Source organism: Harpia harpyja, chromosome 22, assembly GCF_026419915.1.
Source record: "Harpia harpyja isolate bHarHar1 chromosome 22, bHarHar1 primary haplotype, whole genome shotgun sequence".
NCBI lineage: Eukaryota > Metazoa > Chordata > Aves > Accipitriformes > Accipitridae > Harpia > Harpia harpyja.
In genome coordinates, this window is record NC_068961.1 from 2,697,733 (window position 1) to 2,819,628 (window position 121,896).

A 121,896-nucleotide genomic window follows, 5' to 3' on the forward strand; every position below is an offset into this window, starting at 1 on the left:
CTCCTTCACCTTTGAAGGTGTGACATGTAAAGTCTGGTTTCCTCCTCTAGTCCATGAGCACCTCCAAAATCGAGACGAACAGACTATTATCACTGAGAGCGATGGTGTGAGCTAAAGTATTCCTGGGAGCCAGGGACCCAGCGACACTGAAGGCCAAAGGAATCGCTTAGGAAGGAAATGGCAAAGAACAGATCATATAATTTGGGAATATTTACAGATTTTCATAATAACGGCATTAAAAGCATTCCCGAGGGATCTTCTGTGTTGGATACCAGCTAACTCTGCTAGCTTTTGAGGAAGTTCTGTAAAATGACTTTATGGCCTTTTACTGCTTTGACGCTTTTGAGCATTGAACCTTGTGACTAGGAACTGTGAAATTTCTCTGATGAGCGGTTCATCAGCATCCCCAATGATGTTACAGCCTCAGACTTTTCAGTTTTGCCAAAGGGGTTTTTTGCCTCTTAAGTGAGGGTAAATTTAATATAAATATTCTTTAGAATTGTTCTGCTCTGTGGCTGCTGCAGTCGCTCTCCCGTGTGTCTGAGCAAATCAGTATTCCCCTGTCCTCAGTGCGGGAAATGTGCTCCTGAAATTGCAGAACAGTGAGTGTTTGTGGGACTGGGGTGATTTTTCAGAAGCCGCTTGTCCAGTAGCAGTGCTGCCTTCTTTTGCTTCTGCTCATTTTGGGACAGAGCCGCAGATCCCTTAAATCAGCGTAACCCACAGCCTCAAGTGGAGCTTTGCCGCTATCTGCGAACCAGGCTCCTCTGCTGAGTTTAGATTCAATTACAGTTCTGAGAGACAGAGGCAAATAAAAGATTTACACTTTTGCTCCTTCTTTGCCTTCCTATATCTCCTTTCTGGTGGATTAATACTAAGATAGTCACAGTATCTTAGAAATGTCATATGTTACTTTACTACATATATGAAGACAGCATTGTTCCGCTGAAGCAAAATGAGGGTGTTGCATCTTGGTGGCAGGACATAGGCTAATTTCTGTAAAAGTAAATCCTCTTTATAGCATTTTGTGTTAGTAGTGTAGCTGCAGAATTGCATATCTCCGTGTCCTTTTATGTTTGCTTCTGTTTGTTGCTATTTGGAGAATGCGAGGAAGGTACGTGTTCATACAGGACTGCCCCATGTCAGATGATAACTTCTGGGAATAACAAACTCCAAAGCGCACTTGGATGGGGCAGAGCTGACACCCTCAGTAAACATCCTAGGCCACATGGTGTAAAGGATAGCTAGCTTAGGAATTCTTATTTTGTGTATTGATGAGCTGCTCCATTTTTTTTCCCATTGCTTTACAGGGTTTTGTGTCAGCAGTTTCTTTTTAAAAAAATTTCAGTCAACAAATATTTGGCGATGTAGTACCTGGCTAGACACGCGCTCTCTCAGTCATTTGCGTGTTAAAGGAGAGCACTTTTCAGCACATTGCTGATCCCGTTTGCAAGAAGGAAATTGGACCCTCACTAACATAGTTTTCAGCTAACACCTTTGAGGGTTTGAACAAGAGCAAGGCGGCAAGTTCTTTCTTGCCTTCTAGGAAGTTCACATAGTAGTAAAGGTAGTAAGTGGTAAACCATGGTTCTTGCGCCTCATTTGTACGTCCATGCTTGAAGTCTTGTAAAAAATGTGAACGCTCCTTTTGCAGGTAAGTGTGTACTGCTCCTGTTTGCGAAAATGTGATGATAAAAGACTTGCTCAAGGCCATGCACCAGGAGCTTAATCAGATATTAACAGATGTCAGCGAAAGTGTCTGTATCTCAAATTGACTTCAGTGGGCTTTTCCTTGAGCTCTCTTTGAAGAATGTTTTGAAACACGATCAGGAGCACAAATCTTCTAACCTTACGCTAATTCTGCCATAGAGTCTATGCATTTGTTAAAAAAAAAGAAAAAAGAAAAGTAATTAGGGCAACATGAAATGTCTGTGTGATAAAGCACCCAAGATTAATTCCCATTTCAGCTTATTATTCACAATGGGATCCTAGGCACATCTGATGACTAGTAAGATAAAAATAAACTCTGTATGTAAATTTCTCAATCATATGGAAAATAAATTAAAGGAAGAGAAGCCAAGTGATTGTTTTCCAGGTCTCAGTTTCACATGTGAAATCTTCTTTTCACATGCTTGACTCTCTGAGAGAGAATGCTTTCTCTCACTCCATATACCGCTAGAGGAAACAGGAGCTGGCAGTGATCCTGAGAGCGTAAGTGAAGAGACAATCCCTTTGGGTAGTTTCTTGCTGCACTACATCCCTGCCAGCAGCAGAAGGGTGTCGACGGTCACATCAGGGTTTGGGTGTTCAGTTGTGCAAATGTCAGAGCACAATATTTGTGCTGTGTCACATTCCACCAAATACTATCTGCAATTAAAAAAAAAAAAGGGTAATTGATTCATGGAGCAACGTGTTTACAAGGAGAGCCTTCCCATCCCCCCTGAGCTTAATTTCAGAAGAGGGTTTGCAAAATGCCCGTCCTAGCTGGACAAATACTGGCACTAATTGGCTTGCCAAGTAGCAGCATTTCCTTTTTTACTGTGCTTGACAAAGGGAACTTTGCAACAGGTCATGACTTTAGGAAAGTAGTGCTTGTGGGAGAGGAGAAGCCAGGTTGGGAAGCTCAGATTGCTGCATGGGAAGCTAAGTACCCTCCAGGAACAGATGCTCCTCTCCCACACCAATCTGCCTGACTCTGATTTCCTTGCCTTCCCTATACCCATAAGCAATAAAAGATGAGCAGGCCTTCAGCTGTGGTTTCCAGCTTTTGAGGGATGCAAAGAATTTATTGTCATCATGTACTGAAATTTTTAATAAATGGAAAAGAAGCAAGAGAAGTACCGTTCCAACTTTCAGAAAGATTTCTTTAAGTTTGCAGGGAACCACCGAGCTTTTACTTATTTGTCTTACATGTTTCACACAGGGGATCTTTTGGACAGGTCTGTGAACTGAAAGTGTCCAAACAGCCTGTTTTGGCTGGAGTTCCTTGCTGCCAGATGCATGTGCAAAGATACGTTTAAAAGCTATCTCTAGAAACAGTGGCTGATTTACAAAGTACCTGAGAACTGAAAAGAATACCCTAGCACATCTCCCACCTGAAGAAGGCATCTCTGTGCCAAATTTTCACAAGAGCTTGTCATCACTTTCAGAATTTTGCGGCAGCTTTTCTTCCCTCTTGTTTATATGAGTAAAAATAATAATTTTGAAAGTGTGTAAGTGACAACATGAGCATAATGCATCACAAAAGCATAATGAATCATTTCTCCTAGTGCAACTCAGCAACCCCTTGATCCTCCAACGTTAGGCTTCTCCTAAGTAAAACTGCTAATTCTACAGCATGCACATGGGTGTCAACAGAGATTGCAAACAGAAATCTCAGGCAAATGGAGAGACTGGATTTTTATGTCTCCATTAAATATGAGTTTCTTTCAATGCAAAGATAAAGCTAGATATACATTCAAAATACTGTGATCTCTACTTAACATACAAACAAGTCCATATTTACAAAAGACAAGGCGGCTATTCTTATCGGAATTCCATTGAAAAAGGGATGACCAAAGTAAACACGCAGAATGAAACAATGACTAATAGCGTCAAACTGCGTAGGCTATTGTATGGTCTTTGGCAGTTCCTTCGGGCATTGCCAATCCACTTGCTCATAAGAAAGAGCACAGAGATAGGGAAATACCCATCAGTGAACATCCCCGGGATGCCCATGCTTCGTACTGTACTCATGGATGAGTTGCAGAGCAACAAAATGTACCTGACATCATTAGTTAGGTGAATTATGTCACTCCAACAGTGGGGTTCCTCCCTCCAAAGCTGACATTCTCATGACATAATTGGACGGGATACAGAAGAGTGGCGTAAGTCACTATGCATGAGCATACAGAAGGATTAATTTATTTAGCTTAGAAAACAGCACTACCCTTGAGACCACACCTGTGCTATGTGCTCTGTATATAGCTATCTCTCAGCTGGCTGTAAACTAGTGGCAACTTGGAACTCACCCCAGGTTTATTGCTTTGTGTTGATTTTCTTGGGTGGATTTTACCACTTGTGCTGAATGCTGGTAGCCGTATCTGAGGCATTCGCTTTAAAACCATCTTAAGCATATTCAGCCAGCAAGCTCCTTTGTGTTTTCGGCTCCCCAAACTCATACAAGTGCAACAATCGTTTGTTTCTTGTAAGATTGTAGGCAGGCAAGATTTTTCAAAGTTTACGTGTGGGTTTATCTATCTAATCTAGCTATTTATTTTTCTCCACTACTCCCTTCTTAATTTAATTTATTTTTAGGGGAAAAAAAAAAAAGAAAGAAGAAACTAAGCTTGCCACCCAACCAGATGTAGAAATGGCTAGGAGGTCTGCTCAAAACCTGACTCACCTCCTTGGCGTTGGAGTTTTCACCAGGGTAAGGAATGAAGGATGGAGCTGTTGGGGTAAAGCACATCCAGTCATTTAAACTTTATTGATGTGATGCTTTCTTCACAGTGCCAGTTTGTAAAAAGCAAGGGAGAAGAAGTTCTCGTGACTGCCACAACCATGGATTTCAGTTGCCTCTGGTGTACTCCACCGGTGGCAGGGACTAGGAGCGTGTGTGTCTCGGAGGGGTCACCTTCTAGAGGATGAAAGGCACAGCTCTCGCAGCGTGAAGGCTTCATCACCCCATCAATGTGTGTGACAGAAAAGGCTGTCCTGGCACCCACACAGCTCCTGAAACATTCACGTCTTTCGCCCTCGTGTTTCTCTTTCAAGGCAGAGGGGAGTTACAACGTCTGAGCGCAAACAGAGGTGGGCACTGGGAGGGACATGTGTTGAAGCAAAGTCACACACGTGGGACATGTGGGTTGAAAAGGACCCTGTGCTTGGCAGGCATTTAGAATTTTCCCAGGCTTGTCTATGTCTCACTTTTTCAAACAATCTCAGCTTGACTAGTATTACTGTTGGGGCAATTAAGGCAGGCGGGCAGGGCCCTCGGGAAAGCATCACTCTGCCCATAGGACTGTTCAGGTTATGCCACACGGAAGGGTAGGGACCAGTGCTAGAGGTTAAAGATTGCCAACGCTTGTGATTCTTGTGTTTAAAGTATCAAGCCTAGAGAAGCGCACTCAAGGACACGGTCACCGGCAGTAAAAAGCAGTGGCGGGGACGGATGGAGCAGAGTCCATTTTCCCTTGCAGGAAGAGTTGCGCTCAGAGTTACTCACAGTTTCTGGTGGTAGCAGGGGCTGTGGCATCTGCTCGCTCAAGTGTCACCTCTGTTGCTCATTATCACTAGGTACAAGTTTGTTTATGTCTGGCAGAAACAAAAGCATTCCCTGGCATGTTTTAAGGTTGGTAGGAAGTTACTGCACACACGCACAGGAAAAACAACAACAGTAACACTAATACGTATTGACGTAGTGGGATTATTGCCAAAACACATCATTGCAGGCAGGCGGGCAGGCAGAGCTCATTTCTGCAGGGAGGTGTACAGCTACTTTGCACGTGAATGCAAACTATCACACAGGAGCAGAAAGAGCAAAAATACGCAGGATCCAATTTTTTCAGTCCATGGGTCTTTTGCTACTGATATTAATAAGGATGGGATTGAGTCCAACTTCCATTTATTGCAGTTATTCAATGTGCCTTAAACAGAATGGATGTGAAACTGGGGATGGTATCAAACTTCCCAAAGGGAACACGTCTCAACTTATAGGCATAGCTCTTTATCTTCTGCTGATTAGTCTCCTACACTTGTAATATAAGTTTTATTTCACAGCTGCGGTCTTGATAAAATCAGAATTATGGGATGAGAAAGAGGAGCAGCCCTGTAGATTGAACTAGAGGTGAAAGTTGGATGTCTCTACCCATAAATCAGGTATGTGTGCAGCCCCCATGCTGTTCACACAGTCTGGTCCACCGGTAACGAACTGCTGCCACCAGTGGGCTGTGGTTTGTATCGACACACGCTTCAAATGCTACACATCTGCGATACTTGTAATAATAGCCGAAATATTCCAAGACCCCAGGTCTAAAATGAAGCCACGCCTGCACAGGACAGTTGGAGGGAGCCACGTACTAGATCAAAAATTTCATGTCTGTGTCTGCAATACACGCTGAGCGTAGACGTTACTCTGTTTAGACACACTCGCAAATTCCGTAAGGGGTAATTTTCTCCCGATAAAGTTCACACCACATCTGCTAGTGTTAGTCCTCCCACACTGGCTTATTTGGCAGAAATACGATTGTATATGTATAAATTGTAGGGCAGCTTCAGCAGAAAAGACATAGACGCATCCTGAAACAGCCACAGAAGCCACAGCATCTCTGAGCACCCAGTGCCTCACTCTTGACTAAGTTTATCAAAGATCGAGAAATGAAACCACTTCAGAATCCCTTAATGCCTGCTCAGACCATGGCTAACACACACTAGGAACCCTGACTCCTCAAAAATGTGATTGTTTCCACTGTTTCTCTGAAAATGTGGCCAGAGGTTGTGGTGATGATAATCCTTACGTATATGTATATGTAACCACAACATATATATAAAAAATATATAAACATTTATAATATATATAACATATATAATATATAAAATATGTCATATATATGATATACAATGTAAACATGCAGCATAATACAATATTACATTGTATAACATAATGTAATATTATAATACTGTAGTGTATATATTTAATATTACATTACTTTATGTTATATTTGCTCCATGGTTTTAGTTATATTTCTTAGCCTGAGGGTGATTCAGATTAACATCTTTTACCTTGCTGGAAAATATCCTACCCAGGCAGTAACGGTTAATGTAGCATATCCAGTTTACAGGCCACTAAAAAGAAAACAAAGCAGCAGGACTATGGAGAATCAGTTCTATTTGGACGGATTACTGACACAAGCAAAATTATTTAAGAGGACAAATTCAGGGTCCTCAGCCAAAATAGATTTCCTGAAAAGATTCATCATCCTGTGCCATCCCATCCCTCCTGAGCGCAGAGGGCTGCGGTATGTGCTGCTGTTTGCGTGACAGAGGCACAGCCCACACTCTCCTAAACTCTCCCATCTGCATCCCAGGAGCATCCACCCTGCCACAAATTTTCACCCATTAAAAGATGATACTGAATTGAAACATAGACCACACAGTGGGTTCATACACAAACTTAATGTTCACATGCAGTTTACTACTATGCCCGTCTTTGCCACAGAGTTGAAAAATCTCAAATTTGCTTCAAATTCTTCAAGGCAGTAAGGCACTAGGACTCTGTAAATGTGGAGTGGTTTTCTTGTTGAGTGAGTAATGCCTTACATGGGTCTAAAGAGTCTCCCTCCTGCTGATGCTGGGGCAGCGTCCTAGCAAGAGCTTCATTTGTCACTCGCTGGTGAGCAGAATGGCCGCTCCAATTCCTGCAGTGAGTCTGAACCCATCATTTTGTTCTGTGTTTGCAGCTCCAACACACTGCCGTAAGGAAGGCTCTGAGCATTAAGGGAATACTGCTAATAATTCGGCTGTATGCTCCTTTTCTAAAATTCCCTAACATGAGGAATCTAAAATTATCTATCCTCTCCCAGAGTAATATGAGGTTATCAGAAAAATAAGAATGCAACTCTGTTAACAGCAGCAGAAGGATATTCTGTTGGCCATCTGAATGAATCCACAGAATACTTCAACAAGAAACAAAAGATTTTGTTGGTGTTCAGTCAAACTTCTTTCTTCAGCCCATACTACTGGGCATAATTACTTCAGCATCCTCTAACCATCTACAGTATACGGGCTTCCAACTCCATGGTTATGTGCTCCATAAATAACTTACTTTGGATTTGCTGACAGCTGCTGTTTACACAATACTTGGAAAATAAGATAATTTATTTTGAAGGTGAAACAAAGATTTTGAAGACTAGTTTTGTCCACTTTTTAAAATAAAAAACAACAAAGCCAAAGACAAAAGCCTACCATTTATGGATTTTTTTCCTTCCTAATGGGAGACAGACAGAGCAAGGAGTGTGAAGGGAATCAGTCAAGAGGAAACGCTGAGGCTTTTCAGTTTCCTGTTCTTGGTGAGAATGAGGGACTCAACGGTGGGGAACCTGCAGTCAGAGAGAGGGGCACTCACTTGTTATCAATTTAATTTGCAATATAGTAAGTCACCCCAAAAGCTTTGAGGAAGCAGATCTGCTAGGAATCCACATAATCTTATTACAGTCAACTGCCGGGCAAGTACTTCGCTGGGTAGACAGCACTGCATACGTTTCATTTAATTGAAGGTTTGTATGGGTTCATTAGCTGAATTATAATTGGAGTTTTAACATATGCTCAGAAAATTTTCTATGATGTGTTAGTATTGCTTCTGGAAAATATTAAGATGTTGCTTCCTAACACATTAGAATACGAAGGCTAGTAGAGCAGAGGATAAAAGAGAATCAGTAACTACTTTATTTTTTAAAAAAAGCCTATGGGAGAGATCTCTTATGGGGACTCTGAACTCAGACAGTGAGGCAAAAATAGTGCCATAGATTAGAAACAGCAGGAAAAAACAGGATGGAGGTAAATATTCAGGTCTGAGTACAGGAAGTGATCAACATGGGAAAATTGCAAGGATCCATACAAAGACCGCTGTATGGATGCTTCCACATCCATTATTGATTCCCTTTGGAGGGAAGCATGATGCTTTACATTCCTCCAGGAGAACAGAAGAACATAACTGTACATTTGCTTAATGACCTTTTTTGTGAATTTTACCAAGCTCTTCTCCTTGATATCTTGTGACAAGAACTTCCGAAGTTAATTTTTTGTTGTGTGAGAAAATTTTTTACCAACTGCAGATGCACGGCGTTCCGCTCTTACTGGCGATCCGCTTCTGTTGCATGAGGGCAAGTGATAAACAGACATCCCCAGTTATTCTTTTTCCTCTGTGTGTCATTCATTTCCTTTATTAAATCTTCACCAGGATCCTTTTTCTTATATTCTTTTGAGAGCAACCTTGTGCAGCCCAATCAGGTTCCCTTCATGACGCTTGTCATGCTTTTGAGACTGCCTCCCTTTCTGTGTGGTGCCTGTATTTTCTAGGCAGAGAATGGAGCAAAGCACGGTGACCACCGTTCAGTCCCACCTGCGCTGTCACCCAGGACTTACTTGTCTATTCAGAATGATATAATTGCTACTGAATGCTTAGGCAGTTGTCCCAGATGGGAGTAAACTAGTCAGTCATTTAATGGCATGTTGAGGATTTCGGATTTCTTGCTTGCTATTATATTGCTCATACACTCCCGTGTATTGCTTCCCTTTCCTGAGTGTAACAGAGCAGAGCTCCTGAATGAGCTGGGAAAAGGCAGCAAGTGGTCTTTCTTGCTGCAGACTATCAAAACCCCCATGTCTCCTCTCCTTGCCTCGCCTCTCTTCTCTCCTCCACTACTGAAGTGGAGGAGCAGTTCAAACCAGTCCTCTCTCCTTGCATCCATCTGCATTTGCTTTTTACATGCCCTAACATCATGCTTTTAATGGTAATGACTAGCAAACAAAACACCATTAGGGAGAAAAGAAATAATATCATGAAACAGAGAGTGGGCAAGTGGGTATTTGCAAGGGATACGATTTTGCTGAGGTAAGACCAAGTGGAGTTGCACATGAGTCGTATTAATGCACTTATGAATGGATTGCTCAAAATGCCCTATCCTATGCCATTATGAAATGCTCTGGGCAATTTTTTGGAGCTCAGCAGTTTGATTAGCCTTTTCCTTTTATATCTGGAACTAGCCACGGACAAAGAAGTCGCATATGGGAACCGCTCTTCTTATTTCACCCGTTGAAACTGTGAGTCTTCTTTCTGACATCCAAAGCCCCTTTTGAAATCAGGGAAAGATAACATGTAAAGCCAGCCAGCACAAGAAGTCATTTATGCTTATTAATCTGGGTAGTTGCCCATCTGCACCCAGCATCTGTAGTAACTCACCCTGAATTTAAAACATTAAAAGCATCCATTATTTCTTTTGCACAAGCGAAGGTCTGCTATGGATAATATCTAAATTAGTATTCCATTAGCATTCGCCTTTGTCCTGTAGTTTGGTGCCAAAATAGGTCAATTTTGTGGCCATCCCCCTGTTACCACCAGACCATCAGGAGGGCTGAGGGGGTTTGGTATCAGCTGAGTTGGAGTGGGGATCAGAGACTACTTTTGATACTTCTAGTGAGAACTGTCTTGGGGAGAGAAAGCTACTGTATGTTTTCAGTTAATGGGCAAAGGAAAGAAATGAAGGATAAAGGAGGTGCTGGTAATGGAGAAAGAATGAAGTATAAAGTGAGGCTGATCAGCCTTCCTCAGAGAATGGATTAATTATGTCCTGACACAAATTTTTGGCCCAAGCCTTTTTTTGGGCAAGAATTCAAGAGACACCGTAAAATGACTTGGTATAAATGGGAATTTGGGATAATTTTTCTCTCAGCTTCTTAAATAGTTTATGTAAATCTGCCACTTTTCAAATTATGTATTAAAGTACTCTTGTGGTTGCTTAATATCAATATTCCTCTGAGATTTTACAAATACGTCAGCAACATTAGATAGATGAAATCCAGTCCGCCGTAATTCAGATGCCCAACATAGGCAATGCTTCACTGAACATTTGAGTATGCAGCCTGGAGAGCAGGGGAAAAAAACCAAGTCTGCCTTAATGTCACTGCCACACTTGATCTGAAGCCTACGATGGGCAGTGTGGGAAGCCTGCAGGGGAAGACGCAGTCTGCTTGTAATCATGTTTCGTGGGTTTGACTATGGAGGGACCAGCAGCATTTCCCACAGTTGGTCCATTCCCCCACCCCTTCCACTGGTGCTCAGGGGGATGCTGAGCACCCCTGTCCCCCACTCACGATGTCCCCTGGCCCTTTGCAGAGCAGAGGTGCGGCATGCGCTTGTGTCTGCTCTTTGCACCGCGGTTTCCAAAGATGTGGCAACCTCCGGGTAGATGGAGCTACTCAGTCCCTGTGGGGTTAAAACCGTAACATCCCAGGAGAGCATCTTAAACCTGATGTGCACCCCTCACCCAGACCGTGGTGGGATGGAAACATTGCACAAGCGTGAGTGCAAGGGTTAGGACAAGGGGCAAGAAGGGGCCTGGCTTGAAAGCACAGGATCTCCCGTTTCCCAGATAATTGCTGTACCTCCTAGGATTTTTCTCACAAGGTTGTTGGTCTTATTCCCTACCACTCCCTCATTTAGTTGGTGAGGCCATCTGCCTTAATATGGGGTGTGACAGAGCAGTAAGTACCCACGTTCAGGAAACAAAAAATTCTGAGCAAATATGAGTGGCTAAAACTTAAGTCCCCCTAAAAGATTTTAAGCTAAATGAGAAAATAGTTTATGCTTTTGGGTGCCAAAAGGTAAACTGTGCCAAGGGCTTAATCCCATTAATTTAGACAGTTGAAGACAGGAGCGAAGTTCAAGCTAAAGGAAGATTGGGTTAGACAGTGTGGCTAAGATAAATGTATTCAAGCTGAATCATTCTGATGAAATTTGACTTAAAATATTTATGGAGCAAATCAAAGTACTAACTTAGGCATAGGGGGATCTTCAAAGAATGTGGAAAAGACAAGAGAGGTCTCTGAAAAGCAGTAAAGGTCAAAGACCATACCCATTTTTAAATGGTGGAATACAGAAAACCACCAGATTATAGACTTGACAGCCTAACTTCAAACCTCAGAAAAAAAATTAAATACCTGGAAGATAATGTCATGATAAAGAACTGCCAGCAGTGATTCAAGCCAATCCAATTTCTTTCTCTGGATAAGGGGAAAGCAGTATGTGTAAAATATCCTGACTCCACTAGGGCCTCTGGGAGTGCTCCTGTGTCATGTTCTCGTAAGCAAACTGAGGAAATACAGCCAGGATGGGAAACCCATACGAAACGTGTCCACTAAGAGGAAGAATCAGCAATCGGTTCTCTGCTGAGGTGAGAGGTGTTTTGAGAGGAGGATTTTTATTAGCAGCTTGGAGGACATAGTCTTTTTCAAAAAAACAGAACTGGCTTGGAAACCTTAATCTTGCTTGCAGAAATAATGGACGTTCCCTGATTGCCCTAACTGCCGTTGAAAGCATCACAGAGGGTACGAGTCATCCTACCTAAAGTCAATCTGCAGCTGTAGCCCAGGCTTTTCCCACAGTCAGTGCAATGGCATCTCTTGGGTGATTCATCCAAGGATAGAAGTTGAGGATAAGGGAAATTAATCACTCCCCAGTTTCCTCTCCCTGCCATCCCATTGACTGTAGGAGAGTATAAAAGCACTACCTTACAGTAGCTGCTTAACTTTTAAATAGCTAACATTAGGTGAGATGAATCCCATCTTTAGTAGCCACTTAATTACCCAGATTCTCAGAGGTATTTGGGTACTTAATTCCCTTTAAAGTAGAGGAACTAAGCAGAGCTGATAACTTGACCTGGGATCTGTTGACTGAGTGACGAGGATCCCACATGAAATAGGTATACGGGGATCTTAAGACTCTTGCCTGTTGCCATATTTTCCAGGTAAATCACTGGGCTCACTAAGGGCTCTGGATACAGTAGGGAGGCAGGATCATGTTATCATCTGATAGTTTTAGGTATCAGCCGCGCAGAAGGAAGTATGAGGCTTAGGCTGTAAGCCTGGGTCACAGTCTGTGCAGTATTGCTGAGTGGAAAGGAGTACAATTTGCACAAATAAATCAATGGAGCTAATGCTGATCCCCTGCCCCGAACATCCACTTCCCACGTAGGCCACAACGATGTTAATGGAAGCCTTTCTTGTGAAATGAAGAGCCACGAATTATATCTTAACAGAAACAATCCTTGAATGGAAATACTTCTTTATGCCTTATACCTCGTCCTTTGCAGACATCCAGGAGGGGTAGTGGCTCCACAAATATTGATAATTCTGCTGTCTAAGAATTATAAGGATAATTCTCCTTTTAGAATGAAAAAAAGAGGGAGGAACAGCCGATCTTTCTGCATTAAGACCCAGGAGAGACCTCTGCTACCCCACAGGATTTTCCATGCAGCCTTTCAACGCAAGCTCTGTACCACTTTTTAAGGTTTTTTAAAAAAAAACCCCTTCTGTCACATCTCATCTCTGAGCCCAATCTAGCCTAAACCCTCAGCACTCACGGAAGCAGAGTAGGATCTTGTATTCATTTTCTATGGCTCGGTTGCTAAGGTCTGGAATAAATAAAGCCTTTCCTGCCGGTGGGCAGCACAGCCGAGCCCGGTGCACAGCCATCCCCCCCATCCCCAACCTGCCCTCGCCTCCGCGAGCCCTTGCACCTCCGTGACCGCAGCCGCTGGCCACAGCGAGGGGCTTGCGTCCCACCGCACTGTCACCCTGACGCCAGCCGGTCTTTCGGCAAAGACGAAGGATGAGTCTTAAGGTTGATGCAACGATCGTGATTTTTCAGGCACAAGCAGCTCTCTGAGTCGGGTCAAAGGATTGGCTTCTCCTCTCTGTTTGGATGGAGATTGAAATCCCAGCGCGTGGCAAGGACCACCGAGACCAAGAGGGAGGTTGCGCTGCTGAGGTCCGAAGGTGGGACGAAATTTCAGCCCTCGTTTTGCGAGGGAAGGCTCTCCGTGGTGTCTGTCGTGGCTCTGCTCCTCAGCCGAGGCACTCGAGCCCCCAGCCAAGGCAGCGCGGAGGCTGCTGCCGCCATGCAGCAACCACAGGGCGTGGAATAACCACGGATGCACAAAGTGCTCCGGTGCGTAAACCTGTTTACTTCATATTATAATGATCATATGGGTAAGGGAATGATCAGAAATGTACACAGTCTGAATAAGGATCTCATTAACAGATGCCAATAATTAACGCAGATGAAGCAACAGATATTTGCTTACATGTTTTCATCCCTAACCCATATTTTAAAGCTTACTCACAGCCTCTCACAGGACAATAAGCTTTCTCTTGTGTATTTGGCAGCGCGGGGAATGAGGTGTTTGAGAGAAAGAGGAAATGAGTTTTTCCGTTACAAAATACTTAAATCCTCCATGGTGGTAGAATATGAAGGCAAACGCCTAAACATATTCCTGTATTTTCTCTACCCAGCTGTAGGGGGAAATTGCTCTCTCAGGTGGACAGCCTGCTGCTGGCGAGATCCTTGAAAGTCTCCACATCCTGATGGCAGTTGCAGTTAAAATTAGCACACCTGCCCCGTGCGTGGTGTCATCCAGGCAGTTCCTGCTGAAGGAAAAAAACAGATTAACATGTTGGAAAACGGTGTTTAGTTCTTACAGGGAGAATTTCATCGTGTGAAGGCGGTAAGTGATTCCCAGGGCAGGATATGGAGCGCATTGTCTTACCCCAGTCCACTCACACCTGTTTGAATATTAGGTGTTGCTTTGTAAAGCACTGTGAACTTTAGAAGTTCATTTTTTTTTTAAAAGCATGTTGTTGTGTTCATTCCCATTTTGTACGATTATTGCAGGATCAATGGATATCTACTTCTCCTGAAAGGATCTTCTTTACATCATGTAGTTCCATGAGAAAAAAAGTGAATCCTGAGTTTACTTTAGAGGTCACAATATACCTTCTTCAGGCCATCAAAAGCCAAAAGTTTCAATATAACAAACTATCACCGTGCCATGCAGTTTTATGAGGGGGGGGGGTGCACATTCACGTGCATATATGTGTGTGTGTTAGTGCAAAATAAAATAAACCACAGTTTATCTTTTCTCATGGATGCCACTCTTTGTCTGATTCCCCTTCTTCTCCAAGCCTTCTCACATATTCCCAACTGTCCCATTTTCTTTTTCTTTGCATACCTGCCAGATTCTTCCTCTGCCCACAGAAAAATTTCTGGCATGTCTGTCACACTGTTTATATAGTTGCCAGCACAACTGTTCTTGCTTGCTTCTTAGTTTTCTAACAATAATGCCAGACTGGATTTGAAAGTACAGTGATGCTTAAAAATAGTGACAAACTTAAAAATACCAAGGTATGAAATACCAAACACAAATACTTTTCTTTCTTTCCATTTCTAAACAAAAAAGTCTTGCTTCTCTTCATTTTCTCTGCTTGTGTGACCCATTCAGAACCACAGCAGCCAGCAGTGCTCTGCTGAATTCATTGTACATTCATTCACCACCTCTGCGTGACCTTGTCACACTGAGCCTCTGAGCGAGGCTGGCTGAGCTGCCATTTACCAATCCCCCTATCCGTTGTGAGAAAGAAACTGAAAGGGAAATACAGAGTGCAGAAGAGCTTGCTGTGCTTTTTTTAGCCCCCCCTCTTTTTTTTTTTTTCATTTAGGAATGTCATGCTTACTAAGCCAAATAGTTCCTGAAATAAAAGGTCTTAAAGATAAGGTTGGGACTTATTTTCTTTAAGCCAGTTGTTTAAATAGTTAGTCATCTAAAGTTAGTCACTCCAGGCTCCCTCTGTGCAGCCATAAAGGGAAATCTGCATCTCCAAAGGCCAAAGACCCTAAGACGAAGGCAAGTGTCTACAGCTGCTCAGATAAATCCTCTGTGGAAGTGTCTGTTTCTCACTGTTGACTATAACCAGAGCCCAGTGTACTCATTAAAATTAAGGGAGCTGTATCCCCCACTTGATACACCGAGGAAAAATGTACTCCTGCTCTGATGTGGATGAAGGGCTACCAGAAATAAAATGGTTGATCTTTTGGTGAGCATGGCCGATGTTCTCTGTGTCTTAATTTCTTAAGCAGGGCGGTTGTATGGACATTTGCAAGGTGCAAAAGTACAGATTTGGTCCAAGCAGAATTCTTACTAAATTACATCATGACAGGTTATGTGGAATTCATTGCTGTAGTGGAGGCCAGTTGTTTTTTTTCTTCCATTTGCTTGACTGTATTTACTCATTCCATTTGCCTGAAGGATTGCTCCCAAGGTTTTTAGGCTGCATATTTGAACTATATACTATGTTTTTTGAACAGATGCCATAATTTGTGGGTAATACTTCTTTTCAAAAGAAAATTTTTAGTGCTTTTCCTCCCCTCCAACTTAAAAAAAAAAAAAAAAAGAAGAAAAGAAAAGGATTAATCTCAACATAACACTTCTGAGAAACCTACAGCAGGAATCTGCTGGTACTCCAGGTAAACCAGTGAAAAGAAACTCCTCCAGGGAAACAGATGCATGTTTCAAAATTGTTAGAAATCTTTTTTTAAACAAAGAATAGGTTTTTTTTTTTAATTATTTTAAAGAAATAATCCTGGCAATAATTTGGATATTAAGTATGACAGTGATCTACAAAGGAACTTAATAATTTGCTTGACTTTAAGCACACGATTAGTCTCACTGTCTATTCACATGCTAAATATAATACTTAAGCACTTTGTTAAACATAGATATGCTGCCAGAAAGTGTCACTGTAATTAGATTGTTACAGCAATGCATATATGAACCTTACAGCATAATTTCCCTGATTAGCATGATCATTATTAAGGGCACCTTCTTTCAGAGAATATAATTGTTTTTTCCAGTCTGTCTTTAGTAAAAAACAGCTTTTGCACAGAACGGGAGAGTGCCTTTTCCGATGTTGTTGATGATCATTTATGCTACTATATTTTTAGGGAAACACTGCACTCTGCAGGTGAAAACTCTTCCCCATCTTGTAACACGCTGGAAAGGTCTTGGGAAAGAAACAGAGATTCTCTGTGGTGAGCAGTTAATACTTTTTAACCAAGAAGTGCATTGTCTGCAGCATCCTTATAAAAGGGGAACAAGTCGTCTGTCTTTCCTTCTCCACGTCTTACTTTCTGAAGAATAGCCACAAGTATATAGATATTCTGCAACATTTCCTGCAGTAAATATGTAACTGTACAATAAGTGCAGGCTGGCTGTTCGCATAGTTTGCTTGGCTCAGTAGAAAGTTCCATGTCAAATCTAAATGCCCTTTGCCATTTCCTGATGCTAACCCCACAGACTGAATTTCCAGTAAGAAATAGGAGCAGTCAGTAAGGCTCAGCCCCAAGCCTGCACTCCTAAAGCGAGTCCCTTGCCTCTTCGCCCTCTCTCATCACTGCCTTGCAGCCAGGTCATCTCTCCCTATCTCCATTTTTTGATTTCTGGCCATTAGATGGCAATCGTCACCATCATCTGCTTCCCGCTTTCATGTCTTCTCACGGCCAACATACTTGTGTGCCCACACTCATAAGAGAAGTTTTCTCGTCCCTCTCTGCCCTTCTCGTTTATAGCAGCAGTAGTTATGCAGAGACTGGTTGTTAAACCTGGTGGTGGTTAACAGGGAAGAAAGGAATTGCTTGTGCTCAGAGGGACAGTGTTGTCCTGGCACAAGAAACGTGCACTCCAGCTGGAAAGAGCAGCATTGCACATTAAGACTGCCAGCAGCTCTCCTCGGGATGGTTTTCTTTCCAGTTCCCCAGAATTGCGCCACGTGGCAGGTCTCTGGCTGGCCTTTTCTAGGCATACAGTAGCTTTGTGCCTGTGAACTTAAGTTTCAGGTAAATCTATTAATGCCCAAGAACAGGGTTAAAGCAGATATACGACGCAAAGTCTTTTAGTTGAGGATCTCTGTTGCCACTCTCCCTTTTGGCAAGGATTTGAAGCTTGCCAGATGAATCACCCTGAGGCCTATTGCTGACTTTGTCCATATTATACCCCTAAAGAAGTCTAGAGTGCCAGTAGAGACTGGTTCGTGTTTGGCCGCAGCATTTTCTGCCTCTTCCCTGGCTGCAGAGCTGCCGCCGGGCCACAGCAGCTCCCTGTGCGGTGTGCCCACACGCCTGGTCGGCCGTGCAAGCCCACGCTCACACGCATCCTGCTCGGGATCGGTAACTGTGGTGCAAAGCTGCATGCAGGCTTTGGGCATCTTCTGGCTCCACGCTGGAGGTGCCTATTGTTACCTGCCTCTGGCTGTGAGCAGATTTTCAGTTTGGCTGCAGAAAAGCCAACCTCTGCAGCCATCTGAAATTCCCTGTGCTGGTAGATCTTCCCTCTCGCCATGGGGAAGCTGGACAGTACTTTGTAGGTCCCCATTCAGCGTTTAATCCTCAATTTTCCCTTCAAGTGGCCCCAAACTTCCAGCACATCCCTGTTCTGCCAATGTACGGGTGGCACTGGGAAGGCGGGATAACCCCTGTTGCTGTTTAGCTGGAGGGGGAATGCATAACCCAGCAGTCATGGGAATACCCTTCAGTATGAAGCAGAGCCTCTGCCTTTGAATTCTGGGGCCTCCCCTGCAGATGGCATTTGCCAGCGTTAAAATCTACCAGAGATCAGCTCATAGCCCTTTCCAGGAACACGTCTCATCATCAGGGAAACGAACACGCTTGCATTTTTAGGGCATCATCCATGCCCTGGCAGAAACACCGGTGGCTCCAGAGGGTTAAGTCTTGGGTGCATGTTCTCCTTAAAGTGCCCCAAAGCCAGCTGCATACCCTGTGCTCTGACTAGAACAGCTTTTGGTTCAGGTATGTATGTTCCTTATGGCAACAGGCTGAAAAGCACTTTTATAACCCCACCATAAATACCTATTACCTCTGCTCTCAAGCTTCTTCTTGACAACGGCTGCTGGTTAGCTCAGGATTTGTAATGTATCAAATAGGAAATTTCCAGCTAGCATTAGTAACTCACAGCTACACAGGCAGGAGATCCGTCAGTTTTAGGTGTTGCGGTACTGGGTACTGTGCTGAGACTCTTCCATAAACATCTCCTCCTTCTGGCAGTTCTACAGTCCCTGCTAGCCACCCGCTGGCAAAATGTGGGTTCCTGCCAGGCTGGGTCAGCTCCCCAGCTCCTGCAGACTACATACGCAGGAAGGGCAGCAATCGATTTGTCTTCCCAGTCTGAAATGGCTCTAATACCCTCCAAATCCAAAATTCAGGCACATTTCCCTGAAAATCCTCCCTTTTTATTTTTCCCTTCTGAATGATCACCTCACCTTAAACTATTCCATCGTCCAGAAGAGGTCTTCCAACAGGTGGTCTGATCATGGTACCTCCATGGTCTGGCAGGTACATGCAAAGCTCACACGTGTGCTTAGCCAAAATACCTGCATGTGCTACAAAGAGTGTGTCTTCCTCTTTTGGCCCCAACACAGCATGACAAGCTGTCCATAACGCTGGGTCAGTCATCTCCAAAAAGCATTTTGCTCTGTTATTTTGCCTGAATTGAGACATACTGACAGCTTTCCACTGTCTCCTAGCTTTGCTGCTTGGATTGCAATACTGATGTGGTTCCAGTACATGCCTTTTCTCCTTCTTACGTGTCGTGGTTTAAGCCCAGCCAGTAACAAAGCACCGTGAAGCCGCTCGCTCACTCCTCCCCCCTGGCCACAGTAGGATGAGGAGGAAATATAAAGAAACGCTCGTTGGGCAAGACAAGGACAGGGAGGGATCACTCCCCACTTATGGGCACGGGCAAAAGACAGGCTCAGCTTGGGGAAGAAACAAAATCCATTTCATTTACTACCAATCAAATCAAAACGAGGACACTGAGAAGTCAAACCCGACCTGAGAACGCCTTCCCCCCATCCCTCCCTCCTTCCCCCCCAGCCCCACTCCCGGTTCTCTCTCCCTCCTCCCCCCGGCGGCGCAGGGGAACAGGGGATGGGGTCAGTCCGCCATACCTGGTCTCTGCCGCTCCTTCCTCCTCAGGGGGAGGAGGACTCCTCCGCACTCGCTCCTGCTCCGCCGTGGGGTGTCTCCCGCGGGAGACGGTCCTCCACCAACTTCTCCAGCGTGGGTCCTTCCCACAGGCTGCAGTCCTTCAGGCTCAGCCTGCTCCAGCGCGGGCTTCCCCATGGAGTGGCGGCCATCTTGGGGGGCATCCCCTCCTCTGCCGTGGGCTCCTCCGCAGGCTGTGGGGGCATCCCCTCCTGCCTTCCTCCCTGACCTCGGTACCCACAGAGGGGTTCCTCTCCCACCCCAGTCCCCCACTCCCTGCAGGTTTCCCCTCTTAAATCTGCTCTCCCACAGGTGTTTCCACTGTCACTGACGGGCTCGGCCTGGGCCAGCGGCGGGTCCGGCTCCGAGCCGGGGGAGCTTCCAGCAGCTTCCAGCAGGAGCCGGCCCTGCGGACCCTACCCTGCTGCCAAAAGCCCGCCACACAAACCCATAACATCGTGAAAGAAGGCCAGAGCTGCACGGTGTAACCTGCCTACCAAAAAGCTGAGCTGTGCAATTGGGGTGAGGCTGGGTTTGGGAAAGGAACCCGTGCCCGGGAGGTGTGATGGCGTTTGGTGAAACGGGACGGTTGAACCCGGGAGGTGTGGAAGAGAAATGGCGCCTTGTGGCTTAGCAGTGACGTCACCTGGTGCAACGAGCGAAGCTGAAACTTTAAGCCAATTCTAATTTTGGCGTTTTCAAAATCTTGAAGGCTTAACCTCCACTTTCTAATTTCGTTTCTTTGTAGTATTTCTAGCTGCGTTTTTCTAGGCCCATACTGTGAGAAATTAGTGAGCATTTACACCATTTCTAGAGGGAATTTCCCCTGACTGACTTTATGATTTGTTCTGACAGGAGTTTGTCACACTAAAACATAAGTAAAACCAATGTTTTTTGATCAGTTGCTAGTATATTTGAGGGAAATTATTTTTATAACGTATTGATGTATTTTACACACTTTTGCCACTGATGATAAAGGATTTATGTTGAAATCTGAAAACCTGGCAGTCTATGTTGTTGTGGAGTATTTCTAGGTTTTGATGGCCTTTAATATGACATCCTTTTCTTCTGAGCAGCTGAGGGAGCAGTGTGGATCACAAAGCAGATAGATAGTCAACACCGTCTTTCAAAGAGGGCGAAGCTCTGCTTCTGGGGCAAATAAAACACAAGGAAGGCAAGTCAGAAGTAGTGATACTGGCTAAATTGGTATTTTACTTTCTTTTCTTAAATGTGAAGCCGATTTTTTAAGTTGCCTGGACCAAGAATGAGGTCCTTGTAAGTCTCACTGTCTTTAAAAGCATGACAAGACAGTAAATACAACATAGAAACAGGACATTTACCTGGCAACAGAAATATGTTAAGAACCAGAAATCATGAACACGCCATTTTGTACATGAGAACTCCTCCTGCATGTTTCAAAATTGTAACTTTTCCCAAGTTGCTGTTCATAAAAGGGCTGTTAAAAAGCAAAACCAAAGGTCTGTTTGGCTTTTTAAGAGAAATGTTTATAAGAAAACTGCAAGTTATGACACTACCAGCAGATGGTACTGAAGAATATGCAGCAGAGTTCTGGGTTTTTAGGGCTAACATGACAGTACTGGTGTGTCCAGAAAATGGCTTTCTCTGCATAGATCTTTCCATTACCTGTTTCATTACTTGGTTGCTATAAGCGATGCTTATAGAAATAGATTTTACATTTTTTAGCATCACAGGGTGACATTAAGTAGCACGCATTATTGAACTGCCCTATAACCATAATTAAAAATAAGAAATGAAAAGAATCAATCACAAAAAGAACTTTCTGCTAGTCACAGCAGCATGGATTTTGTGACAGAAGCCTGTGGAAAGGTCTTGCTCCAGAAAGTCTACCAGAGGGAAAACATCTCCACTGAAAAGAGAACTACTTCGAGGTAAACATATTACTGATGAGTAGGCTACTGTAACTAGAGGCATCACGGAGCAAATCCTGTTCAAGGATCCCCAATCCAATGGTCCATTCTGGCCAATAGTTAAACAAAGGTATGCAATCATGTTAGTTTTAACTCATTTGGCTGTAAAGTTCAACACTGAAGGAAAATGAAAATGGGATCTCTTTGCAGATTGCAAATGCACCGATAACTGCTGGGGAATTTTCTCTTTCTACCAGCTAGCAGTAGTGACACCTCACAGCAAACATTAGTCAGAAAGTTTCTGATTTCTCAAGCTTTCATTAAGCATCACCAGAATTAAAGATAGAAAGAGTATGTAAATAATGATACTTGGTCTATTTTTACCACCTCTTTAACAGCAAGGAAATGAAAGTAAAATACGAAACTACTTGTGGACACTCCCTGAATCTGGAAGAGTTATTTTCTTCATTGAAACAGGGTTTTGTTAAATTTAAATGGATGGTGAAAATAGATAGTGAAAATGCTGTAAGTTTTGATAAATCCTTTTACTGACAATGTTTAGAAAAAAGTCTTTGTTGTAGATGTGACACATCTGAAATTTTCAAAACTAAGTTCTTTCAGATTCTGGTGTCAAACTGAAATTTTACTTTAAAATCATTCATCTATTGTTGCTAAAAGTTTTGTAAAGACTGGATTTAAAACTAAGCAGTTAAATCATAAATTATTTCATTAAAATTTCTAATAGTTTTTTCCAGATTTTTCAGTTTATAGAAAGTTTCAACATTTGACAAATTTTCCATATTTGTTTGGGAATAATTTAATGTTTCAGAGTTTTTTGCAAGGTAGAAGCCTGTTTCTGCACTGCTTAAACTATAAGGAGCAAAATAGCAGGAAAACCACTTTAACTCTTCTAACTTTTTTTTTTTTTTTCAATTATTTTGTCAATTTAAGTCCCAATTGCATGCCTTTAATTCCACATAGCTGAGGGAAGTATGGATTTAGTGCCTTATTTCCTCACTCTTAAATCACTTTCAAAATTATCATTTTTTCTTTTCTAATCTTAATTTCCTCTGTGCAGTCTGGTTCAGATTTTCCAGGGAGCCTTCGCGAAGTAGGAAACTTCAAAAATCTCTTTCCTTGTGAATAGTTCGGGAATGAACCTTAGATGATGGAGGTGGAAAGACAACACCTTATATAATGTAAAGATCTGAAGCAGGCAGCAAGGTGGCAGCAGGAATATTTACACTCACTGGTTTTAAGATAAGGGTAGCTGCCCAAATTCTTAGGCTCCCCTTATAGTCAGTGGAGATGGTCGTGCTCCCAAACATTAGGGTCTGGCCCTTTTGGAAAAGCTTGTCTCTCTAACTGTAGAGGAGCCAACATAGCCAACAAACATTTACAATGCCACATAGGAACATCTTCTGCTTTTGAAAGAGGTTAATGAGCTAATTATTCTAATAAGCACAAAATTAAAGGCCCCCTGGAACTGTAATAGTTCAGCAGCAGCCTATGTTATATGTATTATTTAATTCAAATGGTCTCCAAAAGCACATACCCATAACAGTTCCAGCCAATCTACTTGTGCCATTGCAATTCCAGGCAGATTTTCCACTAAGTTCGAGGAAGACAAGCACAAAGAAATTGATTTTACATGGAAATGATTTTTTCTTTTCTTAAATTAAGCTTTGAAATCCATAAGTTTATCATTAAGAAAGGAGAAAAAGGAGGATTATTTTTAGGAATATTAATATCTTCTTTGGGGAAGACAGAAGCATCTCCCTCGTGAGAGAAATGTTGTATTCCTCTAACACAATTAATATTCTAAGGAGCAAACCCATGTCAGTTGATGAAGCCCCTAAGTGCCTCCTTGCTTCCTCTGTGTTTCTTGTCTATTATTAAATAGCTCTATTTCAATCACTTTAAATAAATGATACTTAGCTGGTGATATGAGCCATGAAAATTCTGGACTTCAACCACTGCTTTTGTGCCTTCAGGGAATTAAATGAGAGAAAGTATAAATCCAGTTTCCACGAGACAGGAAAGTGTACTGAAAGGCAAGCAGGTGGTTGAGTACTTTTGTGGAGAGAGGACTATTTGGACTGTAAAAAATTATTTCAAAATTAATAATGAAAAAGGAAGAATAACTTAATTGAATGATAGACAAAGACAAAAAGCATTTAGGAATTCCACTGGAAAGTGAGATCATAACTATTTAAACTGTGTAAGTCTAATATTTCTTTTTCCCCCCCCCCAAATCACCAGTATATTGTAACATTTATGGATACGATCTTTTATTTATATAGTATTATCACACTTCTCATAAAATCAGGCCAGAGCTTTATAGTTTCTGACTCTCCCAAACTTCTGCAGTCTTTTCAATACAAAAACTACTTTCCAGTGAAATTACAACTACTTTCACAATTCAGGTAATTTCTCCATGCTGATAAAGCAGTTTCTAAGGTAAAGGTTGATTTTTCTGTCCCATCACTCAGTGAAGTCTCTGTAAAATCTGCTGCACTAGCTTCTATTTTCTGTGAGCCCTGCTGTTCCTAGAGTGCCAGAAAAGGCCCTCAGCCTTGCCCACCTCCTACACCCTTTCCTCCAGGCCAAATTGAATCTCGGTGCTTTCCGTTTGTTACTGCTGGCTCTTGGGTGTCCTGTGCAATGTGTGTGCTGTAGGGAGTGTTTTGTGTGGCCATGGATGCAGAGCCAGCGACTTTGTCAGGCAGGGTTATTGTGACAGTCAGAATAATAAAAGAAGAGAAAAAGCAACATATTGGTGAAACCTCATCCAGGCACGTAGGTCTGTGTTCACTATGCTCTAACCTGCCTAACGTTCTGGTATTGCATTGATGAGATCAGTTGCCAGTCATGGGATACTGTCGTGGTTTCAGCCCAGCCGGTAACAAAGCACCGTGAAGCCGCTCGCTCACTCCTCCCCCCCAGCCACAGTAGGATGAGAAGAAAATATAAAGAAACACTCATGGGTCAAGACAAGGATGGGGAGGGATCACTCATCACTTATGGTCACGGGCAAGAGACAGGCTCAACTTGGGGAAGAAGCAAAATCAATTTAATTTACTACCAAGCAAATCAAAACAAGGATACTAGGAAGTCAAACCCGACCTGAGAACGCCTTCCCCCCATCCCTCCCTCCTTCCCCCTCAGCCCCACTCCCGGTTCTCTCTCCCTCCTCCCCCCGGCGGCGCAGGGGAACAGGGGATGGGGTCAGTCCGCCATACCTGGTCTCTGCCGCTCCTTCCTCCTCAGGGGGAGGAGGACTCCTCCGCACTCGCTCCTGCTCCGCCGTGGAGTGTCTCCCGCGGGAGACGGTCCTCCACCAACTGCTCCAGCGTGGGTCCTTCCCGCAGGCTGCAGTCCTTCATGAACTGCCCCAGTGCGGGTCCCTCCCCCGGGCTGCAGTCCTTCAGGCACAGACTGCTCCAACGTTGGTCCTCCACGGGTTCACAAGTCCTGCCAGCAAACCTGCTCCATCATGGGCTTCCCACGGAGTCACAGCCTCCTTCAAGCATCCCTCTGCTCCGGCGTGGGCTCCTCTCTCCCCGGGCTGCAGGTGGGCATCTGCTCCCCCACTCCCCTCCGTGGGCTGCAGGGGCATCCCCTCCTCCTCCCTGACCTCAGTACCCACAGAGGGGTTCCTCTCCCATCCCAATCCCCCACTCCCTGCAGGTTTCCCCTCTTAAATCTGCTCTCCCACAGGTGTTTCCACTGTCACTGACGGGCTTGGCCTGGGCCAGCGGCGGGTCCGGCTTGGAGCCGGGGGAGCTTCCAGCAGCTTCTCACAGGACCCACCCCTGCAGCCCCTCTCCTGCTACCAAAAACCCCACCACACAAACCCAGAACACATAGTTACATTAACATTTACATACAGCCATTTTGAGAAATCAGGAATTGCACAGGCACATTCAGAAGGATGCCCTTTGAAGCCCAGTTGCACTAAATAATTTAACTTACTAGACAGGAAGGTTGCTTGCTTTATGTGATGAAGGTAGCTGTATAAACAGAGATAAGTTACACTTCTGGCCACACAAAAAAGTCCGTCAGCAAGCTGGGATAACTTGTTATGTTGAAGCAAAAGTACCTGACAGGAGGGAATGCTGTTGGCAAGATTATTATGCATATATTTTAATAATATAATTTATTGCTATCATTATGTGACATTTATTATTTATTATACCCAAAATTTTGCTTTTCAGCTTAGATTCTTTATTTGAGGGTTTAAGACTGTGCTCTCCATTCAAAAAGCACTGTAGTTCATTGTTGTTTATAAAGAGTTTGGATAAATGCTGTGGACCATCAAGGAATTTCTGGTGGGGAATATTATGAAGTTTGTTGTGGGAGGTGTCAAGACACACCAGACTACAAAGCTTTTTTAATTGATCTACATAACTGTTATCTCCATCTTTCCATAAGTAGCTGAGGTGGTTTCCATCAAACACTAGTTTCTCTAGAGAGCTGTTGACTAAAATAGTGTCTGTGAGTGTAAAATGCCAAGTAACTTCATGAGTAGCTGAGGTTGGAAGGAGCAATGGGGATCACGTAGTCCAATCCCCTTTGCTGAGAACAGTATCAGCTAAGGCAGGTTGCTCAGGATTGTGTCCAGTTGGGTTTTGAATGTGTCCAAGGCTGGAGACTCCACAACCTCTCTGGGCAACCTGTTTCACCTTCAGTTTTTTTCTTCTGAAGACAAGGGTTGTGGTCCTGCTTTTTGCTTTGTTCCCTCCACTCAGGATCCCGATCTCCACCATCTCATGGTCACTGCAGTCAAGGTTGTCCCTGACCTTCACATCCCTGACCAGTTCTTCCTTTTTTGTAAGCACGAGGTACAGAAGAGTGCCTCCCCTTGTCTGCTCCTCAGTCACCTGTGTCAGGAAATTGTCATCAATGCGCTCCAGAAACACCCTGGATTGCTTGTGCCCCGCTGCGTTGTGCCTTCAGCAGATATCAGGGTGCTTGAAGTCCCCGGTGAGGACCGGGATTTGCAAACGTGGGACACCTCCCAGCTGCCTGAAGAAGTCCTCCTCTATTTCTGCTTCCTGATCAAGTGGTCTGTAGCAGACACCCACAACACTGTCACTCACATTGACCTGCCTGCTCTCAGCTGGCTCATCATGTCTTCTCACATACAGAATAAGTCCACCACCTCACCATCCTGACCTGTCCTTCCCAAAAAGCCTGTATCCAAGATCACAGCATTCCAGTTGTATGAGCTGTCCCCCCACATCTCCCTCATCCTCCTGAGGCTGTAGCTCTGCAACTGCACACAGAGGTCTAATTCCTCCTTTTGTTGCCCATGCTGTGGGCATTGGTGTGTAGTACTTCAGAGAGACATCCACATGTGATTTCCAAAAAAGTGTGAGAGCTTCCACCACCATTCTGTCCTCTTGGCACTTCCTTATTCATGTGCATACACTTGAGGTAGACCTCCTTAAATCCTGTTTTGTTGCTTTCAAGGTCTTAAAAAAAAGAGAGAGATAAAATTCAACTTATGTATTATCCCTGCCACAGTGAAGTACTGCTTATTTTCACCGAGATCCAACACCTCTAAAGTAGGTGGTTCATCAAATGCATAATGAGAAACTAAGTCTAGTTTATGACTGGAGAAATCTAAATATTTCCAATTAGTTTGGAAGATAAAATTGGTACTATTCAGAGCTTGGCTAATGCTATTAGAAGACAAATTCAAACACAATATCCTCTAAACACCTTCAAACTCCTGTTTGTCAGTGAAGAAAAGCACTGTTTGAACTTTGAAGGATTTATCAAAGATGTTGCACTGAGTTTTCAGCAAAGATATATCATTGCTGGGCTTATCTTCTGGCAAGGGCATATTATTTACTCTAGGTCTGTATCTGTTTTTGACTGATTTCCTACTAATAGCACTGTTGTTGCTACGCTGTGATAAAGGTGATGTTCCACTGCCAGACAAAGAAATTGTACTCAGCTTAGTGAAAGGCTGAGATGAACTTGCTTGATAAATAGGACTCCAAAACTGCAGGTAGGAAGATTTTTAAGATTCCTGAAGGGCTTGAGCTGTTCATTATAAAGTCCTTGAACATCAAACCTCTTGAATACAGTGACCGGAGGGAAGCAGGTTACAGGAGTAGACATGTTTATATACCTGGGATTGCACATCTCTTCCATGATAATAAGATGAGCCGAGAAGCTGTAAATGACACAGAGTAAAAACACACCCCAGGCCGTAGTTTTTGTTGAGCAGTCGAATTCAAGAGGAGCCGGGTTTAGACTTAAAGCCAGCTGGGATGTGTAGTTGGAGGGAGGCTTCAATGCCACCTGGGTCCCGGGTCCCGGCGAGCGGAAGGTGGGAAGGCTCTTCGCGGAGAGGTAGGGGTGCGAGGCATGGAATAAGCAAGGCTCCGTGAAGAAAGGGTTGGGGTTTTAGGGTGTTTTCTTTGGTTTGGGGGGCTTTGAGGGTTTGGGTTTTTTTTTTTCTTCAGGGATTATTGTAAAGCTGATTCTCCTCCAAATAGTTCTGCCACTGTGCAAGTGCTGAAAGAATGTTGCTGACAGAAAATGTGCAATTATTTCTCAAATTCAGAGTAGTTAAAGGAAATGGAAACCCAGCTGGTATTTTACATAAATGGTTTTCATCAGCCAGCAATTCCCTAGGATTTGCTAAGTTAGCAAAAGATTCATATTCAGTTTCCACCATTTTCTTGCATAAATCATGAGACATTTCAATTGCCTTTGGATAGTAGTTCTTGTCTAGATTTATTTTCATCAGCTTGTTCAAGCCCTGAATATAATCTTCTAAAACTTTCTTCTTGCAATTGTCTGAGAGTTTCAGTTCAGTTACATCTCCACACTCTCCTTTCAGGTGATGCATACTACAGCCAAGAATGACAGAGGAATTGTTCATTACAACATTAAGTGGCAGCGTTTTGGATACTTGGGCTCAGCCAGAAATTTGGAAATATCAAAGATTCATAACAGACTTGGGACTGAGGCATTCAAGTTTCCTTTAAAAAAAGATAATTTGATTTTGCTGTTAACAGGTACTTAGCACTAGCTTTAAAAAAGTCATATCATAAATATACATATTCATGGACTGAGATTTTTCCAAGACATTTGTGTGCCTCGGTTTTACTATTCCATACAAACAATTTAAACAGAGGCTAGCAATTGAATTTCAATTCATGGAGGGTCTTTGCGCAACAAGGATTGCAGAGTTCATCTGGGTTTTCATTGCTACTGTAGAGAAACTAGATGCCTCTCTAAATAAATACCAACAGCACAGACAATAGAGACTACTTAACAGAAATAGGATTTATTGCTAATGGAAGATGAAAATGCTAGAAATCTTTCATCTGTCTGAAAGGTTGATCAGACTTTTGTTACTTTTATATGTTAGCATATGGGAATGTGTCTGTATTGCTATTATAATGTTCCCAAACCAGTTGAAGACAGGAAAAAGGCTCTCACTGAATGTGTCAGATCAGGCTTGTAGCACCAGCATTCAGGCACCTTTACTTCCCTGGTCAGCTTTGTTCCTTTTCTTTTTCTGGATGGAATGTTAAGTATCATGGAAAGAGAGGTGTACCTGTCTCAAAACTATAGTAATATTTTGAAGCACAATAATGCTTATGAGGAGAGGCAAAGCTAAAAAATTAGGAAATGTTTAAGAACATTGTTATACAAAATAATACGTGCATATGGTTAGAAAGAAGCTATTAAAATGTTGCAGACAAGATTCAGATAGGGAAATATACAAAAAAGAAAAAAAAGGGGAAGAATGTGAGATGAAAGAGATGAAAGGACTATCATCAAAAGATAATCATTAAAATTGTGATTAAGCAGTAATATGAAGCTGTTCAACTGGTCTGACCACAGAGAAGATTGTGCTCTGCAACTACAATGCAATAAAATGCAATAAAACTGGATTTAAAAATATCAAGAACAAGCAAACACATAAAAAATGTTTAATAAAAGCATTGGAATTTTAGAATAGTCTAAAACTAAGATGAAAAATATCCATAAAGCAGGATTATTATGCTTCAATGGCAGCACTCAATATTTGATTAAAATACACTGCTGTCTAAACAAATATACTTTTAAGAAATATTGGAAAGTTCTTGTGTTTTTTGCCCTGACAGGATCACCTGGGAGACTTCATAAGGCAATATCAGCTTGTGCAATACTAAAAAGCATACATTTTTGTAACATATTTTTTCCAGAAGGGTAATGATTTTCCAGTCAGGAGCTGTGAGTTTGATTCCAACAACACATACACAAAGCTATGTGTGAATAGAAATCAGTGTTAAGGAAGAACAGACTCAGCCTCTGATTTTTCAAACTCCTGGCAGCATTGCATGTACTTTAAAAAATGAAAATACTTATCCTCTTTATCTCTCTGCCATAAAAGACGTCATTCCAATAAAAGTTAGCAAAAGATCTATGCATCATAATGGAAAAACTGGAAGCTGTCATCTACTCATCGACTGACCCAGAGGGGCCAGCGTATACACAGAAGTGATCTGTGGTTTTCTAGTGTTTGTCCTGGAGTAACTGGCAGTTACCCTGATTTTAATAGAGTCATTTCTATGCTTACCTGGTGTAGGAATTAAAGTTCTAATGACAAAATATGGCCAAGCGGGACATAGCAGCATGATGAGCTGTTATGCCAGGAAAGATCATTGTCCTGGTTTTGGCTGAGATAAAGTTAATTTTCTTTCTAGTAGCTGGTATAGTGTTACGTTTTGGGTTCAGTATGAGAAGAATGTTGATAACACACTCACGTTTTCAGTTGTTGCTAAGTAATGTTTAGTCTAAAGTCAAGGATTTTTTAGCTTCTCATGCCCAGCCAGCAAGAAGGCTGGAGGGGCACAAGAAGTTGGGAGGGGACACAGCCAGGACAGCTGACCCAAACTGGCCAAAGGGATATTCTATACCATGTGATGTCATGCCCAGTATATAAACTGGGGGGAGTGGGGCTGGGAGGGATTGCTACTCGGGGACTAACTGGGTGTTGGTCAGCAGGTGGTGAGCAATTGCATTGTGCATCACTTGTTTTGTATATTCCAATCCTTTTATTATTATTATTATTGTCATTTTATTATTGTTAGTACTATCATTGTTAGTTTCTTCCTTTCTGTTCTATTCAACCGTTCTTATCCCAGCCCACGAGTTTTACCTTTTTCCTTCTGATTCTCTCCCCATCCCACTGGGTGGGGGGGAGTGAGTGAGCGGCTGCGTGGTGCTGAGTTGCTGGCTGGGATTAAACCACAACGATGACAAAGCTGGTGACCCATTCAGGAGGTAAGGCACAAAGGAGAGGAAATTATCTGAGGATTGGACCTATACAACTCCACACTTCTCTGCTTAGTTCCGTAAGTATTTATGTACATATATAAGGCCCAATGAACTCCAGCCCCAAGCTTTCCTTATGTAAGTGTACATTTATGTATATTGCTCTCATAGGTCTTAAAAATAGAGTACACAATGGCCACCTCTAGAAACTTCACTGATTATTTGAAGTATTATTCTCCAGGGCAGTGCTGACAATTTTCCGGTGAAGAGCTAGCAAATAAGATAAGCATGACTTTGAAATGCCCATACTAAATATTATGAACAAAAGTACAAATAAATTTTATTTATTTTATGTACAAAGCCTGTAGCTTTGTACATAATTACAGCTGCATGATTTATTCCCACCAGCCTCAGAGAGCTTTAACAGCTCCTCTTCTTTTCTTTCCCTTGGACAAGCTATTTAGAGAAAGAAAGTGCCCAGGTGCTTAAATGGCTGAAACTTGTTCCAGTCTCAATTTTGGTGGTATTTGGGAAATTATATTGCTTATGATTATGTTTGGTGTTATGAAGTTATTTTCATAGCATTTACTCTAGAAATGGCTGTATCATTAGTGAGTCCATCAGTGAGGATGCAGCTCACTGAGATGTTTATAAAAGCCTTGTAAAAGAGATAGCCACAGGGACACATAGGAGAGCACGAGAAGCAGACAGGCTTTTAGAGCAGGAGAAGCTGACTGCTTAGCTCTGAGGTGTCAGACAGGGCAGTCCTTTTGGTCTACTTACCTGAGCAATAACGGACTAACAGACAGCTAAGGAAGGATGAATAAGAAAGAGGGACCTCATCGTCTGGGAGCTGGATGACTTCTGCTGACATAGATTTTTTTTTATTTTGCTTTTTTAGTGAAAAGAATGGGATGTTCCCATCATTGCTGGGATCGTAGTATGTTTCCTGCACAGCTGGGAAGGTCACAGCTTTAGTGGGATTCGAGGAATGGAGATGCTTAAGCAACACTGGACCCAGGAGAGCACTAAGAAAAAAGCAGACTCTAGCTTTCAGGAGGAAGCTTGAAACAGAGAATCTGCACCATGGAAATGTATCCAGATCACTCAAAAAAATGCAAGTCTTTGAATACTGGCCAACCTCCAGAGGTTTAAATACCTCACATCCAAAGGCTGGATGCAATACTCCAGGACCACCCTGACAGTAGGGTGTGTGCGAGGTTTTTCTATTACCAAAGGAAGGTGAATATTTGTTTTCTTCCCTCCCTGATAATCAGGGCAATAACTTGCTCCTGTGTGACACAATCTGTTCCCACTGCACCCAGATTTCAGCACAAATTTGAATGAAACCTCTGAGCATCTCTTCCACTCTGCTAGACACAACTGTAAACTTAAGGACAAATTCACAAGTCATAGGATTTGCAACAGATCCCAAGTAGGGAGAGAAGACCAAAAACTAAGGATGAAAAATTAAAAAAAAGCCACTCTAAAGCGATTAACTGCAATTCACTAACCATGCATAATCCCACCCTCTAATCAGAAAAGAAGCAAAAAAAAATGTTTCATCGTTTTTGCCACCGACGTGAGGACAAGGATCAGTCCTGGCCCTGTTGTATTCAGTTCGACAGACATAAACACACCAACATCTGCTCAGACTGGTGGTTAGATGCATAAATCGCAGGAGGTGGCCAGGATTGCAAGCATGCCTCTCTCCCAAGGCACATGTCCTACTGCTTGGCATAAGGATGCCTCCACTCCATGTGCTGCCTGTTTTGAACTCCACTTTAACGTGCCTTTCTCTGTCCCATGCCCTGTAGGAGAAACCTGGCTGGAGACTGTGAATTCAGCTCCTGTAGTTGGGTGTTGCCTTAATGATCGTTGTCTTTTGGGGCTTATATCCCTAGGCCCCCTTGAGGATTCCCCTCAGCTGGGCTGGAAGTAATTAACTTAATTGCACCAGGGTATCTGATCAGCCAACTTCTATGATAGTTTCACGTTGGGAAGAGCGCCAGATAAAGCCATAGCTGACACGGCTGAATACCAAGGCCCACAGGGAAACCTCGGAAGATGATCCTAATCATTGCATGCAGCCAATCTGAGACGAGCAGAATCACCTGAAATGATCAATAGCAGTATCTCGTCAGTAATTTTAATAGCTTGAATATTGACTGGGCACTGCTCTGGGAGATCCCAACAGATCTCCCTTGGGCAAGATGAGGCTCCCTGTGTCTTTGATCTTGTTATCTCAAAGCACTTTACAGATACAAAATGATTGGCACAGCAATTCTCATTATCTGTATTGCACAGATGATTAAGGCAAAGGGTAGAGAAGCTTAGAGGGTACTGCTGGGTCACTCAGAATGACCAAACAAATGTCCTACACATAAGCAGTAAACACTCTTAAAAGCAGAAATTTCTTTGAACCTTGAAGTGATTCCTCTCCCTGTATCTCTCTTAAGCAGCAGCTGGTTGCGTTTTCCCAAACTTAAGGGCAAGCGTTGCCTTTCTGCTGCCGGGGTGTGCTGTGCTCGGCTCCCAGGACCTTCCCTCTGGGCACAGCAGAACTGGATTCTCCCCCTTTCCTCCAGGCCAGATCAAAGATGGGTGAAGCTCGGTCGCCGCTGCCTCTTGGGTGTCGTATGCGATGTGTGTGCTGTAGGCAGTGCTTTGTGTGGTCATGGACGTACAGCCAGGCACTTCACTGGACAGGAGCGGTAGGTGTAGCGAGCATCCCAGTAAAATAAATGTTTTGTGATTGCTGTCACAATGATGCTAATAACAGTAAATAGGAAATTGTGTGAATCTCTGCAGACCAGCATAGATAGTGTCTGTCTGGCCCCAGGAGGTGCTGGTCCTTTCTGGATCCCAGGAAGAAAGGCACAAGCACTCTCAAGAAAGTTAACTGTGTTATTAATATCCCACAAAAAGTGATAACAAGATATAACATCTTATGTCCCTTCTGATGCTGGGAACCCCAAAATGATACAGCATCAGACAGGCCTCTGGCCATGGCATGGTGCGTTGCCCAGACTCCCCATCCATGGGGAGGTCCGCCACCTTGTTGTCTTTAGAGTTTTTATAGGATTTTCTTAGAAGCAAAGTAGCTCTATTCGTCATTTTTACTGTGGTGCAAAAGGATGTTTATACGAAAACACGCTGGCTTGCTTCAAGATAAAATCAAGGACATGCTGGTGGCATCATCACTGATGACAAGTGGGTGTTGCCTACAGGCTCTTTGGTTACAACTACCCAGCTGCGTTCATCCTGCAGCAGGGGACGTGGGTGGCACAGCACGGTCCTCAAGGCCGGGTCAGACACATAGTACAGCATAGCACAGCACGAGCCTGCACTGCTCAGGTCAACTGCTACGTGGATCGCTATCTCCTCCATGTGCAATGGTCTGCCAGGTAGGACTCCCACAGGGTTATTGTTTATATGGTTATGTGGAGCTGCACAGTGGTCTGTTGTTGCTGCCTGTGGTGTAAAGGTGTTAGCAGGCTGTGTCCATTTGATGAAGTAATTATTTTGTCAGTTTGCCTTTTCACTATGTCTTTTCAAGGCTTGCAGATATTGACTGACTCTCTTAGCATGACCAAGGTACCGAGTACAGCCTTTTTCAACAGCACATCCCACAAAAATCTCTGAAACCTTGTTAAGCCTTATCAGCAGAGTGAGCCAGGAGTCTCCAGGTAAAACATCAGCAGTCGTGATAAGGCCAAAACTCGGCTCCTACAGCATCACATGAGTAAATGCACTGAAGGGTGTTAAGTCAAAGGCTTTCACTTTGTTGCTTTTCGCAACTAGGGTAGTAAGTACGCTTCAGTGGGGATTGTTACCTGTTTAATGTGGGATATACCAAGACGTGTTAGGTTATTGAGATGCTTAAAAATATATGTCTTTCCCTTATCTATCTGTTGCCCCATAAAACTTTGAAGTGGTTTCCTTTGAACGCTGATCGCTCAGGAGGGTTGCTGCTTGGACGGTTGTCTCCACATGTAGAAAATGCGTTCCAACACAAGCTGAAAACCTTCAGGAGAGGGAGATTTTCTGTAAATGCCAGCTGAGATGTGAGTCCTGCCTGTTGTGGCTCAAGTTTAGTACTTCTAGATTTCTAATTTCTTGTAATGCAAAACTACAAGTAAAATCCAATATACTGTTTGACAGACAGATTTAAATATTTGAAATCACATAGGTTGAATTCAGTGCCATTCAAAGCCTGACTAACGCAATTTGTAGACAAATTCGATCAGGTAATTTCCCCAAAGCTTATTAACTGATCTGAGTTTAAACTGATCTGAGTTAATGAATGTGAGGCTCTTGAAGCTCAGATACAGTGCTTTGCAAGTTTGGGTGTACTGTGGTCTGAGAGCAGATAAAATACATAGCCTATGTTTTTGTCCTAGCAAGTGCATGAAAGATTCAACTTTTCACAAAGTTAAATGGATTTTTTCCCCAACAAATTCTAACAGACTAGTCTTATCTTGTCCTAAAGGTGACATCTCGCAAATTAATTTCTATGACATTATTAACACTGTGAAAGATGATGAAGTTCAGTTGTTTCATAAAGTTGATCCCAGAATAAAAAAGCCTGACTTTTTTAGGGAAACAGAGTTTTCGAGTGATGTTCAGAGAGGTCTTCAAAAACATAACATGGAAGATTTAATCGTTTTGAAGACACTAGAGAAGAAAAAGACTGTGTGAGCTTTAGAAACTGTCAGTATATTTTTTTTGCAAAATTTAAAGATAACTTCATCCAGAAAGGTCAAACTCTGCAAGAATTTTTCATAACACTTCAATGGAAGTGTTGCCCATACAGGACTCACATAAAAAATGAGCATTATAGCACCTCAGCTAATGCCTGCTTAGATCAAGAGCTTCCATATTAAACAGTATATTTAAATCCCACCGATGAATGCTCTTTATTTAGTTAAGCAAAGGTGAAGTTCTGTTCCTGAGGAGAGCAGATGGAGGGGTGCTCTGGTAAAGCTGCTGAAGAAGAAAGAATGGTTGAATCAGTGAGACCTGCAAAAGCCCCATCTCCTGAATCAAAATTCCATGGGGATTGCTGTAGTAGCAGTTCTTGCTCATACAGAGCTCCTGTAAATAGAATTCCCAGAGCAAACTCCTGGTAGTGCAAACAGCACAGCTGACGTTTAGTCCTAGTGCAGCAGTGGGAGATGAAAAACCCTTGGGTGCTTTGTGCGGATTGCTACTGAGATGTAATTTCCTTAATTCTGTTAAGTTCAAAAAAAAAAAGGAATATGATTGGAATGACCTGACACATTATGGTTAAGGTTATTCTTTAAGATTTGTGAACTTCTGAAAGGTGTCATCAGAAACTGCTTTGATATGAATATAAGCAAGTATCAAAGTGAGAGCATTATCATTTATTTCCACTTATTGTTAAAACCTTCAAGCTTCAGTGAAAGACTGTGAAGGAACTGATGATTTCTACTTCTACAGTACATGGTAGTTTTCTGGGGTAATAGAAGATTTCTCGTCCACGAGGGTCATGAAGAGCAAGCAAAACGGATAGTATTGGATGCAGCCATTTTATTTCAAGGGAAAAACAGTCTGAACAGGTTTTCTCAAGAGAGAACAGCTGGATGAATGGCCCATTAATAACAGCAGTAATATGATAATTCTGTCCTATAGTTCTAATAATAACGTTCTATGTAATTTTTAATTACACAAAGCATGCATTTATAAAAAGGTCACAAGAAAAACTGTTAGCTACTTTATAAATATCATGGATTCTAGTTGTTTATGGGTTTAATAAGTTTTTCTCTCCCAAGGTTAAAAAGATTGCATTAAAGGAATAAATATTATCGTGGGCAGTATTTAACGTTGCTTATACTGACTGATCGGTCACATCGGCACATAGTCTGGCACAACAGGAATAATTTGGAGAGCATAACAGTTGGTGGTGAGGACCCACTGTCCACATTATATGCATTTTAGGGAGTTTTATTTTAGAGAGATGCTGGAGTCTACTCCTTAAACTGACTGCCCGTTAGCTGTGCTTCTGCATAATGTCTTCCAGCTTTGTTTCAGCTGAGAGGAAACCAGAGGATGTGTTTCAATATTGTTCCACATGGTGAATCAAAGAACGGCAAGGACAAACAAGCGGGACAGTTGCTTCCAGCTGCATTCCCTCCATGTCTAAACAAATACGCTACTGTAGATACAGCCTGTGACAAGAAATGGGCATATTTGTGGCTTCCTGCCCTCAAAATGTTCAGCTGCATGTAGCATGTCTAATCTGAGGAATGACATCTATCTGCTGGACATGAATTGTTGAAGCAGAGAAGTAATGTAGGTAGCCTCTCCAGAGGAACATCTTCAGCTTGACCCTATTCCTTTGTTTTCAAGGACATGGTACAGCAGTTAGCTGCACTGGACACTAGCCAGAAAGAGCTTGTTAGGAATTTCTCCAAAGCCTGTTTAAGAAAGTGCAAAGCCCTCTGGAACTATGTGCACCAAGGGACTTCCACATTGTGTTACCTGCTTCAGTGGAAACAGAGGGCAATTACTCTGTGATAGTTGTTCACACCATGATTAGAAACCTCTGAAATACTGGGATACATTCTGAGTCCTTGGGTTTGTCCACACTGAAGTCAGAAGTTTAAAAAATCTTAGTGATGGACTTAACTGAAAATGGATAACACCCCATCTTCAGCAAAAACATGAAAAAATCAAGTATTTTAATCTTGTTAAAGAGGTAGAGAACTGAACTTTGTTTAGAGCTTTTTGGAACATAACCTGCAGCTCTTTCCATTAACAGAGAGATGAACTGAGTAGCATTTCAAACAATATTAGTCTTTGTAAGCACAGCTAAAATATTGTCATGTAAAAAGATTATATGCTTACATGTTTTTAGAATCATAAGATACTTTTCAGTTACCTGTGGGTTTTTTTGATTTACTCTGAAAAGAGAGGTGGTTTAGTATTAATGAATAAGAGATGTATTTATTAAAGCAGCTTCCAAGGATCAAATTTTAAAGTGAAAATTATCAGAAAAGACAAAGAAAGTAATTCCTCTAGGTGATTTCAAAAAGCATAGGAAAAAGGATGGGAGCACATACACTCCTAGATTCCTAAAACTCTTCAAGTGCTGATAGTAAAAGATGGGAAATAAATTAACATGGATGAATGGGAGAGAGAGAAAGGAAGCCAAAGGATCAAGAAGCTAAAGCTTTAATAAAAATGTTGGTCTAGATACTTACAGAGCAGGAACGAACTAGTGGAAGAATATAATCTCAATTCAAAATCCTATAAGATCTAGCAAAAAATGTGCATTTAATGCATCAAAAGAGATGAGTAGAAGTGTTCTGTTTATAGAATGGTCTGTAGGATAGGTGGCATATATGTATAAATCTCAGAAAAACAGAAGATCAACATTCAATCTAAGTACAAAACTGTCTAATTGAGCCATTACACACACACACACACACACACACACAAACAATTCTTATTCATTTCACTACCACCAAATTACCTGGGTGACTTCTTAACCTAGACTTGCTCAGGACTCAGCAGCAGCAGTTGTTCTCAACTGTTTGCTCGTTAAGGTGAAGGCTTTTCTAAATATATCCCTGGGGCTGATGCTGCTGCCACTTACCCGGCAGTAAAATTCACAGCAGGTGTGGTCACTGCCGGGCTCAGCAATGTCTCGAATTCCTGGCATCGTTGTGCACGCTGTCGGAAAATAGACATAGATCCCTTGAGCCGCTGCTGCCGGTGGTGTCCTTCCCCAGGCAGTGTTTTGAAAAAAGGGGCAGAGGCGCAGGCAGCCTGCCCACAGGCAGCTCAGGGGGAGAAGAGAGGCAGCTGGCACAGATCCCCACCCGGGCCAGGCAGTGCCAGCAGCATCTGGCCACGGTTTAGTGCCACCTGCCCAGGGTGACCCATTGGCCACGTTGGCTCCGGTATTGGCCTTTGTTGACTTGCCACAGGAAGAGACAGGTTGGCTCTAAACTGGGGGAGGTCATGTCAGAGGTGAATGTTCTGGTAAACTGCTCAGAAGATACAGCATAAACCACTGCAAAGGGAGACAATTTTGTCACTCACTGCATGCTCCTACTCCTTAGCGCGTCCTTTGCCGCATCGGGTGCCCATAGCATAAAAAGGCTGCATAAGCTTATAGAGTGCAAGTCACCGTGGTTATTATTCAATAGCCACAGACATAAGACTTTGGTGCATACATGCATGACTTGACTGGCTCGCTCCTAAAGCAGAGGCATCTCAGAGGCGATTTAAAGGCGCACTCTTTGGGCTCAAATCCTTAGAAGTACTGAGGTGCATAAATTTACATTGCAGAGGGAGCGGCATACTGAGTGAAATCCAAGAGCTAGTTCTTGGGCACTTCGACTGCAGCTGTGATGTAAACACCAAATTCAGCAGAGAGATCCAAAATAATCTCTTCCCACTCCCAAATTCGTCTCTGGCATCTCAGATTTTGAATGAAAGAAACCTTGTGCACCGAGGCACATCACCTCGGCTGGACAGACCGTCTCTGTGCTGGACTCCTCTCTGAGGCTATTGGGGAGCCAGAATTTCAGCAGTGCCACATTTTGGTCACTTCTATTCACTCAGTGCACTTTGATGGCGTTTTAGGAGAGTAGTGAAGTGGTAGCCTTTTCATTTTATTTCCAGCAGCAGCATCCTTCCCATCTGGCAGCTGCAGACCTAGCTTAAGGAAGAAGTGTTGTTCTGTGCAAATACCTCCTGGGGTGGTCTGTAAGCGGCACTTGGTGACTCCAACCTCCGTGTGGATGGCGAAGAGCGAGCAACGCTGTTCTTTGTGGGATAGGACACTTTTCTTTTTCCTAAAATAAGAAAATGAGATGCCTAAAAACTTCATTAACACAAATGAAGCTATTCAAATTTTCATGCTGAAAGCTGTGCTGGGATAGAGTTAATTTTCTTCATAGTAGCCAGTATGGGGCTATGCTTTGGATCTGTGCTGAAAACAGTGTTGATAACACAGGGATGTTTTCGTCACTGCTGAGCAGGGCTCACACAGAGCCAAGGGCTGTTCTGCTCCTCACCCCACCCCACCAGCGAGGGGACTGGGGGGGCACAAGGAGTTAGGGGGGGACACAGCCGGGACAGCTGACCCCGACTGATCAAAGAGGTATTCCATGTGATATGACATCATGCTCAGCATATATCTCAGCCCACGAGTTTTCTCACTTTTACTCTTCCGATTCTCTCCCCCATCCCACCGGATGGGGAGCGAGCGAGTGGCCGTGTGGGGCTGAGTTGCTGGCTGGGGTTAAACCACAACAAAGAGCAGGCTTAACTATTTGAGCTGTTGTTTTTTCACCAAAAAGGTATTCTGGCTGATCCAAGCTCACTACTTGGTTTAGCAAAGACAGAAAAAGATTTACTTCCCCTTATTTCTCTCCAGGTTCAGTGTTTGAAGTCAGTAGCAGAGCCGATAGGATAGCTGAGTTGTGATGACCAGTTCTCTCCTCTGCATATGGGTACGTCAACACACAGCTTTCAGAAGCGAAGGGTACAGCATAGCTGAATTGCTCCTGAACAGCTGCTTCTGCTCCCCTTTGCACTAAGTAATCTAATGACACATTTACTGGAACAGTAATACCAGTTTGGGGGTTGTTTACTTTCCCATTCTGTACAGTCTTTTTCAAGATGAAAAATTAGGATGTTTCGTTTCAAAATTGTCGCAACTGAATGTTTTCACTCATTTCAATTTTTATCTTCATCATCATATAGCTTATTGAACAAGGTTCATAAACCTGATGTGCAGACAGGTATTCTGAATACTTAACCAAATATTCAGCTGATATAGTAACCAGGCTCACTCCTGTACCTTTTCAGTTCAGACAACATTAGGGAAGCCTTCTGATTATAAACTGAAGCAGATACTCAAAGTAGCTCTACCGAATTTGCATTCTGATGGGAGGAGTGTTAGCACTTACCTGCTTTCTGTGGGCACAGGATAGTATTTTCATACTATCAAACAATATTCTGCATTGCTCATGTCATCACACAAGTTTGAACATGAGCTACGGTTTGATGAAAATGGGGTAAAGAATTGCTTTTCAGTGTTTGCTCAGGGTGCGAAGGGAAAGTTTATGGCAACACGAGTGTCTCAGCAGCAGTGTTCTAGCCAAGCACAAAATAAAAAGGAATGTAGGGGATTTTTATCTTGAGCTTATTTTTGTATTTTTTTCTGGGTTGGGCTTAGTATTGCAAATACTGCTACAACATAAGATGTGATTAAATAATATTTCTGAGCTTGTCTTCTATTTCCTATACTCCTAAGTACTCATCATTTGTGTTGGGAAAGGTATGTGCCAGGCTAAAGCAGGAAATACCTGTGGTTTCATGTGATCCACGCATCTGCAATTTATAGATGATCCTGGGTTTCATGGACATGAGCTATGGGATGAAACTTGAAAAGGTGGTCCCACCAGTGCAGTCATCATATGCCCTTAAATAGGGCAGGTTTTAAATCCAGAAAAAACTGACAGCAGGTTTTAAATCCAGAAAATTTGGAGACTAGTTCAATTAGAGGCAGATTTCGAAAAGTATTTAGAGACTTAAATTTATCTGGGCTTATGGAAGCATTTGACAGCTGCCAGTGCAATTCACTCTGGAACATCTTGAAGGTCTATTGCATGCCAACAAAAATCATGAACCTCATCAAAGTTTTATGCCAAGGTTCTGCTTGAACAGTTAAGGTAAATGGGAACTTGCAGAAATGGGTTAATCAAACTTGCCTGTCAAACACAGACTCTTTCATTCAAAATCCCTTTGTCAGACATTGACTTCATTACCAAAAAAAAAAAAAAGGTTAAAATTATATGAAGCAAGCATGGCAAACCAGAAAAGCACTGTGCCAGCATATTAAAATGATACCGTCAGCTCAAGCCTTCTAAATTACAAGTACAGACAAAAGCCTTAAGGACTGTCCCTCCCCACAAAAATAGACAAAGATACCGATTAGCCAGCATAACACGTTCTCCAAAAATGGACTTACTGAGCAATTGAGCTCTTCTCAGAGTATTACAGTAGGAGGCAATGCCATGCAAGAAGTGAGTCAATGCTAACTCACAAGAGGATGCCAACCAAGGGCAGCCACCTGAAGAAAAGAATGTCATCAAGTACCAAAGTGGTGCCTGGCCTTCAGCAGCTTAAACAAATTTTCATCACCAATAATTTAGACCATATGTGTCCCAGGTTGCCCCTACCTACAGCCAGGGGCAGGCGTGCTCCATAGTTTACCATGTACCTTCCCTCTTCAGGTCTGGGGACCTGCTGGAGGGCACTGGTCCTCCCTGTCTGGCTGCTGTTCTGGATTTCCTCACAGTGGGAACCAGGTGTCGTGCAGATGTTGTGTATACCCAACAATTTTCTCCCCCTATGCAGTCAGGATATGGCCATGGGGCTTTCACGAAGACCATGCTACAGACCAAAGAGCGGTTCTCAGAATAGGGACTGCCTACATGTCCCCTGTTTAAATGCACATGTTGAAAACAGACCAAAGGCAGAAGCAAGTGTCTAAATGACCTTGAAAGCAAATGCTTCAAAGAAGGTCTGGAAATTAGACAGACTAACTGTATAAAGAACATCAAGACTCAAAGGAGATAGCAACAATTGATCTCCAAAGTTATTCAGAAAAGGAAAAGGAAGGAAGTGTACTGTAACTATTGCAGATGAAGCCACAGCAGCTGTTAGAAAAGGAACTGACTGGACAAATAAACCCTTTACTAGACACTACACTGGTAAAATGTGTGCAATTCCTCTTAATCCAAGCAACTAGCCAGAAATTCAAGTTTTGTAGATTACTCCAGAGCGCGGGAGAACCTGATCTTTGAGTCAGGCATTTTCTTATTCCGATTGTTCTGCAAGCTTTTGTTCATAAGAATGGACAAGGTCTTGTTTTCTTGGCTGCAACAAAGATGGTCCGAGCCACTGTAGATATTTTCCTTTTCTCAGCACAAGCATCCTCTTGGCCAGGACCTGCAAAGACTATTGCTGGCTCCTTCCCCATCCCACAATGCTGCCCTTGCTGCCTTTGCAGGTTTCTCCTACAAGCTGTCTCACACCGCTCAGCTCTCCTTCTCCCCATCATGCATTCACGCATGCAGAGACACCTACACGCTTAGGACTATACTCAGCAAAGCATCTATTTCCAAGTAGTTTGAAATTCCTGAGCTGCCTTTGAATTATTGTAGAAATCAGTGATGGGTGGCTGGAGAGTACTATTTACCTGCTGACCTTCAGGGAAGAGTTTAATGACTTCTCATAATAAAGTGGTGATGCCCAGCAGCTTCAACAAGGTGTAACACAGACTGCAGCAGCAGACGCATCCAACCTTGTCTGAGACATAAGGATATCTGACGGTGCAGAAATTCACTACTATTCAGCTATCTAAACATGAAGATAGGTATCAAGTGGGATTCTCGAAAATGCTGGCACCTACATTACTCTATAAAGCCGCCCCTCAGGACCTGATTCAAAGCCATTGTAGTCATGGAGAAATTAACACTGACTTCATTAGGATTCAGTTTAGATTAATGTTGCACACTCCCTTGCTGCTCTGTGCTGTCTCTGTTCCTGTGACTTGAATTGTTCCCTCATAGCATTGCAAAAAAGGAATGGAAATGTTAGCAGAAATGCATGGGGACTGGTCCTCCTGTTTTTTTCAGTGTCTGTTCAATACAAAAAGAAAAATATTATTTTTAAACCTTAATAGAATTGTTCTGTTCATATCTTTAAAAGAATCATCTAAACCGAAAGTGAAATATTCCAACTTGTTTGAAGAGGAATAAACGTGTATGTCACTTACTTGCAAAAATGGTGAAACCTCACTAATTGGAGTAGGCTGACTGAAACACTATCCCATGTACCTGCAGTAAACATCATGTCCATGAAAACCATGTGCAAGAATTTGATTTCTACGTCACTGTAGAATATATAAAATCTGCCTTTGGTAAATCTTTTCCAATATATCAAAATGTCTGATGACAAGCAGTTATTGTCAATATCTCCTCCTCTAGCTGTCCTAGGCACCAACCCAAATATATTAATTAAAACGTGACCACATCAAGCTACCTGCAGAATAATAAAGGGACAAGATTTTTTAAGAGTATATGATTGGATACTGTCTGAATTGGGAAGTGAAAGAAAGATTAAAGGGAAGGTGGAATCAAAAACTAAGAAACAGGAACCAGTTATTTTACAATTTTGTAGTGTTGGAGAGAGGAGAAGGGCGATAAATTGAAAACAAGTGTAGTGGCACACAACTGGTCTGCAATGGTGAAGAGAGAATTTTGAATTTAGAAGAGCTTAAACCTGTGATTGCTAAAGAGGAATACTGCGTGCAGAACTGCTCTGCATCAGACCCAATGTCCGTCCCAAGCTCGTTGCTATGGGCTCTCACCCACAGGGTGACTAGCCCGACTGAAGAGCTATTTCCAGCATTATCTCTACTTGCAGACAGCGGAGAGGAACTGGCCGCAGAAAGGCTGATCTCAGGAATGGAGAACTGCTTTTTGCGGGCATGTCCCAGCACAGTGTGGGGAAGGCAGAGGCTGGCTCTAAGTGGGGGAGGGATCTCACTACTGGAAAGAAGTAAGGTTGTCAGTCAGATGGGCTTGTTCTCTTTGGTCTTCCTCCTCAGTGTTGAATATACGGACACCAAAAATTTTCTATAGCCATATGGGTGTTCTGGATGTGCACTATCCCTAGCCAGTCAGTCTCAGATGCACATATGAAGTGGTGCAGGGCAACCAGCTAAATCTATAGCACACGTGTGCAGCATGCATGTCACAACTATGCAACAGCTCTAACATCACTGGGAAATGTCAGATTTCCTGCAAAAAACCTCAAGAGCTGATCAGCCTATGAGCAGTAAGCCTGACCCACCCCAGAAGTATTAGCTGGATGGCACACGCGCTGCGTGTGGGGGGGATGCTCACCGCAAGGCTCTGCATAGTTGGTTTGGTTGAAGATTTACATTACAGAAGTTCTCCGACCGTGGGCTGTCAACAAGCTTAGCAGTTAGCGTTAGGTGTCCATGTAAGAGATAAAGTGTACTGCTGATGTAGGATTCATTTGGTAAAACACAGATGTCTACACAGGACCTTTTCACGAGTCCCTTTGCAACTGGTGGAGACAAAATGGCACTTCCAAAAGATAAGTCTTCTCCTTCTAAAGTAGGTGCTGGAACAAGGTAAGATGACTACAGTGGCTACGCTGCATATAGCAGCCCAACAGGCACGTGTCTGAAAACAGCAGCATAAAATGTCAACAAAATGGAAATTTATGACATCTCTGCGTTGGATTTTTTTTTAATAGCAGTCTATAGGATTGAGAGTGGCCAATTAAAAATGTTTTAATAACTCCCTCCTGGCCAGCGGCACCTCCAGCAGCTGCCACCTCCACAGCACCTTTCACATGTTTCTTGTGGGTGCAAACACTGCATTTCTGCTACCCAGACATGCTGTGCCCAGCTGCTCGCCATGGTCATACCCAGCTCCCAGACTCTTCCCTCTGAGCAAAGAAGGACCCACTCGTGCCCCCTTCCTCCAGGCCAGATCAGAGCTCAGTGCTTTCCTGGTTGGTCACCGTCGCCTCTTGGCTGTTCTGTGCAATGCGTGTTCTTGGCTGACTGAATTCATGCAGATGAAACAATTGCAGGATGAGAATTTTGGTTTTCTGAAATGAACAGGTATAATGAAAACAGTTCCCTTTTGATTTAAGGGAACATGTATAATTCCCAATAGGAATGTTGTCTTGTCTAAGGCTTGCAGTGGTTACAAATCAACTCTAGATATAGTGGACAGCAACTCCGTTAGTTAGCTCAACAGAAATTTTAGCAATTCTGCTATGTCTCAGAATCAGAGTGTGAAGCAGCTGTATGTAATTGTAGAGTAGTCTTTAACTGTATAGCCATCTGACTTAAATCAGGCAGCTTCATGAATTTAAAGTAGCTAAGTTTTTCCGAGATGAGAGTGTGTACTCAGTTGTTGTTGGGATACAATTGACTTAAACTCCTTGGCAGGTTTTCAAATGCTGTCAGAGGGATATATAAAAGTCCATTATAAGAAAAGTTAAAATGTGTCAGATATCCGAGGTGCTTAAACCATCCTATATAATACATGTCTCCATTTCCGCATACAGTAACGAGACAGTTCTCCCTGAAGCCTAATTTTTGAAGGGAAGAACTTCTTAGTTCAGATATTACTGATGGAGAGATCTCCTTCAAGTTTAAATTTAAAATCTTTACTTCGGGAATTTTTTCAATAAATAGGAGGTTCTGTTCCAAACATGCCACCAAAAATTATTGTTTGTTATAGCTGAGGTCTAATACCTCAAGGTTACGTAATTCTTTAAATGCCAAATAACTGGTGAAAGCCAATTTGTTAAGAGATATGTAAATATTACAGATTAAGTGAACAGATTAATTCAGTGTCATTGAAAGCCTCACCAAGGACATTTGAAGACAAACTCAAACAAGCTGTACTCTTAAGATCTTTAAACCGTTTTGCACAAATGAAGAAAATATTTTTTTTATACCCAAATTCAAGACTTCATGATATGATTTACAATGCTGATTTTCTGAATAGTACATTTGCTCTTCCTCACTATCAAACATGTTAGTGATGCATGGGACTTGGTTTTCTCTTTCCAGCTGTAAAGGTAAGCTCTCGAGTTGCCTTTTTTCTCATATATTTAAGAAAAATATGGTTTCCTTTGTTTGTGGGAACATTTTATTTTCTTTCAGGGATAAATCTGTGAGGTTATTAAATTCCTTGAAGACAGACATGTCAGCTTGTCTAATAAAGTTTGGACCAAGATCAAGGACACACAGCTTTTTAAGGGTAAATAGAAGTTTATGTGTGCTTTGTTTTGCTCTTTGAAAACACCCTTTAACATATAATGACTTCAATGATAACTACCTCTAACTACAATGATTTTAGACATGATAAGTGTTGAGAAAGACTTCGATACTGCAAGTAGATTTGTGGTAATGGAAAGATAAATCCTGTTCCTCCAGAGCAGATGAACTCTGTACAAGCTCTCCGGAGGCTGTCACCCACATGAAGACATCAGCAAAAGGGATGCACTTGCAGCTCTCGCAGTTTCTGAAAGCAGACAGCAGGTATTTTGGGGAGTCAGAATTAAAGTCTGCTTTGTTAAGGATGCATTCAAACAGGAGGGTTTCCAGAGCAAGGCTCAAATGGAAAAGGATTACTGAGGCACTATGACTCAGGCCAAGATGCTGTAGAGGTATGAGGAGGCGGGACAGCACTCGGGTCCAGTTACTGTGGGACAATGACAACATGGTCAGGCTGGTGAAAGTGGGACAACTCCAAATTCCATGGGAAGAGATTTTCCATAGCGGTCACTAAAGTACCAATTCCAATCCCCATCGATTTCCTTCAGGATTGTGGTACTGAGAAAGTGTTGTAATGGGGAAGATGTTGCTGGACATGAGCCTTAGCCAGGTAACAGTAGGTGGGAGGCCTCTGGGTACTGTCTTCAGGAGTCAGTGCCATTAAGATGCAGTTCCTTTAACTTTTTTAAACTTGAGAAAATTGCATGTAATCTGTACAAGGGATGGAGACCTCTCCTGGTTAGATTCTTGGGACTTAATGTGCCAATTCCAGTCCAATATCAAAATCTGAAGGTTCTCAAAATTGCTAAAGTCTTCTTGAGAAATCTCTTCAATATGCTCAAAATGTCATGATTTTAGGATGCACTGTTTCTCTAATTCTCACAGGCCTCACTTAAACTCAAAGTTGATGCTACATTTCACTTACTGAAATAAGGTATTAATCCTGTAGTACATACCAAGCAGTGTGCTCATTGTATTAAAGTGACCAAGGTGAAGTTGTTAGATTGCACTCTGTTCATTGACTTGAGGGCAAGCAAACACCTTCACACGAAAAACATGTAGGAAGCATTGGCATTAGCTATTGCAAGCCTTCAGAGCCTCTCCAGTAAATTAAGAATTAGCCTGAAGGAAAAACTTTAGTGATGAAAAATGCTATGAAGTCCTCTACACTGATAATTCAAAAATTATTTACATTAACAGTTGGATCACATGCAGCAGCAAACCTGAAACATAATGCAATTCTCTAGCATAGCTATTCCTACACAATGCTGTCAGGCACAATTACACAAATTAAAAATAACCCAAACCGCTTTCATAATTAACAAAAAAAGATTAAATATGGATTTATGCTGAAGGAGAAAACTGTTCTTGTAGAAATGACAAACAGATGCTGGCAACTAATGCAGTGGTTTTACTGCAGTGAGATGAAGGAATGTGTCTGGATATGCAATATTGGCGTGTGTCTTCTGCATCATCGTAAAATGACATGAAGCTGTTTCCTGAATATGCTTTCATTTAAAGCATATGCATATGGATGCATATAAAATACCTCATACTGAATAGTTAGCATGAGCTATTTTGTCATCTAAAATGAGGACAAAACATAATGACTAGAGAGAATACAGACATCTGAGATTAATGTTGAGTCAATTTGTTTGCTCTGCAGAAAAAGCCCCCGTAAAACAGGAAGTGAAAGTGAGATAAGGGAGGAGATCAATAAAAAGTGTTAAGAAAAATAAGAAGTAAAATCATTATGTCCACTTGATGGGCAGGCGGGCATGTGCTCATCAGCAGACAGAGGAATGTGAGGGTTCATTAAGTACTAACTGTCTCAACAATACTCTTCCTCAAGAACAGAAATATACCAAATTCAGATTCCGGTCATGCTCCAGTTTGTATCATTTCATTCTGCCAACCTGCATTTTCCATTCAGTTATACCACAAGAAATTTTCCAGTTCTGTCCATGAAAAATAACTGCATCATATTACTAAGGCACAACAGCTCCTGTGCTCTGCTGTAGGTTTGACAACATATTGAGAGAGAGAGAGAGAGAGAGAGAAGTTATCAGAAAGTCTTTTAGTTATCAGCAATTTATGAACAGGAGTTAATAAAATTTTAGACTTTTTTTTCCCCCTGTGCATTGTGCAGTATAAAACAAATTACAACAAATCACAGTTAAGGACACATAGAGGAAGACTTGGAAAAGAGAGGGAAAGAACATAATCAATTCACGAGGCAATGAGATATTAAGTGCTCTTTGCACAATATCCTGATTAGTTCTTCTTTCATTTAGGTGGTCTTTGGGTCTGCAGAATTTCCCTCATCCTTCAATCCCCACCTCTGCTCATGCTTCTCAAGCTTACGCTCAGTGAAATGGCAACCCCACCTCCGGCCAAAGAGGACTAACTAGGAGGATTGCCGAAGAGGCTTAGGCTCTGTTGTGTCAAGTTTGCCTTTAAACTCCTGGCTGAGCCCTCTGCCCTGCGGCAGAATCGGAAAAATTTCTGTAGATAGGTGTGAAGAAAACAGTTGAGCCTGGTGGCCAAAACTGTGAGCTTTATTTTTCCCAATGAAACAACATCAGAGAGCACTTGGGAGTCTGCAGCACGTTGTCTCATGAAAGGACCGTCCAGACTGGAGAGTTTGACAGGCGGGGGCATTCACACTACCCCTTTTTAGCCCCCCAGTGCAGGATCCCATGGGAGGAGGATCTCTCTCCTGGGACTCCCCGGGGACAGCCTGGGGCGGGGGCTGCTTGGGGTAGGATTTGGGTTTGGGCACCCTGAGCTGCTCCCTCTTCATTTTGGCATGCAGGGCAGCTGCCCACAGAAGGGGCAAGTGCAGCACCTGCCCTTTTCCCTTGCTGCTCCTCCACTCATCTATCACCCACAGTGATAGGTCGAAATGTCTTGCCATGAGAGACTAGAAAAAGAGAGCTTTTTCTTTTTGAAAAGAAGAACTGGCTTATGCAAGAGAAACAACTACTTTCTCAATATACATTAGTAAGTCACTCATTGCATGTGAAATTACTGATACATGAAAATACTTGAGAAAAGTGCTAGACTCAGACTGTTGGTTAATTTTTTTTGTTCCTGAAAATTGAATACTACTTTGAGAAAATATGGGGGTTTTATGCTCTTAGGTTCCTCTTTCTTTAGAGCTAGTTATATATTTAGCTTGCCTTAAAAGTTCTGTTTCTTGAGGTTTCTTTTTTTTTCCTTTCAGTACATAAACCACTTTCTTTCTGTGAGATTTATTAACTGATTTTGGTATGTTGAAAAAATAAATGAAATGGGAGTTGTTTGAAGAATCCTTGCTGTGGTCCATGACATTTAAAATTACTCCTTTTTTTTTTTTTTTAAAGCTGAAGGTTTTTTGGATATACTTGTTTATATACACATATATATATATATATAAAACTGCTCTGGGATTAGTGGCTTTGATCAAAGGGCAGAGCCTCAGAAGGTCTTAGCTACTGCAAAGCTCAGCTCCTCCACAGCTGCTCTTTGCAGAGGTGGTTGCTCCTTTTTCTCCATCCCAGGCAGAGCTGCTCCCCTGCTGGCAGGTGCTCTGGGGTTAGAGCCACGGAGGATGCCCACCGCCCCCATGCATGCACACACGTACAGCCACACCAGTGTCAAGGAAAATCAACCCCAAAAATATCCGTAGTCCTGAAGATCAGCTTTTCTGCCAGGCACTTTCTATGACTGGATCTCACTGCAAAGTGGGTTTTCATTCACAGCCAGCCATGGGAAGCTGAAGTGGAATCTGGGGAGGAGCAGTACTAAGAAGGAATCTGTTGTCTTTGATTTACTGCTTAAATGCATGTGGCAACTGTGACTGAGAAGTATCTTTCTTACAGACATTGTTCCTGGTCCTTAAGAATGTGTTTAGGAAGCATTGCCCATGCTTGTAACGTTATTCCTTTTCTTAATTGGAACAAGTGAGAAAATGTCTCCTAGGGCGGAGAATAAGTATTACGCAACTAAAGTCAAGTCATAACTTATTCTTTATGTGCATCACTTAGGGACATGTTTCACAATGTTTACAAAACTTAGAGTTATCCCTCAAAGTGCAGCGCGTCCCTCTCCCAGCCACCGCTGAGCTGGGTTGACATGCCCCCCCACAACCCCCCGGCAGCACCTCACCCTTCCCTCTCCCTTTCCAGACCCAAAGTTAGGTGCACATCAAAACTAAAACCCAAGATGGTCATCCACATGAGGGGCTTCATCTTTTCTCATTGCAGATGCTTGAATGAGCCTCGTGTAGAATTACAGGAGATATCCAGGTTGAAACAACAGAAAAATGTGGTTCCGGCAACATCACAAGACTGGAAGCTAAAGCCACTAGTTGCTACTTTCTCGTTCACCACACTGGAGTCTAATTTTCCTAGAGTTAAGTATAGGCTATACATTACTTCTTCCTTTTCTTGCAGCAGCCCAAATAGCTGGTTGGCTTTCAAAGATGAATAGTCCAGCTCTGCGATTTTGATGAGCTGATGCCACTGCTGCATGAGGTGGGTTTTAGGACGTAATAGCTTCTGTCACGGTGACGCTGTGGAATATCTGCGAGGAACATGTGAGGTGAGAAAACACAGGGAATTATGGAAGGGCTTTGAGATTTGTTTTTCCAAATGAGCAAGGGGTCAATACAATTCTTTTTTGGAAGTTCTTGCTTTTGCATCATGAATGGGAGTTCAGGATAGATAAACAAGAGCACAGCTTAGTGACTGAGTTTCTCTTAGGTTAATACTAGATAAGATAAGTCATAGTCCAAGGTAATTAGGTTAAGAGATTTTATTATGAACAGAATGCAGCATTCAGCTGCAATGTTCAAGAGCATTATCTTGTATGAATATAACTCTTCCATAGAGACTTGTGGATCTCAAGAACCATCTGCAAACAAGAAAACAAGAATATAAGGTAAAAACTTTCTTGTTTTATGTTTCAGGATTTTTTCTTTTGTTCTTGTACACCGAGAGCAATTTCCCACTGAGGGCTGTCAGTTAAAAATCAAAGATTTCAACTGACTTCTTCAGTTAGCAAAGCAAAAGCATAAAAAAGGGCAAGAAAAGAAGACATTCACAAAGAAGGTCTCATTGACAGTTTCTCTCTTTAATTGAAAAGTATTACATCTGTAAGGAAATACAAGACTGGGCATGTGTGTTCTTAAGCAACACGTACTTCCAGAACCTCTCACTCTTGCAGAATCTTAATAAAATATTGGTAAAATGTATGATACCAGAGTTGCAGGTATTACTAGGTGGAGTATGACATAGATCAACGCAACAGCTAAGACAGTGAGACTGGAACTTAGCTTGTAAAATGAAAGAAAATATTCAGAAAAAGATTTAGAATCCAAAAGTGGAAACCTTCCATTTTACAAACTTGCCAGCTTCTCCATAATTACATAAATCTGTTGTCAGTCCTTCAATAACGCCATTGCTAGAAAAAGACTGAAACTTTTTTCCTCAAATGTTTCTGAATTTGCACCAGCAAAGATGGTTTTGATTTTGTGGATGTTGCTCTTAAATAAAAGCTCAATTACCTAGGTCTGCTTTTGCTCAGAATTTTGCCATTAGTGGTATGTCTCAGTAACAATAAAGGAAGGAAAACAAAGTGCAGGAGATAAGGCCATGGACTTAGATCAGTGGCTATTCTGATACTACTTCTTTGGCTCAGGACTGTATATCTTGAACAAAGGTACTCTCCCACTAAAACAAAAAAAAAATCACTCCAGTTTTACAGAACTTAGTAGGGCTTCCTCCTGCCTCATACTTTGTACACCCAAATTAAGAATTTCTCACCAGGTACACATTTGATTCTCAATTTTGGCTATTTTTCTAATTAAATAATCCCACGTATAAACAACTTCTAAGTGCTCATTAACCAAGGAATGCATGCAGGTTGCTTTTATAAGTTGGATATCCAGACTCCCTTTTCAGTTGCAGCAGCAGCAAATGGACATAGTAGAAATGATTTGACTTCTCTGTGCTTTATTTTTCCCACTTATACACCTGGAGATAATAGTGGATTAATGTGTATGTCTTTTGTATTTATACACACAATTTACCTTCCCAAATTAGGAGGCTAGCTTCCATATATACTTACAGAAGTTGAGCTCCTCCAGAGGCAACTGCAAAGAATTATAACCTAAAAGACCTGAATATCTTGTTCAGAATAAATGGAGAAATTTGGCCTGTGGCTGATTTTTTCGGTTAAACAGCCTATCACAGAGCTTATTTCTACAGACAGATACTTTCAGAACAAGATTGAGAAAATGAAAAGGCCGGGGTTATTCAGAAGACAAAAAATATATTCACTGTTTCGGAGGGCCTATTGATCTACTGATCAAAGTGTGTTCTACTACAGACCAAGGGCTCCTGATCTTCACAGAGTTTTTTTAAAGATGCTGTTATGAAGTTCCTTTACAGGATATCATCTTTGCTACATAGCACCCCAACTGTATTGCAGAACAGGGGCCTAAGCAAGCTAATGTTATGTTGCAATTAGACCTGCTCTGACCTCCAGAGGTCCCTTCTAACATAAATTATTCTCACAAGGAGACATCTGCAAGTCCCTCATATGTCAGTTCTTAAAAATAGGGAGATCAAAGAGACAAAAGAGGATTTTATATTCATATAAACCTATGCTATAAGTAAGGATGTTTCTTGCCAGTTTTCATTGATTATTCTTCTTGTGCCACAATAATTATAGTAATGTAAATAGTGCATTTTTCTGCTGATTCCACAAGAACTGTAAAAACTCGATAAATTTGCCAGTATTCCTCTTCCTTTCTCTTCTTTCTCCTTCTTCCACTCCATGTGTGGTCTTTCCAGGCCACACAGACTAAATACCAAGTCTAGCCATTGTCTGATACAATTTGTGTACGGAAACAGAACTGATGAAGAACAGCTTTGGTCATCACAGTTGGTGTTTATAGTATTTCAGATATTTTGATGTCCACATGACATGGTTATTCAAGATGAACTTGCCACTGACGGCACACGTAAGCCTGGAGCAGCAGTCAGCTCGCCTAACTGAAAGTATCCGCAGTGTAGACACCTACACCTGACCTGGTCACCATGGGAACTCTTTACAGCTAATGGAGACAAATCCTTCTTCTGGGTTGCAATTACTTTGACCCATCTTAAACCTCTTTGATAGGATGAGATAAGTGATATTCATAAAATGTCTCTATTGTCTAACCTCTGTAGGGAGAATGTTGCATAGACCTGTTAATGCAGCTGTAGATCATAGAAACATAGAATCATAGAATGGTTTGGGCTGGAAGGGACCTTAAAGATCATCTAATTCCACCCCCACCCCCCCCGCCATGGGTAGGGACACCTTCCACCAGACCAGGTTGCTCAAAGCCCCATCCAACCTGGCCTTGAACACTGCCAGGGATGGGGCATCCACAGCCTCTCTGGGCAACCTGTTCCAGTGCCTCACCACCCTCACAGTAAAGACTTTATTCCTAGTATCTAATCTAAATCTACCTTCTTTCAGTTTAAAACTGTTACCCCTCGTCTTATCACTATGCTCCCTGATAAAGAGTCCCTCCCCATCTTTCCTGTAGGCCCCCTCTAAGTACTGGCAGGCTGCTGTAAGGTCTCCCCGGAGCCTTCTCTTCTCCAGGCTAAACAACCCCAACTGTCTCAGCCTGTCCTCATAGGGAGGTGCTCCCCCCGATCATCTTCGTGACCTTCCTCTGGACCCACTTGAGCACGCCCATGTCTTTCTTATGTTGGGGCCCCAGAGCTGAACACAGTACTCCTGCTGGGGTTTCACGGGAGCAGAGTAGAGGGGGGAGAATCACCTCCTCGGCCTGCTGGCCACACTTCTTTTGATGCAGCCCAGGATTTGATTGGCTTTCTGGGCTGCGAGTGCACATTGCTGGCTCGTATTTAGTTTTTCGTCCACCAATACACCCAAGTCCTTCTCCACAGGGCTGCTCTCAATCCACTCATCGCCCAGCCTGTATCTGTGCTTGGGATTGCCCCGACCCATGCGCAGGACCTTGCACTTGGCCTTGTTGAACTTCATGATGTTCACACAGGCCCACCTCTCCAGCCTGTTAAGGTCCCTCTGGATGGCATCGCTTCCCTCTAGACTGTATCAGCCACACCACTCAGCTTGGTGTTATCTGCAAACTTGCTGAGGATGCACTCAATCCCACTGTCCATGTTGCCAACAAAGATGTTAAACAGCGCCGGTCCCAATACCGACCCCTGCGGAACACCACTCATCACTGCTCTCCACTGAAGCCTTTGACCACGACTCTTTGATTGTGACCATCCAGCCAATTCCTTATCCACCCAGTGGTCCACCCATCAAATCCATGTCTCTCCAATTTAGAGACAAGGATGTCACGCGGGACTGTCTACATTTAGGTTAGCTGAATGCCCTTAGCTGCTCCTCCTCATTGACCTCACACCAGATCACAAGCTACACCATCGTGAAACCCTGAGGTATAGAAACCCCAGGACTCTTCAGTGTTTTGTAAATTCAGACACTGCTACACCAACCAGGCAAGCAAGCTCCAAGGTTAAAATCCTCATGCAGTTAAAGCAAAAAATTTATTAGTTTGAATCTGACATATAACTCCTACCTTTTTGCTGGTGCTCCATTATAAAAAAAGATTTCAGGAGGAATGGAGGGCATGCCCATTTAAGGCATTTCTTGGCTATAAATCTAACTAATCTAAATTCAGATTGTTTTTTCTGTTCAAGAAAGACTTAGATTGAGCTTGTGCCCACCAATGAAATGCTATTAGCTACTATGTATGAAACTACCTAAAATAAGCCCCAAACCCAGTTCTATGAGTACAGAGGTAATCAATCTGCAAAACACACATGGTCCAGGACAGTATGTGGCCCCCTTCTAGCATACCCTGAGGTGTTCAGAGGGAATGATGTAAGCTTGCCTCAGCTAATTGGGCTGGTACGTCCTCACTGAAGCATAGTAACTACCCAGGGATGTCATGGGACACAGAAATTGGATGAGGAGGGGGGGCAGGAATTGTTGTCTGTAGCTAAAAAAAAGAAAAATCGGTGTTTCAGTCTTCCTTGACCCCTCCTTATTCTTTTGGGTGTGGTTTTTGCAGGGCAAGGGTGCAGGTATGAGGAAGGGTTTTGTCACATGAAAACAGCTATGGGCTCTTCTCCTGGCGACTCGGGCACTGGCCGAGAGCACTGGCCCCAGCAGTGGGGAGTGCCATGCCAGCAGATTGCTCATTTCCCACTGCAGACCACAGCACCATTCACTGCCTCTCTTGGATATTCGCAAAAGTGTTGGCGCAGCATCCCTGGCTTCTCTGCTCTCTTGCGCTGCAGCACGCATAAGCCCCTTGCCATACTGTAAACTCGGACTTTTGTATATATATATACACGTTGCTACTCACGCCTTACCCATCCTTTGGATGTGTCTCAATGGAAAAGGAGAAAATACTTCTCTCCTCTACCTCGGAAAGGTGACCTTGTGCCCCTTATCAACTAGGCTGAGAAAGAGGATCTGCTCCAGGTAGAAATGGTGTGGGGAGGCAGAGAAAGATGGTGTGGGAGTAACTGAGGAGCAGAGGTTCCTGTTTCAAGCATTACCTTATGAAGAGAGTTATACTGCAGCTCATATCATATTTAGAGATACAGATTGTTTAGCCTTACAAACACAACCATCAGAAAGATACATTATTAAAATATGTATTATTAAAATATAACCATAAACCTCCAATTTTTTCAATGAGGGCTTCCTATTTTTCCTACTTCTGTTTTTAATCAATAAAAATGCTGTGACAAATTGGGAGGGAAAAAAACCTTGTTATCTGTAATATTATTATACGAAGCTTGGTTTTCTTGTTTGAGTTTGTATTCTTGTCTGTCTGGTTGCCTACAATTAAATCAAAAAGAGGCTATTTAAAGAAAGGACCAGGCAGAACAGGGAGGTGAGGAAACACAGGAGGCAGCTGAAATAAGCAGGTTCAAAGCAGTGAGGAGTGTCGGCTCCTTGTCAGAGCGAGCTGTCACCGAGACTCATTGCCAGAAAAGAAAAAGGGCTTTGAGAGAGAGGGGAGAAGCTGCCTGGATTACGCTGCGGACCGGAGCGTCGTCAAGCGCGCTGCTTCTCCCAAAACAGAGATCATCACAGCGAGCAGAGACCCGGCCCATGCCACGCACAGAGGTTTAGGCTGCCGTTGCAAAAAGCTTCAGCTGAAATACTGTCACATGTTTGATGAGGCTGTGCTGTGAACCGAAGAGGGGAACGGGCCCAAGTGTTTATGTTTCCGAGCAGTGTTTCTTCCCTTTTTCGGGACGTCTCTAAAGTCAGACCCGTTCCCAGCTCAGGTTTTTAGTGGTGCCCCAGCAGCTGCTGTGGGAGAGGGACCTGCCTGGGGAGCAAGGAGGTGAAGGAGGGCTTGAGGCTGCTCTGGAGCTCCACAGCGTGACTAAAGAAAGCGTGGGCTGGATGCTTTTCTTGTACAACTTGGTCTTATGCGTTTCGCACTTTGAGTGACTGTCTTTTGTTCTGGAGAACGTCTGGGCAGGCGGAGGCGAGTCGGTCACTTCAGCGCGTCCTCATGCCCCAGCCTTGGCTGGACCTGCTAACACCGTCCCCGTTCACACACAAGGGGCTGTAACACAGGACCTGGGCGGACGCGGGGAACCGAGCTCCTAAAGCCGATGGCACAGCACTGGCGAGGAACCCTGAGTCCTCAGGGAGGAGCCAGCCCAGCCAGCAGCCAAGGAGGCAGAGTGAAGAGCTTACTTGGAAGTTAGCAGTAAACGCTTCTTAACTTCCATCATGCCCTAGTTTAGCTGTCTGTTTCTCCATTCCTTCCACCTCTTCCACTTTCTCTTTTTTCTTTTTACCTTCCTTTCTTTGTCTCTTCCCACTTCCTCTTTGTTTTCCTTGATTTTCTCCATCTGCTTTGTGCCTCTGCCTCAGCCTACCTGCCGTCCTGCTCCCCCTCCTCGCTCCCACGCGGCAGCTCCGTGCACGGGGACTCCCTTTACCTTGTAACTCCTTCTGACCCACAGCCTGCAAGCCCTTCTGAATTTGTTTCTCACATACCTTCCCGCTTTAGCCCATACACATTCTTCAAAGTGTCTTCAGATTTATGAGCTTTTTGACAATGCAACAGCGGGAGAGCTCCCAAGCCCCTGACAGCAGCAGTCCCACCAGAACTTTCTTTCCCCACCGACTAGGGCTGTTGCCCACTTGGACAGAAGTGGTAGGCTCAGCAGCTGTAAGCCTGAGATTAAAGATAATTATTCTTACATTTTCCTGACTCCTAAAATCAAAGCGTGAGCTTTGCTTAGGGGATTTTCTGAGATGAATCTGTCACCAAACGCTTTTCTTGTTTTTCATAAATACACCAAACACAGAAACTTTCATTTTCTATTAAAATCACATTTACTCCAACAGTGATCTGAACAGCAGCAACTTTAGGCACGGCCAAACTCCTCCCGGCAGTCTGTGTACTAGAGCAAGCTGAGCAAGTGTCTCACCCACACTTGACCCAACCACAGGAGATGCTGGAGGCCTCCAGTGAACTGAAAGCTGGAAGTGGTGATTCTGTTCTAAACCAGGGACTTCCAGTGGGTAGTGCATCTTCTCTTGCTGTGCAGCAATCAGTGCCAAGCAAGGTGCATGTCGGCTAAACATCCGTGCTGGCAACAGTTTCTGTGCAATCTTGTCATAGCAAAACAAGTGAACTATCAGCTTTGGGACTAATTGTACATTTTGTTTTGGGGTATAATATCACAATTACATTTGTCCTCCACACTTCAACAGTTTCTATAAATGAAGTTTAGGATCTTTTGCTCACCATGCATCATAACAATATTTATAGGGAAGGGTAGAGCTAAACAGTTTCTTGGAGAAGCTTGTTATAAGTCAGCGTATTGCTCGTAGCTATTGCATTTTTCAGGCACTGCCAGAAGTAGGGCTGAGATCGAGGGTTAGTTGGCCATTCCAGAACAGAACTTCTGCACAGCCTCTTCCTCAGCTGGACATACCGGGACTTCTGCAAAACCTTCTCAAGAAATATCAAGACAATGACATCCATTTTTTCGTCTAGAAGCCGCTGGTGGGCCATGTAAAATGTTGTCTTGAAGCTGCCACTTTTAATATACTTGTTGGTCAGCACAAATATGGTCTTCTTGCTCAGCTGAATGCTCTGGGAAAGGTTGTCAAAGACTGGCTGTCCTGGGAGCCAGTCCCTTTCTTGCAGGCATAAGTTGAACTGTCTGGCTTTTTGATCTTCCAGCCTTTCAACCAGTTCTGTCAGCACCCAGTCATTCACAGCTGGATCTTCGTTGTCATAGGCAATGAAAGCATCGTAGCAAGCATCTGGCAAAGATAAACGCCGATAGCCCTTCAACTTGGCAGTGCAGTAATGGTAACTATACCACACGTCCCAGAAATAGAGATGGCTCGTCACTGTGAACACCATACAGCCTAGGACAGCTGAAGCTGACAGAGCATACAGGATCAAATACGAGGTGTCCAGCTCACAGGTATACAGATCCAAGTAAACCACGCTCTTTCCTTTATGTGCCCCTGGGCCAGCACAGGTCACATCTGTGGCCAGAAGAGGAATAGTCACTTGAGTCTGATTGATCCACCAAACAAACCACACGGCATCACAGTTGCACTTGAAAGGATTACCATGCAAAAGCAGCATCCTCAGGTTGTTAATGACACTTTCAGGGAAGCTAGATTTCTTAATTATTTGGATCTTGTTAGAGCTGAGGTCCAAGTATTTCAATTTAAAAGCACCTCTGAGAAAATGTTTGGTTAGCCGTTGAATGCGATTGTTTCGGAGCATCAGTTCTTGGAGGGATGAAGAGCAATTGGACAGCTCTCGGGGAACAGTAGCCAGAAGGTTATTGCTGAGGTCCAGAGTTACTAGTTTCTTCAGATAGTGGAGCCTTCCCCAGTTGAAACTCTTCATCTGGTTATTGGTTAAGTTGAGGATCTTGAGTTCTGGAGGCATAGCTTCAAAAACACCATGAGGCAAAAAACCGAGTGAGTTGAAGGAAATATCTAGTTGTTCCAGGCTGGTCAGATTCTTGAAGAATGACAAGTATCTAGCATTCCCATCCATCCATAAAACATGTAAATGATTTCCTCTGAATTCTAAAATTTGAAGAGATTGACTTTCAATTCCTGTGTCAATAGAGGTAGAAATCTCATTCTCATTCATCATCAGCTTCTTCAGATGGGCCAAGTTTTTAATAAAACTAAGGACTTGAGTAACACCTTCTGCCAGAAAATAATGTTTGTTATTGCTCAGGTCTAGAATTTCTAAAAGTTTTAGCTCTTTGAAAGCAGTTGAGTATAGCAAGTCAATCCTGTTGTTAGAAAAATCCAGGTATTTCAATCCAGTCAAATGGTTGAATTCACTTCCATTTAAAGTTTGACTTATTGCATTACCTGACAAGTTGAGGCATCTGAGGAAACTAAGACCATGGAAATCTGAGGGGTTAATAAAAAATATGTTGTTTCTGCTTAAATCCAGAGTTTCTCCGTATTTCAGGCACTCTTCCTTAACTGAAGATTGGTAGGAAGCAGCCTCTTTGTCTTTGGACCTGCAACTTCGCCCGTACTCATCGTACCTGAAATAATGCATCTCTTGTAATACTTGCCTATTGTATTGCTCTACTGAAATCCTAGGATTAGAGCAAAATCCATAAAAGTTGCTTTCACCTGAAGAAGGAGAAATTTTATTCATTGAGAGGTCTATGAGTTTAAGAGCTGGGAATTCCTCGAACACTCTCAGGTCAGCAACTTTAATAAAATTAGTCCCAAGATCTAACACTGTTAGATTTCTAAGACTGAGCAATGGATCTAGGTTTCCTTCTCTCAGTTCTTTGAAGACATAACCCCTGAGCCTGAGGGTTTCCAAGTTAGAGAGGAAGGAAAATGTCTTAGACAGATTCAAGGATGGTGAATACATCTTCAGTTCAAAATTAAAGGACAGATCAAGCTCTACAAGGCTGGGGATAAACTTCAAAAATTGAGCATCTCCAATCTCCTTTACGAGGAAATTTTGGGAGAGGTCGAGCACTTTGAGATTCCTGGTGTTTTTAAACCAGCTGCTGGGTATGTTATGAAGAGAGTTACTGTGAAGTCGCAAAGTTCTTAAATTTTTCAAGGCATAAAAAGCCTTTGAATGTATCTCAATTGTGCTTTTGGGGCAGGGAATACAAGGATATGGGGCATTGTAGCAACGTGGGCAATTACCACTTAGATCAAGAATTTCTAGGTTGTGAAGGGCACTTAAATCATGTTCCTCAATCACTTGAATCATGTTATTGTAAATATACAATTCCTTTAAAGTAGATGACAAATTGGGTGGGATATGAGTTAAGTTGTTAGACTTCAGGGACAGTATTGTTAATTTTTTCAGCTCCAGAAAGGCTGTTTTTTCAATTTCAAATGAAACATTGCATGGATTGCGGTAGTAACAGTTCTGTCCCAGATACAATACTTCTACGTTTCCTAGCTCTGACAAATTGGCTTTTTGGATAGAAAAGATACTGTTCGCTTCCAGGCTCAGCAGACTTAAAGTACTAGGAAGACCCTGGGGTATTTCCAACAGCTGGTTTGCATCCAAATACAATGACTTCAATCTTGTCAGGGCAGCAAAACTGCCATTCTCAATCTCCAGTCTCCTGGTGCACACACGATCTTTGGGCCCCATTCTGACAGGCACACAGTTGCATCTGAAGTCAATCTCCACGAGGTTTTCAAGATGAGCAAAGGATGTTGGAGTGATATGGCGGATATGGTTAATATTCAGGGTAAGGTTAGTAGCGTTTGCAGGGATCCCTCTGGGGACTTCCATGAGACGCCGATCGGTGCAGTCCACTGTCACAGTACCTTCAAAGGCTTTAACATCACAGGGTAAACTTTTGGGAAACCAAGCTCCTGACAGCAGTATCGGAAATAGGAAGAGCAAGACAAACGGCAATGCATTTGACATCCTTGCACAAGGTACCTAAATATAAGGAAATAGGGAGTTATTAATTTAAATGCAATGGGAACATGTCACAGGATATCAGATCAAGCATGTAATGGGTCAGCACAAATACACAGCTAACCTGGAGTCCTGTCTCTCACAACAGCTAGAAGTGGATGTGCAGGTAGGATGATAAGTTTGGGGAAGGCATAGGTTGGCATTTCCTCAAATGCTTGCTTTACTTTCTTATCGCTATTATTGTACTGTTAAAATAAATATCACTCTCTATAATGAATCATAAAAAAGAAAAACTACTGAAAAAATGACAAAGCAGGTGAATAAAGGCTATGTTTTGTGAATTTTCTTTTTTAAGGGGAAACAAGTGGTGTTAAACATCCAGCAGATTGCCATTGTATAATAGCGTAAATGAGCAAAGTTAATTTTTTGAAGCATATGAAACAGAGAAAAATCTATAGTCACTTAAAAGCTAGTGTGAATTTTCAAAACCACACTAACATGTCAGTGCCTAATTTGAATTTCACATTTTCATAAGGATTCTTAGAATCATAGAATATAATCATAGAATTATTTAGGTTGGAAAAGACTCTTAAGATCATCACATCCAACCATTAACCTAACAATGCCAAGTCCACCACTAAATCATGTCCGTAAGTGCTGTATCTACACATCTTTTAAATACTTCCGGGGATGGTGACTCCACCACTTTCCTGGGCAGCCTGTTCCAATGCTTGACAACCCTTTCGGTGAAGAAATTGTTCCTAACATCTCAACCTGCCCTGGCACAACCTGAGGGCATTTCCTCTTGTCCTACCGCTTGTTACATGGGAGAAGAGATTCACACCCACCTCGCTACAACCTCCTTTCAGAGGAGTTGTAGGGAGTGAGAAGCTCTCCCCTGAGCCTCCTTTTCTCCAGGTGAAACAACCCTGGTTCCCTCAGCTGCTCGTCATAAGACTTGCACTCTAGAGCCTTCACCAGCTTGGTTGCCCTTCTCTGGACACGCTCCAGCACCTCCATGTCTTTCTTGTAGTGAGGAGCCCAAAACTGAACACAGTATTCGAGGTGCATCCCCCCCCAGTACAGGGGGAGGATCCCTTCCCTAGTCCTGCTGGCCACGCTATTTCTGATACAAGCCAGGATGCTCTTGGTCTTCGTTGCCACCTGGGCACACTGCTGGCTCATAATTAGCCGGCTGTCAGCCAACAGCCCCAGGTCCTGTTCCATCAGGCAGCTTTCCAGCCCCTCTTCCCCAAGCCTGTAGCGCTGCATGGGGTTGTTGTGACCCAAGTGCAGGACCCAACACTGAGCCTTGTTGAACCTCATCCAGTTGGCCCATCGATCCAGCCTGTCCAGATCCCTCTGTAGAGCCTTCCTACCCTCCAGCAGATCAACCCTCCCACCCAACTTGGTGTCATCTGCAAACTTACTGAGGGTGCATTCGATCCCCTCGTCCAGATCGTTGATAAAGATATTAAACAGAACTGGCCCCAGTACTGAGCCCTGGGGAACACCACTTGTGACCCACCACCAACTGGATTTAACTCCATCCACCACCACTCTCTGGACCCGGCCAGCCAGCCAGTTTTTTTACCCAGCAAAGAGTACACCCGTCCAAGCCACGAGCAGACAATTTCTCCAGGAGAATGCTCTGGCAAACACTGCCAAAGGCTTGACAACAGCCACAGTCTTTCCCTCGTCCACTAAGCGGGTCGTCTTGTCACAGAAGGAGATCAGGTTGGTCAAGCAGGACCTGCCTTTCATAAACCGATGCTGACTGGGCCTGATCCCCTGGTTGCCCTGGACATGCCACGTGATGGCACCCAAGATGATCTGCTCCATAGCCCTCCCCGGCACCGAGGTCAGACTGACAGGTCTCTCGTTCCCCGGATCCTCCTTCCAGCCCTTCTTGTAGACGGGCGTCACATTTGCCAACCTCCAGTCAACTGGGACCTCCCCGGTTAGCCAGGACTGCTGATAAATGATGGAAAGTGGCTTGGTGAGCAGCCGCCAGCTCCCTCAGTACTCTTGGGTGGATCCCATCTGGTCCCACAGACCTGTGTGTGTCTAAGTGGTGTAGCAGGTCACTAACCATTTCCCCTTGGATTATGGGGGCTTCGTTCTGCTCCCCATCTCTGTCTTCCAGCTCAGGAGGCTGGGTACCCTGAGAACAATCGGTCTTACTATCAAAGACTGAGGCAAAGAAGGCATTAAGTACCTCAGCCTTTGTCACTATGTTTCCCCCCACATCCACTAAAGGATGGAGGTTCTGCTTAGCCCACCTTTTGTTGTTAATGTCTTTATAGAAACATTTTGTATTGTCTTTTACCACAGTAGCCAAATTAAGTTCTAGTCAGGCTTTGGCCCTTCTAATTTTCTCCCTGCATCGCCTCACGACATCTTTGTAGTCCTCCTGAGCTGCCTGCCCCTTCTTCCAAAGGTCATAAACTCTCTTTTTTTTCCTGAGTTCCAGCCAAAACTCTCTGTTCAGCCAGGCTGGTCTTCTTCCCCGCCAGCTCGTCTTTCAGCACATGTGGATGGTCTGCTCCTGGGCCTTTAAGATTTCCTTCTTGAAGAATGTCCAGCCATGAAGCCAAGTGTTGGTTTGCATCATGCGTCTGTTCCTGCCTGCACTTTTTCCACTAACTCGTAAAATAGAGGAAAAGATAACCTGAGCACCAATCCCTCTGAATCACACCCCCAGAGCTTTGTAGTCTTGATTGATTCTGCCCAGGTTCCAGCTTACCATGTCATTCATGCCTACATGAGCGTGTCTAGTAAGTGTCAGAATGGATATATGGTTGACCTAAGCCAGTTAATGGCTGTACTTCCAGATGGTTTAATACCAGCTTGCATTTTCACTGTCACATAAGGACAGGGGGCCAAGAGGGCACTGTATCAATGCGAAGTGTAAAAATGAAAATTAAAGACAGATTTAAGATTGAGCATGTCCCATAAAAAGAATAATAAACAGTAAACAATTGTGGCCAAAATCCTACAAGCATTTAAAGAACCTTCCAAAACACACTCTCTGTCTGTCAGGTCCTTGTGGTCTTGGCTACTTCATAGATTTGTGTGCATTATGGGAAGAGTAATAAGCTTTTAATATTTCACAACTTATTAGTTACTTCCTCAGCAGCAGTCAATGTCAAAGAAACCCTGTCCCTCTGGCCAGAGGCAGCCAGCCAGGCAAGCGAGCTGCCAACCTTGGCTTGCCTACCACAGGCAGAGGGACCATGACCATTTTCCTGCCTTGCACAGCTTCTTAACTGCCTGTGCCTGGTGCTGGTCAAGAGATTTAAGGACAATAAAACCCACAATAATCAACATCATAATTTCCCCCTGGAAAACTCAGTGTTGAAGGCTTGGAGATGCATGGCACACAGAATGCTCTTAAACAACCAGGATTAGTTATGCATGGAATAATATTGACTAAATGTCAATACCCAGTGAAGCAGCTGAAAATCAGATGATTAGGTAAAGTGTTCAAGCTACTCGGAAATGTTTTTTTGCTTTAGCTGGGACACAAGAACATATAAACACCTGCTCATACACTATGTGAAAACCCTGTGGAGTGTTGCCAAAGACATGCCTTGCAGGTGACACAGACTTGGAGGTTAATTAAGGCTTTCTGTTGTATGCTCTGTTTACTTAGACCACCGTGTCCCCTGTATAACTTTGTGTTTCTGTGTTACCTTAGATAACTATGCTAAATCTAGCTATGCATCTGTGTATCTGGAGGAGTGCTCTAGTGACTGGCAGGGCAGCAGATGGGAGAGAAGGCAGATCAAGTCTCACACAGCACTGCACTTCTGCTATCTAGATTCAACAGGCAAATGGAGTCACTTTGGGGATTCATTCAGTCAGCATTTGAATACAAACTTCAGTATGGAAGGAAAAAATGCAAAGTCCACTGCAGATGTTGAATTCAGTGTATTGTCACATGAGATTTTGTATCGGTAACCTGGTACTGTACACCACCACAGCCTTTCCTCTACCACAATTTCCTTTCCCATTGTCAGGAGGTGCTATGGTGCTTTCTTATTTTCAGCAGATCCTCAGAAAAAAGGCAATGTAGCTAAATATCGTGGCTGGTAGCCATGACTATCATTCATACAATTACTCAGGGAAAACTAACCTGGACTAACCAGGCTATGTCTGTGAATTCACATTTCATTATGTTCAACTCTTGTGAAGTCATTTGTTAAGAATCAAAACAATCTTCATTTGGTTTATAGCAATTCACGTTGGAAACTCACCCACATGGAGGCCACTGGGTAAGACAGTTCACCAGTGTCTTCAGTACAGTCTAACCAATCAACTTTAGAAGATGAGTAACTTTTCTGATTTCTTGATGTAGACAAGCACTTGGATGAAAATTATGAATAGGAATAATCAGAGTAAGCTGGGAGCTAATTTGGAGACGAAAAAATGCATTCATTTCCTCCCACCATCCTAGCTCTTTTTTCAGAACTTTTCTTCCTCTACTAATATGGGCAGGGATGTGGGCGGGAGAAGGAAGGACTCTACCATTGATGTTAATTACATGGAAAACTGAAGGTCTTTCTTTGAATGAAAAGGGACATTGCAGAAGAAAAATCTGGATATGTTCTTGTAAATATTTTGCCTGCCTTCTTTTCCAAGGGACACACTACATTATGCATGTAAAAGACTTTATTAGACTAATGAAAAACCAAAGAGCGCCTATCCTAACCGAATGGCCCATGGTCCCCCCGTTCCTGCCTACCTCTATCTCCTGCTCTGCCAGACCAGCGTACCCCAGGGGCCAGCACCGTTAGCCAAGGCAGGTGCCCGTGGAGCACAGCACGGGGGTGGCAGGGAAACCGCAGGGACTCTCTGCACTGCAGGACATGTCCGTCCATCACATGGATGCCATTTATCTTCATCTGTTGATGCACGCCACAGCAGACCATGAAGTGCCGACCCTCGCCAGCCACGGACACGGTACCTGCAGCCACCGAGGGAAATACTGACAACCGCCGCGGATCAAACTCCAGCAGCTTGTCTTCCTTTAAAAGAAGGAAGGAAAACCTCTGCTTCTAACTGGGAGTCAAACCACAGATTTGCTGCTCTTGAGGAACAGTTAATTAGAATCACCCTTTAAAGATTTGCTAAACTGAATTAAAACCTTCTGTCCAAGCAATAGAGCAGGGCTTGGGCAAGGTGAGATTGCAGTCTAGATTGCCACAAACTTTCCACACAAACTCATTCTTCGCCACTGCACTCAGACACCTAATTTTAGGCACTTATCCAAGTTCCTCAATTGATTGCCATCAACGTGGGCTGCACTGATGTTCGAGAGAGAGCGGGAGAGGAGAGCGGCCCCTCCGCCGGCGCTGCTGGGCTCTGAACACGGAGGGAGCTCTGCCCGACCACGCATTGAACGGAGACTAACGGTGCAGGTTTTGGTGCCTAAAATTAGGTGCAATGAACCTGGGCCTTAAAAGCCTTCATGAATAGGTTTGTAGGTTTCTTAAGAAGTCAAAAATGCCTTTTGAAATGTTCGCCACGCTCAGATTTTCAACTTTCATGTATTGCAGTATTTTTAGGAACCTAAGTGCTCTTGCAGAGCCAGCCTAGCTCCTACCATCTTTGTATATCCTGTTTCCCAATACCCTTTTAATGCATTAGCTATTTTTACTGTAAACTGTTACACTCTGGTGCTGTGTCCAACTATCTGCATGTGTAACACCTTGTGCCTATTATAGCACCAGAACAAATAAAAAAGATTGTTTTAATGAGAAGAAAAAAGCAACGCTGACTTGTGCAACGTCTTTGCAATGAGAAGCTAGTTTAAAAGTACAGCTAGAGGCATGCATGTGAACTGCTCTTTTCTCTGTCATCTACACTCGGCTTTATAAGAAGTTCAAAAAGCACTAATCTGCTGATATTAACTAGCATGTGCACAAACCCATAACGATTTAGGGTATTCTTCAAATATTCAGCAACAAAACAGCTAGGTGTTTCTGAAGGAAGTTTTTCTGTAGGGGTTCCATATGCATTTTAAGAGGTGACAGGGGGAAGGCTAGAGAAAAAGAACACCTCGGAAGTTATAGCAATTAGAAAAGACATTATTATACTCTCTGTAGCGCACCAGTACAAATAAATGCTAGCCAGTTAGTATTAGCGCAAATAAATGCTTTCCTTTCCTGTCATCATGTATTGCAGCTTCTAACCACAATAGTAAATTTGAACATTTAGAATGCAGAAAAGGAGATTATGTTCTTGAAAGTCTTCTACAACAGTTCCAGTCAAAAAAGGTCTAAGAGCAAATTTAAAAGGAAATTTTAACATACCATTTTCTGTGTGCTTCCAGGTCTGGCAGATTTGTTGTTGGAGGAGACTGTAAGTCAGAGCAGAAGAAAACAGAAGAAAAGAGGTCCCCACTGGTTCAGCTCAGGTGCAGAGGAGAGTAGAACATGACATAACTCACTCAGGACAACAGCAGTAATCACTACTCTCTCACGACTCTTCAGCTGGACTGCGACTTGAGAAATAATTAAATGTGAAACAAGTGCTGCAACCCACATCCTCAAACATTTGTACTTAAAATTAAAAAAACAGTACCTCATTTACTCCTCCACACCCCATAAAAATAACTGACTAGTCTTATTTTTTCCCTTTTAAACAAATGCCTCACATTACTTATACTTCTATGCACAGTTGTGACAAAAGTTTTTTTTGTTTTCCTTTTTGTCTCATATGCTGCAATTTGCTTTCTTCTTTGCTACTTTTGAACATGGTTTTAATTTCAAACTGTGCATTTTACCTAGCGACAGTGTCAAACCATAAAGAACTATAATAAGACCTACTCCAAGAAGATAAACATCCAAGCCACGGGGAACCCCAAAGGAGGGCAGTTGCAAAATACTTGGTGACAGAGCGTAAGATCAATCAGCTACGAGGGAAATGTGTTACGTACGGGTAACATTCACTTCAGACAACTAAGATTTGCAGAAGCTCACGTTCCTTCTCTCTGCCCCCCCCTTTTTTAGTGTAAGCTGCATGAACAGACAGAAATTGTTAATTGACATTAACAATATTTTATATGTTGAAGTTTAGTAATTTGTGTTATTATTATTTTGGGGGGTTCATTTCTGCTGCAAATACCTTCAAGAACTGGGACAAATCTCAAGCTGAATACTTTGTGGAAGAAATGTCTATTAAGTGAATGGGACTTTGGGGAAGGGAACCAAATTAAACCAGGAAAAAAAGGAGAGCGGTAAGGGCATAGGAAACAGCATACAAAAAGTAAAAACTGTGTGCGAGACTGCAGAAGGGATAAAGATGACATGGCCAGACTTAAGCTGGTGACAATCCAGCATTTCATGGAACATGGTGCCTGTTTGAGAGTTCCTTACTTAGAAGTTTCTAGGACTATATTAGTCACCTTTGTGCCTGATTACTAAAAGTACTGTAATAAAGTATGATCCCTCTGCTATTTACTGGTAACTGAATTTTTCTTTTCATATGAGATGCAGTGAGGTTTTTCATTGGGGGTTATTATAATAAATGCAGACATCTCACTGAAATCCTGCTGCATTCTGCAGTGCCATTCAAAGCATTTATGGTAGGAGGAAAACCTTCCTTGCAAACACCCTACACGAGTTATTCCACTCCAAATATTTCACAGATTGTATGTCACCAGAACGGAAAGTTAGCTTCCATGCATTTATAGTTATTCACCTTATTATAAAGCAAACGTGCTTTATTAGTTGTGAAATAGTACCTAAGAGAATGACTTGGCACAAGTTGGATTGTGAAAGTTGATTTCTTCAAGCACCTAACCATGTCCCTGGTATATGACACTGGAACATCATTCAAACATGAGATGCTTAATGCCCACTCGCTTTGGTTGTAAGTAAGTAGGTTTTCTAAAGCACAGTGTCGAGTCACCAAACCCTGTAATTTTTGACAGGTGCTCAGTGTCTTTGGAGATCTCCCTTGCAATCTATACCTACAAACTTTGGAAATTTTAATAGCTGCACTGGCGCTTTGCCTTTTCTTTCGGACTAAGGCTGATTTTAATTTTTTTTTTATTAGGCACTCGCTGTCACCCAGCCAAGAGCACGAGTTTCAATTCCATGCAGAGCGAAACTGCCTCTTTAGCTGAACGCTAATAGAAATGCAGAGCGCTTTTTTGCTTTTTTTTTTTTAACCTAAGAAATGCAGGAAGCAAAATACAGCAATATTTCCCTTTGAAAGGTGGGGGGTAAATGCAGGGGAGCTCAGCAGTCCAGAACTTCAGAACTGTAATTTGATTTTTAGAGGAACAAGGAGTCACTGATATACTGTTTTTAAAAGTTCAGGTTTCCCTCGGATGTTGTGCAAAATCTCTTTTGCCTCCTGTGAAACACAAAGTAACTGAAAGCAGAAAAGTACTTCCTACTGCGCCATGTGCTAGGGGAGGTCCCACTGGTAACAATGCATGTATTTTGCCACCCCTGTGAGCAAAGAATATAATTTAAAATAGAGCAAGAGTCTTTACTCTCCTTAATCTGTCATCTACAGGTTTGGTTTTCAGTTAGATTGAAATGGGACTGATGCACATTACATTTTCTTTTTTTTCCTCTTCTAAATGAAAACTTACAGCAAGTTGCTTTAGTTTCTTTATCAAAATCAGGATTCTGTTGTGTTTATCTTAAAGCTGGGTAGTTTACCTGAAGTCTTGAAGTAATGTCCTTTCTCTAATGTGCTAACCCTCATACCAATAATTCTGATAGCACCCCAAGTATTCATGCTTAATACGACATTCAGTGTAACATTGCATAATTTACCCAGGAAATTATCAAAGAGATAAGTTAAAAGTTGCTCAGGTTTTGAAATACATAAGTGACTCTTTAGACTGATGTAGACAGATGACAAAAAGAACCACAAAGAGAAATGGATAGCAAAATTGAGGAAATGATAACAAAATCACTTGCAGAAGCCTTAAGGGATGTAAAAATATAGGATCCTCGCTAATAGCAGTTGCAGAAACGTGTTTGCAGGCACTAAAAATAACCAAAACAATAAGCAGAAGACAATAGTAGAGACTGGCCTACAACAAGGGCAGAGAAAGCTCTCAGAGCTCTGGTGAGGGAGAAGACCCTCACAGATCTGCGTAAGAGCTTGCCCAACCGCCCAGTCTGCTGACATATGGCTGAGGGAGCCACTAGCACGACAGAAATAAGACTTTCCCATTTCTGAAAGCTGGGGCTACCCCAGTGCCAAGACTGACCACTTGGTGTTTACAACAGGTTAAAACTGTTTGCTTACCAAAGGCGCCTGGTATTCAAAGAAATAGAATAGAATAGAATAGAATAGAATAGAATAGAATAGAATAGAATAGAATAGAATAATTTCAGTTGGAAGGGACCTACAACAATCATCTAGTCCAACTGCCTGACCAATTCAGGGCTGACCAAAAGTTAAAGCATGTTATTAGGGGCATTGTCCAAATGCCTCTTGAACACTGACAGGCTTGGGGTACTGACCACCTCTCTAGGAAGCCTGTTCCAGTGTTTGACCACCCTCTCATTTAAAAAAATGTTTCCATTTAAGCCACTTATACTGTGTACACTGTATAGTATACACTTATACTGGTGTATACTGTATAAATTCTAAACAGTCCTGTCTAAACCTCCCCTGGCACAGCTTTGAACCATTCCCACGCGTCCTGTCACTGGATCCCAGGGAGAAGAGCTCAGCACCTCCCTCGCCACGTCCCCTCCTCAGGAAGCTGTAGGGAACAATGAGGTCGCCTCTCAGTCTCCTTTTCTCCAAACTAGACAAGCCCAAAGTCCTTAGCCGCTCCTCAGAGGACATTCCTTCCAGCCCTTTCACCAGCTTTGTTGCCCTCCTCCGGACGCATTCAAGGACCTGAACATCCTTCTTAAATTGTGGGACCCAGAACTGCAGACAGTACTCAGGGTGAGGCTGCACCAATGCTGAATACAGCGGGAAAATTCCCTCTTTTGACCAACTGGTTATGCTGCGTTTCATGCAACCCAGGACAGGGTTTGTCTTCTTGGCTGCCGGGTCACACTGCTGGATTCTGTCGAGCCTGCTGTTGGAAAGCACGCCCAGATCCCTTTCTGCAGGGCCGCTCTCCAGCCATTCCTCTCCTAATTTATACGTGTGCCTGGCATTACTCCGTCTTAGGTGCACAATCCAGCATTTCGACTTGTTAAATTTCATCCCATTAATCATAGCCCAATGCTCCAATCTATCTAGATCCCTCTGCAAGGCCTCTTGTCCCTCAACAGCGCCTCCCACATGTAATTAATTATCTGTTCTGTAAGAGTATCTTGGAGGGTAACTTAGAGGGTAAGGAGGGGTTTCTCTTACCGCTCTGTGCTGTAAACTTCTTCCACCCCTCCTTATCCCTTGTGACACTGCTTTCCTCCTGGCACAAAACAGATCCAGGACCTGTCTCTGTAGTGGCCATGCTGCGTCGGCTTCAGTGCATCATAGATGGCAGAGTACGGCTCCATTCATCGACCTCCCTCTGAGGCTCTCAAATCCTCCCCAGTCGGCTCACCTCCTCCTGCAGCTCAGCCACCAAGCAGAGCAGTTCACCAACCTGGTCACGCTTCCTGCAGTCTTGCTCGCCATCACTTTCCACCTCTCGGAATATCCCTTCACGCATCCCACAGCCAGAAACCTGGGCGGTCGCATGCTTGAACAGGAGCTCTGTCTGTGTGGCTGCATTGGTTTTACCGGGTGCTAGAAGCTCAGGAGTAGCAGGGGACACTGGTTTTTGCTGGGCAATCACCATGCTGCTATTGCCACGCACTTGCCCACTGCCACACGCCTGTCCTGTTTCCTGTTATTGAAAGTGAGTTACCTTCGAGGGAGGCAGTAGGCATCCAGAAATACCTGAAATAAGATGCAGTTAGTTTCCAAGCTCTCCAGGGCCAGCAATGCAACTACACCTCTCCCATTTCCCCCTTCCTAAGGGGTCAATAAGATAGGGTAGTGGGCTGGGTTTGGCTGGGGTGGAGTTAATTTTCTTCATAGCAGCCAGTATGGTGCTCTGTTTTGGATTTATGCTGAAAACAGTGTTGATGATGTTGTCTTCCCAAGTCACCGTTACGTGTGATGGAGCCCTGCTTTCCTGGAGATGGCTGAACACCTGCCTGCCTATGGGAAGTGGGGAATGAATTCCTTGGTTTGCTTTGCTTGCGTGCGCAGCTTTTGCTTTACCTATTAAAGTGTCTTTATCTCAACCCACGAGTTTTCTCATTTTCACTCTTCCGATTCTCTCCCCCATCCCACTGGATGGGGGGTGAGCAAGCAGCTGTGTGGGGCTGAGTTGCCAGCTGGGGTTAAACCACAACAGGTAGCCAGAGACGGCATCGCTGCCTTCCTCTGGGAGATCAGGAGGAGAAGTGCTAAGGCAGTAATGCTGGAAGCTAATGCAAGAACTGCTGGCAAATCACACAACTGGCAGGTTCAGAGCAGTTCTCGCACTTGCAAACTGAAAATCCTCAAGTCCTATTTCTTAGTGATGAAATGACTAGCCTGCAGGACCACCCTGGTTTGGAAAGTTTCATGCAGGTAATCTTGCCATGGTTTATGAAGTCATTCTCAGGCAAGAGCACTGAGGGAGCACTGGAACAGCCTCTACAGAACAATGTGGAACTCACGTGCTGATGGACCCGACCAAATCACATAGTAGGAAAGCAGCTCCATACAGAATAAAGGCTTAAGATGAGGGCAAGCAAGCAACTGTAATAATGCTCATATTAAACATGCAAGCGTGTCAATTTATGGGCTTCTAAAGACCATGAAACATGATACTGTCATTTATTATAGGGCTTGATATTGCCTTGTAAAAAATTGTGCATGAAATTTTTAATGGGAGAGGGCTACTACTCAACAGAGGTTATTTTGATCTTAATTTCATGGACTGCAGTTGATATGGATTGATTTCCTTTCTCTCTCTCTGTATATTTTTACAAATAGACAATATCTATATGATATGGATAGTTCGGTTAGAAACCATGGAAGCACCTGAGAACAGTCACATAGGAATTAAGGCTTCTCCCCAAGAAAAGGTGGCAGGATCAACAGCCCAACTGAAGTGCATCTACACCAATGCGTGCAGCATGAGCAACGAAGAAGAGGAGTTGGAAGCCATTGTGCAGCTGGAAAACTGATATAGTTGCCATCACGGAAACATGGTGGGATGACTTGCACAACTGGAGTGCTGCAATGGATGGCTATAGACTCTTGAGAAGGGAAAGGCAGGGAAGGACAGGCAGCGGGGTAGCTGCCCTGTATGTTAGCGAGGGTTTTGACTGTCTAGAGCTTGATGATGGTGATGAAAGGGTCAAGTGTTTATGGGTAAGAATTGGGGGGGGGGGAACAAGGCAGATATCATGGTAGGAGCCTGTTACAGACCACCCAACCAGGTTGATAAGACAGTTGAAATATTCTATAAGCAGCTGGGAGAAGTCTCACGATTGCTAGCCCTTGCTCTCGTAGGGGACTTCAACTTACCAGATGTCTGCTGGAAATACCACGCAGCGGAGAGCAAACAGTCTAGGAAGTTCTGGAGTGTGTAGAAGATAAATTCCTGACACAGTTGGTGAGGGAGCCAGCTAGGGAAGGCACCCCTCTGGACCAGTTGTTTGTGAACAGAGAAGGACTTGTGGGTGATGTGATGGTTTGAGGATGTCTTGGATATAGCAATCAGGAAATGAGAGAATTTTTGATTCTTGGAGATGTAAGGATGGGGGTCACCAGAACTGCCACCTTGGACTTCTGGAGGGCACTTTGGACTGTTTAGGGGCCTGGCTGACTGAGTCCCTCGGGAGGCAGTCCCAAAGGGCAAAGGAGTCCAGGGAGGGTGGACATTCTTCAAGAAAGAAATCTTAAAGGCCCAGGAGCAGACCATCCACATGTGCTGAAAGACAAGCTGGCAGGGAAGAAGACCAGCCTGGCTGAACAGAGAGTTTTGGCTGGAACTCAGGAAAAAAAAAGAGAGTTTATGACCTTTGGAAGAAGGGGCAGGCAGCTCAGGAGGACTACAAAGATGTCGTGAGGCGATGCAGGGAGAAAATTAGAAGGGCCAAAGCCTGACTAGAACTTAATTTGGCTACTGTGGTAAAAGACAATACAAAATGTTTCTATAAAGACATTAACAACAAAAGGTGGGCTAAGCAGAACCTCCATCCTTTAGTGGATGTGGGGGGAAACATAGTGACAAAGGCTGAGGTACTTAATGCCTTCTTTGCCTCAGTCTTTGATAGTAAGACCGATTGTTCTCAGGGTACCCAGCCTCCTGAGCTGGAAGACAGAGATGGGGAGCAGAACGAAGCCCCCATAATCCAAGGGGAAATGGTTAGTGACCTGCTACACCACTTAGACACACACAGGTCTGTGGGACCAGATGGGATCCACCCAAGAGTACTGAGGGAGCTGGCGGCTGCTCACCAAGCCACTTTCCATCATTTATCAGCAGTCCTGGCTAACCGGGGAGGTCCCAGTTGACTGGAGGTTGGCAAATGTGACGCCCGTCTACAAGAAGGGCTGGAAGGAGGATCCGGGGAACGAGAGACCTGTCAGTCTGACCTCGGTGCCGGGGAGGGCTATGGAGCAGATCATCTTGGGTGCCATCACGTGGCATGTCCAGGGCAACCAGGTGATCAGGCCCAGTCAGCATGGGTTTATGAAAGGCAGGTCCTGCTTGACCAACCTGACCTCCTTCTGCGACAAGACGACCCGCTTAGTGGACGAGGGAAAGACTGTGGCTGTTGTCAAGCCTTTGGCAGTGTTTGCCAGAGCATTCTCCTGGAGAAATTGTCTGCTCGTGGCTTGGACGGGTGTACTCTTTGCTGGGTAAAAAAACTGGCTGGCTGGCCAGGTCCAGAGAGTGGTGGTGAATGGAGTTAAATCCAGCTGGCAGCCGGTCACAAGTGGTGTTCCCCAGGGCTCAGTACTGGGGCCAGTTCTGTTTAACATCTTTATCAACGATCTGGATGAGGGGATCGAGTGCACCCTCGGTAAGTTTGCGGATGACACCAAGTTGGGCGGGAGGGTTGATCTGCTGGAGGGTAGGAAGGCTCTACAGAGGGATCTGGACAGGCTGGATCGATGGGACGAGGCCAACTGGATGAGGTTCAACAAGGCTCAGTGCCGGGTCCTGCACTTGGGTCACAGCAACCCCACGCAGCGCTACAGGCTTGGGGAAGAGGGGCTGGAAAGCTGCCTGATGGAACAGGACCTGGGGATGCTGGTCGACAGCCGGCTGGAGATGAGCCAGCAGTGTGCCCAGGTGGCCAAGGCCAACGGCAACCTGGCTGAGGGGAGACCTTATCACTCTCTAAAACTACCTGAGAGAAGGTTGTAGTGAGGTGGGTGTCAGCCTCTTCTCCCAAGTAACAAGCAATAGGACGAGGAAAGCTAGCTCCTGAGCTCAGTTCCTTGCTCTCTTCAATGTCTTTTGTTCTCTTTCCCCCCCTTTACCTTTCCTTAAAGTACAGCACAACACAGCCCTGGAGAAGAACGAGATGAGCGTCCACAATCACACCTCATTTCTCACAACAACCGTATTGGGTCTGGCTGGGTTGGAGTCCATTTTCTCCATAGCAGCCCCTATGGTTCTGTGTTCTAGACTGGTGACCAAACCAGCGTTGGTCACACCACCAGTGTTACGGCTACTGGGGAACTTGGACAGCCTCGACGCCTTCTCTGCTTCTCACACCGTCCCCCCTGGGGAGCAGGCTGGCAAGAGGCTGGGAGGGGACACAGCTGGGACAGCAGACCCCAACTGACCCAAGGGACATCCTATACCTCCTGGTGCTGTGCCCAGCAATGGAAACTGGGGGCGGGGGGGTAGGGTTGCATGGCTGGGCATCGTTCTGCTGGCAGGAGGTGGCGAGTGATTTTCTTTTGCACCATTTACTTTTCCTTCATTTATTAACCTGTCTGTCTTTCCACCCACAAGCTGCTCTCACTCCTGGCCTCCTGATTGTCTCCCCAGGTTGCGGCTTGGCTGCCAGCCGGGGTCAGCCACCACGCGACAGACTGCACAGCGCCAGCACTGGCAATAGATGCCTGACAAACAACTCAGAAAGGGACTTTTGCAATGAAAACACGCTCAGGTTTCACTCCTGATAGTCCACTGCCTCAGCAACAGGCTCTGAGCTTTTGACATCTAAAAACCCTGGAGTCCACAGCGAGAGCTTCCAGAAAGGCTGTAAACTTCAACTACTTCTACCAAGAAAGGCAAAAATCTGTACTTCCACTAGGGCAGTACAATGAGTCAAAATAAGTTTTATAGACAAATATGAGCTAAACCTCTAACTTCCCCTATACAATGCAGTATTTTTTTCCTTTATTTCAAAATAATGCTGCTGAGAGAAGAAAGTTTCTCACCAGGCTGAACTGTCATTTGATCTTCAGATCAGAATCCCAGAATTGGCCAGGGAACATAGCGCATTAAACACTAAACCTCACAATTTTCTGTTTCCATGCCTTTTCAATTCTGCCCAAATGGATGGGGTTTTCACAGAGCTGTTGGAATTCACCTATAACTCTTCATAAGCATTTCAAGTGTGCAAGATGCAGCAGACAATAAGCTTAATTCTGTGTTTTCCTTCTGCTCTTTCCCCCATCTCATCCTGTTAAATACAGTTGAGTGGGTTTGCTTACAACAATCTAAGAACTTCAACTGCTCATAAACTCAAACTCCCAATGAAATTTAAACATGGGGTGCCTTCTGTCAAATCATAAAAAGGAGAAGGATGATCTTATGAAGATGTGTACCAGTCTGGTGTGATTAACAGTTCATCCTTATGTCCAAGACACCTGGAGCATGATTTATGAGCAAGGTTTGCATGAGAATCAATGCCTACATTCTTCCCTATTTCACCTGTGCAATGCATGGTCTCAAAAAAAAAAAAAAGTATCAAAACAAGAAAAACACAAGCAATCTCCTGGCACAAGTAATTTTCAAGTTTTATTTACAACACTTGTGCACAGTAAATGCAAATAATTCAGTGTTTTATTTGCAACAAAGATCTGATCTATAAAGCAACTGAATTGATATCATGCATTAAAAGTATACCTATTGTGTAGTAATAAGGTCTAAACTTTGGTATAACTGTGTGGCCACAGACTTGGGGTTAACAACTTATCTGCAAAGTAACCTTTTCAAGACAATAGGCTAAATAGTGTTACATTTTAAAAATTACTTTACCAAATAAAACAATAATGTAAACTCATTTCCATTGTATTATAATGCATTATTGAAAACTCAACTGTAATGAGGAACTCCTCTGATAACTAGTGGCTGAACTAAATTCTCATCACAGTATCTTATATACCCCATTTCTGTATTCATCACTGAAAGCAGTACAGGTGAAATTGTTTTACTCATTTTCACATAGGAAAAAGAAACCCACAGAAGAAATAGAAGATTACTGGAAAAAATTATAAAGACAAAATAGACTCATTCTCAGAGAAATCAAAAGAATAGTCTGTGTGAAGACCGTCTTAAATGGAATTGAAAAATCCATTTTATAATACAACATTGTATCATTATAAATATATCCCAGAATAAACAAGGTAGGATGAAATAAGGCTATTTTTTATGCAGCTCCACAGTAAAGAAGCATCTCTCAAGCATGGCAAATGCTTTTGTAATTAACAACTGCAATTTCAGGTAGGAAACTGAGTTTTCCCATGATCTAGGTGCAGGAACACTATCTTAATACACACAAACTCTTCCTTTCTAGCAGGAAGACTGAAGAAACTTCATAGAAGGATTCAAACACCTAAAATTACAACATTAGATTTGGTTTTTTCCCTCCAGAATCCATTACTGACTGCATTACGAGTACTTAACCATAAGCTTTCTCAGCATACAAGAGGCAAAACTGTTTTCATAATGATTTTAATTCCCCAATGTTAAAGTATTCAAGACTAGCTAGTCTACCATAGTTCACTGGCTGCACAGTAAAGTACTGTGGTACCTTGTAATAGAAACCTGAAGCTCTATTGACTGTGCAGTTTGAAAAAAACAAGAAGTATTTTCAGATACTTTTTAATCAAGTAAAAGTGGGTAGAGACCAGCCTGTATAAAAGAAAGTATGTTTAAATTTGCTGTTTGGACTTTGCACAGTGAAGTTTTACAATATTAACAGGAAAACTGCTATGAAATGATTCATATGATCACAATCAAGGAATGTCAAAAACTACAGGGAAAAAATGAAATTTAAGCCAAACTGCTCGTGATTAAAGATTGGTCCTCATTATTGAAACACATGAAATGAATCATCCCAGGAATACTGAAACTTTAATCTTACAACTGAAGACAGTAACTGCACAGAATAGATGTTAAGCAAATGATGTAATGTAACAAGAGCTTTACAAAAGAAAACAGCAGCCACGTATATCTTGTGGAAAAAGAGAATATTAAGTGTATGAAACAGTTAATACTCTGGATGTATCAACAGTTCCTCAAAATTAACATGAAGTTTACATTCTGTTAGGGCTTACAAAATACTATTCATGGTAGTTAAAGATAACAAAACACAAACCAACAGCTGCTTGCCTGACATATGAGTAGATACAAGATACCCAAGCCTGCAGCATTTAGCTTAACACAGAAAATATTACATGCATACATCCCATTATGTTCTATGAATAGATTGTAGTGCTGTATAGAAAAACAGATCGGAAGCAGCAGTTTAGCAGAAAGTGAGGACAGGCACATGAAAGAGAACTTAGGCAACACACAAGACTTTCAGACTCTCAAGGGAATTCATAAAGTTTCTGCCAGACAGAGATTTATTGCCCATTTACAAAGAACAAATGGTAATTACAAGACAAATATAATAATTAAACATAAAAGCTCTGGAATTGTACAAAGATACTAATTTCTTGTGGTTGAGATGCATTGTTAAAAACAGTGCTAGCTGAAGGGACCTTTGCAAGGATACAATGGAATCTCCTGCAGTTACAAGGGGACGTGACTAAACAGGTAAGACACAGATTCACCGTTGTGTGTTCTTCGAATTGCCTCAGCCAGGATCATGGAAATGTCAATAAACTGAAAGAAAAATCACGAAGATAAATTTTATGGGATGCCAAGAACAATAAACTATACAGTTTATAAACATAACAACAAACATTCAATTTACCATTGTGCTCCCTCACCTCTTCTAGGAAGTAAAAATAACATTAAAGCATTAGTCCAATTCACATATACATCAGAACTGCATTAATACAAACTCAAAAATTGAGTAAGAAAGCATTGAATAAGATTGCTGCACAGGCATACTGCTGAACACTTCTGGCGCAGGGCATGTTGTCAAAAAGAAACTATTCTAGCCATCAGATGGCAGTGTCCACTTGACACAAATACGGTTTAAGGGAAGTATACCTTTTAAGCGCTTGCCTTGTCTCAATAAATACCAAATAAATATTAAGCTTTTTAAAAATTCAATGTTGCATTAAAACCCACAATCTTTTATGCATTCCTCCACTCTGTACTAAGGAAAAACTCCAAAAGGGACACGTGACTTCCCAGAACCATCTCATGTAAAAGCTACTGCAGTAAGTCAGCTTTGTATTTTCAGTTTGGTTTTTGAAAAGAAACGTAGGTCATTGTTATCTTGAGCATTTTCATTAGTGTATTTTCAAAAATAATAAAAAACAGAGAAGTCGTCTAAGGTTTCTGTGGCATAACATAACTAACTTAAGTTCCTATATTCGAATATTGTACGATTAATATTGATCAAAAAAACCCCAGAAAAAACCCGAGCCAATTTTATATTTCCCACTCTTTCAGTCAGGCATACTCAATCTGTTGCAAATACAAAATACTTTGCAATACTCTATTGTACTACCTGAATCCCCTCAAAACAGTTCTTTGGCATGTTTTAGCAAGATGTTCTGCAAGCACTGTATTTTAGAATATTATTTTCCTCTCAAGGCACAAATTCTAGCATCAGTGAACAGTAAAATACAAATCCAGAGTTTAAACAGATGACACAAAACCACCACTGTACCTGAATTTTTGGGCAGTGTTTCATTTTCTCTTCTTGGGGGATTGTATTAGTTACCACAACAGCCTCAAACGATGCATTATTAATCCGAGAAATAGCAGGACCAGAAAAGATGCCATGAGTAAGAATGGCATAAACTTTAGTGGCTCCAGCAGATACTAACCTAATAGAACACGAAGGAAAAGTATGCTGTGATGCATGTTTACATACATGGCTATGGATGAAGCCAGATACAAATCTCTAAAATACATTTTACACACAAATTCCTCCTGGAAGCTACAGGATGACACAAATATCTACAAAATAATTCAGAGAATTTTAAGCTTTTTCAGGTTATACAAATAAGTCTCACAAAAAAAATAATAAATAACTGCTAATTAAATAAAAAACTTCTTATCAGTAGCAGTGATACTAATCTAAAATGCTGCACTTTTGACCATATCAGCACAACATACAACTGAATTCCAGTACAAGTTTTCTACCAGGCAAAAATGAAGTAGGTTGGATGGCAGTATTCATAACTCTATTGTGCCTCCATTATTGTCCACCTTTATTTTCATTTGCAATTCAAAAAATTCTGCTTGGAAAGAGTTTCCGAGGAAGAAGAAGTGTTAATGATTAGAAGCCTAGCTTACTGCAAGGTTGTGGGAAGACATGCTGCTGATCCAGGCACACAGTGAAATGATGCAGCACAGGAGAAAAAAAAAATAAATCAAAGAACTAGAACACCTTGTAAATGAGTCAGAATCCTTAATTTCATTTTGACTGGTGCCTTTGCCTTCAGACGCTCAGCTATGTCCTAGCTGCTCTTCTAGTCTTACAAACTGAGGCCCCGAAGAGTGGTATTTTATCAGATCATAGCATAAGCACAGTAAGATAGGAAGAAAGACAAAACCACAGAAACACCACCTCATTTTGAATGACTCAACAGAATCAAGGTTTTCTGGTCATTCTCAGCATTATATTTAGTGGCTGCAACCTTGTCCTGGTTTCAGCTGGGATAGAGTTAACTGTCTTCCTAGTAGCTGGTACAGTGCTATGTTTTGAGTTCAGTATGCGAAGAATGTTGATAACACTGATGTTTTCAGTTGTTGCTCAGTAGTGTTTAGACTAATGTCAAGGATTTTTCAGCTTCTCATGCCCAGCCAGCAAGAAAGCTGGAGGGGCACAAGAACTTGGCACAGGACACAGCCAGGGCACCTGACCCAAACTGGCCAACGAGGTATTCCATACCATGGGACGTCTCATCTAGTAGAGGAACTGGGGAGTGGGGGCGGGGAATCGCCACTCGGGGACTGGCTGGGTGTCGGTCAGCGGGTGGTGAGCAATTGCACTGCGCATCATTTGTACATTCCAATCCTTTCATTATTGCTGTTGTCATTTTATTAGTGTTATCATTATCATTATTAGTTTCTTCTTTTTTTCTGTTCTATTAAACCGTTCTTATCTCAACCCACGGGTTTTGCTTCTTTTCCTGATTTTCTCCCCCATCCCACTGGGTGGGGGGGAGTGAGTGAGCGGCTGCGTGGTGTTTAGTTGCTGGCTGGGGTTAAACCACGACAAACCTACAGGGAAGATGCACTACAACAGGGTGAGTGCGTACCAAGGGTGTGTACTTAAACAAGTTCATCTGCTGTATCTGAAAATGTATTTCTTAGTTCATCTGCTTGATATGTATCTAGGTTGCTGAGATAAAAAGAGGTCTAAAAAGTATTTTGGTGAGCAAGTCTAATTAAGCACAAAGTACATCCCACCTAGCTTTGGCATTAATGAAAAGCACTACTTCATACCAAGAACATGACATAAGGCAGCATCACTCAAGCAAAAGCATCTTTCTTAGTGAACACTGCAGATACATTGAAGGTTTCTGATGGTTTTAGAATTTGCTCTATAGAAATCTACTGTAGGTAAATAAAGAAGTGCTTCTTTCATAACACGAAAGAAATAAAGGCTTCCTTTTTGACAGGGATTAACTTCCTCTATATACGGGAGTATAAAAAAAAACCCCACCACACAAAACCAAAACCTTGGCTAGGCAGTTTGTGACCTTGTTCTGCAAAGGGCACAGCCCAGAAGCACAGTTTGGGGTCTGATACAGATTAGCATGCAGATAGCAAACAACTGCACAACATCTCTTTGAAAAATTCCACCAAATTTCCATCAAAGTGAAAAGAAATGCAAGACACTATGAATCCCTCTACCACAAGTTTTGACATCCTTTTTATCTAGATGCAAACAGCAAGCCTGCAACTAAAGCCTGTAAACTCACACGATGATCTTTACTTCAAACCACAAACAGTAATGTCTAGCTCACTTAAGCTTCACCCTGTTGCTTTGACACCATTTCCCACAGCATTCTCCGGGAGAAACTAGCTGCTCATGGCTTGGACGGGTGTACTCTTTGCTGGGTAAGAAACTGGCTGGATGGACGAGCCCAGAGAGTTGTGGTGAATGGAGTTAAATCCAGCTGGCAGCCGGTCACAAGTGGTGTTCCCCAGGGCTCAGTACTGGGGCCAGTTCTGTTTAACATCTTTATCAACGATCTGGATGAGGGGATCGAGTGCACCCTCGGTAAGTTTGCGGATGACACCAAGTTGGGCGGGAGGGTTGATCTGCTGGAGGGTAGGAAGGCTCTACAGAGGGATCTGGACAGGCTGGATCGATGGGACGAGGCCAACTGGATGAGGTTCAACAAGGCTCAGTGCCGGGTCCTGCACTTGGGTCACAGCAACCCCACGCAGCGCTACAGGCTTGGGGAAGAGGGGCTGGAAAGCTGCCTGATGGAACAGGACCTGGGGCTGTTGGCTGACAGCCGGCTAATTATGAGCCAGCAGTGTGCCCAGGGGGCAACGAAGACCAAGAGCATCCTGGCTTGTATCAGAAATAGCGTGGCCAGCAGGACTAGGGAAGGGATCCTCCCCCTATACTGGGGGGGATGCACCTCGAGTACTGTGTTCAGTTTTGGGCTCCTCACCACAAGAAAGACATTGAGGTGCTGGAGCGTGTCCAGAGAAGGGCAACCAAGCTGGTGAAGGCTCTAGAGTGCAAGTCTTATGACGAGCAGCTGAGGGAACCAGGGTTGTTTCACCTGAAGAAAAGGAGGCTCAGGGGAGAGCTTCTCACTCCCTACAACTCCTCTGAAAGGAGGTTGTAGCGAGGTGGGTGTGAGTCTTCTCCCAAATAACATGATAGGACAAGAGGAAATAGCCTCAAGTTGTGCCAGGGGAGGTTTAGATTGGATATTAGGAACAATTTCTTCACCGAAAGGGTTGTCAAGCATTGGAACAGGCTGCCCAGGGAAGTGGTGGAGTCACCATCTCTGGAGGTATTTAAAAGACGTGTAGATGTAGCACTTAGGGACGTGGTTTAGTGGTGGACTTGGCAGTGCTAGGTTAACAGCTGGACTTAATCTTAGAATCATTCAGGTTGGAAAGGACCTTTATGATTCAAATAGAGTCAGGCAGGAAGTACCACATGGACCTGTTTTGGATGCAAGACTATTTGATACTCTCATAGTGTCTACAAATATATTGGACAGGAATATAAATTCAAAGTGTTCTCAACTGAGACATACTAGCTTTAGAAAGGATTACATCCAAGACTAGCAATGCTACAGTAAATATTCAGCAACATCAATTTAAAACATTCCCATGTCTTGCTCCTCAGCAGATCCTTCCCACTTCCAATGTGCACTACTTACAAACATAAGGGAGTAGGCTTTGCTATAAACAATATCAAAATACAAGATCTTTGAATGGAAGATTTAAAACCTCAGGGCTCTGGCCAAGTTTAGATTGTAGTCCTTGACCTCCCAAACTGAAGTTGTTAGCATGTTTGCATATGAGTGAGTGGAGAGGCAGGAGCATTTAAGTCCAGTGTTGCTCAGCTGTAATACCTCCCATTTGTTCTTAATGAATTTCAGTCCATTTCTCCAATTTGTCAAGATGATTCTGAAGCTAGAGTTACTGCCACACATACAGAGTTGTGAAGCTACAGCAATAGGAAGAATGAATCATTTCAGGAATCAGCAATATTTTTAACGGCTACAGACATTACCAAAGTTCAGTGCAGTCAATAATGCCAACTTCTGTGGAAAAAACCCTACTACTACCCTGAAACGTACTAGCATAAAGCCAGCTGGAAAACCACAAAGTAATCCTTTCTACTTAGCACTGCTAGGGCCTCCGGTAAGATAGTGGGTCTACATTCACACACTCCACTTCAAGAAGTGGACCAACTGGAAAGAATCCAGTTGAATTGGATGAATCTGGCATCAACAACAGAGTAGAAGTCTAGAAACTAGGTGGAAAGACTGAACAAACTGAAGTTACTTAGTTTAGAGGGGAATGAGAACACTCTTCAACTAACTTCCAGACAAAACACAGAAAAACTTATTCTCACCTCCTCAGATGAAAAGGACAAGTAGTTTTATACTGAAGATGTACATTAAAGATTAATATTAAACACACATTGAACACTGGGGAGAAAATACTTTCCAATGTTAAATCTAGTAAAGCTTTGTGAAATATTGCCTAAGGAGAGTGGAAAGACTCCATGATGAGGTTTAAGAAGAGAACGATTTTTTGTCTCTTGTTTCTGCCTTGGAACTGAAAAATGCACTAGACGACCCAAGTCCCTTCCAAGTATATGACTTTTTATTTATTCCATCCTCTTCCTAAATACAGATAATATATTTCTGTAAGTATTTTCTCAGTTCCACATTCTAAGAAGGATGCAGCTTGATCACAGGACTGTGACCTATAGACTCAAGGATCAGAGTGACTTCATGCTACCAAGGTCAGTTTGGGTTATAAGCATGCAGGACACAGGAACTGCATTCATCGCCTGTCTGCAGGCTACAGTACAGCAAGACAGTGGGCCAGTTCATAATAATACTTACTTTTCTGCTGCATGACATATCGTGCCACATGTGTCAGCCATGTCATCAACAAGAATTGCTACTCTGTCTTTCACGTCACCAACCAAGACCATTCTGTCCACTTCATTTGCCTTCTTTCTTTCCTTATGAATGAGAGCAAATTCCACATTCAGTCTGTCAGCAATTGAAGTAACCCTAAGTTACAGGAAGAAATACACCTCATTTAGAGAGTTATTTTAAAAGAAAGAACAGAGCCATACCCATGTATTTATCATAAAACACAGTTTTCATGTTTCCTGGCTTTCAAACTGCCACAGCACAAACTTTTGCAAGTAATGAGACAGGTTAGAAACAATCTTAATTCACTGCTAATAAATACAACCAGAGAGTCTTAAGCTATACTCCAGAAATTGATTTTTTTATTGAATTGACTTTGGTTTTCTTTCATTAAGTACCTGACTTTGAAAACATTTCAGCTATTCACAAGCTTTTTAGCTGCTGCAAGACCTAATCACACTAGATAATGTAAGGTAGAGGTAGCCTCAATTCTAAGCCTATAGCAGTGTGCACTTTAACATCCTAACTGAAAATACCATTGCAGGAATGTAAAACCAAACCAAAGGGAAAAACCAAGCAAGTTAATAGTGATTAATAATTCTTTCAGCAGTACTTGACTAGTAATCAAGTAGCTTACTTCATTAGTAATTCCCTTAGCAATACATCTCCTTGCCAAAGATCTTTTAAAACTATTCAGGTGACCTCTGGTGGCCAAACCTCCAGTAATAAACTTAATTTGTTACAGACTTCTTTCTGATTCAGGTTTCTTTAGTATACCAGAGCTGGTAGGTATAAAGACACAGGAATAAACAATAATATGCTTCTTCTATGCTGGCACAACCTTGTAGCCTGTCTTTTTAGAATACATTTAGAATGTAGTTAACAAGGTTATTAACACTCACAGTTAATAGAGAATACAGTTTTGTTTGTTTACCACTTAAATATGAAGGAGTTGTTAGTTACTGTATTTCAACAGCTGGGCAATAAACAAAAAACCCAAATGTTTTGACATTTTTTGTGAGCAATAGTGTAATTTCATAGCAAGTCTCAATACCTCAGAGGCATTAAGATGCCTTGTTTCAGTCACAGAATTTAATAAGCTGGGAAAAAAAACCCACCAAGCAAGTAGTAACAAACAAAAAAGCATTCAGATATTTTAAACGAGTGCAAGAACATGTATTTTTAGAAAAATTTCTTAAAATTTAAATCTGTAAGCATTAAAGACAAACTTTCTTCACATTCTATTCGCTTTTCATTAATCCAAGTATTATTTAAGGTCTACATGTTTTAAATGGAAGGGCCAGACCATTTTCTTTACATTACATTACTGGAGGTGAAGGAGAAGCTCTGAATTTATTGAAAGCAACATCTTCCTCTACTTCACCAGCAACTGCTTGGTTGCATTACAATAGAAAGGTACCAAAGACAGACTACCTATCTATGTTAAATACAGTGAGAGTGATTCTCAAAGAATAAACTCTTATGATCAACTTGATAATAGAAAAATATTTGGTAGGGGAAAAAATGCTATCTTCTGACTTGAATTCTATGCAAAGGCTGTATTTTGTTTCAAAAACATAACAAAAAACCCAAAACAAAATAAAAAAAAAAACAAACCCAAAAACCAACTGTGAAAACAAGTGTCCAGATAGGAACAAACAAAGAAATGTAGTTGATTGAGTTATCTGAATTTTAAAATGCTTTCTATAGTTTATATTCTTCACATCTTTAACTTGATTAATCTAAACAGGAACAACTATGGAGTTCTCATCAGTCTCATTTCCCTATTAATTATTAGAACATGAATACTCACAACAGACCCAAGGACTTCCAGTTAAAATCAAATTATGACAGTCTGTCACATTTTTTCCCATACTACATTCCAAACATTTAAATTACTCTGGGCTTACAGGATTCTTACTTCATTTGTCTTTGTTCCCATTCAGTTTTGTAGCAGCAGCATGACCAAGAAAACCTGCATTTCACCTCAGTGACATGCTTTATCACCTCACCAGCCAGCGTGCTTCTGAGCTTTTGCATTAGTTTATACTGAATAGATAGCAAATGAAAGATAGTCTGCTAAATGAGTAACGCGTGCTGCAAATGAAGAAACACTCCAATGAACTAACTTTTCCATTTTCACCTTTTGCCACTCAACCCAAAACTTCACTCCCTTTTCCTAGTATTCACAGTGCACAACTTGGGGTCAATAGGTTTATAGCTGGAATGCAATAACATAAAGAAAAAAAACCCCATGACTCAAGCAAGCTCTTACCTAAATGCCAGCAGGTACACTGGGGATAGGCCATATGCTTTGACAGAGAAGGGAAACTTAGGCAATTCCAGAGCAAAGCAGGAAGAGATGCAGCAACTGGACTAAGGAAGCAAGTAGCAGGAAAAATCTCTTCCCTCCTGCGGAGGGATTCAGCTAATGAGGCCATATCCAGGGAGAGAGAAGAAGATTTTCTTTAGAGTATAGAAAGCTCCTGGATGTTTTCAAGCATGACCAACACTGGAAGAACTAGTCGTTCTATTTTTACAATGCATTTGGATTCATCAGTGATGTACCCTGTATCCTGCACAATCCATAGAAGAAAAATGACAACTAGATAAACTAGTTCATTAACCACTAACTATATGGAAAACTAAGAGTTTTAGGCTTGTATAGTACCTTTTTGCACCACCTGCATCAGGTGAGACTATGATACAGTTTCTCCACTCCAGAATGTTCTCTTTAATCCACTGCAGCACTGCAGGTTCTGCATACAGGTTATCTACTGGAATGTCAAAGAATCCCTAGTCCGAAAGAGAAAGAGTTTCATGAATATATGTTTATGTCTTACCTGGAATGAAGACACAGGGAAAGAATCAAGCCTTTGCCTTTCATGTATGGTAGAACTTTAATTAGTATTTTACACTCACCTAATTCTGCCCTCTGATATCAGTATCAAATGCAGCAGAAGTTAGACAAATATTAAGGTCTCTCAAAATCTCACCCAAGAGTAGTGAAATAAAGAACAGCTGTTCTCAAATTATATAAAAATCAGAAAAGAAGATCATCTTCAGGCACTCAAGGAAATTCATGCTTGTGAAAATCTCTCAAAAAATCCAGGGAGTAATACTCAACTTCCATAAATTTCAACTGCTTGACATGAATGGTAGTATTTCAATGTGGGGAAGATTCAAGTTAGTATTACTCGAGCAGCAGAAATGGAATCTTTCTTTTTGTGCAAGTTCCAATGACAAGAAATCTGTGTTAGACCACAAATGAAACTGCTTTTTACTTGCATGACAGCCATCTAGCATAATAGGAAATTCTGATTAAACAGAATACCAGAACTGGAAGAGAAGGTATTTTCTAGAAAAAAACAAGATATCTTGAAGAGAAGTACACATGAGAATGACAAATGATGTTTGCTCTGTGTCCGAGGAAAGAGTTTTGCGATTTGCTGTATTCAGCAGTAAGCCAGCTAAGGATTGCCAGCCACCATCTCCACTTCTCTTAAGAGAATATTGTCTCCTTGGCTGCAACAACAAAACTATCTAGGGCAATACTACAATCTCTGACCAGGCCAAGATTAAGAGAATTTGCCCCAAACCAGTATATTTTATGTTCTGGGAACTCTTACACTAGACCTGGCAAATTCCACTGAAGCCTCCAACACACAAGTATTCAAAGTGCCTGCAAAATCACCCCATAAAATCAAGGCTGGTCTCTTTCAAAAAGGGAATTTAATTAGAAACAGGTACTGAGACTTTCTCTGAACCCTGAGAATTACACTTCTGTACATAGCCTTTCAAAACAATGAGAAAAAACAGAGAATTAATATTATTAGCCTTTCACATTAATTCAGTAGAGACCCTAGGCACAGTTAGTAAGAACTGATAGTTACCTGGATCTGAGAAGCATGCAAGTCCATGGTGATGATGTGGTCAGCCCCTGCAACTGACAGCATGTTGGCAACAAGTTTTGCAGAGATTGGAGCACGACTCTAAGGAATAAAGCACAAATGTTTAAATTTTAAAAGATTTCAACTAGATGCAAGGAGTCAGAAAATGAGCTGCTTTTATTGATTTTTCCTTTAGAATATTTGGAATCTAGATATGAAGCGCTCCAGAACTTTCGCCAAACTGGCCTGTCAATAGCTGATCTTGCTACTAGGGTTTTGAAACTCAGCAAAACATGTAGGAATATCTAAATCAGCTTGAACAGTGTGCCTAATAATGCTTTGTAGTAATTAGACTGACTTAGAAGCAGATAAAACTGGGGACATATTTTTCCAATACTTCTATTTAAAACTTTCAGCTAGCTTTTCTATAGCAGAAAGACACACAATCTCCATTTCTCTATGTCACTACCCTACATTAACATCCAACTCTCAAGCAACTATGCTGTTCTAAAAAGACATTGCCAAAAACGAAGATTGAAGGCAGAGTGAACCCAGCTTTTGAAAACACTGCTTTAAAACAAAGTTAGCATCAAGCATTTCTTCATGATACAGTAAAGCTTGTAACAGATCCATGTTGGCAGGGGTCTTCTACCCTGGCCTATTTATTTACTCTTTTTTGCTAATTCAGGCTTAATTGTTGGATGCAATTAGGAGTCTAGAATTCCCAAAAGGGACGGGGGGGATGAAAAAAACAGAGAAGTGGAAAGAACAAGAGAGCAGCAAAAATCTAATTAGCAAAGTTAATGCCATTGTCAAGAGCTTTTTAAAAGTGACAAGGATGCAGAACAAACAGCAACATAAAAAAAAAAGAAGATGGAAAATCATGACTGGAGGATACCTCACATTTCTTTTGAGCAACTCCGAAGTTTTTTCAGTTTTTTAAGCTCTGAAAAAAGCTATGTTGCCCTAGACAGCTTTCTCTGTAACAGAAGTACTAAACAAAACCTCCTGTTTTCTTTTTGCCAATCTTTAAATAAGGCTAATAGCTGGCAATAACATTAGTGTGAAGGCAGAACTGCTATTCAGAGGTTCCATCTCGCTGTCAGGCTCTGGTTTTTGCTGGCACAGTATTCTCTTCTGCTACATCTCTTTATCAAACAGCCTCATTTAGCCTCCTAGGAACCCCCTCTCGTTCCACCCCATACACACAATTACAGAGTATCTCTGCTCTCCTTCCACTGATGCTCAAGGGCATAACCCAAAATAAGCTGAACCACTGCCAATTTAACCCGGATACTTTTCTGTCTGTGTCATATCAAGCAGCCAGTATTTTCCTCAAAACTTTTGCTAATTTAGGTGGAAACGGCATTTCTCTGTTTTAACCTGCAGATGGCCAACATACTTCCAGAAAAGAAACTGAGATATTGCAGTCTTTCTTATAGCTGGATCAAGTTTATCACCATCACTACAGAAATTCTTTGTTTTGAAAACCATCCCTTTTGGGTTTTGTGTTTCACAGAACATCACCACCATTTGGTCTGTGTAAGATACACAGAAGATATATGCAACAGCCAGCGCTTCCCCAGATCTCTGCAATTCAGATGCATGTACCTTCCATAAGAGTTTGCTACCATTAGCGCTTTAGCATGGATGATTTTCCAGTTACTGAGGACTATGCTGCTTCTCATTTAAGTTCAGCTCTGTAAGGTCCAAGTCAGCCTAAGCTTTCTGGATATTTCTGTTATTAGTAGTAAACTTTTGGTTCATGCCATTCAAATTCCTGATCACTTAGCTTAGCTTATCTTAGCAGTACAAATTGACATTTTTAAGCCGGGCTTCAAAATATTCTCAAATCTCTGGCAACATCTAATAAAACAAAGCTGTAGTGTCTACTCTTTTGACCCTACCACAATGTTCTCTTATCAGCTCTTTGCAAAGATCTGGTTTGGTGCTACAGCTAAGCTGGATCAACAGGTGATGCTGAAACCAGAGGTTTGCTCCCCTGCTTGTCCCATCCCTTCTTCCCAGGCTATACACTTCCACCACTTCTCTTGTGCTGCACACCGGGACTTGTCTGAACCCACAGCAGCCAGATGAGGCAGCTCAAATGGAAGAGAAGGGAAAAGAAGATGGCAAACCAAGACCACCCCCTCCAGTAGAAACAAGCAACTAGTTCAGGCTAGCTGCTAAAGGCAAATTACATTCTTCCCAGAATGTGGTTTGCCACTTCCACTCCATCCAGTATACTGAATTTTGCTTTTATTTTTTTCCATTTGTGTTCAATGTGAATACCACTTAGCTTGTTTCAGGTATCAATATCATGAGTATCACCATCACAAAAAAACCAAAATACTTTCCTGCATCAAATACTAATGTATACGTTACCAGTTGGTACTTCTTTCAGCTGCTGGCCTTGCAGGCTGCCTTCCCAGAAGGAAGAACTTGAAGGTTTTACCACTAGGTAACTTGTTTTAGCAGACATGCACACATCAGATTGCCTACGTGTTGGTGGACAGAGGGTCTTGCAAGGAAAGATAGCCAGACACCAATACCTGTTTCTCAAGAATGGGCTAATAGGAGATTAAGACAAATGAAGTTTGCAGCTATCTGACAGTTTCCTTTACACAAAACTGTGCATTAAAAGAAAACACACAACATGTTCAAAAGGATTTAAGATTTGATTGCTTGCATAGAAAATAAGTTTTGTGCTACAATATGATCCAAATTGAAGATTATTTTAAAATCAAAGGAAGTATATTCATGGGAACCTCAGATAACCTGGCCTCTTTATTCAGAAACTTGGATGACAAAGGTAGATGAGAACTCAAGATTTTCTTTATCTTGGAGTTTGTAAGGTTTGCTTCTGATCAGAGAGGCAAGAACACAAAGAGATTCACAGTATTCATTGTTCCATTCTTTGACACAATTTGAGATTAGTTTCAGAATTATTAGTGTGAAACGCAACATTACATTATGTACAGAAACTAAATTGTAAAAAAAATCACTAAGTTTTTAGTTCCTAAGCAAATTCCCCACTTACATATAACAAGTTATATAAATGATTTCTTCCTTTGTGATGCATTACAAATTTATTCACAATTCTTAAAATTACCACAGGTGGGCTGGCGGAATCCACAAAGCTAATATAAGCAACCTCACAAGAGTAACTATGCAAAGGACACATAGCTGAAAGTAAGAGCTGTCCATCAAGATTAAAGCTCTGTTGCCTTTAAGCATCTTATTACATTGTCTTGCTCAAAATGCATCACATGCATAGTGAACCAAAAAAAAAAAAAAAAAAAAATCCAAGAAACCCCAAAGATTTATAACTGGAACTGTCACTTCCAAGAAAGCCAGTTGTGAAGTGTATGGATACTGAATGTTCACTCATGTATTACCTAAATTTATCGTTTCAAAAATGAGATATGCTTTGAAGCTTCAGAAGTTGACAGCCATTATCTTGAACGTCCAGATAAATTTTTAACTAGAAGCTAGGAGTTTTCTAGTAGCAAATTATTCCACAGGATTACTGTCATGGCCTAGGTGAAACACAACTGAAATCAAGAAGTGAAACTGAAAATGTTCCCAGTTATACATAATGTAACCCAGTAAGTTTCACCCTTTAAGGCCATATTAATGGAAATGCATAGCGTTAGATTAAAAAAAAAAAAAGGATACCTACCCAACGCTCCACGGACCCCTTCTACAAATCAAAAAAACAAAGTTACATGAGCTGTAGAACACCAAACTCACCTGTCACTCTACTTCTAACTTATCTCAAGGCATCTCTGTAGCACCTACATAAATGTGTCCTGCCCATGGCTTAGTAGGTTAGCATAATTAGAGGATGCATAAATGTAACTATGGCTGAAGCACAGATACACCTGAGCTAATTTTAAATTAGCTACCTTGTGTATCAGAAGTATTCTAGTTTATGGCAGCACTTGATTGCATCTAAATTAATTTACCAGCTTTTCTACGATTCTCAGCAAGCCTTTTTTTTTTTTTTAAACCTCTGTTTCTCATTTAAAGCTAGTCCAGGTTTAATGCTAAAATTTCCAGAGTGGATTACACAGGCCTTGTTCAGAATATGATTTTTTTATTGCAAGGCCCTTTCCTTGAATAAATAAATCAAGGGCACTTTTCATTGTTCTCAGCGATCATAACTGCAACAGAGGCATGAAGAATAGGGGGTTATTTCAAGCAGCAAGGATTCAGTTTATTTAGTACTTTATGGATTAAAGTCAACAACTCAAATTCAAACCAGAAAACAGCATCCAGCTAGTGAAGATTATACTGCTTCAGTTCATAGTCAAGCAAACTACAGCAAAATCTTTTACCAGAGCGAAGAAAAATAGGTGTATAACCGTAGGAAGAAAATGGCTGGCACTTTACTGACACTTCAGGCAGCATACAAAGCTTCTGCACTCAACATGGGTCAAAGACCAAGCGATGTGATGCAATCCAACAGCGGGAGGGAAGATCTCCCTGTCAATAAGCTGCCCAATGTTGACAGCTATATTATAGCTTATTTTGCAACATGGAGGTCAACTACCAAGGTTAATTTCCAAAGATGGCAAACATTTTCTCAATTGCAAAACAGAGGTAAAGAAAAAAAAAAAAAAAAAGAAATGGCTTGCCTAGAATTGGAGGAGAACTCAGTGACATCCAGAGAAGAGTCTGGAACAATGCTCAAAATCTCTGTTAATCAAAATCACTTTCCTAGGCTACCCATCTTCAGATGGCATTTCCAGAAGACAAAATGCTCCTGGGTGGCACGTTGGGCCACCACACTGTGGGTTTTAAGTGTCTCTTGGAAGTCTGCTACATGGATTTTGGGTACCCTTGACAAGGCACAGCCTAGATGCATGGAAAACTTGGGACAAACTCATCCTTTTCCCACACAAAAAACTTTAAGGATGGTCCAACAGAATCTTCCAATATGAATTTGGAAATCAAAACATAGCAAGATGCTTTCCTTCCCTTTCAACAAAGTGTTTATTGCTTCCCTTTCAAGCTTTTTCGATAAAAAAGTTTTTCAGCTCTCCTGATCAAGGGAGAGCGCTTTTCAATACAAAACACAGCAAAAATGAAGTTCCAAAGGATGCAGGGAAAGAACAGGGAGCTACTAACTCCTGAATTCCATTTTTGGAAGTATAACAAGTGGGTCTTTATAATATTAGTATGGTGTTAGAGAGCCTGCACTTAAAGAATGAGTATACCAAAAAAAAAACTTTTCTGTATTTAGTTTTGTTCTCAGACATCACAGGCTGAGTATTACAGATTTTGTAATATCTGCTATTATTTTTAGCTTCTGCGTTACTTCTCAGTCCTGTTATGTTTTTATATAAAAGAATGTAAACAACAGAAGGCTTTCAGGATGGTTTGCTTGGTCCCCAAAGGGAAAGGGAGTGGGCAGTCCATTTATGGGAAGTATCGGAGAGGGGCAACTTTCCAAAAAGACAACCATTGCAATTCAATCTTAAAAGCCAATTTAACATTTATTCTTTTTGGTTCTATTCAAGTGAGTTTAAGTAAAAGTAACATTCACATAACATATTAGAAGTTTTTTGTATATATAGTAGAGATAGGAAAGTTTAGTTCTGTCTTTTTTAAAATCAACCTCGCTTGCCACAGAGTTTGTTACTGTGTTATCAACTTGGCTGAACTGGTATATTCATCAGTTATGGCAGACCAAATTCAGGAAAAGGGCACTACGATCAGAAGAATATGGGGTTTCCATATAATTTTTGGTCTGCATCAATAAAAATGATTATCACAGAAATAAAAACTTTTTTTTAATCTGCTTTGCACATAAAATAATGTTTTTACTGATTACTGTTATGCATGGCAGATTTAATCAGTTCCTTCCATTTGGGTCTCTGTTTAACCATACAGGGTAAAACCCACCTACGAATGGTTACAGCACTTCAAATTTAGGATTTAATTCCATGCAATTAAAATGTTTAAAAGGCTGTACTCTTTTCATATATAGTGGTAAAAAAAAATTAAAAAGCAGCTAGAAAAAGCAGGAAAAACAGTCCCACAAGGTGAGGTTTGCTAGCAGAGTATTCTGCAATATACCACACACATAGGATGTACCTACTTTTACAAACTGAAGGTGTGTCAATTATCAAAACACATTCACCTATACATGAAATAATTGAACATTTTAACAAAAAAGGATGAAAAAAGCAAATCTTTCAAATCACTTAAATGTTGATGAACATATGTTTCATCTCCAAAAATTTCAAGTGAACAAGCTGAAAAAAGCCTTCTGAAATTACACAGTTCTTACCTACCTTGTCTTTCTTATCTTGCCTGGCATATGGAAAACATGGAATTACAGCAGTCACTCTGGAGGATGACGCAATCTTGCAAGCATTGATCATGATGAGCAGTTCCATTAAGTTGTCATTTATTTCTCCACAGCCACTCTGGATTATATACACATCTTCTCCTCTCACACTTTCACCAATCTCTACACTGAAAGAGCAGGAGATGACCAGTTAAACACTTGAAATACTGGAAAAGTATTATTAAAGAATAGAAAAAAACAGTTGTTTTAACAAGCTTTCATAGGTTTATCCCAATTTAGAATAAGATTTTTTTTTTTTTACAGTGATTTGGATAACTGTCCCCTTGATACAAAGTCTATTTCAATATAAGCCAGTCTAAAATTTACTCCAGCCTAAATATGGTCTTCGTAAGGTCAGCACCAATCAACATGTAATTATGGCTATAGCACTGATGCAGCTCACATTGTTATTAGATTTAATACTACTTTTTTTGTTTTAGTCTGTATATTCTGTGTCCTTGCCATCTCCCAAGGAGATGGCCATTTAAAGAATAACCTAGATCGTAAGTACAGAAACAACAGAGCCAACTTTAGAGCACTGAATACTACCTACCTAAATAATACTACTACCTAATACTACTACCTAAAAAGGGCAAATATTTTTCTATGATAATTAAGATGTTACTAAATTCAAGAAACTACTGCATTTTAGAAGAAAGAAGTATCAAGCCACACCCCAAAACCAGAAGTCTGGTTATAATTGACACCATGGTGTCCAAGTAAAGTAATTTTTAAAAAAGAGAAAAATCTTAGAGAAAAGCTAAGAGGCTGCTCATCAGCAGCTCACCATGACTCGACAACCCTCATTTTGTGTCAGTTGTTCTATTTGCTCTAACTGTGCTTACATGCTTTGATTCCTTATGATAGTATCTAAGAGTTATTTTATTCTTCCACAGGCAAATTCTGGCACTGATCACTGCTCACACGACAGAATTAAAAAATTAAATAGAGCTTATAAATAAACAGGAAAATTAAAACAAATCAGTTGAATGTGGATTCTTTTTCCATTCTAGACCCAAGCAAGAGAAATCTACTGTTGAACCACACTAACTTTTCACACCTGTTACTCCAAAACCTATACATAAAAACAGCAGACTAACCATTTTTCCCTGGATCCATGCACGACGTACAAGAAACATACAGATTTCCTAAATAATGAGGCAATCAGACCTTTCAAACCCATGCTCTACTAAGTTAGTCTTAATTATTAAACGCTAAAATATCTTGGGCCCTTATTTAAAAAGGTTGCACCTCTACCCAAGCCACAAATAAGCAAAAGCTTCTAGCTGGAAAACATCCAAACAGCCCAGATGTGGGTAGAATACTTTCTCTGATGGGTCCTTCAACGCTGAGGCTTGTTCTAGGCAAATACAGTCTGAACAACTTTCGTTTATCAGCTTTCAGGGTGCTGTGTAAGACTCATTAGCTTTCTGTAGCTACAAAACACAGAAAGGAATTTACTGCTTAAAAACCATCTTAATGATATGCAAACATTTGATTTATTACCATCAAGATAGTTGAGTCCATGGTCTCAGCCCCCCTATTCGACTCCTCTGCAGTCCCAAACAAGCTATAAAAAGATCCTGTCTTCATTTTTGTCCTTAATTTTGCCTAAGGATGCTACTAGCAGGATTTCTTAAGGCCAAAACCAAGCAAACAATCTAGCAAACACCAGGATCTCGAAGGACAGAGGTGGTCAGGGACAGTGTCATCTGCGGGTATGTCAGTGTTAATCCAGGAAACCTTTTGGAGACTTTCATCGTGGCACAGAGACAAAATTTGTTGGTCACGTAACTGTTACTTCCCTTTCCAAGTTTTTGATCAACAAAATAGGGCTGTTCAGAGAAAACTGTTTTGATCAAAATATCTTCTTAGTTTGTTTTCCCTTTTGGAGCTGAAAAGTTTTGGTCGACATAACTTAAGTTCAGCAAGACACTAAGTATATTCCATAATTGGAATAGGTCCAAAAAAGACCACCAGCACATGCAAAAGCTCTATGGCACCTCTTTCAACCCAAGACTGTGAAGTTATACTCCAGTTCTGGAAATTAACCTAGGAGCCATTACAAAGAAGAAGAAAGTAGAGAAAGACTAAGAAGAAAACACCGCCAGTTTTCAGGGGAGAAGGTTATTGGTGTGACAAAGGAGGGCAGAATAAGATTTTAGTACTTGGGGGGAAAAAAAAAGTAAGCACTACTTTCATAGACACATTATGTAATAGGAAAAAAACTCTGATGAATGACAAAAATGCATGATCTTAATGTTCATTACATACACAAAGAACACTGAATTGTAACACTCAGAGTTGTTTTGCTCCTTTAAAAAACAGCCATTTCTAAGCACATTGCTAAGAAATAACAGGTTCACAAGGTCAGGGAATATACTTTGAGATAAATATAGATCTGGTTAATACAACGGACCTGAAGTGATGCTTCTTCCATTGCCATTAACTACTATCTTCTCAATGACCTTGGGCTAGCAATAACTTTTTCATCTTGTAAACAACTTAGAAAATGAAAATGCTGCTACTTTCTCTCTTGGTGCATTTGAAAAAAAATTGGTTATGCTTTTGGCACACAGAAATGTGAATGTATGTGTATATGTATATAGAAATACCTTTTCTACTGGACACTGAAGTTATGTGCAGACTAAAATAAATCAAGCTTAAATTAATACTTGCATAGCACTCAGGAGTAACCCAGCTAAATGTGCCAGAGACTAGTATAATGTAATTACTGCACAGAGATCTTCTCCCAATCAAGTGGAGACAGCTGTGCAACAGATCAGTATCTCTTACCATCCACCTTCTCAAAGATTGGTATTGAGAGGTACTGTGTAGACTCAACCAACAGACACAGAGCGTTTTTTTTTTTGGGGGGGGGGGGGGGGGGGGGGGTCATCCTGTCGTTCCCCCCCCCCATTCAGCTACAAACAGGCAAACAGTAACAGACTATAAACTATAGTATCAGACATCTGAAGTATTGTACCTCAAATATCTATTAGAGAACACTAAGCTAACAGCAGTCAAACTTTGTGACAGTTATTTTATCAACATTACTACTAAATTCCGATTAGACCATCGATATCATGACCTAATTAACTGTTTGGGGGGTTATTTAAACAATTTCACATAGTGAGGACACAGAGGAAGGACACAAGAACAAGCTCAAGATTACAAACTCTGTTTGTTTTATGCAATTTAATGAAATTCAACTATTTGGTAACACTCAGTTTAAATAAACTTCTCGTTGAAGAGTCAACAGAACCTGTACATTAAAAGCCCTGACAGCACACAATTGTGTTTTAAAGTAAAAAATAACAGAAATTAATAGCTCACAAAAGTAATTAACTTTGAGCCAGCTGCTTGGAATCCACAAGCACAAGGCTCTAGCTGGGAAAGATACACTTAAGACAGGACATGATGAAAACCAAGTCTGAGTGTTGGTATCTCCCTTCACCTTGCAAAAGCTGATTTGAGAGCTCAATAATAAGTAGCAACTTGGATAGACTAATTACCATGAATTAAGGATAAGGCTCAAAATCCACTTACGTTACAAACATATTTCAATGGCTGAAGCATCCATTAAGCGAAACTCAAAATCAGGAGTAACAGCAGGCTGAGCTCCTTCTGAGCTAGATTTCTAGTACACTCCCAGCAGAGCTTATAGAGATGGGAATTTTAAATTTGTACGTCCTAACTAAAAAAAAAAAAGCAACACGGTTGTGGGGAGGCAGGGGAATAAGTATGCAGAGCCCAACTAAAATGGTAAATAATGTAAATCTGTAAATTCGTAACTAGGATCCTGTTCAAATCATGCACTTAAAAGGACTTTATGTACCTTTTTAAATAATTACAACAGATTAAGTTTCCAGCCATGCTTACAAGAAGAGTTGTCAAGCAATTTAGGTGCCAATAAAGCAGATGTGTACTTCAGACACTTTTAATAACCAGAGAAGAGGCCAAAACTTAAGGTCTAGAGTCCTCATACAGTGTGCAAAAAGAATCAATATCTCAAAAGTGATCAAAAAAATCCACATGCTGAATTTGCAATTCATTGAAACCCAGCCAATGGAAAGCACTAAGCAGAGGGCTGTGTTTGACCTCTTACCTTTGGGAACACATTTTGCAGAGTAAAGTCTTTTAACACAAGACCTCCAACTTACTGGGCAAGTATTTCGACTGCCGTGATGTTGTATGACAAAATGGGTACCAGCAAAGCCCAAAGCAACAAAGAAACAATAAAAATGCCAGGGTTGGTTTTAAGTCTATAGGTATGCCGTACCTCCTGGCATCCATGGTCTCCCCTCAACTCTAGGCTCTTCCACTTTGATTAACAGCTCCAAGACCAACCCCCAACTAGATCTTCACTGACAACTGCCCCATCCTAATGGTGGGCACTGGGATGGTAAGCACCACAGGACGGGAAATACCGTCTTACCCTCCACCATGGCTCACAGTCCACCACCGCAAGAGGAAAACACCTTCACTCGAGCAGGTCTGGGTTGAGCCACGTGCAGTCTGAAAGGAACCTTCAGAAATTTGGAAACAAAGGTCTAACAAGCCTGAGCACGTGCAGAGAGTCTTCAAAGGCCGAGTATCAAACGCTGCTGCAGCTAGGGACGTGCGAGATTGTCAGCCATTATTCACACCGGTTGTTTTTTGTTTTTAGATTTCAAGCGTTTAGCAGCTACTTAAAGGTAAAACGTGCACAGTATAAAGCAAGGTCAAAGTGGAAGTCTCAAACCAAAAGCTTTGAAGCTTTTTGGGGCCTTTTCCAATTCAGAGCAACGAACGATGTGATAAATGGCCGTATTTGCTGCATCTTCAATTCCCTATATAAACAAAACACACACAACATGCAATCCGGAAACAATTTTTATCTCATTCAACCAAGCTGGCAAAATCTGTTTCTCCAGTCTCCCCTTGCAGGCAGAGCACAACAACCCTGGTTACCAATCACTCGCTCAGCGGCTGGGCAGTCTGAAGAGACACTTCACACCCTAATCCCTGCCACCTTCAGCTGATTGAACACCAGCTTATCAGCTGAGCTTGCTTACTCCATGATTAGGGGTCTGCAACACCATAACCATCTACTCCAATGAGGGTGATACAGCTCCTGGCCCCTGCAGCAGCTGAACCCAAAGGAACCAGGGTACAGGAGATGTAGCGAGGTCATCCCTCATCCGAGACAACTGCAGTAGAAGAGTTGAAGGATGCTGAAGGGGAGATGGGACGGAAACGTTACAGCCCAGTGCTGAACTGTACAGCACTGATACCAGAGTTTCCAGGTTTGTTCCTGGTTTTTTCAATTATTTACTTCATAGAACAAACTGTTTTCATTACGCCACTTTGTGTGAAATAGAGACTCACATCCATCCTTGTAAGAATTCTCCGAGGAAATATCAGCTATTTTTTCCCTATCTTCCAAGATTAAATTTCAGTCCAAGATAACAGTTTTATTTATTTACTTACAAGCAAATGGCCCTCATAACAACACAGCTTTTCCCATACAGCGGGCAATGTCCCTTTGCAGTCAACCCGTATTTTTGTCTGTAAAAGCTGAGCAACATACACTTCAGTCAGTGCTTCTGAAACAACCCATCTTCAGCAGCTAAATAAGGCTGCGGGTAGGCAGCCTCCAAATTCACATGTGCCAGGAAGGACTTCAATTCCCTTTCTTATGGATCAGTCGATGTATTTCAGCCAGTGAATCTGACAGGAAGAAGCAAGGAAACTCACAGGAATGGGTGGGAGCACTAACTTCTTCCACTGGGAGAGATGTGTGTAAGAGGATGCATATATGACTCCAGTTTCTCCATTTTGAGAATAACAAGTATTTCAAGGACAGTTAAAATAAATAGTCTTTAGAAAAGCAAACATATCATATATTGTAAGAAAATGTTTATTTAAGAAGTGATGTACATTCAATGATAATTTTTTTTAATCAGCTGACTCAGCAAAAATACCTGCACTTGGATTTAATTGTGTATCAACTATAATTAAATGCCACCTCAGTGTATTTGGAAACAATTTTGTGAAAAATTTCAGAGCACTTAATATCTGTACACTTCTGTTACATGTCTGTCAACCAGAGTTTCACGATGCTGAGGCTACAACAGCCATGCCTGTTTAAGGACTTCCATTCCTTCCCTCTTCTTCCAGCCTGCCAAACTCTGCTGATGACAGTTGCTTGTGGGGTTTGAAGATGATAAACTGAGCCCCCACTGCAGCCCTAACTTTTTGCCAGATAAGTGAGAAGGTGGTACCACCCAAGCTCCTACCATGACACTGTGGCTGGCACTTAAGTGACACACAAGCTTTGAATACTAAACAGAGTTATCTTCTACAACCAGGTTATTATTGAGGAGCTCTCTCACTGCTTTAGTTAGGGTTGCTTGATTTTGGTAGTCAGCTAAAGGAAAGCATTTCCATACAGTTTAGATGGAAGGAAAAAAAAAAACAGGGCAGTGGTCGAGTCTACCGGCAATTTATCTCACTTCCTCTAGCACAGACTAGATTTCTCAGTTACAGACCTGCAAGAATACTGAATGCCTAAATCAGAAGAGAACAGAGATATTGCTAGATACGCTAGTCTCAGGATAAATCAAAAAGAGAAACTTTTCCCACTTTAAATGTCCTGGAATTGGGAACGTACCTGACCATTTAGTCACAGTGCTTGTCAGTGGTGGTCCTATCCCCGGCTAACCTCAGGGTACAGCTTTTGTTTCTCAAACCCACTTACATCTGCTAAGGATTGGGACTGAGACCTAAAACCTGTTTGAGTGGAAATATAATGCAAAATACTTCGTGACTCTTCCCTCCGCTCTATTCTGCAAGCCAAACTCACTGCAGTTCTCAAGTAAATGGTTTCCAGCTAGGACCCTTTGACAAGGATTTAAGCCTGGAGCTGCACACATTTATCAATTTACACATAATTTACATTTAAGAGAATGCAGCAAACAGCAAAACAGAGTTTTTAACGAAAGGTGAATCTTCTCTGCAACTTGCTAACTTAACAGATCTGACAAAGCAACAGTTTGTTGACCCTCAGGCCCAGGCTTATCTGTTTGCACAGGGGTTTGCCCGAGTGCCATTGGGAAGGTTTAAGGTTCTTTGAGCATTTTAACTATCAGGTTCTAGTATTCTGCAATACTGCAAAGGTATTTCGTAATGTCAATACACTTGTTTATAAACTTAAAAATGCAACAAAAATAAGAAAAAAAAAGACTGTGCTGGATTATCTTTACATAGGAAGAAATAAATTTTTGCTTACATACACACACAGAGAAACTTTGCTATACAGACTGAAAATCCAGATGCCTCAGGATAGGACCACTGCAGCATAAATAAACTACAGCTAAAGTTGATATGATAATTTCAGATACATTGAGGAATTCTCTTATTAGTATTGCTGACTTTTTTTTTAACAAGAAAATCAGTCTACAAAACTGGAAGGCCAACATCCTGAAATAAGTTGCTAAGGATATTGAAAAGATTACCCACTTAAAACAGTGGGTACAACTGTACTCGCTGAAGGGGAAACAAGAACTTAATTTTAGAATCTCAAAAGTATGAAGTTGTAAAAAAGAAAACAAAAGCAAACACTGAAAGATTTATAGTGTTAAGGCATTTTAAGTTCAGGAAAAAAAAAAAAAAGAAGACAACGTCAGTCTCGCAGTGTTGCAACTGAAGCAACCAGAAATAATGTTTAGATTAGATACATGCCTCATATCTATACCACACTACATCCCTACTTGCCTAAGAAAATAAACTGGCACTACTAGATTAGCCAAACCACTGACATGCTGCAGTCACCACTACCTACTTGTTTAATGGCAGAGGCCACTATTGCACACCTGGGAAAATAAGTGGAAGGATAGATTAGAGATTATTGTATCCTGAAGCCTAGAATTTAATTAGCTTACCTCATAAAATAAATATGCAAACTTTGGAGATAAATTTCTACCTTGGATGAAATCTAAATCAATTAATCTCTGCTTAAAACACAGCAAACAGCAGAACTAAAGATAAGTGTCCCTGGAGAACAAACATTAAAAAAAATTAGACATAAGTTAGCAAGAAAGTCATGCAACCAAATACACAAATTAAGTTTTATCATGCAGAAAAGAGATCAAAGAGCAATAAAGTGAGTATGGGGTTGGAAAGACTTGACAGAAGATTTAAACCTTCATTTAATCAGGAGTGAATAGGAGAGTTAGAGTGTGCAAACATTAGGTTGCATAAACACCAATGGAAGAGGGTTTACAGTAATGCCAGTGAGCATAACTAGAACAAGAGCAATTAAACTGAGAATGCAAAAACATAGACAGAATAGAAAGACAAGCTTTGTGAGAGCAATTTTAGAATACACCATGTTAATCTTTCAAAGGAAGCAATGAACACACGCTTGTTCGGGAGATTCAGAACAAGAGCAGATAAAAATAAACATACAATAGCCTCAGAGACTGGCCAGCTACTTACAGTCGGGAACTTGTGTCTCAGAATCAGCTGGCAGCCTAGTCTCATACACCTATATAGAAAAGCAGTTGCACAGTCTTACCAGCTCATGGGATGAGCATATAGCTGTCACCTCAACTTAAAATTCTTCGTTAAAAACGGGTAAATAAAATAGGTGGGTCAGAAAGCTAAGATGGCAAACTAATGAAGGGAGGCAATAATAGTACAAAAAGCCCTGGCAAGCACGTTCGCTGAGAATCAAGGAGAGCAAGTCGTCCTCACGGTTTCACGCAGGATTTTTTGCACCGTTACCAGAGTCACTTTCTGCGTTTGGCTGGCCAGGAACCCAAGGCGCCTGCACTTTCAGCAGCAAGCCAAGGCAGTCACAACAACTGTATTATCCTCACGCAGGACCAACAGTCTCGGGCGACGGAGGGGGGTCACGCAGGAGCTGTAGCGGGTGTCCCCCCCCACGCAACTGGCTGCCGATGCAAAATAAAGGCCAGTGGCAGCAAACCCTGAAGCGTGATTTGACCCGGGCTCGCTCTTTTTCAAGCGTTTAATGCACCATCATCAACACCACCCTGTGCTTATACCCCCTCACCTACGGAACTGCCGCACACGAAATGGAGATGATTTCCTCTTTTCGGCGGTAAAGCTGAGGTAACGCGGGACGCCCCCCCCCCCCCCCCGCGTACCTGGTCTCCTGGTTGCTGAACTTCTTGGTGACCACCTTGCCCAGCTCCAGCCCGAGGCGGTCCGCCACCCGCTGGGAGAGGTCGTGGTGGGAGCTGCCGCTGAACAGCACGATGTTCGGCATGGCGAGGGGCGAGCGAGAGTGCGGGGACCCACGGCGCGGAGTCAAATAAGCGGCGCGGCGCGGAGCGGCGGGCCCGCCTCCGCCCCGCCGCCGGGAGCGAGGAGGGGCCGGCGGGGGCGCAGGTAGCGCCGGCGGCCGTTCGCCGGACGAGGGGCGGCCTGAGGGGAAGGGCGGGCGGTGCTGGGCCCGGCAGAGGCGGGACGAGCAAGGCGCGCCGTCTCCTTCTCCCTCTCGCTCTTTCTCCTTCCCGTCCTCGCCCAGGTACAGCCCGTGCCCCTTTCTAGGCAGCCAGCCGCCATCCCGCCTGTGAGGCAGGGGTTAGGGCGGGCTTTTTACCTCAGGCGGGCAGAGCTCTGCCTCCGCTTCTCTTTCGTTCTCCCCGAGAGGGACGAAGCGGAGATGGTAACGGGGGGTTTTGGCTACCAGTGCGGTTGGGTGGGTAGGGTTCAGGTGTCACCGTCACCTAAAAAAACCCGATCGCCAAATACAGCTTTAGCTAGGTGTAGGTTTAGTGAGACAGATACCTAGCTAGTTCTAGCTACCAGAGCTGTCCTTAAATAACCGGCAGCCGACTCTATATATACACCGTTCATTTTCCATTACCGTGTTTGTTTTTCTTGATTGTTGCTTAGAAATCACCTGGTCCGGCCCTTTCCTCCATAGCGATACTGCAAAATACTGTCAGAAAATTGAACAAAGACAAAAAGGTCTTAGCTTTCAGCTAGAGCTGTTTTACTTCGTATGTATAAAGATAAATAAATTGCATTGGGTAAGTGACTTTAGAACCACCTCGGTTTTCCTGCCTTGAGCAAACCTTTGCTTTGAAGAGCGGGGTCTTGAACGTATGTTTAATAATGCTGTATCAGTGGGATAACTGATGACCAGATAACCCCCCAGTGTTGCATGGTTCACCTCTAGAGACAGTTTTAGAGCTGGTCAAAGAGTCCTATCAAAGTCCTTTTTCAGCTGAATACTGGATTTTCAATGAAATCTAATTTCTGCAAAGAAACTACATTTTTTTTTCCAGTAAGGAACTTTCTCCATCAAAAAAAAAAAAAGCCAAAAAGAACAAGTTATGTCCCAAACTGAATGTTTTAATAAACAGCTGAGTAATAAATGGTTTGGATTGGGAAGCTAGGGCTTGATAGTTTGGGTTGCTAGCATTCCCATTCTCCATGGTCTAAGCCATCCAGCCAAATACTTCCACAGATCACGGACACTTCTTGCTAAGTATTGCATCATTGCAGAGGCAATATAAACAGGGGACGCAGCTTATGGACAAGAATGGGAACAATAAGTATTGTGAGTTACCACAGCATAACTTCAGAATCTATTCCAGTGTTTGATACATTGCCAATACCTCAAGCCATGAGGACTGGTTTATGGCCCACTCACCCTTTTGCCCTCTTTGTATTTTCTCCTTATGCAATTAAAAAGAAATGGGTTTAACTGTCAGCACTGTAGGCTCATAATAGCATCTGAAAGTCAGCCTTGTCTTTCGTCCAGTTCATACATCTTCTTCAACAACTAATTTTGTAGGCTACATTTTGTTCTGAGTTACTTGCCACTCCGAGTTTTGCCTGGTTTCGTTATGATTTTTAATATCGGTTATTCTAAAATCTTTTAGCTTCTGTGACTGCAGGTTTCAGATCTGTGAAAAACAAAAGTTGCTGAGGATTATCAGAACTAAAAGCAGTGCTAGGCAGAAAAGGGTAATTTAACTTCAAAATAATGTAATAAAGGAAAACCATACTTCACTGTACACTCAAAACAACACCAGAACTTTTGAAGTGGTCTGCGGAAGACAAGAAAACAGCTTGAGCTGCCAAGAGTTTTTATATATATGTTTGGCAGCACTGAACCCTGCAATGAGCTAGCTCACTTGGTCAATGTCTTGACCTGCTCTCTTTATTTCCCAAGGTATCCAGTTAAAACTCGTGTCCTCACATGCAGTTTAGTATATATTCCTCTATTTGCTGGCTTAGCAGGATACCCAGACAATTCTTTTCAGCCCACTAAGACTTTTGTGCCCAACAGCTAATTAGTGTCTATCCTGTAGCTACAATATAGAAACTGCAGTCATTAAAACCAGTTGTGGAGGCTGACATACAAAAGAAATAGTGCCAATTGACCCGCAGACTACAATTATCTTTCCTTTGGTTGTGATAGACTAAAATAGCGGACCGGAATTCAAAAGTTTGTGTCATCACCACTTGAAGATTTGCACTTTTCTAAAGAGAAAAAAATCACTATTATTTCCCCTCTTTTTCTTTTGATTAAATGCAAACAATAAGGGAACTACCTGCCTAACAGCAGAAAGTAAAACTTTCAACAGGAAATTGCTTTCTTCCTTTTATCATCACATTGTGGGTAGAAACAGTCTTGCCTGCTGCAGGATGTAATAATCAGCAAAGAACAAGAAAATGCTGTTTCCTGGTAGCTAGATGTCAGTAAGTATTGGTCAGTTTAGCCAGGACGAAGACTGCAACAACCACTAGTCAGCTGGACCTGAGAAAGCATATGTAATTCTGCTCCTGCACCAGAAAGCCCTTCCAGCAAATAGGTATGAGAGCAAAGGAAAAACAAGAGGCTTTAAAATATCAGAAGCAGAAATTGGACTACCAAGAGACTCTGATTTACATAAAACTGAAAAATTTTCGCCCCTCTTGGTTTCATTGCAGTGCACAGTTTTGCAAATCTGACCATATAGCTCACTCTGATTCTCCTTACAGTTCCCATACTAAAAATTGTTACACCCTGAAATAAAGACACTCCAAGTAAGCCAGGGCTTTTGTAGTTTTTGTATCACAATGAATTCTGACCATTTTTTTTTTTCTTCCTTCCAAATTACAAAATATCTTTATGGGGGAATATCTGTTGGGGAAAAAAACCCAGCCTTCTAAAAGAACTGACAAAATCCCTGTTGGGTCTCCGGAAATACAATCTGAATATCAAGCTATTTCATTCCTTCCTTTCACAGTCATAATTTGCAAAAGACTCCATTGACCAATTTGTGCCCTCAGCTACAGCATTTAATTGTCAAATGTTAGCAAATCATGGCTCTGGTCTCAACAGAGTTGATTCATGAAAAATCTGAGATTTAAAATACAGTTGCAGGCTATTTTTATTTGTTGTGTGTATTTTTAACTGTTAGTGCACATTTGGGTCATGATTTCAAGATTTTCTCAGAATCTCCCTTAAAAAAAAATGAACGCTAATATTTGCCTCTAATAACTTATCTCCAAGGGCTTCGGCTTAAAGAATAAACAGCAATTATTAGAGGCCTTGATATGGAATAGCAGCAGCTGACAGCATTACAGTCACATCTGTCCAAACGTATTATCTCTGCATTTTGAGACCTGTGATTCCATTGTCTTCAAATGCTGATGTGCTTCTTCCAAAGCTTGTTCTATTCTGCAGGTATAAAAACATAAAAATTTGTTAAATTAATAATGCTACTGAGAAAGCATAAGTTTTGTCATAAGACCCCTGTAGTTGTTCCTACCACCCAATAACTTAGCACATTCTTCATGATCTTGGCCACCCACTGCTCCCAAATTGCCCTGGATGTTCCCAGCTTCCACATAGTCATCTCCCTCCCAGCTGTCTTCCAAATCCCCATTGCTTCCCTGCTTTGCTCTATGGTTTCTGTGATTGTTTCTGATGTTACCTCTGGATATTTTCTGAATACTGAATATTTCAGCTGCTGCTTCTCTTTCAGAGCCACAGCTCTATGATATACTGTTCAGCTGCTATTGCAATCTCTTTGATCACTTAGCTCCACTTTTGTCAGTAGATACAGATCCCGCTGCCTCACCTACTTTATTCTGTAAAAAAGCTTATTGCTGTTCGTACATTTACTCTGAAGGAAGATGCTAAGCCAAACAGCTTTCATAAATTTCTCCTAATGCACATCATAAACACACCTTTCTCAGCTCTAATCATCATCTAACAAGTGGCACATTATACAATCCATGATCAATGGAGAGAAAAGAAAGGCTTTTCAAACTGCAAGTTACGTAAATTTAACTGTTCACTCTATGCTTAGTTATCAGGACATTTTCACATCAATGGCCTAGACTGTTCTTAGCCCCCTTCTTATCTCCATAGCGATGTTCTCTTCTTCTCGATCAGATTTTCTCTTAAGCTACCTTTAACTGAGCAACAGAAAATGTCTTTGATGCTGAGAAACCTGGGAAACTCATGACTAGTTTTCCAGTCTGAGCTTTGATGGCTATGTTTCAACTGCAGTAAGCAATCATTTCATTATTCTTGTAGTTATGACAGGTTACCAAACTTATGTGTATATGTCACCTCATAATGCTGCAATTTTCCCAGACAGCTTACAAAGTACCTTTCAGGATTCTTTTATCTAAAAAGGTACTCTCTGGGACATGTGGTTTGTCCTGAGCATGAATCTTCTGTGACATAACAGTAGCAAAAATGGTCTACTGAAAGTATTTTTGTAGGTAGTGTAGGTATTGCTATGGAGGAAAGGGCCAGACTAGGTGACTTCTTAAGATCCTTTATAAATCTTATTTTCTGTAATGCTACTATTATTCTAGATTTTGTCACTGCCAGGACTTTTTATTGGTTTCACAATAATATAATGCTTCATCATTGAGACTTTTTCCATATTAAGTCATCATACAGTCATGACTCTGTGTTCATACGTCAACGCTTCTCTTGGACTATAACTATGAGCATTTATATCCATTATGGAAGTGTTTTGAAGATCAGGTAAGTTAAAACATCTTTTTTCATTTCCATTTTTTTCTTCTGTAGTAAATGATAAATTGACCTTGACTGACTGTTGAAGTGGTGTCTCATGGGGAATCAGCAGTGGGTTCCCATGGAGAAGAAAAAAATTCTAAACCTTCAGGAGTTGTCATGTATTAAAATCTTGTCCAGCCAGCTTTGTTACACATTTGATTTCTTCTCAAGATGAGGTCTCAGATCCCTAAGTTTCTGTTGCAGCTTATCCCTGTTAGGAAGCTCCAAGCTGAAGGAAGTCATTTACTTAATAGGAAGCAATCTGATTCCCCTTGTTTTGTCCTAGCGGTTTAGACTGTGACCCTTCAATTTGGGTTTCCCAGTGAATCACGAAACATTTTAATTTTTGCACAAAGATTTAGTTACTACTAGATCATTTCTCAACTTTTTCTAGGAAAATAATCTTATGCTGTTTTAACTCCTTCCTTTTTTTCAAGTGTTTACAGAACTTCCAGTTTCTGTAATACTTCTTTCTTTAATTCCTTTTCACTGTTTTTTTCCTTTCTGCCATGGTTTTGCCCACTTGAACTCCAAAGGAACATTAGCTCATAATCTTCATCCTTGAAAACTGCATCTCACCTCTAGCACCAGGGCTTTTACCTCTGATTCCCCCAGTTAGTGAACTGCCAGCCTTCAGCATCTTCTGTGTTACCACTTGCATGAGTAAATAAAGGCAAGACAGCAGACTAATCTTGGAACTAATTATTTCTTTGTAAGTCTGTATATGAACAGGATTGCTGTTGCTTTGCAGAACGCAAGCTCTAGGGACTGCCATATTGGAGAAAGAAGCATCAGTGCCAGGCTAAGGTGGAAGGAGAGAGCAGATCATTATATATCATCCATCCAGGTATCAGAGGCAAAAGACCAAGACTCTCCAGAAAACTGTTTTCTACGCCTTTAAAAATAGCCTAGTTCAAGATAAAAGATCAAAGATTTCAGTTTCTTTTGCAAGACTAAACCTTGTGCATTCTCTTCAGACTAATTTGGAAAGTTTTAGCTTGTCTTTTATGCATCTTGTTTCTAAGTCTGGGCTGCCATAGGACTCCAGCTTAGCCTGCAAGCCTGTCTGCTTATTCTCCATTCTAATCTTCTTCTAAATCAACACATCACCATGCTGTGTCTCAATTCTGTCAAATCACATTTTCCAAAAGAAAACCATTCTGCATGGACATTTTTGTCTGGCAAAAGATAAGGAAAGAGAAGCAAACAAGGGAAGGAAAGAGATCACAATCTGAGACTGCACTCTTTCACATCATACTTTCACCACCACAGGTATTTGCTTTCGGCTCTAGTCAGAGGCAGAATGTCAGATATCTCTGTCAGATTTGGTCTGACTCAGTGTAGCCTTTCTCATGTTGTTATGTTCCTGTGTTCTGACGGCACAGAAATCCAGAGTCCCAAGCCAAACTAAAGAAAAGTCTTCCTGAAAGCAGACAGCCCCTAGTCTATTTTGAAAGTCGCAGGGTAGATTGCTGTGATGTCTGTGATGCTCATTCTACTAACATTATTGTACTACTTCTACTGCAAAGGCAAGATCATGTATTCAGATTACATAGACTTTCCATCAGCTTTGGGTAAAACTCACTAAGGGAAGCTTTTAAGAGCTGTCTTATGGTTCCTCTGGCTGTGGTTATGCAGTGAGACCCAAGAAGACTTCCTTGCTTCCACATCTGAGTGAATATTCCATATCAGGACAAGATCTGCAAGTGGACCATTAATTATCAGCTACCTCTTGATAAAAAAACCAAGCACACTGAAAGGAAGAGATCTGAAGTACGCTCTAAAAACAAACCAGGACTGAAAAAGAACCCATCTATTACTGAGTCAAAACTTCCCTTCCCCTTCCTGTTCCCACAGTATAATTGCTGTAAATGCTGCTAGTTATTTAAGAAATGGGCATAGGGTCTTCATATAACACCAGACAAAAATATAAAAAGATTAACAAAGTAGAGCAGAAATAAAAATGAGAAAAATATTTTTTGCTGAATCTGAAATTATTAAGTATCCCTACAACATTGCTATAATCACAAAAATAATAGAGATACACCAAATTCAAATACAGTGATTTTCTTCGATATTCAAAAAAGTCCTCTATTGAAGCTTCTTTAAAGCTTTTTGTAATATTTGGGAAAAAAAACCCATGGAAAATACTTTTTACCTACCTATGTATTCTAAATACTATGATAAGTATTTAGAGTTATTATTGAAATTCTAACTAAGGCTTTGGCAAAGAGTGGAAAAGTATTTTTCCATAAATATTTTGAAGAATGCTGAATCAACTCCACCATAGCGTTATTATTTAAGACAGCTGTACAAGTTGTGTGTTTTATTCAAAACTGATGTTAGAAGTATTTTCTTCACTAGATAAAGACAGGCATGCAAATCAAGTTTCACTAGCATCGGCATAACAAGTACCAAGAAATAAAAATTACATGAAACATAACAAGACTTGGTACCCCTAATCCACCATAAATCACTCCACCTTCAAAATGTTTCTTCCTGTTGCGTGTCTTCATATACAAATCAAACCAAATGAAAACTACGTCACTAATATTAAGTTCTTTTTGATTATTCCAGGCTGATTTCAATGATAGCTTTATTAGTTAAGTTCAGGATCAGACACACTGCGTTTTACTTCATTCGTACTCCAGGGAGAAATTACAGTGGCTTGTGTTTATTAGCTTCATTCTCATTAAAAATAAATCCTTTCATCCCCTATGATCAGGTGCAGACTTATCACAAAATGGAAGGAAGGAAGCAGAGAGAGAGATCAATATAGAAGCACTGACTGCTGTGGTGCTTGCATTCCCAAGCTATGTAAAGTAGGAACTGCCATGGGCCCGCTGAGACTGCCAGTTGGACTGCTAACCTCCTTAGTGAAAGGGTCATTGATTTGCAAGGATGAAATATATGTAGAGAAGATGTCTATTTTAAAGTAGACCTACTTAAGTGTTGAATGTTATATCACAATTGCTATGAGACACGGATTATTTAAAAAAAATTAATACCTGATCAAAAAGAAATTATTAAAACAGACTTAAAAATACAGCAGCTATTCCCACACAGCTTGGCAATGGTACAACTGAGTACAGTTGCTTCACACTCTAAAGGTTTCCTCCAAGATTGGAAAGAACTAGAAATTTTCAAGTATATATATGTAAGTTTGACTTTGCAAAAGCTGAAGGCATTGGTCATATAGGTCCAAAAAACATTTCTACATCAATGCGTCTTGCAAAGACTTTAGATACTTCAACATGGTAAAAAATCTGCAGCCTTTACCAGAAAAAAAAAAGAGAAAAAGAAAAAGGAAAAGAGAATTATAAGGGGGGGGGGGGAATGTATATGTATACAAACCTGCTTCAAACCATCCACACATTAATGTTCACTTCTATTATGAGGCAAAGCAGAGAGGAATAAATACTGAAGTACAATATGTCGGTGCATATTTCTTTCTGAAATTATTTTAAAACATTATAAATTTCTAGCAGTTTTGTTTCACCATAATGGTATAATAACAACAGATCCTAAAAGTACTACATGGATTTGTCTTCTGATCATGTATTGTATCCTGACATCAAATTATTCATGAAGTTCTGCTCTAATATTCTATGAAGCGTATCAATGAATAAAATTACTCATAAATAAAATACATAATAATGCATCAGTTGAGGAGTTTTATGATCTGGATGAAGGTTAAAGTTGTGTATGTGTATATACTTGTTGCCTTGTGTTCAAGGTCCATTTTCATCAACTGATTCTCCAGGGTTCATGTATTATTTATATCAAAAGAGGGCTCTGTATTTTCAAATCTTTAAAATCTTTAAACCTTTTAAAAATCTTCAAATCTTCTAATTTTCCTGCTGCAAGTTCTATAAGCTTGTCTCCTACTCATCTTTATAGAACCATCTCTCAAAGGAAGAGGAAAATAAGGTATGTATGTGGTTAAAAAGAAATGAACGAAAAACCTCAAGCCATTTCTTGCCAAGATGAAATCCATGGTAACAGAGATCTCCTGGGTTCTTCAAGAAGTAAAAGAGTAAAATATCCATGCTTTGCCCTTTTATCGATGTTGTTCCTATATTTCTCTTGAGTAGCTATATTGGAACCTCCACAGATCTCCATAACTTCTATCATTATACCCATGGACACAATCGCAGCACAGCTTTTGCCACTGGATACTCCAGTGCTAACAAAGGGGCAAGGTTTCTCTCTCGGTAGGAAAGGTGAAGTTAAATTATTTCCATAAGCAAATATTCTGTATCAGTAGCCTTGGCAATCTAGTAGCAACAACATAACATTTGGCTTTGTTAGAAAAGCAAAAAGGACATTTGCTGCTTAAAATGTACAATTGTATAAAACAGACAGCCGTTACAGCAGCATATATAGCCTGAATCCTCACCTCCTGCTTGCACAGACCTCTGCTTCCCCTGCTGTTCTGGTGGTACTGATGAATCTTGTATACTGGGGGACTGAGAAAGAAGGAAGGGGTCACAAGTGTGAGGGAACAGCTAAAAATAGGGTGGAGGGGAGAGAGAGGGTTTCTTCCCCCTGCTTCTCAATGGGCCTTCCGAAGTCTCTACAACACTCTGAGATCTCACTCATCTTCACCTAAATCTTCTCCCTCTGTCCATTCCCAACATGTTAACACCCCAAAACTTCCTAAATCCCATGGCCTGACCAGCTTTCCCAGGCTCCAGAACATCACTGACATTTGCCAGCCTTCCCCTTATGCTTCCTTTTAGCGCTCCAAACCCTTTCTGCCAGCTCTCTCAAAACTGCATTTCACTGACTTGCTGTGAAAGAAACTGTGAGCCAGCTCTTGATCTGACTCGCTATATGGAGGAATAAGACCCATACTCAGTACAGTGCTATGAAATCCTTCTGTGCCAGTTTGAAGAAGATCGTTACTTGGTGATAAAGTTCAGTTGCATCTGTTTAACCTGACATGTCTCTCTGTAGAACTCTGTTCACAGATTTACCACATCTGAAACACTGTGACATTTAAAAGTACCATTTTCAATAACTTTTCTTCTTTTCCCAGTGAAAAGTCAACAAGATCAATATTTAAAACTGCACAGAATGCATAATTTCAAATACTTAAACTGTTAAACATTAATCGAGTGCTGTTCAACTAAGCTCTGAGGTGTTGTGGACTCTCAGTCCCCCTTTGAGATATCAGTATTATAATCATCAGAAGATCTTAAGTTACTTCCAGTGTTGTGTCTTGGAACCTGTTTTGATCATTAGTTAACTAAGGCTTCTTAGCTATGGGTAGGAAGAGATAAACTTCATTAAGCCTAGTCAAATCATGGCCACCATTACCACTAGGAACAGGTAAAAGCAGAAGTCAGGGCTGTAATGGTTAAAAGGTCCTTTTGACTGGGAAAGGTATAGATGCGTTCTGTTGACTAAGGAGCAAAAATGCAAGACACTGGAAATACTGGTAAGGTTCATGTCAAAAATGTATATACTGTCTGTGAAGCTCAAGAAGAGATGAGATGCACGCTTGTTTAACCACAGAAATCTGCAAAGTATTTATCCCGAGGATGAGGGATTTTTCAAACCGTCAGCAGAAGCCTACAAAAGACAGACCTAATGATACATGGAGTCATCAAATCTATTGGAAAAGCAAATGTGCAGGGTACAGCAATCTAATATACCAGTGCATGAAACTCATCCAAGAATTTTCCTTTGCATCAAGGCAAAGTAGTATGTAACTAGGTAAAATCTCTTAGCTTCCAAATCAGTGTCTGCGTGCAAACTGCCTATTGGTAATGATCCCCAGAATGATGATCTGCCAAACTGCCCCCAAGAGGTATTTGGGGAAAGCACTAGCTGGAAGGGCCAAGCTCATACCAGGGCACAGTTTAACAGTTTGTTAGCATAGAGGATCATGCTCTAAAGGTCACCGGTACTCTCAGGCATGCTGAAATCTCCTAGTACAGGCACAGTTATTCCAGGAAGTTCTTATGGCAATGATTTCTCCCTTGCCCTGTCCCCTCTCCAACCTCCTCCTCCTCCAACCAAGCAAGCTAGAAGAAGCTACTGGTGAAGTGGCTATTTTCAATTTGATTTTCACCAGAAAATGACTGAAAACATAAAGGTGGGAAGCAAGCTTAGTGAAAACGAATGAGAAGAGTTCATTATTTTAAGTAGAGGAAGGAGTCAAAGGATTAGAAGAATATAAACCAAACTGTAACACACTCAAGGATCTGGAGGTGGAATCTTCTGGAAACTTAATTTAAATGACAGAAGTCTGCCAGGAAGGTAGCAGTGACTGAAAAGGGCTATAAATGGAGAACAGGAAACCTCTCTGATGCAAGTCAGAAAGCAAAGATAAGAAATCACTGTGGCTCTACCAAGAATTTTTCAACAACATGAGGATTAAATCATGCAAGGCACAGACATCCCTCCCTAAGTATGAAGGAATCAATATAAAGGATTAACACACAGGGATAAAATCAGAAGGGTTAAGGGACATAGCAAGGGTCAAAAAAAAAAGAAAAAAGAAATACAAGCCCATCTGCTTACCAGGAAAGGAAAACAAGGAAAACTTTCTTGGAGTTAATTGTGATTTGACAAATTGATTTCCATCTGGAAGTGCCCATACCCACTGACTCAAGAAAACAAGGGCAAAATTAGGCATTTCTGTTCAGTGTCAGGACTCTGATGGACAGTTCATTTGCAGTAGTTAAAAGGGATTGCTCTACACAGAAAGAACAGAGAAGAGAGTGGAGAGGTAGAGTAGAAAATTAAAATAGTGAAATGTAAGCATTCCTAGAAAGTAAAATGCTTTTGATACAGTCTTCCACAGTATCTTTATAGCAAAAACAGTGAGATATGTACTTTTAAGATGGATGATAAGGTGGGTGGAATATTGGCTTGCTCATCAGGGTCAGGGGGTTGTGGTCAACTGTACAAAGTTCAACTGGCAGCTGGTTACCCACTGCATGCCTGAGGGATCGATACGAGAGGTAATACTGTTTAATTTCTTTATTAATAACCTGAACAATAGGACAGAGGTGCACACTCAGGAGGTTCATGAACAACAACAAATTGGGGAGAGTGGTTGGTGTGCTGGAGGGCAGGCCTGCTATTCAGAGGAACCTCAACAGGCTGTAGAAATGGGCCACAAGGAACCTCATGAACCTCAACAAAGGCAAACAGCCAGCACCTGGAGAGCAATAAGCCCAGGGTCCAGTACATGCTGGGGACTGACCAGCTACAACACAGCTTTGCAGAAGAGGACCTGGGGTTCTTGGTGGACAACAAGTTGAATATGAGCCAGGAATGCGCCTGTGGCAAAGGCAGCCAAAGGCATCCTGGGCTGCATTAGCAAGAGCGTGGCCAGCAAGCCAAGGCAAGCGTTTTCCTCCTGCTCTGCTCAGCGCTCCTGAGACCCCTTCTGGGGTGCTGTGCCCAGCTCTGAGCTCCCCAGTACAAGAAGGACACTGGCACACTGGAGTGCACCCAGCAGAGAGCCACCAGGACGGTCAGAGGGACGGCACACGTGGTGGAAGGGGAGAGGCTGAGGGAACTGGGCTGGTTCAGCCTGAAGGAAAGACAGAGGGATATTGCTGCTCTCTCCAACCACCTACTGGGAGGTTATGGAGACAGTGGAGCCAGACTCTTTTCAGAGGTGCACGATGATAGGAGGAGAAGCAAGAGATACAAGCTGGAACACGGGGAATTCTGACTAGAGACAGGAAAACCTACTTCATCTCGGGGTTGTCCAACACTGACACAGGTTGCCCAGAGAGGCTGTGAAATCTTCGTCCTTGGAGATACTAAAAACTCAACAAGACCCTGAGCAGCTCAATCTAATTTGATCTACTTTGAAAAGGAGATTGGAATAGATGACCCCCAAAGGTCCCTTAAAACATAGATGTTTCTATGATTATGAAAAAGTGCAGATGATTGCTTTTGAAGGCAATCAAGAGTAGGATCTGCTAGATACCTGAGAGGAAGCATCCCCTTCCTTTCTCAGAAACTGTTTCCTCTGATAATTATTAACCTGCCTGCACTAGAAACTCCTAATTTTTCTGAATTCTAAATAGATTTCTCATCAAATCATAACATAAAAATATTCCTTCAAGGTAGCAAAACCTTGGTATTCAATGTGTCCTGACTCCTCCCTACCTGTCAAAACGTAATGGCAACAAAAGGGAAGCCACAACAAGCCTAATGTGCTAGAGACAGTCACCTTTTCCAGCAGCCTGAAAATTAGAGAACTTCATTGTCACCACTTGAAATTATTCTTGGTCTAAAAGCATCCAGAGGAGTCTCTCTGCTTGAGAGAAACCTTTTTGCCACTGTTTTACACTTCATTAGGAATCTTTTACCCATTCCCAACAGTTCCAACCACCTGTGCAGCATGGAAGGGTCTCAGTGCTGAGGACTTAGACTGGTCCATTAATTTAGATTTTTCTAGTTATAGAATTAATGTTCTGCACATAAGTGCTTTGTGACAGGTGCTTCAGAATTATTTAAATAATGAGCGCTGCTTAACACTAAACTACAGTACCCCCAAGGCGACACTGGGGATTGGGGGAGAACTCTGTCATATTTATTTGTTCCCTACATGCTTGTCCGGTATAAAAAAAAAATCAGACACTTCTGTCCAGCAAACCAAAGGCCATTAGTAAGGGCAAGACAAACCTGCTGCTAAGGCTGGTCCATTTTCTGTAGGTATAAAAATTCTGAATTTCACCCAGTGCTGAAAATCTACAGTAAGACTACAGACAAAAGGACTGATTTTCTTTTCTCTAGACCTGAGTATAATTGCTTGGGTACAACAAAATTTCACTTCCTGCCATCAGGTCTTACACTGTTCGAAAAACTAGTTTCAATTTGTCATTCTTTGTCCTGTTTTTAATGATCAGAACAAAAATAAACTATACCTGGTTTTCTTCAGTGTAAGGTGACTTTACACTTTTCAGCCCGAGTACTCTTACTGTTTGGCTTAAACATTCTTGTAAAAGGGAGAACCTAACCTCTACTTGTAATTTAAGAGAAAACATTGTATGTTATTCAATGAAGAACCCCACTGTAATTACTAGGCTGGAAATGGTCACAAGTACAACTGAGTAACGGCAGTCAGGCTTTAATTACCTTGGGAAAACGGGGGGCATTCTAACAGCCGCTCTAAAGATTTTGTATATGTCTTCATATTCCCAGTTATTCTTCACTTTCACAGTATGTGTGTCTTCTCCATTTTTATCACTTTCCCTTCACATAGTAGCCTGGTGTTCCATATTCTAATCTGGGTCTGATCACAGCTGCATGCATATTCCATTTCAGTAGCACTCCATAAGAGAGACAGAGAAGCAAGGCAATATGCAATATTTTTTCATTAAATAAATAAACTGCAACCTCATGTAATGTTTCAGTAATATTTCCATTTTTTTCACAGTTTCAGAGCTAAATCCTTAATGGCAAGGTTGGACAAGGCTACTGTTTCCCCCTTATTTATAGTACAAAAGTTGTACATTACGGACATTATCTGTTAACTGATGTCTTAGTCCCTTTCACTTAAATATGAAGATGTTAAATTATAAAACCATATTAGCTTGGCTGCATTCAACTATGAAAATAGAAATTTGAGATCACGTAGTTTCATGGTCAAATTTTTGAGACCCATAAATATGTCAAACACCCCTTTGTAGCATCAGTAGAATAATACACAGGTATCTTGACCTGGATTTCATGATTTTCTTCTGGAGTAACTATGGAATTTCATGCAAAAGCTTATGTGGTCTAGCTAAACTCTTTAAGTCACCCCTCCCCCTAGAAAGAAAATCGAATGCAACAGTTCCACAAATGGACATGCACAGAACAATTACCTCATTAGAGGAAGTGCACTGTGTTCTCATGAGAAGGAAACGCCTGGTTTCTTTTAGTGGTTCAGACGAGGCTGGTACATGCCTTGCCTTTCCACAGGACGAGTTGGTCCCAGCTTTTTGTAGATCCTGAAGGAGGAGTGGAAGATCACTGCCACCACACAGCTTTATAAATCTGCTCGCTTTTCTTTAAGTTTTTTTTCCCTGAAAAACAGAATAATCCTTAGGGTGCTGAAGAAGAGTTGTAGCTCCAATCAATATTACTTTATTTTCCCTGGTATCCTTACAAGCAGGGGAAGGTGATGCATCCCTTCCCTTCCTTCTCCTGCACCACTTGGTTACTCTGCCTTCAAACACCAGACCACTCAGCAAAAGAGCACTATGCAAAAAGTATATAGAGATGTTTCCACTTGTCCCACCTTTACAGAGATGAAGTATACAGAGGCTAGGCATGAACTGTGAGATGTGGAAGAGGACCTACCAAGAAGGGAATGCGACTTTTATTTCTATTTTTACCCTTTGCAAAAATGTTCTAGTATTATTAAAATGAACATTCATAAAGCCTTCAAAAGCCTCTGGAATACATAGGAACAAAGTATTATTGCTTTTTGTTATTTTGCAGGCAGGCCTAAGGCCTGTACCTGGAAGTAGCCTCAGATTAAGATATAAAAATATCAATCCAATTTTATTGCTGGGAGCAGCTTAATTTAGTTTGTTGGGAACATGGAGAAGTTCTTCAGTGGTTTTGCAAAGGCAGTTTCAGGCACGGTATTGTCTTACCTATTTTTTATTTTATGCAAATATTTAAATTCAATTTTTATATATGTAATCATACAACAGTCAGATTAGACTGGCCCAATTACTTATCTCATTGTCATTCTATGATGTTCTGGCGCTGTAGTTTGTGATACTGTAAAAGAAGCAGTAGTTGGGATTCAGATGATAAAACTCTGGATCATCTCCAAGAGGATCCTTTTAGGCCCATTTCAAACTTACTGGCTTGTTATTCTTCAAAGGTCATTTCAGATTCAAGTAGTACTCAGTTCACATCATGTTTAACAAAAGAAGAGAAGTATTAAAGTAATTCTGTTACCCATGAAACACAGTGCAGAGACTGAGGAAGGAATGAAAAAAAAAAAAAAAAAGGAAAAGAGACTGTGTTAAAATACATGAAGAGGAAAAGGGAACCCAAAATGGAAAGAGAAACAGTGCTGAAACCTCCATTCTTAGGTTTCAAGAAAAAAAGATTATCTCTAACTCTCAACAATGACTTGCAGACCACTTGCCTGGATCACAATATAGCAGAAAGCCCTACACGACTGAGCCCTTAAAACTTGCCTGTAGTATTTATCTTCTCCAGTCACAAAGATTCAGCAGGTCAAATGCCTGTTTCTGAGAGCCTAAAGGGATCGTTAAAAGCAAAATTAGTCAGCAAGCTTATTTACTGTAGCAAGTTAAAAATTAGCTACTTTGTGGCTCAAATTGCAAGATAAGCAGAAAAAAGACTGCAAATTTTAGCTATAACCTATGATTTTTTTTAATGGACTCAGTAAGACACAAACACAGAATGCCTACTGCTCCTCTGTGGAACCCAGATCTCTTCTTGGAGGTAACTACATGCTGATAGAAGTCTAGCTTGATTCTCTCACAAGTTTCCACGTTTATTAATTTCTGATCCAAATTGCATTTCAGATCCAACAAATTGCAACGGAGCTCTGAGAACTAAATTAGGTTCTTTCCAGCTTTGCAGTACTGCTTCTGAAGCCTTCACATGTGCCCTTATCTATGCCCAAATTGTGTCCCGATGACCCAACCAGCTTTACAAACACTGATAAAGTCAAAGAAGAACACAAGTATTCCAGAGTGCTATTCACCTAGGGTATTTTGTCCAAGGGACATATCCTATAGGACTGGAGGGGGGGAAATTACATGCAAACAGATCAAATTCATTTTGTAAATGAAGTTATTACATATAGACGGAGCTGATGTAATGTCCCATCCACTATGCTAGAGATTCCTATTCAAGCATGCAGTGTATTAATAAAACTGCTGTCACAGAAGCAATGGTGGGACACATATTGTGGTTATAGCCAAAGTGGGTTCAAAATCATTGAAAACACAAGAAACGATGAATCTGAATTTCACCTCATGATGGCTCTGACCACTGGACTACAAA

At 41.8% G+C, this 121,896-nt stretch overlaps 2 protein-coding genes and 1 long non-coding RNA gene across 6 annotated transcripts; all 3 read right to left on the reverse strand.

Annotated features, from left to right (window-relative positions):
* Positions 1-58,030: 58,030 nt before the first annotated feature.
* On the reverse strand, positions 58,031-68,614 carry TLR7 (toll like receptor 7). The gene is made up of 2 exons (XM_052773544.1): positions 67,943-68,614; positions 58,031-61,646 (listed from the first exon to the last, which is right to left on the reverse strand). The coding sequence occupies exons 1-2, from the start codon at positions 67,943-67,945 to the stop codon at positions 58,506-58,508; spliced, it is 3,144 nt and encodes a 1,047-aa protein (XP_052629504.1). The 5' UTR covers positions 67,946-68,614; the 3' UTR covers positions 58,031-58,505.
* Positions 68,615-79,404: 10,790 nt separating this feature from the next.
* Positions 79,405-105,180, reverse strand: PRPS2 (phosphoribosyl pyrophosphate synthetase 2). 4 transcript variants are annotated; one of them, XM_052773545.1, is made up of 8 exons: positions 104,987-105,180; positions 95,776-95,959; positions 93,156-93,176; positions 89,477-89,575; positions 88,255-88,379; positions 85,548-85,721; positions 80,651-80,810; positions 79,405-79,689 (listed from the first exon to the last, which is right to left on the reverse strand). In XM_052773545.1, exons 1-8 carry the CDS (start codon positions 105,106-105,108, stop codon positions 79,597-79,599), a joined length of 978 nt encoding a protein of 325 aa, XP_052629505.1. In that variant the 5' UTR covers positions 105,109-105,180; the 3' UTR covers positions 79,405-79,596. The 4 variants fall into 4 exon arrangements, with proteins under 4 accessions (XP_052629505.1, XP_052629508.1, XP_052629507.1 ...); XM_052773548.1 differs by lacking the exon at positions 104,987-105,180 and adding an exon at positions 104,313-104,331; XM_052773547.1 differs by lacking the exon at positions 104,987-105,180 and adding an exon at positions 101,304-101,335.
* Positions 105,181-108,214: 3,034 nt separating this feature from the next.
* LOC128135230 (uncharacterized) lies at positions 108,215-120,212 on the reverse strand. Its single transcript, XR_008233014.1, has 2 exons — positions 119,724-120,212; positions 108,215-108,522 (listed from the first exon to the last, which is right to left on the reverse strand). It is a non-coding gene; the product is annotated as an uncharacterized LOC128135230 (long non-coding RNA).
* Positions 120,213-121,896: the final 1,684 nt, after the last annotated feature.

What these genes read in the sequence shown, in the direction of transcription:
- PRPS2 (XM_052773545.1), bottom strand. Translation starts at nt 105,108, where the DNA reads ATGCCGAACATCGTGCTGTTCAGCGGCAGCTCCCACCACGACCTCTCC. An exon ending in GGCAAGATAAGAAAGACAAG is followed by an intron (nt 93,177 to 95,775) that starts GTAGGTAAGAAC and finishes TTTGATTTGTAG; the next exon opens with AAGGGGTCCGTGGAGCGTTG. An exon ending in AACACTGCCCAAAAATTCAG is followed by an intron (nt 79,690 to 80,650) that starts GTACAGTGGTGG and finishes TTTTTCTTTCAG; the next exon opens with TTTATTGACATTTCCATGAT.